This window comes from Caretta caretta, chromosome 1 (genome assembly GCF_965140235.1).
Source record: "Caretta caretta isolate rCarCar2 chromosome 1, rCarCar1.hap1, whole genome shotgun sequence".
Taxonomy (NCBI): domain Eukaryota; kingdom Metazoa; phylum Chordata; order Testudines; family Cheloniidae; genus Caretta; species Caretta caretta.
In genome coordinates this window covers 244,292,135-244,409,132 of record NC_134206.1, presented here as the reverse complement: position 1 = coordinate 244,409,132, position 116,998 = coordinate 244,292,135, and the positions used below count along the sequence as shown (strand labels likewise).

At 43.9% G+C, this 116,998-nt stretch overlaps 1 protein-coding gene across 2 annotated transcripts; it reads right to left on the bottom strand.

Annotated features, from left to right (window-relative positions):
* Nucleotides 1-14,591: 14,591 nt before the first annotated feature.
* On the bottom strand, nucleotides 14,592-110,765 carry KDM5A (lysine demethylase 5A). Of its 2 annotated transcripts, XM_048829075.2 has the most exons (28): nucleotides 110,161-110,765; nucleotides 108,042-108,119; nucleotides 106,276-106,398; nucleotides 103,701-103,871; nucleotides 103,079-103,213; nucleotides 96,707-96,812; nucleotides 94,983-95,071; nucleotides 91,324-91,482; nucleotides 90,091-90,210; nucleotides 86,135-86,293; nucleotides 84,016-84,197; nucleotides 81,073-81,235; nucleotides 79,382-79,501; nucleotides 78,367-78,561; nucleotides 78,056-78,237; nucleotides 77,666-77,790; nucleotides 77,198-77,348; nucleotides 68,192-68,309; nucleotides 50,788-51,143; nucleotides 50,096-50,234; nucleotides 48,921-49,100; nucleotides 48,391-48,546; nucleotides 43,468-44,019; nucleotides 42,594-42,737; nucleotides 37,786-37,945; nucleotides 37,233-37,453; nucleotides 34,102-34,512; nucleotides 14,592-28,429 (listed from the first exon to the last, which is right to left on the bottom strand). In XM_048829075.2, the coding sequence occupies exons 1-28, from the start codon at nucleotides 110,326-110,328 to the stop codon at nucleotides 28,217-28,219; spliced, it is 5,076 nt and encodes a 1,691-aa protein (XP_048685032.1). In that variant the 5' UTR covers nucleotides 110,329-110,765; the 3' UTR covers nucleotides 14,592-28,216. The 2 variants fall into 2 exon arrangements, with proteins under 2 accessions (XP_048685032.1, XP_048685040.1); XM_048829083.2 differs by lacking the exon at nucleotides 103,079-103,213 and having other exon boundaries at nucleotides 110,161-110,764.
* Nucleotides 110,766-116,998: the final 6,233 nt, after the last annotated feature.

The following is a 116,998-nucleotide window of genomic DNA, read 5'->3' as shown; positions in this document are numbered from 1 at the left end:
TTAGCTACCAAGACGTGTATTGGATAATAAGCGTAGATATGCAAAGATGTTCCCAAGTTACAAAGACAACAACTTTATGATCTAGAAAGTAGAGCTCCAGACAGAAGAGAAGCCAGTTGGGAGGAACAATGGAGGACAATTGGGAAGTCCATAACCAGTCAAACTATTTTACTTGAGCCAAGTCAGGTCAGAATGCACAGAATGCAGCAGAATGAAGGAAAGCAAATTTTCAGGAATTAAAGTATTGAATGAGCACAATGCAACGGGAAGAAGTATTAAAATCCACAAGTACAAAAGAAGGCTGGAGAAAAGACTAAAACATAACATAATTAAGGTGCACCACATTAGAGTTCTTCTGGAAAAAGAACAAGAAGCAGTCAGTATAGTTCAGAGACTAACTCAATAGATCTGAGGATTAAAAAAATAAGCTCATTATTGGAAATAGAAGGAAAGAACAAATAAATACAGAATCAGTTGAGGCTTACAGGAAAAAGAGAAGTTCAATAACACATTTAAATGAGTTATACAAGCCAAAGAAGTTAATGGGAATGAGAAGGACTTTGAACCAATATGTTGGGGTAAAAAAGGTCTGTAGGGAAAAAAAGAGGAAAAGGATGAACTCAAAATGGCTGATACACAGAATGTTGAAAAATGTCTTCAATAAGAACGAATAAGAGAGGTTCAAACCATCAGAAATATGACCGAAATAACGTCATAAAAAGCCGGTAAAGGAATATTGGAAAATACAAACATAAAATAAGTGTGTTTGGACAATATGCATCCCAGCTTAAGAGACTTATTTAGTTATCAAATTTACTAAGATACTGATACATTTTAAAATAAAGGAAAAGTGGGGAGATACCAGAGGACCAGGAAAAAGCAAATGTGGTACCAATCCACAAAGAAAGGAAAGAGAAGGGATCTGCAGTTTTGACATACCACCTCTCATTGTGGTATCTCCCAGGATAATCTTGGTTGAGCCAGGTTCTTATATATAGATTATAGTAGACTGACGTCCAATGGGCACATAGGTGCTGTAGTGACAATTCAGTGGGCAATGCTTTCCCATCTGAATATCTATTAAACCAGTTCTCCACCATGGTATTGTGGGACTGTGTTACTTCTGATATTACCTATCAAAGTCTGACCACATATAGACATTAAATATCCCATAGAACTCTCTATAGGAGTAAGGATGTTTGTCCTGATGTCTGAGCAAATTCCATCTCAAATATTTATTCTATTTAAATTCCTCCTGCCATTTCAAGTGGATACGGTATCCTTTGCTTCCTGTCATGCAGAATTGTTGTGTGCTTTTAAAAACAGCTACCCTATTTCATCTCAGAAGTAGCGCATTTCAGTGGCGAGTGAAACTGACTACCTCACAGGACTATTGTGAAGCTTAATTATTCAGGTTTCAGATTAACAGCCGTGTTAGTCTGTATTCGCAAAAAGAAAAGGAGTACTTGTGGCACCTTAGAGACTAACCAATTTATTTGAGCATAAGCTTTCATGAGCTACAGCTCACTTCATCGGATGCATACTGTGGAAAGTATAGAAGATCTTTTATACACACAAAGCATGAAAAAATACCTCCCCCCACCCCACTCTCCTGCTGGTAATAGCTTATCTAAAGTGATCACTCTCCTTACAATGTGTACGATAATCAAGTTGGGCCATTTCCAGCACAAATCCAGGTTTTCTCACCCCCCACACACAAACCCACTCTCCTGCTGGTAATAGCTTATCTAAAGTGACCACTTTCCTTACAATGTTTACAATTATTTACAATTATTCAGTGGCTTCTATTCTAGACAGGTGTTTATACCATAGTATCTGAGCAACTTCCAGAGGTGCATTAAGTGACATAATTAATATCTGTCACACGCGGTTCATTCACTCTCATCCTCTCCCCAGGGGGAGAGTTGTGTGCACAGCAGAGAGTTTTGGTTCAACAGTGGGGTGGTTTTGGGATGGGGGGGCAAAAAGATGTTGTGGGGGGTTTTATTCTTCTCTATAGTCACAGCAGAAGTCTGATACAGGAGTAGAGACTAGATTCCTGTCTGCCATTCACCTGCTTTAGGCCCAAGACTATTGTCCCCTCTTTATAAACTCAGGTTGATTTTACTACTCCTCATTCCATTTACCTGAAGGTGTTTAAAAATTTTCTCTTAAATGTGTTCCATTAGCAATTGAAGTTACATTGATTGGGTGGTAACTTTCAGCATAACAAACAAACAATACCTTGCACATCTATAGTGAGTTTCATAGTGAGGGGAGTCAAAGTGCTTCATAAACACTAAAGGCCGGGTTTGCAGAAGAACTGGGCGCCCACCACTCAAAGTGAAGTCTATAGAATAAGCATACATTAGCACAGGGCACCAAGCTTCTAACTGGCTGCAAACAAAGACAGACATTGTAACTAGTTTCAGGGAAGTCTCTAGCAGGATGTCACAGAAATCACCGGTTTCAGAGGAACAGCCGTGTTAGTCTGTATTCGCAAAAAGAAAAGGAGTACTTGTGGCACCTTAGAGACTAACCAATTTATTTGAGCATGAGCTTTCGTGAGCTACAGCTCACTTCATCAGATGTTTACCGTGGAAACTGCAGCAGACTTTATATACACACAGAAATCATGATTTCTGTGTGTATATAAAGTCTGCTGCAGTTTCCACGGTAAACATCTGATGAAGTGAGCTGTAGCTCACGAAAGCTCATGCTCAAATAAATTGGTTAGTCTCTAAGGTGCCACAAGTACTCCTTTTCTTTTTACAGAAATCACCGTTAGGTCTGGTCTAATGTCACATTTTCATTCAATGGGTAAGAGAAAGGGAATAGTTTATTCATTTGTTTTCTAAAGGACCCATCCATCTCCAGGCATCTGAGGTGCTGTATAAAATTAAACAATGTGTGAATCAAAGCCAGTTACTCAAATGAAACTGCAAAAGGAAAAGAAACCTCAGAGTTGGTTTCTGGGTATGGCATAGTGACATGAGTTCCCCTCACAGTCTGCTGGATGAAGTAGGTGCATCCTTTCTGCAGGAGAGTGCGATTTTCAAAAGTGCCTCAGGAACACAAGTCCCAGCTACTTTCAGCAGCTCTTATGCTCCTTTATCACTCAGATGCTTTCAAAAAGTTTAACCTGCATTGCTAGAAGAGTGGTTGACGCACAATCTGTTTGTTAGAAATTCCTGGAATAAAGAAATTGTTCGCTGTATTTTGCATTTGCTCTGTCCTAATCGCAATCTATAATATTTGGACAAGGAGGGTTGCTACTCTCCCATTCCCACCTCTCTGCAGTTCCGTCCCACTAGTTATCAACTTTTTTCATGTGTTTCAGAATTATATGTTCTTGCAGTTACTGCAGGTGACTTCCCAGATGCCACAACCAAAATTTGCCATTAAAACTATTTGGGAACTGAAAGCCAGGGTAAATGTTATCCATTTCCACTTACCTTATAACCAACAGGATACTGGTAATTTCAGATTTTCAAACTCTGCTAGGCCTTAACTGAATGTGTTTGAAGAAAGAGGTAGTAGAAATGTTGCCTGTATGTACAGAAGGTGGATAATATACTGACCGATATCCTGCCAGGTTACAGGAACTTGCTTAAAATCAGAAACGCTAAGACAAAAAAGACAGTTACCTTTTCCGTAACTGGTGTTCTTCGAGATGTGTTGCTCATGTCTATTCCACAATAGGTGTGCATGCGTACCACGTGCTGGAAGTTTTCCCCCTAGCAGTACCCCTGGGGGGGAGGGCCCCCCGCGACCGCTGGAGTGGCGCCTGCCTGGCATGGTATAAGGGAGCTGCGCGCTCCCCCCACCCTCAGTTCCTTCTTGCCAGACAACTCCGATAGAGGGGAAGGAGGGTGGGATGTGGAATAGACATGAGCAACACATCTCGAAGAACACCAGTTACGGAAAAGGTAACTTTTCTTTTTGGAGTGATTGCTCATATGTATTCCACAATAGGTGATTCCAAGCTACATCTGTTGGAGGTGGGTAGGAGTTCACAAGTTCCCAGGACGGAGGACAGCCGTGCCGAATCCAGCATCATCCCTAGTTTGGGGGACGATCGCATAGCGCGAGGTGAACGTGTGAACCGAAGACCAGATGGCGGCCCTACGATGTCCTGGATGGGGGCCATGAAGGTAGCTGATGAGGCCTGCGCCCGAGTCGAGTGTGCCCTCACAATGGGTGGCGGGGAAACACCCGCCGGCTCATAACAGGAACGGATGCACAAAGTGATGCGATTGGAAAGCCATTGAGTGGAAATCGGCTGGCCCCTCGCACGCTCAGCCGAGGCGACAAACAGTTGCAAAGACTTTCTGAACGGCTTGGTCCACTTGAGATAGAAAGCCAGAGCCTGCCGCCCATCTAGCATGTGGAGACGGCGCTCCTCACTGGACGCGTGAGGCTTGGGGCAGAGGACTGGTAGAAAAATGTCCTGACCCATGTGGTAGGCGGAGACCACCTTCGGGAGGAACGCGTGGTGTGGGCAGAGCTGGACCTCGTCCTTATGAAAGACCGTGTACGGTGGCTCGGAGGTCAGGGCCCTATGCTCCGAGACTTGCCTGGCCGACATGATTGCAACCAGGAAAGCCACCTTCCACAAGAGGTGAGACCAGGAGCACGTGGCCAGTGGTTCAAATGGGGGCCCCGTGAGACGAGCCAACACCAGGTTTAGGTCCCAATGTGGGAATCGGGGGTCTAGAATACGGAAAAAGACAGTCCAAACCCTTAAGGAACTGGCCAGTCATAGCATGGGAAAATACCGTGTGCCCTTGCACCAGCGGATGGAAGGCCGATATGGCTGCCAGGTGCACCTTGACTGATGAGGGCGCCAGGCCCTGGGCCCTCAGGTGGAGGAGGTAATCAAGGATAAGCTTGATCGGGGCGGCCACCGGGGAGACACCCTGGTCTGCCACCCACCTAGAGAAACAGGACCACTTTGCCAAATAAGCGCGGTGAGCGAAGGGCCATCTACTTTTGAGTTTGACTCATCCTGAGTCTGGTGTGACGGACCACGTACGTGCTCACCGACATGTGACCCAAGAATTGCAGGCAAACCTTGGCCGTTGTCACTGGGAATCTTGTGACCGAGTCGATGAGACCTTTCAGGGTCTCCAATCTCTCTGGCGGGAGAGATGCCCTGGCCAACACTGAGTCCAGGAGCGCCCCAATAAACTCTATGCTTTGGACCGGGACTAACGTGGACTTGGTGTTGTTTACCAACAGGCGCAAGGCGGTGCACGTGGATAGGAGGAGCGCCATGTGATCCCTCACCTGCAACTGGGAGGTGCCCTTGACAAGCCAATTGTCCAGATAGGGAAATATCTGGACCCCCCACTGTCTGAGGTAGGCCGCTACCACCGACATGCATTTTGTGAACACCCTGGGGGCAGTGGACAGACCAAACGGGAGGACTGTGAATTGGTAATGATTCTGTCCCACCACGAAACGCAGGAAGCGCCTGTGCCAGTCGAATATGTGGATGTGGATGTGGATGTGGAAGTACGCGTCCTGTAGATTGAGGGCAGCGTACCCGTCCCCGGGATCCAGGGAGGGGATGATGAAGGCCAGGGAGACCATGCGGAACTTGAGTTTCACCATGTACTGGTTCAGACCTCGCAGGTCCAGGATGGGCCTGAGCCCCCCTTTGGCCTTCGGGATAAGGAAATAACGGAAGTAATACCCCTTGCCCATGAACTCCTTGGGCACCGCCTCTATCGCTCCTAGTCCTAGGAGCAGCCCCACCTCCTGCTTGAGTAGAGTTTCGTGCGAGGGGTCCCCCAAGAGGGAGGAGGGTGGGGGGTGGTTGGGCAAGGAGGAAGTAAACTGGAGGGTGTAACCCCGGGAGATGGTGTTGAGGACCCATCGGTCCGAGGTTAGCCACAACCATTCCAGGAGGAAAGCACACAACCAGTTGGAGAAGGGTAGCTTTATTGGGGGTGGATCCCTGGTGAGGACTGGCGCGGTGCCCCTGAGCATCCCGTCAAAAGTGTCTTTTCCCCGCCTGCTTGCCCTTGGAGGACCCAGGCTGGGGGGCAGGCCGAGACTGCCTCTGAGGGCGTCTCTTATACTCCTGCTGCTTCTTATGGGCAGCCTCATATTTCGGGAGGGTGGCCTGGGCAGCAGTCTGCTGTGGCTTGAACTTAGGTTTTGCCGGAGCTGGGACTTAGAGGCCCAGAGTCTGGAGGGTCATGTGGGAGTCTTTCATGTCATGCAGCCTTGTATCAGTTTCCCCCGCAAACAGAGCTTTCCCATCAAACAGGAGATCTTGCACGGAAGACTGCACCTTGCTGGACAGCCCAGAGAGCAGGAGCCATGACGCCCGTCCCATGGACACCGCGGAGGCCATTGATCATGCGGCCGTGTCTGCAGCATCCGAGGCTGCCTGCAGGGATGCCCTAGCGGCCGCTGGCCCTTCCTCTACTAGCGCCTTGAACTCCTTCCTGTCACACTGCTGGAGGGAATCTTCAAACTTGGCTATGGAGCAACACAGATTGAATTCGTACCGGCCCAGGAGAGCCTGATGGTTTGCCACTCGTAACTGGAAGCTCGAAGATGAATAAATTTTCCTTCTGAAAGAGTCCAGTCTCCGAGAGTCTTTGTTCTTTGGGGTCGGGGCTGGCTGACCCTGCCGTTCCCTGTGGTTGACCAACTCGATCACCAGGGAGTTGGGCGCCGGGTGGGTATACAAGTATTCATGCCCTTTAATGGGTACAAAGTACTTGCGTTCTGCCTTCTTAGAGATGGTGCCAACGAGGCCGGTGTTTCCCACAGGGCATTTGAAATCTTAGCTACCCCTTCATGGAGAAGCAAGGCCACCCTATCTGGTGCCGATGGGGACAACACGTTAAACAGGGAGTCTGAGGGATCCTCCATCTCCTCTTCTTGGAGATGGAGGCTTGCTGCCACCCTCTTTAAGAGTTCTTGGTGGGCCCTGAAATCCTCTGGCGGGGTGGAGGGGGGCGGGGCCACAATCGCCTCCTCCAGGCAGGGCGAGGCAGCCAGTGCAGTGCTCTGGGTGTCAGGCAGCACCAGAGAGCCCACCACCTGGTCGGGCTCTGGGCATGGTGCCAAGGACATATGTCCCACCGACACCTTTCTCGGGGGTCTGGAGAGGGAGGCTGATAGTGCTTCTGAAGCTCCAGCCACCGAGCGAGCTCCCACTGGGGGCTGCGCTGGAGGCCACGGTGCCCACTGGTACCATTGGGCTGGCCATGATGCTCGGTGCCACCGCACCTGTTCGGGTTGGCTGGCCTGGCCCATCGAAGGACGGCTACAAATGGAGACCGGGCTGGCGTAAGATCTGCTGCTGTCTCTGGACCGGGAGGAGCGGCGGTGCCAGGATCTACGATGGCCACAGAACCACAATCTCGATGTGGAGGACTGGTACCAATGGTAACAGCTGCTCCGCGAACAGCCTCGACAGGCAGACCTGCGACAGCGAGATGCTGGAGCTGCAATGTCTTGGCGGAGACTTGGAGCGGGAGTCCGAGTGGGAATGGCATTGACTACCATGCCTTGACCGACTGCAGTACCCTCTCCGAGACAAGGACCATTGGCGACGCCCACCGCGGCCCCGTCAATATTTGCTCCTTCAGGACGAGCGGTGCCAAGAGTCCCAGCTGGACGGAACCCAGCCAGACAGTCTGGTCGGTGTCGAGGGCGATCCATATGGACTCTCCCCCAAGAGGTTGCTGGGTGGTGAACGGCGTCGGGAAGGTTCCCTCAACCGAGACCGGTGCCAGGCCAGAGGCAACTGCTGAGGTCACAGCAGCAGCTTGCCTCTGGAGCGTGGGGCCGACATCGGTGGCGCTCCGGGCACCGGCATGGACATAACGTCCTGGGCCGCCTGGAGGGCTTCAGGCGTGGATGGCATCCAGACAGGCCTGTTCCGAAGGGGCTGGGGTACTGCACTCAACGTGAGTCGGAGGCCTGGGGCCCGGTGGGGATCAAGGACTGCCCGACATGGGCCTAGCCTCTATCTCAGTGACACTGCGAAGAGGGAGTCTTCCTGGCCCTCTTGGCATGCCCCGTGGATGGGGAGCGGTGCCGACCGGTCGATGGCATCGAAGGGTCACCGCGTACCGACGCCGCAGTGCGGAGTACCAGTTCGGAGCAGCATGCCGCAGTCGGGGTCAGTGCTGACTCCCTCAGGATGGCCCGGAGCCTAATGTCCCTTTCTCTTTTGGTCCGAGGCTTAAAAGACTTGCAAATCTTGCACCTTTCATTGATATGGGTTTCTCCTAAACAGCGCAAACAGCCTGCGTGCGAGTCACTTCTTGGCATAGAAAACCTACAAGAGCCGCACGACTTAAACCCTGGGGTGTGGGGCATGCCCCGGCCCAGGCTAACTAACTACAGGTATTAACACTGAACAAATGAACAGTTCTGGGGACGAGCTACAGCAAAGCTGGAGCAGAGCAGTTCCGACGCACCTTCACTGGAGGCAAGAAGGAACTGAGAATGGGGCGAGTGCGCAGCTCCCCTTATACCATGCCAGGTAGGGGGCGCTCCCTCCCTACGGGTACCGTGAGGGGGGGAAACTTCCGGCACCGGTGCACGTGGGGAGCACGCACACCTATTGTGGAATACACATGAGCAATCACTCAAAGAAGAATGAATTATACCTAGACAAGGACATAAAAGGCAAAAAGAAGTAGTTCTCTAAATACATTAGGAGCAAAAAAAAAAGACAAAGGAAAGTATAGTTCCTCTACTTAAGCGGGGAAGGAGAGCCAATAACGGACAACATCAAGACGACAGATATTTAATGCCTATTTTGCTTTAGTCTTCACTAAAAAGGGTAATTGTGACCAGATGCTTAAACACAATTACTATTAACAAGAGGGAAGAAACACAAGCCAGAAAAAGAAAAGAACAAGCTACAGAATATTTAGATAAGATAGATGTATTCAAGTCATCAGAGCCTCACAAAATTCATCCTGTGGTACTTAAGGAACAAGCTAAAGCAATCTCAGAACCGTAAGCAATTATCTTCAAGAACTCATGGAGAATATGCCAGGTCCAAGAGGACTGGAGAAGAGCAAACACAATACCTATCATTTTTTAAAGGGCAACAAAGACGACCCAGGGAATTATAGACCAATCAGCCTCTCTTTAACAGGAAAGATACTGGAACAAATTATTAAATCAATTTGTAAGCACCTAGAGGATAATGGAGTGATAAGTAATGGATCTGTCAAGAACAAACCAGCCAAGCCAACCTAATTTCCTCCTTTGACAGGGTTACTGGCCTAGTGGATGGAGGAAAAGAAGTAGACATGATGTATTTTAGTAAGACTTTTGATGGTCCTACAAAACGTTCTCATAAGCAAACTATGGGAAATGTGATCTAGATGAAGTAGCTATAAAGATGGATACTCAACTGATTAAAAACAGTACTCAGTAGTTATCCATGGTACACTGTCAAACTGGGAGGTCATATCTGTTGGGGTCTCTGTCCTGGGTCTAGTACTATTCAATATTTTCATTAAATCATTTGGATAATGGAGAAGAGAATATGCTTATAAAATTAGCAGATGACTGCAAACTGGGAGGGATTGCAAGCACTTTGGAGAACAGGATTAGAATTCAATGTGTCCTTGATGAGTTGGTCTGAAATCAACAAGATGAAATTCAATAAAGTCAAGTGCAAAGTATTCCACTTAGGAAGCAAAAATCAAATGCACAAATAGAACATGGGGAGTAACTGGCTAGGCAGTCTACCACTGAAAACGATCTGGGGGTTATAGTGGACCACAAACTGACTATGAGTCAACAACGTGATGCAGTTGTGACAAAGACAAATCTCAATCTGGGCTATAGTAACAGTAGTGTCATATCTAAGATACCAGAAGTAATTGTCCCAACTCTAGTTGGCACTGGTGAGGTCCCAGCCAGAATATTATGTCCAATTTTGCATGCCTGACTTTAAGAAAGATGCAAACAAATTGGAGAGCGCCCAGCGGAGAGCAACAAAAATGATAAAAAGTTTAGAAACCCTGACCTAGACAAAAAGGTTAAAAAAATTGGGCATGTTTAGTCTTGAGAAGACTGAAGAGAAACCTCATAACAGTCTTCAAATATGGTAAGGGCTGTTAAAGAGAGGACAGTCATCAACTGTTCTGTGTCTAATGAAGGTAGGACAGGAAATGGTGGGCTTAAATGGCAGCAAGGGAGATTTAGATATTAGGGAAAGCTAACTACAAGGGTAGTTAAGTATGGGAACAGGCTTCTAAGGGAGTTTGTGGAATCCCCATCATTGGGAGTTTTTAAGAATGGGATGGACAAAAACACTTGTCAGAGATGGTCAAGGTGTACTTGGCCCTGCCTCAGCTCAGGGGGCTGGACTAGATGACCTCTGGAGGTCCTTTCCAATCCTAAATTTCTATGATTCTATTCAGACTTGAGACCAACTGATGGAGGAAGCAGCCATAATAAGCATATGTGAGTGATTCCTGCTTGAACCACAACTAAATTTACAGACAGGTGTCCTTATTGCTAGCCAGATTTGAGTTTACCATGGCAGAGGCTTAATTGCTCAGGAGCATACAGACCATGTAGAGACTGTTAATTCTGTGTGAGTTACTAGTGTAAAAGCTTGGATCAAGTGGAAGGAGCCACCTTCCTTGTGGGCACTTGTCTTTATAATTATGTGCACTACCAGAATTCTGAGCCAAGGAGAAACAGAATTTCCACACTGGAGTGCTGCAAAATCCAGGGGCCTTGCCCCACACTTTTGGTCTGGAGACCATGCTGTGTGCACAGGAGATAAACAGTGATAGCCAGAGCTCACTGGCCAATATGAACACAGACCAGAACATATCGCAGGGAAATTGCCTATTCTATCCATAATAAGTACAGAACCAGACAGCCTGCTGCTGAGAATATTCCTGATGGATCAGGTGATTTCTGTGTGTTCTGAGTTAGGTGAATATATCCCTTTTGTCTCCAGTCTGAGCCCTGGTGAGAATATTCTCTGTGTGAGCAGTGTGAACTTAAAATCAAAGTTCACGTTGTAGTCAGTGTGGGCACAGAACCAGAGCCAACTGCTGAGAATAGCTGCTCTATCCCATTTGGGAACGAGACTGTCATGGGACAGGATTCACCCGTGTCGCCTCCTGCTGGTCTCTCAGGGAATTAGCTCTTCCAGCCTCCGGAGCACCCTCTGCAGGCCAGTGGCCCGCTTGCTGCTGGCCCCCGTGTCCCTCCTGGACCCCGGTGCCCCTTTTACCCAGGGTGCTGCCCCCTGGCAGTACCCCCACTGTCTCTGGGTCTCCTAGCCCTGGGGAGCCCCCACCCACTATCCCCACCTCGCCTCAGTCTTTGGCTACTGCCAGTGACCATTGAGCCCCCGCACACCGGGGCAGACTGCAGCGTATAAGCCAATCATCATAGACAAGGGGGCTTTGGACCTTCTGCCTCTGCCTACCTTTGGGCTGCCCCCTGCAACCCCAGTACCTATTCAGCCTTACACTAGGCCTGCAGCCTGGGGGGGTTTCCAGGCTGGAGCTCCCCAGCTCCCTTGGCCTTCCCCCAGCCCTGCTCCACCTCAGGTACTCCAGTACGCTCCCCAGCAGCCAGGCCCGTCTCTCTCCACAACTAGAGAAGACTGTCTGCTCCTGCCCTCTTATAAGGGCCAGCTGAGCCCTGATTGGGGTGTGACCACAGCTGAGCCTGCTTCCCCAATCAGCCCAGGAATTGCTTGCTCCCAGCCACAGCCCTCTCCCAGGGCTGATTTCAAGCCCTTCAGGGCAGGAGTGGGGGGCCACGCCGCTACACAGACCAAGAATACAGTGATCTGTGTGCACATGCTTATGTGAGTGCAGCATCAAAACTGGGTTTAAGAAGAGTGTGCAAGTGTGTATTGTACATGGGACAAGCAGTTCACGACAGTGTGCATGTGTGAGAAGAGGACTTACCAAAGCTTGCACGTGGGCAGGAAGTAAACAGAGTGCACCCATCCACCTACCCACACGATTGCAATACTCTATATTCTACCTTTGCTTTGTCTATCCCCCACGAGAACACCAGCCTCCTTAGTCCTCACACCAGCACTTTCACCAGCTCCTTCCTACATCTGCCTTCGCCCTCCACCAGCTAGATACCCCCTGAAGCCCTTGCTAGTCCCACTTCTACACACACTGATAACCTGAATCAAAAAGGCTCCGTGGCAAGATGTGTGAGCAGTAGCCAGTGTAAGCCTCACAGTCCTCCTGCAGTCAGACACCTCACCACATGAACATGGTCAGGGCAACATTTGTAAAGTTTCCATAAAAGACAATTAACTCAGATAATTAATAGTTAACTATTGATGGTGAACCAGAGAGCGTGCCTCACACCAAATGCAGGGGTTGTATGCCATGGAAGGTGGTCACTGTTTGGGGTGAGTGCTGGTAGCACTACAGTGTAAAGGTGGTCCCAGTGCTGGTTAAGAACTGGGCATATGCAAAAATCACCTGATCAATTTTTTTAAGGTAAGACATGTGACCATCTATTGCAATAGGGATACTCCTCCTTTCTCCTCATGTTCTGTTCATCTACTTTTCTAGACAACAGGATTAAACAAAGGCAAAGACTACAAATGAGAAGTGGGCTGTTTACAATAAGAACTAGAGCACAACCATCAACTGGGTGTTCACCTTCCCACTGACCCAAAACCCACCTGTGAAAGGGAACTGAAGAGTTCTAGCCTCAACCAGTTTGGTTTCCACCAATTCTCCTGATTCTTCCACACAAAACCGGAGATCTATTCCGAAAAGACTGTTACAAAGATGCACAGACAGAGCAGGAAATAGTGGATTATTTTAAAATGTTTGTTCAGACTCATTTACAGATTCTTGAAAACGTCAGACGGTTTACTGAATGAACAGAAAACTGCCCCAACTACAGCTGTTTAAAAACCAGAATTCCCATCCCAACAGAAAATCCAATAGTTTGATGTTTGTTTTCTTGCTGAAACTAAATAAAAAGTCAAAATATGAAAACTTTTCATGGAAAGAAACATTCCAATGTGGAAATGTCAAAATGAAAAAAAAAATGGCATTTCAAAATTTGAATTAGAAAGCCAAAAAAGTTTCCAATATCCCCCCCAAAAAATTCATCAAAACATTTTCCTATGAAAAAATTTTAATTTTGACAATTCCCCCCCCCCATTTAGTTGTACAAAATTGTAAGTAAAAATTAAACAAAAAACTTTGACCAATCTGGCACTGAAAAGGTAACAGGATCCTGGGGTTGCCAACGGCACACAGGTTGGAGCACAGTGATCCATGCTTGGTGCAGTATCAGCAGAGATTTCACAGGGGAGTTACTGAGCTTGGTCTTGTCACATCCATCCCTGTCAGGTTCATCAGAACTTCAGTGCAACCCCTGCATACATCAACTTCCAGCTGCTTCTTGTCAGGAACATTTTGTCTCTACTATTTTGATCTGACATTTGATTCCAGCCCAAGGCACAGAGAATAAAGGGGAGGGAGGAAGGGAATAAAAGGGGAGCCAAGCTCTACATCTCCTCTAATGTACAGTCTGTCTGGTCTGCACGTGCCTCTTGTGCATGGGAATACTGCAATAGGTACAGAAAAACAACTCCCCTCACATACAAAGTGTGTGCTGCCAATGGTGGACACTCCGGACTGATTCAATATTTGATGGGACAAAGCACACAAGTGTTGCCAAAGCAGGAGAGAAACACAGATTCCTAAGGGATCATCAGAGGTAGGCTGGATCTGTCCAGGACCAGGTGGCACACTATGTCTTGGATTGGATGCCACATCCATTTGAAATTCCAATCCATTTCTGAGTCAGGGATAACTTGCTACATAGTGTTGTGTCATCTCTCTTTTCTCCCAGGGTTAGGCAGCATTTCCTCAACACTTTCAGGTGAAAAGTCTTTTATGGTTCCTGATAATTTCAGGAAGTCTCTCTCTTCCACCTGCTTGTATATCATTCAGAAACAGAAAGTACAGGGCCTGAGAGAGAGGAGCCTCAGCAAGGATTATGATGGTGTCATGAGGAAGACAAAATAATCCACTCCAATTTACAGGGGAGATGGCAGTGAAATTCTGGGACGAGCGTGTGCAATGGACAGAACCGTCATCAGAAAACGGTGTGCAGCAAAGCACGTGTGGTTGGAGAGATACCAACATTTCAATTACACATTAAAATACTTGCCTTCAGTCAGATGGTGCAGCGATGCCACTAAACATTACTGTGGAGGAGGCTCAGTCTTTGAATTTCTGGCAAGCGGAGGCTGGAGCTCTGAGCCAAATGACAGTGTCAGTCTCTAGAGACTGCTGGAGGTGCAGCTTGACTCAGTCTGCCATGGATGGGAGGTGCAATTTGCACAACAGCTGTGGAAGGTGCTCCTGCTTGCTTTCCTCAGCCACACAGCAAACCGCAGTCATGCGCCTATTATCGTATTCAGGCACAAGGAAGTAAAGGATGGAGGAGTAAAAAACAAAAAAACAAGCACTGAACAAACAAATCCTTTGAGTACTGGCATTCACCCCAACTGGAATCAAGGGAGACAGGAGAGACTTTGATTCTGTTAAAAGAACAGGAGGACTTGTGGCACCTTAGAGACTAACAAATTTATTAGAGCATAAGCTTTCATGGGCCACAGGCCACTTCATCGGCTGCATAGAATGGAACATATAGTAAGAAGATATAACATTGTCTTTGATGAAGCGCAGAAGAGCAAACGACACACCTCTACATCCCAGAATGTGCTGCTGCTCTGCTGACAACCCAGAGACCGCACCTGTATCTATCAGTTCTTCTCTTACAAAGGGCAAGATGCCAGTTTCACTCAAGGAAGCTGCTGCATGGTCTTCGCTCATGAAACTAACACGACACTATTTAGCTAACTGTTGTCCAGTATCCAATCTTACATTCCTGGTTAACAGTTATTGAGAAGACTGTGCTGAGACAACTCCCAGAGTACCGTAAGAGCCTCAGATCTCCTTAACCCTTGTCAGTCTTGATATAGAACAGCAATTGCACAGGTGCCATTGGTTGATCACCTCCTGGCAATGGATGAAGATCATGTGTTCATCCTGACGTTCGAGCTATCAGCTGCCAGGATATCAATGACCATAAGGTATCAAAGACTCACCTGTGAACTGCACCAGCAATAGATAGGGCTGCTCTTGGGCGGTTCCATTCCTCCCTGACCAAGTGTTCCCAAAAGTTGGCATGAGCCACTTGTCCTGAATCAATGTTCTGTCCCCCTTAGAGTGCTGTTATTTGGAGTTTTGTAGGGTTCCACCTCATCCCCGTTCTGCTCCTGTTTAATAGGTATATAGGACCTTTAAGAGGGTTAGCAAGGAAGTATGGGATGCAGAATGATCAGTATGCTGACAACACCCAGCTCTTGTTCTCTACCATGCCTGATTCTGCCAGTGCTGTTGAGCACCTGGTCGCATTTGGAGATTGAGGCTTGGAAGAGAGAGGCAAGCTGTCTAAAGCTCAATTTGGATATGGCTAAGGTGAAGTTCACAGGCGGAGGGAAGTAGTGAGTAGATGTCACATTGATTTCTCACACCCTACTTTGAGGACGTGTCTGCCATCAGTTACTCTCATTCACATTCTGGGACTAGCGTTTGAGCTCCAGCTACCATCAGTTGACCATAGAACAGCTGTGCCTCATAATGCTTTGTTCATGGATCTGGGAACAGGACATGTGATTTGTGCCTTTCTCCAGTGCAGATGGCTGACCACTGATGTCCTATCACAGCACAGCACTTACCAGGCAGGCCACTACCTTCTACATCAGTTTACAATTACAGACTGGTAAGTCTAATGTCAGTACTGGGCAAATTAGTTGAAACAATAGTAAAGAATAAAATTGTCAGATACAGAAGAACAAATTGTTGGGAAAAAGATAACATGGTTTCTGTAAAGGGAGATCATGTCTTACTAATCTATTAGAGTTCTTTGAGGGGGTCAACAAACATGTGGACAAGGGGGATCCAGTGGACATAGTGTACTTAGATTTCCAGAAAGCCTTTGACAAGGTCCCTCACCAAAGGCTCCTACGTAAATTAAGTTGTCATGGGATAAGAGGGAAGATCCTTTCATACATTGAGAACTGGTTAAAAAGACAGGGAACAAAGAGTAGGAATAAATGGTAAATTTTCAGAATGGAGAGGGGTAACTAGTTGTGTTCCCCAAGGGTCAGTCCTAGGACCAATCCTATTCAACTTATTCATAAAGGATCTAGAGAAAGGGCTAAACAGTGAGGTGGCAAAGTTTGCAGATGATACTAAACTGCTCAAAATAGTTAAGACCAAAGCAGACTGAAGAACTTCAAAAAGATCTCACAAAATTAAGTGATTGGGCAACAAAATGGCAAATGAAATTTAATGTGGATAAATGTAAAGCAATGCACACTGGAAAAAATAACCCCAATTATACATACAACATGATGGGGGCTAATTTAGCTACAACTAATCAGGAAAGAGATCTTAGTCATCGGGGATAGTTCTCTGAAGACGTCCACACAGTTGGCAGCGGCAGTCAAAAAAGCAAATGGGATGTTAGGAATCATTTAAAAAGGGATAGAGAATAAGACTGAGAATATCCTATTGCCCTTATATAAATCCATGGTACGCCCACATCTTGAATACTGCGTACAGATGTGGTCTCCTCATCTCAAAAAGGATATACTGGCATTAGAAAAGGTTCAGAGAAGGGCAAGTAAAATGATTAAGGGTTTGGAATGGGTCCCATATGAGGAGAGATTAAAAAGGCTAGGACTTTTCAGTTTAGAAAAGAGGAGACTAAGGAAGGATATGATAGAGGTCTATAAAATCGTGAGTGGGATATCAAAGATGATTTGATAGCTGCTTTCAACTACCTGAAAGGGGGTTCCAAAAAGGATGGATCTAGACTGTTCTCAGTGGTAGCAGATGACAGAACAAGGAGTAATGGTCTCAAGTTGCAGGGGGGAGGTTTAGGTTGGATATTAGGAAAAACTTTTTCACGAGGAGCTTGGTGAAACACTGGAATGTGTTACCTAGGGAGGTGGTGGAATCTTCTTCCTTTGAGGTTTTTAAGGTCAGGCTTGACAAAGCCCTGGCTGGGATGATTTAGTTGGGGGTTGGACTAGATGAGGTCCTGAGGTCCCTACCAACCCTGATATTCTGTGATTGTATGAAATGAGGAAACAGCTATCTATATATCTAATGAGACATAAAAAGATGTCTGCAAAAACAATGAGTTCTTGTGGCACCTTCGAAACTAACAAATTTATTTGGGCATAAGCTTTCGTGGGCTAGAAAGCTTATTCCCAAATACATTTGTTAGTCTCTAAGGTGCCACAAGGACTCCTCGTTGTTTTTGCTGATACAGACTAACATGGCTACCACTCTGAAAAAAGATGTCTGTTACTCTGGGTACCTTTGAAAGGAGGGCTAGTTCAGCGAGAGCCACCAGCAATCCCTAATAAAAATTCAACCCCAACATTAAAACTTTCCTCTCTTAAAGACCTATGTAAAAAGGCAGGCCTTGCACCATGCCCTAAAAATCAACACTCGGTTGTATCAGTGCAAGGTGGAGAAACGGTTCCGAAGCTGAAGGCCTCTCAGTGAATGTTGTACCATAGGTTGGTGGGAACTACAAGTTGAGTGCTTCAGCTGGACTGCAGCTGTGGCAGTATTTCCTGGGGGAAGGAGAGGGGGAGAGAGTCCTATCCTCTTCAGAAATGTGCCCCCCTCCCCCCAAGCCTTTTAGAACTTCATAAAGCAAAGCAATACTTGTCTCCTCAAGATTGGATTAGTGCAATGCCCTGTACATGGGGCTGCACTTTAACTCAACTTGGAAACTAAAACATAAGAATAGCAATACGGTGTCAGACCAAAGGTCCATCCAGCCCAATATCCTATCTACCAATGGTGACCAGTGCCAGGTGCCCCAGAGGGAGCGAACCTTACAGGTAAGGATTAAGTGATCTCTCTCCTGCCATCCATCTCGACCTTCTGACAAATAGAGACTAGGGACACCATTCCTTACCCATCCTGGCTAATAGCCATTAATGGACTTAACTTTCATGAATTTATCTAGTTCTCTTTTAAACCCTGTTGTAGTTCTAGCCTTCACAACCTCCTCAGGCAAGGAGTTCCACAGGTTGACTGTGCGCTGAGTGAAGAACTTCCTTTTATTTGTTTTCAAACCTGCTGCCCGTTCATTTCATTGGGTGGCCCCTAGTTCTTATATTATGAGAACAAGTAAATAACTTTTCCTTATTCACTTTCTACACATAGTGGTCAGCTATCCCCTCATTCTTCTCTTCTGCAGATTAAACAATCCCAGTTCCCTCAGCTTCTCCTTATAAGTCATGTGTTCCAGTCCCCTAACCATTTTTGTTGCCCTCCACTGGACGCGTTCCAATTTTTCCACATCCTTCTTCTAGTGTGGGGCCCAAAACTGGACACAGTGCTCCAGATGAGGCCTCACCAATGTCGAATAGAGGGGAATGATCACGTCCCTCGATCTGCTGGCAATGCCCCTACTTATACATCCCAAAATGCCATTGGCCTTCTTGGCAACAAGGGCACACTGACTCCTATCCAGCTTCTTGTCCACTGTAACCCCTAGGTCCTTTTCTGCAGAACTGCTGCCTAGCCATTCGGTCCCTAGTCTGTAGCGGTGCATGGGATTCTTCCGTCCTAAGTGCAGGACTCTGCACTTGTCTTTGTTTAACCTCATCAGATTTCTTTTGGCCCAGTCCTCTAATTTGTCTAGGTCCCTTTGTATCCTATCCCTACCCTCCAGCATATCTACCACTCCTCCCAGTTTAGTGTCATCTGCAAACTTGCTGAGGTGCAGACCACGCCATCCTCCAGATCATTAATGAACATATTGAACAAAACCAGCCCCAGGACTGACCCTTGGGGCACTCTGTTTGATACTGGCTGCCAACTAGACATGGAGCCACTATCCGTCGAGCCCGACAATCTAGCCAGCTTTCTATCCACCTTATAGTCCATTCATCCAGCCCATACTTCTTTAACTTACTGGCAAGAATACTGTGGGAGACCTTGTCAAAGCTTTGCTAAAGTCAAGGAATAACAAGTCCACTGCTTTCCCCTCATCCACAAAGCCAGTTATCTTGTCATAGAAGGCAATTAGATTAGTCAGGCATGACTTGCCCTTGGTGAATCCATGCTGACTGTTCCTGATCACTTTCTTTTCCTCTAAGTGCTTCAGAACTGATTCCTTGAGGACCTGCTCCATGATTTTTCCAGGGATTGAGATGAGGCTGACTGGCCTATAGTTCCCCGGATCCTCCTCCTTCCCTTTTTTAAAGATGGGCACTAGATTAGCCTTTTTCCAGTCATCTGGGACCTCCCCCGATCGCCATGAGTTTTCAAAGAGAATGGCCAATGGCTCTGCAATCACATCCGCCAACTCCTTTAACACCCTCGGATGCAGCGCATCTGGCCCTATGGACTTGTGCTCGTCCAGCTTTTCTAAATAGTCCTGAACCACTTCTTTCTCCACAGAGGGCTGGTCATCTCCTCCCCATGCTGTGCTGCCCAGTGCAGTAGTCTGGGAGCTGACCTTGTTTGTGAAGACAGAGGCAAAATGAGTACATTAGCTTTTTCCACATCCTCTGTCACTAGGTAGCCTCCCTCATTCAGTAAGGGGCCCACACTTTCCTTGACTTTCTGCTTGTTGCTAACATACCTGAAGAAACCCTTGTTACTCTTAACATCTCTTGCTAGCTGCAACTCCAAGTGTGATTTGGCCTTCCTGATTTCACTCCTGCATGCCTGAGCAATATTTTTATACTCCTCCCTGGTCATTTGTCCATTCTTTTTTGTGTTTAAGATCAGCAAGGATTTGTATCTCTGCTGTTCATTTCTTTGCCTTTGGCATGTGTCTTGACATTCATTTGTACTGAAACTCATCTCGCTGCATGAGATTCGCTGTTCTGAATCTCTCAAGTCACTGTGCAGTTTCCAGCTGCCATAGTGCATTTGTTATTTTCCCACTGTGGCGTGATTAGAATTGGTAAGTGTTGAATTTATTCTCTCCCTGTTGACTGTGTTTGCACCAAGCAGGGATCATGTTTGGGTTGGGGTGTGGGTGGGTGGTCTGAGTATGCTCCGGGGACTGTAGGAAAATAGGTATTGAGGGAGCTTGGACTCCTTCCCATTTTCATTTGCTTCTCTAAATAAAGGAGCCTCAACTCTTCATAATAAAATGGCCAAAGCGTCTCAGCCTTTTCCAGGAGACCTTCACACCACTTCCCACAAAACAAGTTATAAAATGGATGATTTTAAAAATTGCTTCATTTTCTCAAGTATAACATGGAAGATGAATGAACTTGTCTGCAAGAGCTGAAGACCGGAACACCCAAATCACTACACACATGGGAGGAGAAACCAGCAACTCCTGTAAACAGCTCTTGGGTTTCTTTGGTTTTCCTACAGTGTCCATTTTCTAGCAACATTTGTTTTATGAACTTACCTGGTGACAAGAGATGGTTCTACCATAGCCACAATTGGCAATCACCTATTGCACAGGGCAAAGTAGACCGTTACTCTAGGGCAGAAAACTACTTGTGTCAGTGAACGAAAGGTTTGGACGTTTTTTAGTTCCCTTACAGCAGGGGAAAAACCTGGGGCAAGAGCTGACTAGATGACTTTGTCCAGGTTAATTTGTAACTTCTCTGTGTAAACAGCTGTGTATGCAAGGATTACCCACCATTAAGGCTGCACTAGCTAGAGCAAAATGGTACATGCAGTATGTCTTATCACCTGGGTCGAGTGTTCGTGTTTACTAGTCCACATTAGCTGACAGTGCAGCAGCATCTTTTGGACCTTGAATCTGCCATTTGGAGTTTCCTATACTCCTCGCTGCATTCTAGGAGCCATTTTATCTTATCTGCCCCAATATACCATAATGGAAATAGAACTGATCCTGCTAAAAGCTATTAACCCTTTAGGGTCCATCATTTTCTTGTTCGCCTAATGTCCCAAGCTCTTCTGTGAATGCTAGAAACACCTATGCAGTCTTCATTATAATCTTGTGGTTAGACAGGAGAATGGGAGATCAGAGTCCTCATTTCTATTCCCATCTCTCACTGAATCACTTTGAGACCACTTAATTTCACTCTGCATCAGTGTGCCTACCTATAATAATGGGTGTAATGGACAACTCTCTCAGAAAGCTGTTGAGAGCCATGTCAGCTCAGGCTGGGCTCTCATAACTAAGCAGATTGGGGCTGTCAACATTTAGATGAGACCTCTGAAGACAACTGCTGTAGGAAACTGTACTTGTAGTTCAAATTGCTCTCTCTCTCTCTGTTAGTGCAGACCCAATGCCTAGGGTTAGGGGGCTTTACAGTGCTGGAGGTAGCCTTTGGTTGTAGCTTTCATCCAAAGACCTGCCCGTCTTTGATTTCTAAAGATTCCATGGCAATTTTCATAAGATATTAAGCCCTACTGACTTAAGGAAATTCCTGTCTGGGTGACTGCATTCTAGATACGTAAATACATGCTACAGTTTCAATAGGATAACATACTCTTCACTTCCTGAGCTGAATAGGTGTGTAGGGTTGCCATGCACTATTAAGCAGCTGTTGTATTTGAGTCCATATGTGGCTATATTTCAGCAACGGACAAAGCAATTCCTGTCTTCTGCAATCAGTAGTTAGTATAGAGGAAAGGGCAAGAATCTAACAGATAATTATGGAATAACCTGCACAGAGAGAACTTCTTCCTAATATGTTAGTTATGTGATCTGCACCCTGAAGCATAAAAATGTATCACACATACACACAGACCATTTAGCTTAACTGTGTGTGTTCTCATTAACCACATAAATGCCTAATCCTTCTTTAAATCCTGCTAAACCCTTGGTCTCAGTATTGAGGCAGTATGTTCCACATGGTCATTGTGCAATGGATGTTCCCCTCTCAGGTTCAATGAAAAAATTATTCTCATTAAGAGAAGCTACCTCAGTAACAGTTAACTACTTTAGTAACTATTATGGGGTCATCTGTATGCACCAGAACATGCAATTTTAGTACATATTTTAGTTCTGGCTATTGCAGGTGAGATTGTTTACTATGGCTGAAAAAAAGGTAGACATTTAAGGAAGAGCCTTCCTCAGGTTAGCATTGGATTATGTGTTTTGTTGGTGGTTTTTTTTTTGGTCTCACAAAGACAAAATCCAAATTACTAAGCAATTAGGGATTTGTGAATGTAATTCTAAGCATAATTTTTGGTTCTGAATAGTGCTATCTTCTACCACTACCAGTTTTTTCATAAACTTTCCTTTTTTTTCTAAACAAAGTTACACATACAATGTAGGGTAGCTATGGCCTGTCTTGGTTCTGAAAACTTGAAAGCACAAACAGATTAGACACACTCCCTCATTCCTGAGAAAGTAAGTACATCTAGCATTTCAAAGGGGTGCTAGCCTGAAAATTAGCAATCAATATTGTGTTCAATTCCAGTACCTACCCATTGGCTTTTTGTTTAGAGTTGGCTAAACCTGCAAGGAACGGGCAGAGCAACTGAACACACCATCCTCTGGCTGGCGATTCTTCCCCCATTGGCTCACGTTCTTTGGAAGACACCAGGATGAAGATTCTCCATATCTTGGCTCAGAGAAACATGAACATTCACCCTGTTTGCTAAGGGATGCTCTTCAGGATTCTCTTTGCAGTATAATCACATGATAGGATGCAAAGAAAGGCTATAAATAGGAATGAGTCCTTGTTCAGTTTGCTATGGTATCGCTCACCACTCCTATGCCACAAGTTTCTGAACTGTATGCAGTTACTGTACTACCATGGTAGTATTCTCTGAAATGTTTCCAGTCCCACGCGCAGGGCCAGTTAGACAGGCAGAACTGCAGGGTCTCAATGCAAGGATCAGATGATGGTGTAGGGAGGAGGAGTTTAGATTTAAAAGGAACTGGGGAACCTTTTGGAAAACTGGGAGCCTGTACAGGAAGGATAGGCTCCACCTAAACTAAAATGGAACCAGATTGCTGGCACTTAAAATTAAAAAGGCCATAGAACAGTTTTTAAACTAAGGGCTGAAGGAAAGCCGACAGGTGAGGAGGAGCACGTGGTTCGGACAGACACATCCCTTAGGGGAGGATCTATTAATGGAGATTCTCTAAGTCCTAGTAAGGAGAAGATGGAAGATGATAAAATACCGGTAGGATTTGATTAGAAACAGTCAAATGAGAAAGAGTCCCATTCAATTACATCATGTAATGGCAGACTGCTAAAAAGTGACAAGTTCTTAAAGTGCTTATATACAAATGCTAAAAGTCTAAATAATAAGATGGGTGAACTAGAGTGCCTTGTATTAAATGAGGATATTGATATAATAGGCATCAAAGAAACTTGGTGGAATGAGGATAATCAATGCGACACTAATACCAGGGTAAAAATATATCAGAAGGACAGAACAGGGTCGTGCTGGTGAGGGAGTGGCACTATATGTGAAAGAAAGTGTAGAATCAAATGAAGTAAAAATCTTAAACCAAACTGTACCATAGAATCTCTATGGATAGTAATTCCATGCTCTAATAATAAGAATACAGCAGTAGAGATATATTACCAACCACCTGACCAGGATGGTGATAGAGACTGTGAAATGCTCAGGGAGATAAGAGGTTATAAAAATAAAAAACTCAATAATAATGGGGATTTCAACTATTCCCCTGTTGAGTGGGTACATGTCACCTCAGGACAAGATGCAGAAAAAGTTTGACACCTTAAATGACTGCTTCTTGGAGCAGCTAGTCCTGGAACCCACAAGAGGAGAGGCGATTCTTGATTTAGTCCTAAGTGGAGCACAGGATCTGGTCCAAGAGGTGAATACAGCTGGACTGCTTAGTAATAGCGACCATAATGTAATTAAATTTAACATTCCTGCGGTGGGGAAAACATCACAGAAGCCCAACATTGTAGCATTTAATTTTAGAAAGGGGGACTACACAAAAATAAGGAAGTTAGTTAAACAGAAACTAAAAGGTACAGCACACCAAAAGTGAAATCCCTGCAAGCTGCATGGAAACTTTTTAAAGACACCATAATAGAGGCTCAACTTAAATGTTGACCCCAAATTTAAAAACACCATAAGAGGACCAAAATAGTGCCACCGTGGCTAAACAAAGTAAAAGAAGTAGTGAGAGGCAAAAAGGCATCCTAGTGAGTAAAACAGAAAGGAGCATAAACTCTGGCAAGTGAAGTGTAAAAATATAATTAGGAAGCCCAAAAAAGAATTTGAAGAACAGCTAGCCAAAGACTCAAAAAGTAATAGCAAAAAAAATTTAAGTACATCAGACACAGGAAGTCTGCTAAACAACCAGTGGGGCCACTGGTCTATTGAGATGCTAAAGGAGCACTCAAGGACGATAATTCCATCATGGGGAAACTAAATTAATTCTTTGCTTCGGTCTTCACAGCTGATGATGTGAGGGAGATTCCCAAACCTTAGCCATTCTTTTTACTGTCCCAGATTGAGGTATCATTAGAGGTGGTTTTGGAACAAGTTGATAACTAAACAGTAATAAGTCACCAGGACCAGATAGTATTCATCCATGAGTTCTGAAGGAATTCAAATGTGAAATTGCAGAACTACTAACTGTGGTTTGTAACCTATCATTTAAATCAGCTTCTGTACCAAATGACAGAAGGATAGCTAATGTGATGCCAATTTTTAAAAAAGGGCTTCAAAGGTGATCCCAGCAATTACAGGCCGGTGAGACTGATCGGGCAAACTGGTTGAAACTATAGTCAAGAACAGAATTGTCAGACACATAGATGAACATAATTTGTTGGAGAAGAGTCAATATGGTTTTGTAAAGGGAAATAATGCCTCACCAATCTACTAGAATTCTTTGAGTGGGGTCAACAAGCATGTGAACAAGGGAGATCCAGTGTATATAGCGTACTTAGATTTTCAGCAAGCCCTTGACAAGGTCCCTCACCAAAGGCTCTTAAGCAAAGTAAGCTGTCATGGGATGAGAGGAAAGGTCCTCTCATGGACTAGTAACTGGTTAAAAGATAGGAAACAAAGGGGAGTAATAAATGGTCAGTTTTCAGAATGGATAGAGGTAAATAGTGGTGTCCCATAGAGGTGTATACTGGGGCCAATACTATTTAACATATTCATAAATGATCTGGAAAAAGGGGTAAACAGGGAGTTGGCAAAATTTGCAATGATACAAAACTATTCATGATAGTTAAGTCCAAAGCAGACTGTGAAAAGCTACAAAGGGATCTCACAAAACTGGGTGACTGGGCAACAAAATGGCAGATGAAATCAATGTTGATAAATGCAAAGTAATTCACATAGGAAAACATACTCCCAACTATCCATATAAAATGATGGGGGTCTAAATTAGCTGTTACCACTCAAGAGAGAGCTCCTGGCATCAATGTGGGTAGTTCTTTGAAAAAACATCCACTCAATGTGCAGCGACAGTTATAAAAGCGAACAGAATGCTGGGAATCATTAAGAAAGGGATAGATAATAAGCCAGAAAATATCATATTGCCTCTATATAAATCCATGGTACACCCATATCTTGAATACTACAATCAAATGTGGTCATCCCATCTCAAAAAAGATATACTGGAATTAGAAAAGGTTCAGAAAAGGGCAACAAAAATTATTAGGGGTATGGAACAGTTTCCATATGAGGAGAGATTAATAAGACTGGGACTTTTCAGCTTGGAAAAGAAAAGACAAAGAGGGGAATATATAGAGGTCTATAAAATTGTGACTGGTGTGGAGAAAGTAATAAGGAAGTGTTATTTACTCCTTCTCATAACGCAAGAACTCAGGGTCACCAAATGGAATTAATAGGCAGCAAGTTTAAAACAAACGAAAGGAAATATTTCTTCACACAACACAGAGTCAACCTGTGGAACTCTACCAGAGGATGTTGTGAAGGCCAAGACTATAACAGGATTCAAAAAAGAACTAGATAAATTCATGGAGGATAGGTCCATCAATGGCTATTAGCCAGGATGGGCAGGGATGGTGTCCCTATCCTCTGTTTGCCAGAAGGTTGGAATGGGCAATGGGATGGATCACTTGATGATTGCCCGCTCTGTTCATTCCCTCTGGGACATCTGGCACTGGCCACTGTCGGAAGACAGGATACCGGACTAAGATGGACCTTTGGTCTGACTCAGTATGGCGATTCTTATATAGTCTGCAAGTGGCTGAAATGGACATCAACTTCTCATGCCAAGGCACTCAATGCCCTATAATGTCTGCCCTATCCCTCAGTGTCTCAACTCACTATTTCTTCTGCCAAAGGCCCAGGCCTTCCCCTTTAAATCAGCCGCTGCCACCACCTCCACTTCCCAGGTGTCAGGAACAGACAAGCAGTCAGGTGAAGTTAATCTACATGAAGCAGACTGAGCTGAATTTCTAGTTACTTTTTTGCCTGGAAAATGTCGGCTGGTATCTCAGCCAGCTAAAAAACCCTCCAAAAATTGAAGTACAAAAAAAGGGACACAGAACAGTCAAGACAGAACACTTGTTTTTGTCAATTTTTTTTTAAATCCCAGCCCAGCTTCTACTAAGACTGGACACTACGTACAACACTCCTAGAACTGTAGAAGAATGGAAACACAACAGGGAAAGGGGGGCAAGACAGCACAGTGGCCAGCTTCAGACACTCACATACATAAAGCCAGCAAAGACTGGAGTCAGCAAGGCCCAGGTGCCCCGCTAACAGGAACAATCCCAAACACGAAGGTAGCACGTGAAATGTATTTACCTATTTAAACACAGGCAGCTGGTTAGGCTAGGATGGGGAAGATAACTGCTAATTCCTTGTACTACAAGGAAAGAATGGAGTAAAAAACCAAGCCCGTGGGCAGGTTTTTTGCTTTGTGAACCTCTGTCTCTGTGCTGCTGGTAACAGTGGTAAGTATAAAAAAATCAAAGAAAAATAATCTATTTATAGAACAAGTCAGTAGTCTGAGACATTTAGAAAAAAGTAAAAACAAGTCCTTTTTAAAAAATGGATTTACTAAAACAACTGTCACCCAGGATTACCCCACACCCTCTGTCCTCCAGCAAACCCGGGGGCAACTTCCAACAGGATCTGCTGCTGATTATAGGCAAAGCCAGCAGGGAGGGGATCTGCGCTGTGATCAGTATCTGCAGACTGCTTGCTGGTATCGCTCAAGGCAGGCCATGCCTGTAGCTCGTGATACTGGAAATACTTGTGAATGGAAGTTTTCACAGAAGCACATGTCAGGGTAACCCATGAGGTAAGTGGGCTGTCCTCATTCCTCCCATCCCTGGGCACAGATCACTTTGCTGTATCTCTCCACCAGCTTCAGCCTGTGTCAAACAACTGTAATATACAGGAGCACGGAACACTAACAATGCCTAGAACAGGAGAGATGACCCCTGTATAATGAAGGAAAGTGCTCTTTACTTTCCAAGCTCTGGCATAGACTGACATCTTAACTGATGCTTTGTGGCCCTCCTCAGGACGGACGGGGAGATTGACTTTCCCTGTCAGGAAAATATACATGGTGGGGTGGGGCTGGGTATCTTTTTGGTAAACAGAACCAGTGCTGATTTCTGAGACCTTGAGCTCCTTTGCCCTCTAACTACAAAATAGAAACTAAGAGCTATTCAGCCACCCCCTTCCATCCCTGTAATGTAGTGTGAGCTGCCTGGCCATTGAGGCAGGTTCATTATTCCCATACACTTCCCTGTTGGCTCAGTTGGTACGGAGAGACCACTGGGCTGAAGGTAACTTCCAAATCTCTGCATGGACAATATGACTCCATGGGGCAACCTGGTAGGGCTGAGAGCTCCAGCCAATGGCCACCCATTCCATGCCAACCCCACTTCCCGTTTCACAGATGCACTTCTAACACACCCAAGTGTCTAATCTAACAGACCCATGTCTGCTCAGTCTCTGAAGGCAGCACCCACACTCAGCTGGAAACACTTTCATTTAAAATATTGGCTGGAACTCCCACAGAGGTGGAGTCTGCATTGATGGGTTGGAACCACTGTGCCTCTGACATCCCCGTTGTACAGAGGAAGCCAGCAATAAGGGACCATCTCTGCTGCAGGGCTGTACATCCTTGGTAGTGAGGCTGAGTGGCTACAGTAGCTTCAAATACCCTCTTTCAGTAGGGTCTCGGTGGTCCATTTTCCCCAAGTCCCAGGGAGATTGAGTAGTTGCTAACTTGTCTCCTTGAGATCTTCCATTGGTAGCTTGTAGCTCAGTAAGAACTGGGGAGGTGGTGCATGAGCTGGGCTACTTGGGCCCTGCATCGGTTTCTTTGCGCAGTTCATACAGATGTAATCCTCGTTCTCTGCCATTTCTGGAGAGACGCCAACACAAACTTGATGAAACCACTCGTCACAGCCACCATCACACTGCACCCAGTCTACCTGCAAGAGACAAGATCAACACCTCATGAAGAACCCTGCGAGGGAAACAGGTGTCCGATTCAACTCTCCAGACCCATGTCAGAAAATAAGCCCAGGACTCTGCTCAAGTCAACTGTCAAAGTCATGACAGTTCTTTGCTAGGTCCAAACCAAGGCAGAGAGAGAGAGAGACAACCTTGGCATTGCTTTCTACAGCTCCATCACTTCACACTCAACCTGTATTGTCCTGAAGATGCAGAAGCTGCCTGGTTTCAGTGTGGCCTATAGTTTAGGTTTAGATTTCAGTACAGTTGAGTAGTATCAATAGATCCTGAGAAAGGATCACATCCTATAATGCGAGGACTCTCTTCTCAGTCAGATGTGGGGAATTTTGTAAGTTGGACTTGCCCCAAAGCTACCTGCACGATACCCAGCCTAAACATTCAGGGATGTTCTTCCAAGATAATCCATTGTATTTATGTCAATTATCTCCTTAAGTACCCAAGGAAGCAGAAACTCAAGTTTAGTCAGTTGCACAGAGCAAACAAAGAGCACTAGTAATATGTGCAAAGGGAATGGATTAGCACTATCCTGATTCCTAAGGATCAATTACAATGGAAATGTTAAGAGTGAAAAAGCCTTTCGAAATCCAAGAAAGCTTAAAGTACACGTTACTAGAGGGCAAGGACATATGACCAGCCCTTGGGAAAGAGCAACTACAGTGCCTATACGGTGACCAAAAATACTGTATTTATTTTCGGTTTTTTGCTATAAGTATCCCCCCTCCCAGCAGAGTCCGAAACAGATTACTGACAGTTTCTCATTTAAAACATACTAATTAACCCCAACTAATTTACCCACTTCTCTACTCGCCCCTTCTTCAATCCCACCCCCCTTCTCTCCCATCCAGGTCACCTCCATGAATCTCAGTCCAGTTGCCTTCACCTAAATAGACAAAGAGGATGGTACCAACTGGACTCAAGATGTCTCCTGAGAAATGCATAAATCATAACTTACTATCTACTGTCTACTACTAAGACCCAGTTCCTCTCCTATCCTAGGTCAGGATGCTCACAGTGCCATTCCAGACTCCCTACTTTAACTACCCAATCACTTTACACCATGAGGTGTTTTCTGATTTTTATTTTGAAAAATGGCAATTAAGCCCCACTTCTGTCTCCTCTCCTGATTCTTCAGCATATCAGCAGCTGAAACACCATTCATCAAAGCCACTATTTACTTCAACTTTTCTGAACAAAAGCACCTTGCACACACTGAAAACCCTTTGCCTGATCCTCCCTCACTCATGACCATGCTCCCTAGCCTCAGCAATATTCTGGAATACAAGGGCTTCACTTACCACTTTACCTAGACCATCCTCCTTTTGATTTTCCAGGTTCTAAAACTGTTTGATTTGTCTCTTCATATATGGAGGATTTCAGAACTATCAGTCACTCTTCCCTGAGGGCCTTCAGCAAGGAGCCAATGATCTTCACTTAGTACAAGAAACTAACTGCTTTGCTGTTCCCTCACTCTTTCACTAGAGCTCATCTCGAAGTATTTCTTTTCTCCCTCCTAGACTTTTCATTGCTGGATTCAACCATTAATCTTTTGATCCAGCTGATCAAGCCACATGTACCATCTCCCTGTTAAGTTTGACAATAAAGCTTAACTCCACATAATGAAGCCCTTTTCAAGGGGAAAAAACCTTTGTCCCAAGACCCTCTCCTATCATTCCCCCTAACATAGCCCAACCTTCACTTCCAGGGCTAAGCTGGACAACCAATCATCCTTGACTTGACCAAAGTTTTCGTTTGTTCTCACATCACACAGGTGTAATAGGAAGCCTTGCAATCTGAGGAACCCTGCCAGAATTCATCCCCCATTCCTTTGACCCTGTCTCAGATAAAATCCTTACTCACTGCCAATTGCAATCTTCTCCTACGGTTTTAATAATTTTTTATTCTTAGAGCCTGGGAGTGGGGGGGAGGAAGAGACCTAGAATATGGCTGCTAGGCTAATCTCGTCTCACTCCAGGAAACAGAACAACATTACTCCCATCTTCCTGGTTCCACCAACTGCATATCAGGATCCATTTCAAACTGCTCTTTAGTATTCCAAACATTTCCTGAAGTTAGTCTACCCTAACTGAGTTCAGATCTATTTATCTGCCTACTTTCTCACTCTGGACTTTCTGACCTTCCTCAATTACACTCCACAATTAGGGAACTCATTCACTGGTGCTATCCTATTTAGCTGAAATTCTTCCCTGCCTCTCCTCAGCTACCAAATCACTTCTTTAATTTTGCCTTAAATCCTTCCTTTATTCTTTAAAACTTATGTTTTTCCTCCTCCAACACCTAATTCATGTAGAAAGCTGCAATAGCACATGAAGTCTGTTAGAAGTGGATATATACTTTCACGGCCTCCTGAGGTCTTTCAGCACACTGACCCTAAATTCTACCGCAAAGCCCTCAATTTCTGCAGCACACTGAATTTTTTGCAGCATCTTCATGTAAATGCCAAAATAGACATTTTTATTCAATTAAATACAAAAAGGAATAATGTAAATCTCTGCAATGTTGTATTTGAAAGGTGATTTTGGCAACCATAAAGACTAAACTCTTAAATGAAAGTTTAGATTCTGCAGCCAAATTCTGAAGCGGTGTGTGGATTCTGCAGCAGCAAAATCTCAGAAAACAAAGGAACCTGATTATTGCATTTGGCCAAGTCAGGGCCATATGACCTTAGTTGCACTACCGCCTCCAATAATCTTAGGCCATGTAAGAGTCCAAAACTACTGAGCTGGTAGCAAGTGGCTGACAAAGTTAGCTGAATTACTCACAACTCTGATGTTGCTAAACATTTAAGGGAAAAATACCCTCAACTTTCAGATGAATTTGCTGTAGAACAAAACAAAAGCTGTTCAAGAGAAACAAAAGTAAATTAAAACTCTTAAAAGCCCAAAGGCACCAGCAGGTCAATCATTTTCTGAGTAAAAGCATATTTTAATTTGAATGTGATAAGAAGAAACTGGAATCAGATGATTAAGAAACTGCCGTATTAATAAAAAACAATTTACTGGAACATTTATGAAAGCCATTAGCTGTTGGAGCTCTGCTATCAGCTTACAGGACCACAAGAAACTGAACTCAAATTATACTGGAAAACAACAAACTAACATTTTTGAAGCAAAGCAACAATTAATGATCAAAACTAACTGAAGGTTTTACTTTAATTTATAATCAAACTGTATCTGTATCAGTTGAAAAAGTGACTGATTGCAGGCATTAATGCCTGCAGTTCCAGGAATTTACTCCTGGGGGAATTCTGCGCCAAAAAATTAAAAATTCTGCATATTTTATTTGTCAAAATAATGCAATATAATCACGCTGGTTTCAATTTAGGTAATGTATTTGAACTACAATACAGTGGATTGAGAATGGGAGTGGGGAGCATTGGAGGAAATCCCCAAACCCTCTTGCCTAATAGTAATGTAGCTAGGTTTGACTCTATTTCTAGTTATTAGTCAACGAATATGTGCAGCCACATGCTCAGTGTTACATCATAGGCAACTGGAGAGCAAATGAGGGCTGGGGAATCAAACTCACAATTTATATTGGCAAATGACCATCTCCAGAAAAGTAAGTAGCACATTTTGATAAGAATTTTTTTCTGTCCAAAAATATAGACCAGTTCTAATCACTAAAGCACCATAAGCATTTATAAGGCCGTACTGTCCTTTACACGACTCTGGCAATGTAAAGGAGCCTTAAAACTTTTACAAATGTTTTATACTCCCGGGGGAATTCACAAAGACAATGGGAACAATTCACTAAGTAGGCAGGCTGCTACATTCTGCTCTGCCTGAGAAGACAGCCTGTGCCATGCCTACCTCCTCAGACATACCCTGAAGCCCCGCCCCTCCATGCGAGCCATGCTGCAATAGTGAGTGAGAGGGACAGAATGTTTCTCTCTCTCTCACACACACACACTCACAACTGCCCACCCCCTCACACACCCCACTGGTGATTTACGTATCTACTGGCTGCTCTGGGCACCTGAACCGACCTGTCTGTGCTGCCAGGGAGCGCATGACTGCTCTTGTGGCTTCCCTTTGCTCCCCCGTCAGAGGTCATTTTTCTGCAGGAAAGCAAAGAAATCTGCGGGGAGACATGAATTCTGCACAAGGGCAGTAACGCAGAACTCCCCCAGGAGTAAGCAATTATATTCCAGTGTTGGTCACCTTTTATTCATAGGGCTAGAGCATTTAAGTTTTATTTTGTATACATACATATACAAAAACATGCCTGTCTATCCCACAGAAAATAATTCTAAGGAATGTTCTGACTAGTTTTAGAATGTTACACATAATGCTGAGAATTTGCTTGTTAGCATAGCATATATCAAGTTGATCTTTTTAAATGAATATGTACTTTATCAGAATGTAAATTCAGAGACACTACTCCTCTACTAGGAACCTCATTCCAGTCAAAATGTACTATATTCTGCAATATCATTTATAAGATAGATGGGAAAGAACTAGATCCCAGCAGCAGAGGATTGTTCTCTACAGTATATTTTCTAGTGTTTTGCTCAGTTTAGTTTTTTACGAGTTCCAAGTAGTTAGTGTCCTGATTGAAGTGGTAAAGGCTAACTCCGCAACACACTGTCTCAAAATCAGGAAAATCTTCCTGATATTCATGCAGTCCTGTACCCCTCACTGAATTACACTACAAGTTGACAGTTTCTATTAGGGTTTTCCCGTGAAAAATTCATTTTATCTAAAAAAAAATAAGTTTGATCACCTCCATCGGTTACTTTTGCTATAATCTGATCAATTCCCAAACCGCTGCAGATTCACCTCGGACAAGAAAAGTGGGGCAGTACAGCCTGTGGTTTCATTCAACTCGCAGCCTCATGGCTCACAGGCTTTATTTAAGAGCTGTGGAAAATTAATTTTCTTTTATGAGGACTGCATGTCCATTTTAGACGTTTGTTCAGAAAACAGACCAGGGGCAGGAAACAGTTCTAGCTAAAACACAGAATTGACCCCTGGGGGTCAAGTCAGCATGTCTTCCATATTATTAGCAACAAAGGACATAGAACTTTGGGAGCTGCGGGAAGTGGCGGCCAGCACCTCCCTTTGGCCCACGCCACTTCCCGCAGCTCCCATGGGCTGGGAACAGCAAACCACGGCCACTGGGAGCTGCGGGCGGCCATGCCTTTGGACGGCCAATGTAAGCAAACTGTCTCGCGGCCCACCAGCAGATTACCCTGATGGGCCGTGTGCATCCCACGGGCTGCCCACCACTGATATAGAAGGAGGCTTGTGGGTGGCATTACTTTTCCATTCAGATGGAAGAATTACTCCCAGATTCTACCTCTCCAACAGCTTGAGACAATATAGAGACTGTTGGGTTTAGTTCATAGTCGCTATGCAGCATGCTGATACTCAGAATTCAATTGCTCGGGCTTGGAACAGATGGCTGGGCCATATTCTATGAGCTTCTTTGGCCTGACTGCTCAGTATTCTAAAGTCACACCCACCTACCAGCCTTCATATGTGTAGCATATTAACTACATCCCTCACTGCTGCTCAAAGTTTTGCTCACTGCTGCTTAAATAACTCTTAAAAGGGATTTTTCATTACCCTCCCACAGTTGTTTAAGGCAAAACTAAGCTAGGACTCACCTTATCCTTGCAGGGCCTTTGGCAGTTCTGTGCAGCACACACAGCATTCTCATCATCAGACTCCTCAGCTCCTGACCAATCATATTTAGATGGGATATCCAGCACCTTTTTCTCTCTCTTTTTCTCTGTGCTCTCCTTTGCCAACTCCACTTTTGCTGCAGCTGCCTTCTCTCGCTTTTTCTTCCGCTCCTCTTCTTTGGCCAGCTTCTTGGCCAGTTTATTCAACTCCTTTGTCTTGTCCAAGGTTAGTTTCAGCTTCTTCTTTTTGGGTTTCTCTAGTTTCTTCAGCTCTTTAGACTTCTGCTTCACTTCTCCAAAGAACTGCTCTACCCTCTCCAGTTTCCGCTTCCGTTTCCGCTCAGAAGAATCTCTCGCTCTCATTTTCAATGGTTTCTCATCCAGGCTGTCATCCTTCATAAAAAGGAGGAGAGATTAAAAAAAAACCACCAAGAGAAATCCACATGCTACATTCCCATGGTCTGTTGGAAACATCTTCCCACCTTTACCTCCCATTTCCCAGGTTTTGGGTGCAGAAAGGACTCTGCCTGACCACCAGGCAGGATGGCAGAGTCTGAACAAAGGAGACTCCTTCCTAGCTTTCAGCTTGCCAGAGTAAAGTGATGAATGAAAGCAGATTCAACTATGTAAGAAGAGAAACAGTTAAGAATCAATGATGGCCTATGGAAAAGTGAAACCATCTACGAGAAAGGATTCTCCATTATTTGTTATACTACTTCGTTGACTTTTGTAAAAGACATTTGTAGCAAGACAAATAATTTGTTCCTTAAGTGTTGGTCTGGTCTTGCTTATTCCCGATCCTAGGTCGATCTTGCTTGTGATAATTATTTTCACCAAAACTCTTATTACACAATCACATACTGGTTTTTTTCCTCACTATGCCAGCCTCAGTCATTTCAGATGTTGGACAGAGAATGAATCAGGGTTGCGTGAATTGTGGTCTCAGGTCCACTCCAGAGCCCCTTGCCTCATTCACTCCAGAAGTTGCACAGTGTGCATGAATAAATTATGCATCTTCTAGGAGAGGAAGCAAGCACTTGTGTTTAAACTGAATTGGAACTCAGGATACCTATAGGCTTTCTAAGGGACCTCAGGCAGGTCACTTAATCTTTCCGCCTCTTTTCTGCATCTGTAAAATGGGCATAATAATGATTTTTGACTTCATGTAGACGTGAAGGATAAAATTATTTAAGGCACATTGATGAGCTCCACAGACAAGTTTATAAAATACAGAATTCCTTATTCACTTCAAGTTTTCAATGGTATGCAATAAATGAGGAACGGGGTTACACACTGAACAATGAGGATAGAAAGAAATATTGAAGAGCTGCCTCATTCCCTGAGCATGTCTATCTTGTACGCTGAATAAGGTATGGTTCTTGCAGGAAGACATAGTATGTCATCTAATAGGACTGTAGTGTAATGCCTGCACACAAAAGAGCAGAGTTAAGGTTTTGCACGCAGCCACAAATTTATTACTGTTTGTATTGTCATAGCACCCAGGAATCTGTCATGGATGAAGTTCCCATTGAGCTAGGTGCTGTACAAACACAGAAAAAGACAGTCCGTGCCCCCCAAGAGCTTCCTTAATCATTTTCTGACTTGAGCGCTCTGCTCTGTAACCTTAATATTCCTTTAATGTGGAATGATTTTGAAAAAGTGGCCTGACTGCCAGCAAATGGCTGTCATTGCACCTCCAAGCAAAATAATTTGTTTGGTAGACGCAGACTACAGCTGTCTACAAAGCAGATGAGTTTTAGGTTAACCTTTGGGAAAGCTTGTTTTGGCCAAAACGACTAATTTTAAATGGAAAATCTTAAAATGCTCATTTAGTTTGCATACGTTCTAGTTTGTGGGGTGGGGGTTTAAATGGAAATTTGTAGTAAATTTGTTTTAGGCTGAATAACTGAATTGGAAGTTTGATAATAAATAAAGAGAATCTTGCTTTACAAATGATTTGAGGTATGTAGTTAGTCTCTGTCAATGTAACGAGGGTTTTAGCACATGGTTTGACTGCAGATGCAAGGCTCTGGTACTCGTGCAAAGGAGGTGGTTTATTTTGTGAATCCTTTGGACGTAAATACAGGGCTTGGGTCTAAGGATGTTAACTGTAGTGGCAATGGTTGCCGGGATTTTTTCCATACCAACCCTTACCTCTGATCTGAATCAGACCTTTACAATGTTCTAAAGAGACACTGCTGACACCTGTGGCACTTAGAATGTAGTTCAATTTAGAATCAATTCTAGATCTGCATCCTGTATTCTTTCCCCCCTCGCTTTGAGTACCAAAACATCTTCTTGAAAGAGAGACCTGTTTTTAGACTTCACCACTTGCCGTTTTGTATTTCCCACCTTAAGTAACAACTGGTTCTGCAATACATATGCAAATGAGGGCAGGAGTTTAAGTTGCACTGGGTTTTTCCCCCTCATGCCCTCCCCCCCCCCCAAAAAATTAAAATATGGACAAGCACGTGTATATACACAATTTCCTTTCTGACCAGTGAAATATTGCACACCTGTAATAACTGGATACAAAGCTAGACGGTAGGGGTAAGTGTTACTTATTTTGCAATAATTGTCTTCCCACTCTCCTTTCCAACTGGTTCAGATTCTGAATCCTTCAGTCATTACTTCTGAATGCTTTGCTCTACAATTTTAACTTTATGGTTTGGTGTAAGGAATTTCCTAGCTTTTTGGGCAGGTTTTTTAATAAAAGCAATTCCACTAACTTCTGGACAGCAGTGAATGTTTTTTACTGTACAGTAAGCACAATCAATGAGGCAGGAGTTCTTGCTATAGCTTATGGAAGATGACACTGTGTCCCTGAAAAGACCTGCTCTCAGATGTCCACCTCAAAGGAATGCTGAGCTGAAAAGAATGATGGAACAACTTACAAGAGCTAATTAATTATTTAGACCAAGTTAAACATAGTGATGAGTGAGGTCTGAGGTTTTTTGGATCAGAGGCTATTTCTTTGCAAAAAGATGCAAGATGCCAAGGGAAAATCCACTGAAAAATCACCTGAAATTCCATTTAAAAAAAAACAAAAACAAACTACAACAACATTGACCCAATTTCATTCTATGCTACACTTTTTTTTTCCACGTCTATACCTCCAAGATGTGAAGGAATCGGTCTTCACAGGGTGGATGCGTGGCCTGTAAAATCCGCCAAATATGTTGGGTCTCATCCAAAGATACCTCCAGCAGATCTCCTATCATCATTAGATCTTCTAGCTGAGATTTGGCACCAGGTGACAGCTCTAGCACCGGAGGTTCCAAACTGCGAGGCACCAAGGGGCTTTTCCGGGGCTGCTTCCTTGGGGTGCTAGGACCTTTCAAACAGAAGGCAAATCACATAGGTCAGACAGGAAGGTGGTCGGAAACAAGACAATAGCGTATTATTTTTCAGTAACAGTCTGAGGGTGTAGAAGGCTCAAACAGAAACTTTGGGCATTGGCACAACCATTGAGCATGAGCAAATAAGAATTTTGGTATATTTCTACTGTATATTCCCTGACATGCTGACCACTAGTTGCCTTTCCCACATATAAACACAACGACCTCTGAGCTTACCTGATGTGATTAGTATTATCATTCACTGGCTCGGGTTTCAAATCACCTGCTCAGACCCCTCTCAATGGCTAATGCATAGAAAAGGCAATACCTTGAGGACAGCTTTTGGAAGCAGATGAATATGCATGTTCAGCACAGAATGAGGGAGCTGTCCACATGTGTGTCACCACTTCCTCTGATTTGATGGGGATCTCCTCATCACAGAACAGGTTGGGTTCCAGGCTGCTTGAAGATTTCACACTGGCGTTATCCTGAAGTCACATAGTGAGAAAAACACACACACAGGCTGTTAAAGCTGGAATTTATCTACTTCGGAGCAGATCCTAACAGAATCCTCAAAAGCCCACTGCTTCTAGAACCTGCTCAGAACTACCCTGCCACAGAAATTGATAGTGCCAGTGTATTGTGCAATTAACGTATCTATTTAAGTAATGAGATGGCAGCAGCTCTAGAGAGATCAGTGTGTTCCATATACACTGGTTGAGTGCAGTGGAAGAATGAGTGATTTCCCAACTTTCCCCACAGATTAGTCCCCAGGTGTGAACTCCACTGTCAACAGAATGATATACCATGGAGGTCCCTGCTTTTGAGGTCTAGGAACAAGGGGTTTATAGGCATATGTACATGTACTCTTCACACTTCTGGAAGAATTTCAGGTCAGGATGTGTCCCTGGCAAGGACTGTCAAATTTGGCATCTGACTATGGACAGAGAGAAATTCATTACAGAATAGGCTCCTAAGGCAAATTTTAAATTGGAAATGCCATGATTTCCTTGTCATGAGGCCCAGGATTTTGAAAAACATTCGGTGGCTAAATTAGGGCCATTACGCCTATTGGTGAGGAACCAAGGACTTCTATTTGCAGTTAACATCTTCTGTACAAAGTTAGACTCCAGATTAAATGACAAATTAGTGGACTGTTTTGTTCATGCTTTTAACTGGGGCTCATTAGGCATTCATGAACAGTATATTCATGACTCCACATAATGTGTGAAGAAACCAACATGCAACAGGTGACAGAGAATCAGCTACTATCTACCTACTTAGACACTAGTAGTTTGTGCAGTAGCAGCTAAGGGCTTCGGTCTACTAGGCTCTATATACACAAACAAAAATCCATGGTCTCAGCCCCAAAATGCTTACAGTTTAAAAAGAGGATGAGAAACAATTAATGGATACAAAGATGTGGGGAGCGCAAGGTAACTATGAGACAATTATGATCAGTGCAATAAGCAGGGGTCACAAAACACCAGCTGCCTGGCTAATATCAAGCATTTTATTAGAATCACGGCATAAGTGAATTTTAAGGAGCTATTCAGAGAATAATGTAGTGACTGCAGATTTTTAACAGGGAGTAAATCCCATGCCGTCCTTTATGCAAGGAGATGCTTGTGGGAAAATACAACTAGTGAACAACAAAAGCTGGCATCTTTGGCAGAGCAGAGGTGTACAGTTCTATATGAGAGAATGGATAAAAGGTACTGCACAGAGAAGCCATGAAGGAATTTAGAAATGAAGAAAAAATAGGTTTGCGCTTGCGGCGGTGAAAAAGGGGGAACACTGGCAGGAGGATGTAAACAGGAGGGGGTGACATGGTCTAAGAAATAATTTAAGATGATATTTACAATAGCTTTTTTAACAGATTTTAAGGTGGCAGGATGGCATTTATTAAGACTAAAGAGGAGAAAGCGGAGACATGATATACTGAGGGTTAGCAGCATGGACACAGGAAAAACCAGATTTTAGAGAGACGTTATGCAGGAATTAGTGGCAAGATTTAGATATGCGTTGGTTGTGAGAGTCTAGAAAGGACAGAATTGAAGAGGACACAGATTATAGTGCTGCGTGACAAAGAACTGTGTTGCCCACAGTGGCTGGGGAAAAAAGAGGGGATCAAGAGCTCAAATATTAGTCTTAAAACTGAGTTTCATTCCATGTAAGCATTTAAGAAGGAGTAAGCTACACAGTAATGCAACCTGCAGAAAACTCTAGAGTTGAAGCAGGAACATTGGAAGAAAAATACAAATAGCCCTAGAGAAGTGAGAAATATGGGAAGAAGTAGTGACCTTCAGCTTGGGGAAAACATTAATATATCTGGGTAAAAACTCTGAAACGTTCAATGGGAGAGAGAAAACTGGAAAACTAATGCTCAAAGAGGTGACAGTGGAGATTAAATCAAATATGAGTTTGCATTTCAGGACAAACAAGTCAAAGCAATTTTGGTCCCATAAAAGCTGAAGGCAAGAGTCCACCCTCATCTACAAATCTGGTGAAACGCATCAGGAATACTGTGTCCTGTCCTGGACACCACCTTATCAAGCTTGCAGGGAGTCCAGAAAAGAATAATTAAGAGCCTCTTATGATTACAGTAATCAAATATTTATGGAGTTAACAACCAAAGATGCAGGGGAAAGTGTAAAACTAGATGTTATGGGATGAACCACAATTGGGTGGAAAACTGTAATCGAAGAGAAGTTATCAATATTTGCTATCAAACTGGGAGGAAGTATCTGGAGGGGTGCTGTAAAGGTCTGTGATGGGTCCAGTACCATTCAACATTTCACTAATGATTTAGGATTATGGAGTAAAGAGTATGCCTATAAAATTAATGATGACCCCAAGGTGACAGAGGTTTGAAGAACAGGATTAAAGTTCAAAATGACCTTAATAAATTGGAGAATTGATCTGAAATCAACAAGATGAAATTCAAAAAAGACAATCACCTGGTAAGGAAAAAAATCAAATGTACAAATACAAAATGTGGAATAACTAGCTAAGCAGCAGTACTGCAGAAAAGGATCTGGTGGTTATAGTGGATCACAAAGTGAATATAAGTCAATAACGTGATGCATCTTTAAAAAAGCTAATATTATGGGTTTCGTTAACAGGAGCATCATATGTAAGACACAAGAGGTAACTGTCCCACTTCTACTCAGCACTGCTGAGGCCTCAGCTAGAGCACTGTGTCCAGTTCTGGGTGCCACAACTTTCTAACTATTCAGATAGTTATGCACTGGAATAGGTTTCCAAGGGAGGCTGTGGAATCCAATCGCTGCAGATTTTTAAGAACAGGGATAGTATAGGTTTCCTTGGACCTGCTTCACTGCAGGGGGTTGCACTAAATGACCTCTGGTCTCCAGCCCTACTTTTCTATGAGTCTATGAAATTAAGGAGATTTACAGTTGAAAACTCAGCCAATTTCATTGTCAAAAAAAAATTTATCTAGCTATGAAATAGTCTCAGTCCCATTGCCTGGGGCATGCAGAACAAAGACTGGTTACAGTACAAGTTAAGCATTTTCAAGGCAATAATCCTGCATTAACCAGGGGAAGTACCAGATTATTTAACAGGCCTTTCCATCTCTCATTTTATGACTCTACAAAGATTTCAGAATTATAGGATTAAATAATAGATTTTGAAACCCCATGACTGTAGATTGCATTCCCTAAAATCCAAGCAGCAGCCCTGCAAAAAACTCACAAGCATTTCCATCTTTCCCAGCATGTCCTTTCTTATTACAGCCCAGTGAACCTCCACATCTTTCAGAAAAACCTCATCACTGTGCAAGGAAAAGCTTTAAAATGTTTGGAATTTTTTTTAAATGACAGTTTAATTAAATGCCAAACTAACTGCAACCCCTAATTTCTAAATTTCCCTCACTGACATCTCACACGGGATTACAGAAAAATTATGTTGCATTTTTTCTTGACTGCTGCGGGCAATTATATAGAGAGTAAGTTGTTTAAAAAGTTGAAGAGTCTGACGAGTGCTAAAAGTAATAACTAAAAAAAGTGAGGCAGATCAGGACTGAAAAAAATGAGGTCCCTTCAACAATTATAGAATTTATCTTTAAAACAAAACCCTCAAAATCAAGATGTTTCATTGCCTTTTAAGGTAATCTCTACAGTATCTAATGGAACCTCAAATTTTCTCAGCATTATGCCTCATGAAGGAAATACAATGCTGCATCACTAAGGTGACCACCTGCACTAAGAGAACACTGTTTCACATTCTTCACTGAAAACAGTGAGCAGCATCTCCGAGAACAGTTTTACTTTTCATTTTAATATAGTCTCACTGAAAACACACTTAACTACCTAAGGCGGTATGACTAATCTCTGCAGTTTTCTCATGAAAATTCTTCTGCAGCAAAACCATTTCTGAAGCCTATGGATAAGTGCAGTTTTAGTTTCTGAATCAGTTCCAGGAGCTTAGTTTACATATAGATCCAGAGCTGTAGTCCGGACCTCCTCCACATGGTGGGAGTGAACAGCTCCACCTCCTCTGCATGCACAAGTGGGGAAGGGAACAGATGGATAGCGAAATGCCAAAGGAGATGGATCACCAGAAAACTTCTTATAGAACGTGGAGTTTTCAAATCCCACTTTCTGCTACACTGTAGCTTGGTGAAGAGCTCCTGTTTTGGGTACTAATTTAATCTGTGACAAGTATACAACATCTGTGAAAAGGTACAAAATCAAAACATGGCTCCCATCCTGATCTGCATAGCATAAAATACAATTCCTCCAGTCTACTTGTGGCTCCAAATCCCTGAGAAGTGCAAGTATCTAGAATTTAGTAGCACTAGAAAAGTGTTGTTTTAAATCTAGTCACACAATACGTTATGGAGTTTTGACTACGAATGTTACGACCAAAAATGTTCAGCACTCCAAATCTATAATGTACAGATGAAACCCATCAAAAACCTCTCCTAACAGGCACATGGCCACACTATGTATCTTATGTCTTACATCTTGTCTACAAATAGAAATCCAAAAAGTGGATTAAACTAACTTGGAAAAGGTACCCTTATTCCAGAAAGGCAATGTTCACACATGAAGTTATTCCAGAATAACTCCATATACAGAAAAGCCCTTAGCACCCATGCAACGTTATTACCTTTATATCATAGCCATATGTCTCCCTGATGTCTTCATCAGAATCTGTTTCTTCATCATCATAGTCCATCGTCTGCCGTGGGGATGATGACACACTCCCTATCACACGGTTAAAAGCAGATTGCTGGAAACTAGTCAGATGACCCTAAGTGACAAAGGGAAAATATGAATGGAGCAACAAACAAATGGATACAGTATGAAGCTGCAGCAAAAATCACTGCTGGGGAGAATGATTATACGAAGGCTAGTTGCCCTCCTTTCAGAAATACAGTCTGTACATGCATACCAGAACCCAGGCAAAACTGTCACCATATCTTAAGGTCTGGGCAAAAACCTGGGATGATGTCAAGGAATAAACCACAGAGGATTAATTTTTTTTATCTTCTCCAATCCTTTTGAGAAATACTGGCTGACAGTCCTACTGACTCCTCATTTTATCCAGAACTGTCAGAACACGGTCAGTGGTAGCACAAACTTCTTTCTCACCACTGCATCATCTCAGTATGCCCCAGTCTTGATATGGAGGAAACTTTTAGCAGCTGTAGAAAATCTGTAGTCCTCCCTGAAACTGCCAAAAAGGTATCAACTGCTTTATGGACAGCTATCTACTGGGAACAGTACTGAGGCCAACAACATTTCTTACAGGCCACTCAACTTGCCAGACAGTACTGGCATTTAGATGCCTCAAGTGTCTTATAAATACCTAAGCCTACTGATGACTTCTTGTCATTACCTGGGAGCTACATTCAAATCAATGACCTAAACGACTGACGCATCTAATGCTCAACACAACTGCTTCTTTCCCAAAGTGCCCCTAGAAAGACTGACAAATCACAGTGAAGAGGTAAAGAGTATGATACCCCTGCACACCCTACCTGTAGGTCAGGGTTAGCTGCTGCTTTCTGTAGCTCTGCACTGATTATCTTCTCTGTTTTCTCCCTGGCTGCTTGCTCCACCATGCGCTGGCTGAGAACAGAAAGCTTGGCCAAAGCAGAGGACAGTTCATCAGTGGCCAGAGCCTGCCGTGCTCGATCCTGCCAGCTCATGGCACGTTCTGTCAGGCACTGCAATGCCTCCCCCTCAGGCAACCGTACAGGTAGCTTCTGCAGGGACACCAGCAGAGACAAGATGGTTTCAAGTCGAGGCCTTCGAGAACGCATGCAGAGTGGGCACAAGAATTTGACTTCTTTGGCCTGCCAGCTGGAGCCCTTCTTTTGGGAACTGGTTTTGGGGAGGGGCACACAGCTGCTATGAAACCAGTCCTTGCAGAGCTCACACTGTAGCATGAACCCACTAGCCGTTTTGCGACAGATGCAGAACTTGACTTCCTCTATGTGGTCCACCATGGTCATCTTAGCCAGGTTAGCTGCCCTTAGGGCATGCATGGCTTCGATCTCCTTCTGCTCCCGGTCCTTGAATACAGCCACCTGCACAGCACAGAGAGTGATAGCCGATAACCCTTCACAGCAAATGGACACAAGGTTTTGCTACCAGAGTAAACAACATTGAAAGGCAAGGACATATCAAGAATCTCCTAAGCACAGTGACTCAAAAACCAGAAGAAAATGCAATTCTAATTACAATTTCCTCCCCAGAACCCTACTATTCCCCTACTTTCTGACATATGATCAGCACTTAACATTTATACAGTACCTGTCTTCCCAAAAGCTTCCAAAGCACTCTGCAAACTTAAACAGAGACCCATGCTGTACCAGGCAACACTTTCCACTGAAATGCAGCCACCTCTCAAGTGAAGCACTGGCCTAAGAACTACTGCAATGCCGCATTTTCCAATTTAAATTGCAGGGGGAAATTAGAGGACAAAATGTACTTAAACTGGAATTTGGATTTTCCCCTCATAAAAAACATTTTGCCTCAGAAGTGCTGCAGTTCTGCCTTTTGCCCACCAGAGCCTGCTGTGGCTCCAGAACAGCCAGCTGCACTAATACCACCGTTCTAGCACCAGTGGCCTCTGGTGTTCAAAAGGCAGAACTGCAGCATCTCTTAGGCAAAAAGAAAAGGAGTACTTGTGGCACCTTAGAGACTAACCAATTTATTTGAGCATAAGCTTTCGTGAGCTACAGCTCACTTCATCGGATGCATTCAGTGGAAAATACAGTGAGGAGATTTATATACACAAAACATGAAAAAATGGATGTTTATCATGCACACTGTAAGGAGCGGTTTCAGAGGAACAGCCGTGTTAGTCTGTATTCGCAAAAAGAAAAGGAGTACTTGTGGCACCTTAGAGACTAACCAATTTATTTGAGCATGAGCTTTCGTGAGCTACAGCTCACTTCATCAGATGTTTACCGTGGAAACTGCAGCAGACTTTATATACACACAGAAATCATGAAACAATACCTCCTCCCACCCCACTGTCCTGCTGGTAATAGCTTATCTAAAGTGATCAACAGGTGGGCCATTTCCAGCACAAATCCAGGTTTTCTCACCCTCCACCCCCCCACACAAATTCACTCTCCTGCTGGTGCTAGCCCATCCAAAGTGACAACTCTTTACATAATCAAGTCGGGCTATTTACACCGACTTGATTATGTAAAGAGTTGTCACTTTGGATGGGCTAGCACCAGCAGGAGAGTGAATTTGTGTGGGGGGGTGGAGGGTGAGAAAACCTGGATTTGTGCTGGAAATGGCCCACCTGTTGATCACTTTAGATAAGCTATTACCAGCAGGACAGTGGGGTGGGAGGAGGTATTGTTTCATGATTTCTGTGTGTATATAAAGTCTGCTGCAGTTTCCACGGTAAACATCTGATGAAGTGAGCTGTAGCTCACGAAAGCTCATGCTCAAATAAATTGGTTAGTCTCTAAGGTGCCACAAGTACTCCTTTTCTTTTCACTGTAAGGAGCGTGATCACTTAAGATGAGCTATTACTGGGGGGGAATGGGGAGGGAGAGGAGAAAACCCTTTGTAGTGATAATCAAGGTGGGCCATTTCCAGCAGTTAACAAGAAGGTCTGAGGAACTGTGTGTGTGTGTGTGTGTGGGGGGGGGGGGGGGGGGTGGGAGAAATAAACAAAGAGAAATAGTTTTACTTTGTGTAATGACAGCCCCCCAACCTAAAGAAGAGTACCCAGAACTCACCTACTACAGGACAGGCCCAACAAAGAAAATAACAGAACGCCACTAGCTGTCACCTTCAGCCCCCAACTAAAACTTCTCCAATGCATCATCAAGGATCTACAACCTATCCTGAAGGACGACCCATCGCTCTCACAAATCTTGGGAGACAGGCCAGTCCTTGCCTACAGACAGCCCCCCAACCTGAAGCAAATACTCACCAGCAACCACACACCACACAACAGAACCACTAACCCAGGAACCTATCCTTGCAACAAAGCCTGTTGCCAACTGTGTCCACATATCTATTCAGGGGACACCATCATAGGGCCGAATCACATCAGCCACACAATCAGAGGCTCGTTCACCTGCACATCTACCAATGTGATATATGCCATCATGTGCCAGCAATGCCCCTCTGCCATGTACATTGGTCAAACTGGACAGTCTCTACGTAAAAGAATAAATGGACACAAATCAGATGTCAAGAATTATAACATTCATAAACCAGTCGGAGAACACTTCAATCTCTCTGGTCACTAGATTTCTGACCTAAAAGTGACAATTCTTCAACAAAAAGACTTCAGAAACAGACTCCAACGAGAGATTGCCGAATTGGAATTAATTTGCAGATTGGATACAATTAATTTAGGCTTGAATAGAGACTGGGAGTGGTTGAGTCATTACACAAAGTAAAACTATTTCCCCTTGTTTATCCCCTCCCCCACCCCCAGTGTTCCTCAGACGTGCTTCAGAGTAACAGCCGTGTTAGTCTGTCTTCGCAAAAAGAAAAGGAGTACTTGTGGCACCTTAGAGACTAACCAATTTATTTGAGCATGAGCTTTCGTGAGCTATCGCTCACTAAGGTGCCACAAGTACTCCTTTTCTTCAGACGTGCTTGTTAACTGCTGGAAATGGCCCACCTTGATTATCACTACAAAGGGTTTCCCCCCCCGCCCCCCCACTCTCCTGCTGGTAATAGCTCATCTTAAGTGATCACTCTCCTTACAGTGTGCATAATAAACACCCATTTTTTCATGTTCTGTGTGTATATAAATCTCCTCACTGTATTTTCCACTGAATGCATCCGATGAAGTGAGCTGTAGCTCACGAAAGCTTATGCTCAAATAAATTGGTTAGTCTCTAAGGTGCCACAAGTACTCCTTTTCTTTCAGAGACGAGAGCATCACCTACTGAAATCACCACCATCCTTCCCTATAGCACCAGGGTGTTCCTTAGTGTCTCTCATCCAAGTAAAGACATGGTCTAACCATGCTGAACTTGAGATTTGATGGATGATCACAAAGGCTGCGAGTGTGTCACAGAGCCACAGATTCTGTGACCTCCATGACTTCTGCAGCCAGCAGGTGCGACTGACCCGAGGGCTGCCAGAGCAGCCCCGGGGCCAGCTACAACAGCCCCGCCCCCGGCAGCAGTGGCAACCCCGGGCCACTCCACCCCCCACCCCCCCAGAGCACCAGTGGGCGCCCCAGAGCCCTCCTTCCAGAGCAGCAGCTGCACCCCCAGAACACTCAAGATTTAGTCTGGGGAATAGTACAAGTCATGGACAGGTCACATGGCTGTGAATTTGTTTCTTGCCCATGACCTGTCAATGACTTTCACTAAAATTACCCATGAGTAAATCTTAGCCTTAATGATCACGCATACGAAGCGTCATAACTGCAGGCTCTCAGCCTGTGCCAATTTTCCTCACTCCTTTAGGAAGGAAATCTAGATGATGTTTATTGGGCCCTCACTTTAATTTCTAGTATCATCCACTCACTATGGATTTGTCTTGCATAACATTTTTCTCAATTGAAAAAAACCAAACCAAAAAAATACCCCACCAACTCTCCTCTCCCCTCCCCACTCCCTCCCAAAGACTAGTACCAGGCAACAAGTGATTCAACCCTATTTTTGAAGTTTGTGTGGGAGGAGAACGGAATAGCTTCATACATACGTAAGAGGGTTTTTAGAACATAACGGCTGCCATCTGCATTAAAGATCTGAGAGAAACCATAACAGTCTCCTTATATCAATAATGTGACGACCTCATCTACTGGTAAGTGGCTATACAGCCCTTAGTGAGGAAAATTCTGCACATCCCTACCAAATGGGGGGAAAAAAAAACTTCTCAAATACTTCATCTACTTGCACCAACATTTTGCTTTAAACAGGTCTGCTTCTTTAACTGTAGTTTCTGAAGGCGACATTGTTTGGGTAGAACTTAGTTCAGTTTGGCGCATGGCAGGGTCAAATCGAATGACGTCTTTTTCACGTTGCTTTTTGTGGGTGGTGGCAGCTCATTCTTTTCAGGTATTTCAAAAAGGTTTCAGTTTATGTACATGAAAGGTGAATGGAACCCCACCATTCAACATAAATGGTGAATTTATTAACCCTTGTTCAATTGAAGCTTTCCTTAGCAAACCCCCATTCTACCCCAACATATTTTCTCTGAATTGTACTTCCCTCTTCTCCCACTGTCCAAATGTGTTTAAAACATCCCTAAAACACATGAACTGCTTTTATCAGGCCTAATACTAAGATATTCATTTTAGTGGGATTCATGTAATGGTCCTCAAAATTTCCACAAGGACAAGAACACTTAGCAGGCTGGACTTTAAATTCAAGTGAGCTAGTAGTGGTTAAAATACAGACAGGATCTCTCAAAAGCCCCCAAGCTGCAGAAGACACCAGCCCTTTTACACAGCTCCTTACCACAGATGCAGTGTCCCTGGCTTCCTCCAGACCATCCTCCAGTTCACTCAGGGATTCCAGATCAAGGTCTTTGTCCTTCTCCATTAACTCCTTCACCCTCTTCCGTCTATTCTTACTACTACCATAAATCCCAATATCATTCCGGGGGCTCAGAACCTGTAAACACAAAGGAAGCAATGTAAAACCCAAGGACACTAGTCAGATGAACCGATAGAAGGCACTGGAGCACAGATGAGAACAATATACTATGGAATGATTATACATCATAGAATAAACTCTTTTTCCTTCTTGCCACAAAGCACGAGTTCTACTCCACCTCCTTAACAGTAATAGCAGAAACCCTCAGTACACAAACTCACCCAAAGGAGACTGTACGTGACCATGTCCCTCCTTCATGTGGAACTGAAATTTCTGTTTGACCCTACCTTCATACGGAAGGGTAACCTATAACTCATACGCCCACTTCCAAGGTTGCAGAGGGACGTCAAAGCCAATTTCCCGCCTCTGATATAGAACTGACTGTTGCTCACCTGTAACAGGGTGTAGCTTGAGTTCTTCTTCAAGAAAGTCCTTGCCGTGCGTTCCCTCCAGGCACGGGCTGCTGCTACCTGTGACTCCACCTGTGGCAAGGCATCAAGACGTACGGGTATCGGACGGCCTTTTGCAGACAAGCTCTCCAGCTGCTCCAGATAGGCGTAGTTGCTACAGTTCTGGGGTAGAACACAATACTCTGAACCACAGAACTCCAGCACTAAACTTAGTCATTGACCAAACTTTGCCCTGAAACCCACCCCACATCTGATTAATATTTTGATAGCTATTCCTGTGTAATATAAACTTCCCATTTAATGGATAATCTCTGATGGAACTGGCTGGCTCAGGGAACTAGTAATCAGACACCATTTCATCTCAGTTGCTTGTTCAAAGCCAACCAGGTTAATAATAACCCAAAGTTACTAGCGGATCGTTGCTCAGTAGCCCATGTGAAATGAGTTGATAGTTCTCAGTCTACCTCCCAGTAAACATGTGACTGCATCAAAAACACAGCACCACCACCAATGGCAGTCTCAGCCCAGAGGTCAAGAACTGCATGGACCATGGAGACAACTCCCTTCTCTTCCCTAAAGGTGACCCCTCTTAGCCAAGGCTGAGGCACATAGGTAGGGTAGTGCCAAAGGGACACTTAGACTTCTGTTGCTCATGTTGTACCTATTCTGTAGACAGAAGACTTCAGTCTCCAGGGCTGTCAAATCTGGCACCTTATGAAAACACTAAATACATGTGGAATAATCAAAATTTTAAAAAAATCCTTTGCACAGTCAGCTCAATGACTTGGACACCAGGATATACCGAGTCTTGCATCACAGCTATACCATCTCCTGTGGCAATTTGTAGACCAAACAATATTAAAACCAAATAAGGGCCTTGTACAGAGATGCATTTGGGGCAATTGAGAAAACTAATGGCCTTTGTGGTTCATAGTGGGATGCCTATAGGAAAGCGGAAAAGAAAGGAACAGGTTTCCCATGCGGGAACAGATGGCAGCCCAGAACGAAGAGCAAAGAGTTAAAACATGGAAAGAACAAGGTAAGCAAGTTTAAAAGTTCAAATAAGCTTCCCTTCCTCTCTGACCTCCTTCAAGGACAGAGTCGTTAAGAGAAAGGAGCACAGTCCAACAGATTCCACTGCCTGCTATTAGCCCTACCTGAATGGCCTCCACTTTGGCTGTCCAGTCTCTAGCTCGTTGCAGGGCTTCTCTCAGTGCCAATACATTGGGCAGGTAAGCTGGGATGTTCTTTGCTTCATTCACAATGCTTTCCAGGGCCATCATACTTTGTCGTGGTCTAGCATAAGGAAAAACCTGATTCCAGCCTTATATCTCAACAAAGTGTCAGTGAAGTGAGGTCAGGTGGCAGGGCCGCTGTATCACTACACTAGTGCAAGATACCACAGCGCTGGTCTTGGAGGGGGCTGTTCACTACTAAATGCCAGCAGAGATGAGAAAGTTGATGGCCTATTCACCACTAAGGTCAGAGAACACTGCATCAGCAACTGACCTCAAATTCTATCTTATGACCTTGACAGGAAGCTGGTGGTGGTGACAATCTCACGACCGTAAAGAAACAGCAGCAAAGTCATTCTGGGAATGCTTAGGTCTCCTCCCTGGGCCACTGCCAACCCCAAGAAGTCATCATCTCTACTACAACAGTTCACTACCTTCAGTTTAAAAACTTAGTGAGACAGACAGTATCAAACAGTGAAGAAACTGGCTAGATTTTCACAGCCCCGCTCATCACTACGTTCCTAAGACAGACAGGATATTCACTTAAGGGGACATTCTCCTTCGAACTAAAGAGGACTTTTATCACACAGTATAGCTACCAAGTGAATGCTCACCTTGCCTGCAGGCAGACCTTGGCCTTCTCTTCCCATCTCTCGGACACTGTAAGCAGCTCCTGCAGCTCAGCCATGGCCTTTTCTACAGCATGATGTGGTGCCAGCCCCACACCTGAGTCAATCAGCTTCTTCATCACATCCAGAGTGACCCTCTGAGGGTCCGAGAGAGTCAACCTCACCTCATCCAGCCAACGTGCCTGCTGCAGCTCTTGCTTTAGCCGGGGCAGTTCCGGAAGTTCCACATAGAGGCCAGAGCCCATGTCTATCAACATTTGCAGCTTGGAAGAGTCTGGGATCTCATCCATCATGGCTTCTTGAGCACGCTCGTGAAACTCCTCCACATCATCCAAAAGGTTCTGAAACAGATGTACAGCAAGCATAGGCAGACATTCAGCTACAAATATGCACAGTAGAATCAAAGCAAGAGCTGTCTAGCTGGTCAACCAGCTGTGTCAACTTAAAATGACCAGTCATGTAAAGGTTCAGAGCTATCTGGACTATTAAACCATCAACACTCATAGCTACAGGCAACAGATTATCTAAACTAAACACGTACCAGTGTTTGCTAACCTACTCAGGATGGTAGAAAAATGCATAATAAGAACCAATAGCTGGAAGCTGAAGTCAGACAAAAGCAAATTAGAAAGTTAGAAATCAGGCACATATTTTTAACAATGAGGATGATTTACCATTGTAACAAAACAGCAAGGGAAGTGGTGGATTCTCGATCTCTTGGACTCTTTATATTAAGACTGGATGCCTTTAAGGAAGATATGCTTCAGCCAAACATTAGCACAAGTTATTGGCTTCAGCACAGGAGTGACTGGGTGAAATGTAAGGGCTGGTGATACGCAGGAGGTCTGACTTGATGATCTAATAGTCTCCTCCAACCTTAAACTATGTTTCTAGTGGAAAACAGTGGGGGGGCGAGGGAAAGAACAGGTTTGTTTATTTTGCAAATCCATTGATGGTGGAATTGCGTGGATGGGTGACCACTGTCCCTTTCATCCAATACATAAAAATGAGTAACATTAGTGCCCATGTCCACCACCTACTTAAGAGGAACACCTGCAGTTGCAAATAATCTCATTGTTTCAGAGCCCTCTAATCTTCAGAGAGCCAACAAGCTTCTGCTATGTGACACCCCAAATTTGCAAGTTAATGACTTTACATCATGTTCTTTATTGAATGGGACACTTAGGCCTGGCCTATACACAGTTTTTGTACGGTTACAACTATTTTGATGAAAAATTAACCCTCTAACTGAGATAGCTACTCCGGAACAACCCTGGAGGTGGACATAGTTATGCATGCTTATTTTGGTATAGCTTACTCCTCTACTCATTACAGGTGGAAGCTCTACCAGTCAAGCCCATTTATACTGGCATAACTGTATCTATTCTAGGGAAGTTCATAGATTCATAAAGTCCATGGCCAGAAGGACCATTGTGATCTAGTCTGACTCCTGTATAACACAGGCCATGGTATTTCCCCAAAACATTTCATAGAGCATCTATCTTTTAGAAAACATCCAATCTTGATTTAAAATTTGCCAGTAATGGTAGAATCCACAACAATTCCCAGTAAACTGTTCCAATGGTTAATTACCCTCATTGTTAAAAATTTATGGCAATCTCCTGGTTGTCATCTGGCAAGGCTTTTTCTCAATGCAACTGTCATAGATGCAATCAAATACCTAGATATGAAAGTACCAAGAAATATTAAGAACTAGTAAAGGTACATTTAAATCCTGTACTCTCTCAAGTACCTAATGATACAAATCGGTGGCATCCTCTTTCCCTGAGCCTGTGAAGAAGGGTACATACAATAAAAAAGATTCTGCCAAGGCTTCCCTGTATTCTAAGTGGCCCACTTGTATATACTCCCCTTCCCCCCCCCCCCCCCATCTTATTTTAGAGAAGTTAACAACAACATTATTAGAGCCTTTCTCTGGGGTCCTGGTCAATGCCCGCTACTAACACTTAAATTCCAACTCCCTATAGCTAAGCGGATAGGGGGGATTGGGTTCCCAGACACCCCAAATTATTACTATGCTTTTATCGTATTACAGGTGTAAACTGGTTCCAAAATGCAGACACACTTATACCCACATGGGTGGGTACCGATGCATCCAATTCCCCTTGCAGGTCTGCTGGGTTCCTCTTTTCATCTGATGGAGAAAAATAAGGTGCCTACAGTAGCAACCATGAGAAGTCTGGGCTATCCTAACTAAGTAGTACCAATTTCATCCTCACCGTCATACAACAGCATATATCTAGGGTAACCCAGACTTGCAAATTTGGGGGAAAAAAAATATAATTTGGAAGAACTAGCTGAGAAAGAGAATTATATGCATTTCCCAATTCCTCAAGGATGAGGGCTCTCTCTTTTCTAACACTAAAACAACCATCTCATTTGCCACCTTCAGCGGAGTGACAGTACTTACAACACTTACTAATGTATCAATTTGGTCTGGATGTCTTAAGACTGCCAGAGGCCCCAGAGCTACTGGGTACAGCTTCATAAACTTCCAGGCCCACGTCCACAATGCATGCTTTACTAACAAAGAGGAACTCTATTGGTCTGGAGTTTTGTGAAAGCATTGCAACGGAAGTTATCACAGCCTTTAAAAGAACCCCAATGGCAGAGCATGTTACGGAGTGTTAAAAATGCTCCTGTGGATCTCAGGCTCTGATTGATATAGCAAAAGATTCTATTCCAAATCTACGGGGTGCCACAAAGGTTGTGCAAGATGGGGGCGTTGTCCTTGGATATTTGTTGGTGCTTTAATAAAGAAAAAGGAACTCTGATGCATGTGTTGTGAGACTGTCCAACAGTCAGCTGCAGAAAGAGGGGGACACAAGAATGAAAATAGGGCTCTGCTTCAGCAACCTAGCCTCAGCTGAAAATGATATCCTAGGTAATTGTACCTAGTATGCTGGGTTTAACTCCACCCATTGACTCAAGGGCAACAATTATTATCATGTGCATGATTTTACAAAAATAGAGGAGTAGGCTTCTGCCCAGAACAGAGGAGTGGTATTTGAACCTGTCTGAATTAGCAGCAAAAGAAATAGCTTATCAACATGGAAAATAATTATTTGAATTCAAAGAAATCTGGACCTCGTTTCTTGATGCATTTGGATAAAGAACGCTCTGAGCACTCAAATAATGCCAGACTTCCATTCCACAGGAACCCTTAACGTTCTCTTTGTTAAGCTAGAACAGATTGAGCTCCTTGAGTCTAATCACGATAAGGCAGGTTTTCTAATCCTTTAGTCATTTTTGTATCTCTTCTTTGAGCCTGCTCCCATTTTTCAACCTTCTTCCATTGTCAACACCAGAAGTGGACACAGTATTCCAGCAGTGCCATAGAGAGGTAAAACAGGTAAAATAAAAAGAAGTAAAATAGAGAGGTAAAATAGCCCCTCTACTCCTACTCAAGATTCCCCAATTTTTGCACCCCAGGATCACATTAGCCCTTTTGCCCACCTCATCGTACTGGAAGCTCCTGATCAAAATCAGAGTCACTGTTTCCCAGGATAGAGTCCCTCCTCCTGTACATATGGCCTACATTCTTTGCTGCTACATGTACATGTTTACATTTAACCATATTAAAAAACACAATTAGCTTGTGTCCTGTCTACCAAGCCATCCAGATTGCTCTATTATTTACCACTCACCAAATTTTTGCAACATCTGTAAACTTTATCAGTAATGATGTTGTGGTTTCTTCCAGATAATTAATAAAAACGTTAGACTAGGCCCAAGAACAGATTCCTGCGACCTCACTAAAAACACCCATTCAATGATTCCCCTTTACAATTACTTTTTGAGATTTATCAGTTAGCTATCTTTTAATCTATTTCATGTGTGTTAATTTTATGTAGTTCTGGGGTTGCTTTTTTTTTTTTTTAATCAAAACATCATGTGATACCAAGTCCAATGCCTTACAGAAATATAAACCTATTACATCAACACTTATTTTTATCTAACTTGTAATCTTATCAAAAAAGATATCAAGTTAGTCTGAAAGAATCTATTTTCTGTAAGTCCATGTTGATTGGCACTAATTACATTACTCTGCTTTAATTCTTTATTAATAGAGTCCCATATTCGCTGCTTCATTATCTTTCCCTGGATAAATGTCAGACTGACAAGCCTGTAATTATCCAGATCATCCCATTTACCCTTTTCAATATTTTAAACATTTAAAAATTACCCTTTTTAAAGTGGTACAATTTGTGTATGTAGACAAGGCCTTCGTATTTTCAGATGCACTTGCAAACGAGCAGGACACATATTAGCAGATTGTTCATTTGAGGTACAGTTTCTAGTATGTGTCAGGCAAAACTGCATTTAAAACAATGCAGATAATCTGGTAAGGTGAGGGAAAACAGTTACTACCTTTTTGTAACTCTTGTTCTTTGAGAGGTGTTGCTCATGTCCATTCCATTCTAGGTGAGCACATGCCCATGTGCATGGTCATCAAATTTTTTTGCCTTAGCAGTATCTGTAGGGCCAGCTGGGGCGCCCGAGTGCCGCACTCATGTGTTGGTATATCAGGCGCCACTAGCCCTACGCCCTCTCAGATCCTTCTTGCTGACAATTCCAACAGAGGGGCAGGAAGGCGAATAATAGAATGGACATGAGCAACACATTTTGAAGAACAGTTACGAAAAGGTACGTAACCGTTTTTTCTTCGAGTGCTTGCTCATGTTGATTCCATTCTAGGTGACCACAAGCCAGTGTCCATGAAGGTAGGCTTGGAGTGCAGTCTTGCAGCTTGCAGCACTGATCTGCCAAAGCCAGCGTCATTTCGAGCTTGCTAGGTAAGTGCATCATGAAAGACAAACGTGTGGACAGACGACCAGGTAGCAGCTCTACAGATCTCTTGGATTGGTACCTGTGCCAGGAAGGCCACTGACGATGCTTGTGCCCTATCTGAGTGTGCTATCACGACTGCCAGCAGAGGCACCTTTCACAGCTCATCACTGGTGAATGCAGGCCTTAATCCAGGACGAAATCCTCTGAGCAGACACTGGGCGACCTTTCCTTCTGCCTGCCACTGCAACTAACAGCCCCCATGAGTCTCAACAGCACAAGATTCAGGTCCCAGGAAGGGATGGGATCCCAGACATGTAATAGTGATGCTCCAGGCCTTTCAAAAAACAGGCCGTCATGTTGTGAGGCCTGGTCTACACTACAAGTTTATGTCGGATTTAGCAGCATTAAATCTGAATTAACCCTGCACACATCCACACAATGAAGCCATTTTTTCAACATAAAAGGCTCTTAAAACAGATTTCTGTACTCCTCCCCAACGAGGGGATTAGCGCTGAAAGAGACATCGCCATTTTGAATTAGGGTTAGTGTGGACACAATTCGAAGGTAATGGTCTCCGGGAGCTATCCCACAGTGCACAATTGTGACCACTCTGGACGGCACTCTGAACTCTGATGCACTGGCCAGGTGTACAGGAAAAGCCCCGGGAACTTTTGAATCTCATTTCCTGTTTGGCCAGGTGAGCTCATCAGCACAGGTGACCAGGCAGTCCCAGAATCGAAAACGAGCTCCAGCATGGACCAAATGGGAGGTACTGGATCTGATCGCTGTACGGGGAGAGGAATCCGTGCTATCAGAACTACGTTCCAAAAGATGAAATGCCAAAACATTTCAAAAAAATCTCAGAGGCCATGAGGGACCGAGGCTACATCAGGGACGCAACACAGTGCCATGTGAAACTTAAGGAGCTCAGACAAGCATACCAAAGAATCAAACAGACACTCCGGGACAGAGCCCCAGACATGCCGCTTCTATGCTGAGCTGCATGCAATTCTAGGGGGGGCCGCCACCACCACCCCACCTCTGTCTGTGGACTCCGAGGATGGGATACTCTGCCATGGCTGAGGATTTTGCAGATGGGGAAGATGAGGACGACGATGAGCTTGGGGAGAGCACACAGCACATCGTTCTCCCCGACAGCCAGGATCTTTTTATCACCCTGATTGAAATACCCTCTCAACCCAACGACGCCGGAGAAGGGACCTCTGGTGAGTGTACCTTTTTAAATATAATACACGTTATAAAAGCAAGCGTTTTTTAATGATTAAGTAGCCCTGAGGACTTGGGATGCATTTGTGGCCAGTACTGCTACTGGAAAAGTCTGTTAACGTGTCTGGGGATGGAGCGGAAATCTTCCAGGGACATCTCCATGAAGCTCTCCTGGAGGTACTCTAAAAGCCTTTGCAGAAGGTTTCTGGGGAAAGCAGCCTTATTCCGTCCTCCATGATAGGACACTTTACCACGCCATGCTAGTAGCAAGTAAACTGGTATCACTGCATGACAAAGCCTGGCAGCGTATGGTCCCAATGTTTGCTGGCATTCAAGCAACATCCGTTTTTTAATCTCTGTGTTATCCTCAGGAGAGTGATATCGTTCATGGTAACCTGGTTGAAATAGGGGAATTTGATTAAGGGGACATTCAGAGGTGGACGTTCCTACTGGGCTGTTTGCCTGTAGCAGTTAGCCACGTGGGGGGGGAGGGCACTGGTGCTGAGCTGTTTGCGTTTGGCTAGCAGGGATCTTCCCTGATACCAGCCAGGCGGTGGGGGGAGGGGAAAAGCGATCATCCCAGAGAATTGGATGGAGGGAGTGGGTTAGTTTGGTTTCTGCTGCTGCACATTAACAGGAAAAGTGCAGCAGTAAATGGCAAACTCAACGGGCTTTGCTTGGTATGGGAAAGGAGGGGGCTGCTGTTATGAAGGTTGCAGAAGCCAAAAGACTATGGCTTACCATGGCCACCTGCAAGCCGAATTCTGTTGCCCAGCCCTGCATGTGTGATCTTTAACACCAAAGCCGCAGACACTCAACATAAGATGCAAAATGCGACCTTGTACCAAAATCACATGTGCTCCGAAAGGTGAATAGTGTTGTTCACCGAGAAAGAGTACAGCCATTGTTCTGTAAAATGTATCTTTTTAAATACTTCATTCCCTTTTTTTCCTCCAGCAGCTGCAAATGTTTCAAGCCTCCCTCCTCCATCCCAGAGGCTCTCTCAGATAAGGCGATGAAAAAAAAACACACGCGCAATGACATGTTCTCTGAGCTCACGCAGTCATCCGGTACTGACAGAACTGCGTGGAGGGACACAATACCAGAGTACAGGACGGTGGCCGATGAATGTGAGGAGAGGTGGCGGCAGGAAGATCAGAGGAGGCAACGCTGGGGCTACTGTGGGATCAAACGGACATGCTCCAGCATCTGGTGGAGGTTCATGAACGGCAGCAGGATCACAGACCACTGCTGCAGCCCCTCCTTACCTGCCTTCCCTCCTCCCCAAGTTCCATAGCCTCCTCACCCAGACGCCCAAGAACGCAGGGTTGGGGAGGCTCCGGGCACCCAACCACTCCACCCCAGTGGACAGCCCAAGCAACAGAAGGCTGGCATTCAACAAGTTTTAAAGTGGCCTTTTCCTTCCCTCCTACCCTCCTCCCACACCCTATCCAGGCTACCTTGTGAGTTATCTCCCTTTTTTTATAATCAATTAATAAAGAATACATGTTTTTTAAATGATAGTTACTATTTGCTTTGCAAGCAAGCTTGTGATAGAAGCCGGGGGGATGGGGGGGGGGGTGGCTTACAGGGAATTAGAGTCAACCAAGGGGCGGGTTTTCATCAAGGAGAAACAAACAGAAGTGTTACACTGTAGCCTGGTCAGTCATGAAACTGGTTTTCAAAGCTTCTCTGATGCACACCGCTTCCTGCTGTGCTCTTCTAACCGCCCTGGTGTCTGGCTGCGCGTATTCAGCAGCCAGGCGATTTGCCTCAACCTCCCACCCCGCCATAAACGTCTCCCCCTTACTCTCACAGAGATTGTGGAGCACACAACAAACAGCAATAACAACGGGAATACTGGTTTCGCTGAGGTCTGACAGAGTCAGTAACCTGTGCCTGCGACCCTTTAAACGTCCAAATGCACACTCCACCACCAGTCTGCACTTGCTCAGCCTATAGTTGAACAGCTCCTGACTACTGTCCAGGCTGCCTGTGTACGGTTTCATGAGCCATGGCATTAAGGGGTAGGCTGGGTCCCCAAGGATAACTATTGGCATTTCAACATCCCCAACAGTTATTTTCTGGTCTGGGAAGTAAATCCCTTCCTGCAGCCGTTTAAACAGACCAGAGTTCCTGAAGACGCGAGCGTCATGAACCTTTCCCAGCCATCCCACGTTGATGTTGGTGAAATGTCCCTTGTGATCCACCAGGGCTTGCAGCACCACTGAAAAGTACCCTTGCGGTTTACGTACTGGCTGCCCTGGTGGTCCGGTCCCAAGATAGGGATATGCGTTCCATCTATGGCCCCACCACAGTTAGGGAATCCCATTGCAGCGCAGCCATCAAGCATGACCTGCACATTTCCCAGAGTCACTACCTTTGAAAGCAGCAGCTCAGTGATTGCATTGGCTACTTGCATCACAGCAACCCCCACAGTAGATATGCCCACTCCAAATTGATTCCCGACTGACCAGTAGCTGTCTGGCGTTGCAAGCTTCCACAGGACTATTGCCACTCACTTGTGAACTGTGAGGGCTGCTCTCATCTTGGTATTCTTGCGCTTCAGGGCAGGGGAAAGCAAGTCACAAAGTTCCAGGAAAGTGCCCTTTCGCATACGAAAGTTTCGGAGCCACTGGGAATCATCCCAGACCTGCAACACTATGCGGTCCCACCAGTCTGTGCTTGTTTCCCGGGCCCAGAATCGGCGTTCCACGGCATGAGCCTGCCCCATGAACACCATGATCTCCAAATTGCGGGGGAACACGATTTTAGAGAAAAGTGTGTTCATGTCCTCATCATCGCGCTGCCGTTGCCTCCTCGCCTGGTTTTTCAGATACTGGTTCTGCATATGCTGCACAATAATGTGCGAGGTGTTTACAATGGTCATAACTGCTGTGGTGAGCTGAATGGGCTCTACGCTTGCCATGCTATGGCGTCTGCTCCTGCTCAGGCAATCCAGGGAAAAGGGCGCGAAACGATTGTTTGCCGTTGCTCTGGCGGAGGGAGGGGCGACTGACAACATGGCTTACAGGGTTGGCTTACTGGGAATTAAAAACAACAAAGGGGGTGGCTTTGCAAGAAACAGAATGGCCCCCTCAAGGATAGAACTCAAAACCTCAAGGATAGAACTCAAAACCGGGTTTAGCAGGCCGTTGATTTCACGGAGGGAGGGAGGAGAAAATGAATACAAAACAAATCTGGTCTATTTCTTGTTTTGATCCACTTCATCTATCTTTATACACCTTGCTGGCGGCAGACTGGGCAGTACTACCGCTAGCCATCGTCATCACCTGGGTGCTCGGCAGAAGACGGTGCAGTATGACTGCTGGCCATGGTCTTCTGCTGGCTGCAGATTAAAAGACAGTGCGCTGCCAGTAGGACTGAATCACCATGAGACGAAACTTAAAAGGGAAATGACCTGGCTGAGTCACTCCCATGTTTGCCCAGGCACCCCTGACCTCATCGAGGTCGGTTAAAAGAGCACCCTGGACTACGTCAACGACGGCTACCAGTCATACTGCACTGTCTGCTGCCAAAAGGCAATAAACTGTTGCTGTGTAGCAATGCAGTACCGCGTCTGCGAGCACCCAGGAGACATACAGTGACGGTTAGCTGAGCGGGCTCCATGCTTGCCGTGGTATGGCGTCTGCACAGGTAACTCAAGAAAAAAGGCGCAAAACGATTGTTTGCCCTTGCTTTCACGGAGGGAGGGAGGGAAGGGGGGCCTGACAATATATACCCAGAACCAACCGTGACAATGTTTTAGCCCCATCAGGCACTGGGATTTCTACCCAGAATTCAAATAGGCAGCAGAGTCTGTGGTAAATTCATGGTAAATAGGCCTAATGGCCTGTGATGGGATGTTAGACGGGGTGGGATCTGAGTTACGCAGGAAAGAATTTTCTGCAGTATCTGGCTGGTGAATCTTGCCCATATGCTCAGGGTTTAGCTAATCGCCATATTTGGGGTCGGGAAGGAATTTTCCTCCAGAGCAGATTGGAAGAGGCCCTGGAGGTTTTTCGCCTTCCTCTGTAGCATGGGGCACGGGTCACTTGCTGGAGGATTCTCTGCTCCTTGAAGTCTTTAAACCACGATTTGAGGCCTTCAATAGCTCAAACATAGGTGAGGTTTTTCAGGAGTGGCTGGGTGAGATTCTGTGGCCTGCGCTGTGCACGAGGTCAGACTAGATGATCATAATGGTCCCTTCTGACCTTAGTATCTATGAATCTATAAACTGTGAGATAGCTATCCACAGTACAACACTCTGGAAGCCGACGGTTGCCTCGGTACTGTGGACACACTCCATCAACTACATGCATTTAGAGCATTTTTGTGGGGACACACACAATCAACTGTATAAAAATGACTTCTACAAAACCAACTTCTATAAATTCGACCTAATTTCGTAGCGTAGACAAGGCCTGAGTGAAAAATCAACCTGCCTTGGAATGAAGAGTGGGAAAGCAGAGATAGCGGCCAGGTGGACCATAATTGACGACAGGGACAAACCTTGGGCATTTGAGGTGCAGCAGATAATACTGTATCTCCTGCAGTGGGGCCTGCTTGGCTTGTACACGCCACTCCAAAGCCCACCATGTAAACCTTTTCCATTTGGCCAGGTAAGTCGCTCTGGTGGAAGCTTTCCTGTTTTCCAGCAAGACCTGCTGAACTTGGGCCGAGCATCCGCACTTAAGACATGCAGCAGCCAAGCCATCAAGTGCAGCACTGCCAGGTTCAGGTGCAAAACGCTGCTGTGGTTCAAGGCCAGAGGGCTAGCTGCAGCGGGGCAGCTACCAAAAGGTTTGGCAACATGCTGAACCCGTGCTGGCAAGGCCACACAGGGGCTATTAGGATAATCTTTGCTCTGTCCTGCTTGATCTTCACAAGGACCTTGAGAATCAACTGCATTGGCGCGAAGGCATACATCAGTGCCCCCGACCACGGAATGAGAAAGGTGTCTGATAGGGAGCCCCTGTCCATCCGGCAGACTGAACAGAACATGTGGCATTTCCTGTTCTGCCCGGACACAAACAGGTCCACCTGGGGAGTTCCCCCGCCTCTGGAAGATTATGCTGACCACCTCCAGATGGAGCAACCACTCATGGCAAGGCGAGAAGGTCCTGCTGAGGTTATCTGCTAAAACGCTCCTGGTTCCGGGCAGGTGCAAGGCAACCAGATGAATGGCATGTCACACACAACATCCCAAAGGCGCAGAGCTTCTTGGCAAAGGGCCGATGACCTCGCTCCACCCAGCCTGTTGATGGAATACATTGTGGTGGTATTGTCCATCAGGATCTGCACCACCTTTCCCTTCAGGTGGGTCAAGAAAGTCTGGCAGGCCAGGCAAACCGCTCTGAGCTCCCTGATGTTAATATGGAGAGCCAGATCATCCCACAACCAGCAGCCCTGAGTGCTTATCTCACTCAGGTGGGCGCCCCTGCCCAGGTCCAAAGCATTGGAGACCAGGGTCAACAATGGGGACGCAAAGGGAACTCCCTCCAATACCGACCCAGGGTTCAAAAACCAATCCAGGGATAACCTAATGTGATCTGGCACTCTCACTACCTGTTCTAGGTCAGGGGTCTCAAACATGCAGCCCATGGAGTTATTTGCTGCGGCCCGCCAAGCTCCCCACACACCACTCGCGCCCTCGAGTTATTTCCTGCAGCCGCCAGGCTCCCCTCACTCGCCACCCCTTCTCCCGCCAGTGCGCCAGATCCCCGCTCCTCTGCCTACCTCCAGGTGCTTCCCGCCACCAAACAGCTGTTTGACAGCACTTAGCGCTTTGCAGGAGGGAGTGGGGAGGACCGGGGAGCCGCGTGCTCAGCGGAAGAGGCGGAGAAAATGCGGGGCAGGGATTTGGGGAAGGGGTTGGAATGGGGGCGGAGTTGGGGTGGGAAGAGGCGGGGCCAGAGGCCGCAAAGTGGGAAGGGTCAGTGATGCAGCCCTCAGGCTGATGTACTAGTCCTCATGCGGCTCTCGTGGTGATTTGAGTTTGAGACCCCTGGTCTAGGTCATGCCTGTTGAGGATGTGGACTGACGCCAATCATGCTTGTAGGGGCTGGAGATGGAGCCAAGCATGACTGACCACCTAAGTACATGCGGCCATGTGGCCCAACAACCGCAGATAGGTGTGAGCCGTGATGAGTGGGTGATTCTTGACATGGGAGATCACATCCAACACAGCCTGAAAAGATGCTTTCAGAAGAAAGGCTTTGGCTCAGGTGGAGTCGAGAACTGCCCCAATGAACTCTATTTGCTGGACTGGCATTAAGGTGGATGTCCTGGTCCTTCACATATGATTCCCTCAGGCACCTGAGGCAGCTGCTGTGGGGGTCACTTACAAGCATAGGCCGGTTAGAATCCATGCAGGGATTAAACCCCAGAGACTTAAGGCATGCCCCACCTGGAGCGAAGTCCCCGCTGGAATTAACTTCTAACTACAATTAACTACTTAACACTAACTACTATAAAAACAAACTATTTACAAGGCCCTAAGGCTCGAAGTTAGAAGAAATGAAACTGTTAGCCCTTGCTATGCAAGGAAAGGCACTCTGACTAATGACCACAGGCGGCAAGAAGGAACTGGGAGGGTGTAGGGGCACAGCACCCAATATACCGACACACGAGATGGCCCTACGGATAGTGCTAAGGCAAAAACTCCGATGACCGTGCATGTGCCACACCTAGAAGAACTTCTACTACAAATGCTGCTGAAGTTGCTCTTGTGGAATGTGCTGTCAGGACAGGTGGAGCAGGATCCTTTGCCGGGTTGTAATATGCGGGGATGCAGGAGGTGATCCATGATAAAATTATCTGGGATGAGACGGGAAGACCTTTTTGAATTGTTGATTAGTTTTCTGAAATGGCTTAGCCCTTTCTATGTAGCAGGCCAGTGCACCTCTAATGTCTAGCGAGTGGAGCCTTTGCTCTTCCCTGGTTGGCATGTGATTTTGGATAGAAGACCATTAGAGGAAGATGCCTCATTGCTATAGAACTGTGAAACCACTTTTGGAAGGAAAGCTGGATGAAGACTCAATTGGACCTTGTCCTTGAAGGATACAGTGTATGGTGGTTCTAATCTGAGAAGACGGATCTCCAAGACTCTTCTGGAAGAAGAACTGGCCACTAAGGTAGTCACCGTCCAGGACAGGTAAAGCAAGGAGCAAGTCGCCAGTGGCTCAAATGGGGGTCCTGTCAGTTTTAATAATACCAGGTTGAGGTCCCAGGGAGAGATTAGTTGTTGGAGTACCTGGGGTACAACCTCTCAAGGCCCTTAAGAAATAGATTAGAGATGTTGTTTGAGAACGCAGATTGGCCATTTACCCAGGGATGAAAGGCTGAGATCACGTCAAGATAGACTAATAGACGCCATGGTTAGACCTTGTCGTTTCAAGGGCAGTAAGTATCCCAGAATGAAAGGTACCGATGATTGTGTAGATGAGACACCCTTCTGTGCATATCAGATAGAGAATGTCTTCCACTTTGCCAGATAAGTGGCTCTGGTAGATGGCTTCCTGCTCCCTATTAGGGCTTCGTGGACATGCTCAGAGCATGCTAGATCTGAAGAGCTCAGCCATGGAGCTTCCAGACTGAAGTTGGAGTGACTCAAGGTTCGGGTGATGCAGGTGGCCGAGGTCCTGAGAGATCCATCCTTCTATCGCTGTACCCAGACCTGGTGTCCCCACCAAGAGATCGAGGACAATGGTGAACCAATGCTAGGGGGCCACCAAGGTGACTTACGCTCTGTCTCGTTTGATCCTCAGCAGAACCTTGTGCATGAGAGGAATAGAAGGAAACATGTAGAAGAGATGAGTTGTCCAAGGAAGGAGACTGCAAGAGATCCGGGGCTGTGCCTACGAGAGAGAAGAACTGGAGATACTTCCTGTTGTGCTTTGTGGTGAACATCCAATGAAGTGAACTGTAGCTCACGAAAGCTTATGCTCAAATAAATTGGTTAGTCTCTAAGGTGCCACAAGTACTCCTTTTCTTTTTGCGAATACAGACTAACACAGCTGCTACTCTGAAACAGATCTATCTGGGGCGTTCTCTACCTCTGGAAAATGGCTTTCACAACATCTGGGAGAATGGACCACTCGTGGTGGTTGGAGAAGGATCTGCTGAGGTGATCCAATAGTTCATTCTGTGACCCCAGAAGATAGGAGGTCCTGAGGTGGATCAAGTATGCTATGAAAAATTCCCACACGTGAAGCACTTCCTGGCACAGGGGAAAGGAGCGAGCACCTTCCTGCCTGTTGATATAAAAAACACCATTGTGTGGTCTGTGAGAACTGACACTTTCTTGCTGGAACATCTGGCAAGCCAAGAAAACTGCCTGAGCTCCCCGACGTGGATGTGTAGAGCGCGCTCTTCTGGAGACCAGAAGCCCTGAGTTCTGAGGGAACCCAAGTGAGCACCCCAGCCCATCAGTGAAGCATCCGTAACGACAGATATAGATGGTTGGGATCTTGAGAATGGGACTCCCAAGTGCACCGTCAATAGGTCTAGCCACCAGACGAGGGAGACTCTCTCTAACAGGGGAACTGCGATGACTGTGTCCAAATAGTGTCTGCTTGCTGACTATCTAGACACCAGCCACGCTTGTAGAGGTCTGAGTCAAAGTCTTGCATGCTGTACCACATAGGTGCACGAGGACGTGTGGCCCATGCACATCAAGCAATTGTTTGTTATCATGATGGGGTGATCTCTGAGGGGCTCTATAAGCATCACTATTACCTGAAACTGCCCTTCTTGGAGGAAGGCTCTGGCTTGAACAGAATGGAAGATTGCCCCGATAAACTCTATCCTCTGAGCCAGGAAAGAGGGGAGATTTCTGCACATTTATCAGCAGTCCTAAGTCCTGGAATGTTGAATGGATTAATTTTATATTGGACTCCACCTGGACCCTGGTCCAACACACTTGGTAAACACTCACGGGGCCACCAACAGGCCAAATGGGAAAACTGAACTGGTGTGCACATGATTCACGACAAACTTCAGGAACTGTGTGTCGGGGGGGGGAATCAAAAAGTGGAAGTAAGCGTCCTTCAAATCGAGGGTGGCATATGATGAAAGCCAAGGAGACTAGTGTAACTTTAGCTTATTCATGTATCTGTTGAGCTTTTGCAGGTCCAGAATTAGTCTGAGATCACTGTTGGCTCTTGGGATTAGGAAATAGCGGTTGTAGAACCCTTTGGCCCCTTAACTCCAGAGGAATGTCTTCCATGGCTCCCACCCGAAGGAGCCACTGCACCTCTTAGGCTAGAAGTTGCTCATGAGGATAGTGCCTGAAGAGGGACAGGGAAGAACTGAACTGAAGGGTATTTTCCATTTCTATCTTGCTTAGCACCCAGGAGGTCTGTCTTGAAATGGGCCCATGCCCAACAGAAATGGGATAAACGATCCGCAAATAAGGGGAAGCTTGGATCCAAGTTCTGCGCTGGTACGTCGTCCCTGAGCGGCCCATCAAAAGGCCTGCTTGGAACCCCCACAGAGTTGGGGAGGAGCAGCATGGACTCAGGCAAAGATTGGGGAGGCCTTCATCTAAAGTCCCTGCTCCTCTTCCTGTGAGAGTCCTGTCAGACAGGTGGCAGAAAGATTCGAGAGGCTGGGATGAGGCTTATAATGCTTCCTCATGGGTACCAGGGTATAAAGACCTAGGAACTTCAAGTTAGCCCTGGAGTCATTTAGGCCATGTTGCTTGGAAAAGACTCCAAACCAACAGACTGAAGTGCCCTCAAGGTCCATTGGACCTCATGAGGCAGGCCCAAAGATTGAAGCCATGAGCTCATTAATGTTGAGGTACTTGGTGCAGAGTCTCAATCTCCCAGTGCCAAGGGAGGTCTTAGCGCTGCCTCCATTAAGATGGACTTCAGCCTAACGTCTCAATCTTTTTTTGGCGGAGAGCTTAAAGCCCTACAGATCTTACAGTACTCCCGCACATGAGCTTCCCCCAGGCACTAAAGGTGGCTAGAATGAAGGGTTGTTCAAAGGCATAGCCTTGTTACAAGAGGCACAAGTCTTGAAGCCCAGTGACCGAGGCATGCCCTGGGGTAGAGAATAAAATGGAGAAATTCTAACTAACTACTAACAGAAACGTCAGTATATACAAAAATAGACAGAAAAGCCCACTGAGAAAAGTACTTGTAATGCAAGGACAGTAGTTCCAGCAACTATCATGAGCGGTAAGAAGGAACTAACAGGGCGCAGGTCTGCAGGGGGCTTTATACCGGTGCTCTGAGCATGCAACATCGGAGCATATAAGAGCTGACCCGACAGATGCCACTGAGGGAAAAAGTTTCCAGAAGCTGTGCACCCTATACTGGAATGGACATGTGTAAGCACTCGAAGAAGAATCCCAAGTTTGAGTCAGCACTTTTGAGTCTACTCCTCAGGCCCAGAAGAGTCATGGCAAATATCTACTTGTCTTAAATAAGAAATTAAAAGATGAAAAATCCCATTCAGTCCATCACTCCGCCACTGAAGAACCGTTAATGCACTTTACTGTTTTGTCTGATCTAGTTTTAAATCCCAGATGATGAGATTTCCATCATTTCTGTGGAGAGACTATTCCACAGCCTTCTCGGAGTAAGTTTTCACTGCAATTCAGTTTAAGTTTCCCTTTAATATCTTCTCTTTACTCTTAGCTAGGTCCCCTCAAAGTATTCTAAATAGTTCCCCACCTTTTCTTGCTGTTTACACCCTTCAAATATTTGTAGATTTTTGTTCACCTCTACCTTTTAACCAAGCTCGGCACACTTGGCAGTTTCAACATTTCCTCAAATCAATGCTCTCTAGCCATTCACATTTTTCTCTCTCTCAACCTCTTCCACTTTGAGTTTTCCTGGTAATGTGGTGCCTACACATGTGAAAACACAGTACAGGCAAGCACTGTAACTTTATTTGTACTCTATACCAAGTGATGCATACAAAAGCTAAAGTGCCAGACAGCTTCCTATCTATCCCCTTGGGACTAAATAGGGCGAGATCACATTCCAAGTGATAAAAGAGGAGATAGCAAAAACTTTTCCTTTTGCATTTTTTTTCCATCTGAGTTAAGATCATTTTTCATGACCTTTGTCACCCAAAGCACCGTAACAATGCCCATACTCTGCTCAATTGCACCACAGCAGATTGATGGAAGTCAGAAAACCTTCTTATTAGCTAAGAAAGAAGAAGCCTGGAGAATAGTATACTTCTGGGGCAGAAGTGGGGTGGAAAAGGACAGCAAAGAAAAATCAGAAAGGGCAAAACTACAGGAGGAGCAAAATTACCTTGCACTTTATACTGGGAAACTTCACCAGGTGTCACAAAACCCAATACACCAAACAATGGATGCAAAACCTACCTTTACTTGTCGGGCCTGGCTAATGACACATGGAAGGCTGAATAGCTGTTGGACAAATGCTTTCAGCTCCTCCACCGTCAGCTTAGTCCGAGTCCTCCCGCTATCTGGGCTCAGCCTGCTGTATGAGCAAAGAGATGCAAAGTTACAAACAAGATTAGATGAAAACAGTGGACAACACTCGCTTGAGTGAGCTCCCACCAGTAGAGAGTATCACGACTATCAAGAAGTTTAAAAGTCTCATCACTTCAGTGTTCATGGGACCATAAATTGAATCTCCAGTCAATTCTATTCACAGGCACCATAGAGCTCCCAAGTGTTATTAACAAAGAGCCAGCAAAATCTCCATCATCTCCCCAACATTCGCACCGTAATTCAATGGCAAACAGTTTCTACCGAAGTGAACACAATGTACCATTACACCAGGAACATACCCAGGAGGAGCCACAACTGGCAATAGGTTAGGAGTGGCGGATGTGGCAAACGGAAGTTACTTACCTTATAGAAATTGGAGTTCTTTGAGATGCTTTTGTTCACACAGATCCCACTGTCTATGTGTGCAAGCCTAGCAACTTTTAGCTAGAAGTGTGTCCTTTGGGGCTGCATGTGTGTCCTGTGCCCCCACAGTGAGAGGTTAAGAGGGAGCTGCCCCAAACACCACTCAATTCCTTCACTAATACAGGAGGGAGGGTCCTAGGATGTGTTTGGACAAAAGCATCTTGAAGAACTTCAGTAACTGTAAGGTAAATAACCACTTTTCTCTACAAGGTAGGTGATTGGAGTCCTATCTAAATAATGCAAAAAGGAGTACTTGTGACACCTTAGAGACTAACCAGTTTATTTGAGCATGAGCTTTCGTGAGCTACAGCTCACTTCATCGGATGCACTTCATCGGAGCTGTAGCTCATGAAAGCGTATGCTCAAATAAATGTGTTAGTCTCTAAGGTGCCACAAGTACTCCTTTTCTTTTTGCAAATACAGACTAATATGGCCGCTACGCTGAAACCTATCTAAATGATGACTCTAGAACTGCCCTGCCAAGCTGCACATCTGGTCTAGACCCTATCACAGTGGAGTAGTGATTGATAACTGTATTAACTGAACTCCAAGTAGCTCCTCTATACATTTCAGAAATAAGGACCCCCTCTGAAACAAGGCATAGATGTCAACTTGGCCTTCGAAGAGAAGATCCTAATTCGTGAGGGAACAGGTAGTTTATTCAACTAGTGAATTTTCATGTAGTCTGCATCCCATTTAGAAAGTCAGAGGATATAGCCTGCCCTTTATACTTATTACCAAAAGGTACAAGAAGTCTAGCTGATTTACAAAAAAAGCTTTGTTCTGGAAAGTTAAAAGATCGTAGTCCTGAGACCATCCAGTGTGTGGAGCTTAGTTTCTGCAGGAGACTCATGAAGCTTAGGTAAAAATACCAGTAAGCCATTACATTGGTTTAAAATAAAGTCAAACTACTTCTGCCCTTATGAATTACAGTATACGGAGGGCCAGCCAAATCATGAATTTTGTTCAACCCTGCTGACTTGCTGCCACGTGTGGCAAGACAGAACAGAGTGGCGGTTGGGACTGCTCTGCCTTTCATACCCCCTCTATAGGGAGTATGAGGGTGCACAGGGAGCACATGCAGCCTCAATGGACACTGCCGGCTAAAAGATTCTGGGCTTGCATGCATGCACCTAAAGTGGGATCTGTGTAGATAAATGCTTGAAGAACTCTACTTTATGTTAGTTCCAGCCTCTCACTGCCCAATGGTCCCAGCGAAGATTGGGCTGCCTCTATGTCAGATGCTATACAAACACACGATAGTCCCTGCCCTAAGAACTTAGTCTTTTATTTAAAAAAAGGACACCTTACAAGAAAATGAACAGAGCATGGGCACACATCTGGTTAGTAGTTCATTTGTTTTTAAAGAACCTGATTCCTCTCCATCTGTTCAAACAGATGCCATTAAGTCAGACAAACTTTGGCACTGTGATTCCATGTGCTCTGGGAATGCTTCTAAACCTGTATGCTTTGAGCAGAACTTAATTGCAGAGTTACTTTTTCTTATCAAATAAAATTGTGCTACAAGCTAAACATGTAATCTTAAATCTAATGGATGTTAACAGGAAGCTGAATAAATCTGAAGACTTTGGCTAAGCAGAGCACTAATAATTACTAAAAGATTGGAACTACAAAAATGGAAATCCAAAAAGCAATCAATAATTGAAGACTGGAGCACTGACTCTGTAAGCCTGACCACCATGGGAAAGAGGAAGTTACTCTCCTTGCGCAATAAAGATGGTTCTTTGATGTTTGTCCCCCTATGGGTCCTCCACTATAGATGTATGTGTGTGCCTGCAACTCGGATTGGAGATTTTAGATAGCAGGGGCCGTTTGGCCCACACATGCGCTCTCCCTCCTTTGTGCTCTACCTCGAGGCTAACTAGCGCTGCATGGGCGAACCACCTTCAGTTCCTTCTTCACTGCAGAACCCCTACTGAGCATCCAAAGTAGAGGGGAGAAGGGTGGGTTGCAGACCACTCATTGGGACACACATCTCAAAGGGGAGGGAGGAAAATAGCGGGGCTATGTTTGGAATTACACCAGATCTGGAATCATCTCCATTTTTGCAGGTAAGTGCGATGGGTAGCCAATCTTCTACTGTGTAATAATACTTCTTTCACCTCCTCAGAGAAGCAGCTCTACATGTTGGAACCATGAAAAAGCCAGGCCTTAAGCCAGAAGATCCGTAGGTTGGGACAGAGGGTTTGCCCGTCGTTCTGGGAGAGGAAGAGGAGTGGGTTGGAGAGGGATTGGTAGATAAACTGCTAGCTGTGCCAGATACAGGTACTCACGATTGTCTCCGCCAGGTGGGAACAATCAGTATAACTTTTGCTTTTTCTCTCCATTTTTATTAGGACCTTTGTCAGCAGAAGGAATGGAGGAAAGGTGCATAGAAGGACTTAATCCCATGGGAGAAGGAGAACATCTCCTAAGGAGCATTTCCCTAAACTGGCTCTGGAGCAATAGAGTGGGCATTTCCTGTTCAGCTAAATGGCAAGCCAGTCGATTGCTGGGGCTCCCCGGTGAGAGAATATGCAGTGGAGCACAATTGGGTTCATTTCCCATTCATGGTCCTGTAAGAACTTGCAGCTGAGACTGACAGCTGTTCTCCTCCTAGCAGGTAAGCAGCTGATATGACAACATGGCAAATGCACCCATTCCATAGTTATAGTGCTTCCATGCACAGGGAGAATGATCTGGCACCCCACTGTCAATTTATATAGAACACGCACGTTATGTTGTCTGTTGTGATTTTTGTATGGTGTCTTTGATTAGTGGAAAGAAGTGTTCGCAAGTATTTCTAACCGCTCTTAGTTGTAAGCAGCTGATATGGAGAGTCGATTTTGGGGGGGACCATTTGCCCTCAACCTTGCGGTTGTTCAGGTGGCTCCCCAACGTATTAAGAATGCATCCACTTTTAGAAGAAATGTTGGGGGTTGTGTGAATGGGACCTCTGCAAAGACATTCACTGGGTCTTTCCACTATTCCAGGGAGTGCCTGACCCTGGAGGGTATTGACATTGGTTTGTCTAGCCTATCTTTGATTGGTATGCAGACAGGCCTGAGCCATGCCTGTAGATAGGTCATGTGCAGTCTGGCATGAGAGATCAAAATGTGCATGCTGCCATGTTTCCAAGAAGCTGGAGGCAATGTCTGGCTGTCATTTGTGGGCTGGTTTTATCGGTCTCTATTAGAGTAGGCAGGGTGTGAAATCTGTGTCACAGGAGGAACACTCTCGCTGCATCAAGATTGACTCCTACAAACTTCAAGCACTGTACTGGACTCAAGGTCAATTTCTGAGTGTTGGTTTGTAAGCCCAGTTATGTGAATATGTTTATCGTCCTGTGGGAGGCCTGTAGGGCATCGTTGAAGGAGCAGGCTCTGATGAGACAATCATTCAAATATGGATAAATCATGCTCCCGAAGGTGCACAGATGGACCGCTACTATGGAGAGAACCTTGGAGAACACTTTGGGTGCGGATAAGAGGCCAAAGTGAAGCACGCTGTATTGGCAATGATCCAGACTGAAGATAAACCTGAGGAATCATCTGTGGGGTGGTTGGACTGATATATGGAAGTAGACATCCTGTAGGTCGATGGCCAAGAACCAATCTCCCTGTTCCAGAGATGGTATAATCACTGCTGGTGCAACCATCTTGAATCTTTGTGCCTTTATGTATTTGTTTAGTGCTCTTAGATCGAGTATGGGTCACCAATCTCTGTTTTTCTTGGGAATCAGGAAATATTGGGAATAAAAGCATTTGCCCCTGAGGTTCACAGGAACTGGTTCTATGGCTGCTAGTCAGAGCAAGTGATCTACAGTAGAACCTCAGAGTTATGAACACCTCAGGAATGGAGGTTGTTTTGTAACTCTAAAATGTTCATAACTCTGAACAAAATGCTTTGGTTTAAACTGAACATTGACTTAATACACCTTTGAAACTTTACTATGCAGAAGAAAAATGCTGCTTTTGACCATCTTAATTTAAATGAAACAAGCACAGAAACAGTTTCCTTACCTTGTCAAATGTTTTTTTTAAACTTTCCATTTGTATTTTTTAGTAGTTTACTTTTAACACAGTACCGTACTTGCTTCAGTGTCTGCCGCTGTTCGATTATGTACTTCTGATTCCAGATGAGGTATGCGGTTGACCGGTCAGTACGTAACTCTGAGGTTCTACTGGATTTCCTGTCTTAACAGTTTCTTAGTGAGAAGGGTCCCTGAAAGAGGACAGGGAGGGAGGCAAAGTGAACAGAGTACCCCTTGGAAATCATCTCCAAGACCCATCTTTCACAAGTTAAATCTTTCCAGTTTCAGAGGAAAAGAGAAAGGCAACATCCAAAAGAACATAGGTCGCAGCTGATATTGCGGGGAGTGGTCTCCCAAGGCCTTGACCAAGGCGTCAAAACTGGTGTTTTGAGATTGAGGGCTGGGCTCTTGAGGATTGAAGAGCGGATGGTTTACACTTCTGAATCCCAAGGCCTCTTTCTCTGTGGCTCATAGCCTCATTCTGGTGTTGGGCACTGAAGTGGTCGGGATGGCTGGGAACTGAATTTCCTCTTCTGTCCCAGTGTGTAGATCCCTAATGAGCATAGGGTGGCTCTGGAATCTGTTAGAGTATGGAGTGATATATCAGGCTCGTCCACAAAAAGTTTAGAGTCCTCAAAAAGCAGGTCCTCAACTCTCGTCTGTACCTCCTTCAGCAGTCCTGAGAGGTGTAACCGACACCTGTAGCATCACTACCGTTGTCAACACTGAGCGGGCTGCTGTATCCGCAGCATCTAGCACAGTATGGAGGCCATTCTCAGTATCAACTGCCCCTCATTTTTGATGGCATGAAACTGGTCCCACTGTGCTTCGGCAGGTGGTCAATAAATGCATTCAGTTTAGCAAAATTCATGTGGTCATACTTCACCATTAAGGTTTGGTAATTTGCAATTCTGAATTGCAAAGTCGCTGAGGAATATTCATTCCTACCAAATAAATCAAATATTTTCCAGTTTCGGTCATAAGAGGTGGATTTATTGTGGTATTGGCCACAGGAATTTACCGCGGCCACAACCGAGTTGGATGAAGGGTGAGAAAAAAGGAACTCCGCATCCTTGGAGGGCACGTAGTACTTTTTATTGGCCCTTTTGCATGTTGGTGTAATAGAGGCTGGCATGTGCCAAATGACCTTAACAGGATCTAAAAGCACTTTGTTGACTGGGAGTGTGATTCTCAAGGAGGAAGAGGAGGTATGCAATATGCCTGGTAGCTTATGATGGGTTTCTTTCACCTCCTCAAGCAGAATTTGAAGTGTGTCTGCCAACCTTTTTGTTAGATCCAGAAATAGCTTTAAACCATCCACCATGGATGGCAGAGAACGCATCACTGCCTCATCTGGGGCAAGAGAAGGAGCTATTCGTCACTGGTGTAACCTCCTCTTCTAGTCTGGCCTTTTGCTCCTCAAAAGTCACCTCCTGAGGTTCTGGTGCTCTGGATACAGAGGCTGAGGGAGACAGTCTCGATTTCTGGTGGGAGACGTTAGAAATCTTAGAAGTATGATGCCTGTAGGCTGCCCATGGATCCCAGTATGGGCCACCTGGGAAAAGGGCTTGGGTGTTGATACAAAAGGTGGTCACACCAAGGGTGCTGAAGCTCTGACCGAGGGTGCAATTGGGAGGGCCCTGGTGTGAGGCTAGTGAGTGGATATCCTCCTCGTCACTGTCTGAGTCCTCGCTGGATAGCAGTGGAGCCAACAAAGAGGAGGTGAATGACCCAATACCGGTGGTGATTCCAGGGATCGAGATGTGCTTGTTACCAGAGCCCTGGTATCAAGGAGCGGGACTCTGTGGTACCAAGGAGGGGACTCTAGAGATCCAAGAGATCTCTGGAAAATCAAAACTCCTGAGGTACCATGGTGATTGGTACAGAGTTTGTCAGTGCTGACTCGGCGGTACCGAGGAAACTGGCAGAGATCTTGCATGAGATCGGTCTGACGAGGATTGTTAGGAGATGGTCATGTTGGTACCAATTTCATGGAGACGGTACAGTCTCTGCTCTTGCATTTGGCAGGCGGTACCAACACGTCAGTGCCTATGCCCTGCACGGTTGTTTCTTTTAAACAGGAAAGGCTAATAGAAACCCTATAAAGCTAAGGAAAAATGAGCAATAACTCTAACAAGAGCTAAACACTCTAAAACTGGGTAAAGAGAAAAGGACTGCTATTCGCTCAGTCTCAGGCCAGGGATGGTAGAAAAGGAACTGAGGGTGATTTGCCTGAGCAGCGCTGGTTAGCCTCATGGCAGAGCACAAGGGAAGGAGAGCGGATGTGCAGGCTGAATGGACACGAACTAAAATCTCTGATCAGAGGCGCAGGGATGCAGATATACCTACAGTGGATCACCCATAAGGAAATATTCAAAGAAAAAGAATTATATAGTGTAACAGATATATCCAAGAAAAATTCTCAGAGCTAGGGGATCCTTTCCTGGAAGTATCTGAATGATCCATGCTCTGTCCCTCACTTCCCCCTTCTCTCTACACACTTTGTTCCCTTCCCCACTCTATCACCCTCCTCTAAAATTAAAATAAAGAGTAGAACCAAACTTAACAGTTTCTTTAACTAGTTGGATTTTTATAAACAAATTTTGATTCATTGTAAATTGAGTAATACAAATAATTGATTTATATTTTAACCATTACTTTTATATAATTAAATGTTTCAAGCTGAGGCTATGCAAGAAATGGTTAATATATTGAGATGTTTATCTATAGTTTGTTTTTTCTGTAGATACTTTTAAAAAAATTAATAAAAATTATTAAAATAGCAGATTTGCTCTGCTTTAGCTATTTTTAATCTCTTACTTTTTTAAAAGTATTTTGAAGTGTGTGCATGTGTATATTTGTATGTATGTAATTAAAAGGGAGAACTGGTAGCGATCACTATGTTTAGATTGCCATTAGAAAGGATTCTTGAGACTTTTCTCACATGGGGTAGAAGCTGTGAGAGTTGGAACAAGCTTCCTGGACTGCACCTCTGGACACAGCAGACCAACCCCACTGTTACATAACAGCCTGCTGCTGCTGCCAGATGCTATAGTTATTCCTGTAGCTCAAGTGATAGTCTGGCTACAATTCTGAAGGTTAAGGGTTCAAACCCCGATGATGATTATCATATAGTGTTCCAGATGCACATAGCTTTTGATTTTATCTTTTCTTTGAAAAAGAAAAGTTACACACAGACAACTACATTAAAAAAACATTTAGGTTGTAAAAGTCAAGCCACTCAAGAGTTTGAAAGTGCCAGAATTCAGGTTGCCCAGGCAACCTTAATTCAGCCCCTTGTGTGCATGCATAATGATAGAGTCTTTAATTCCATGAACACATACTATTTTTTTCCACAAGCCTGGTGCACAATGGAGCAGGATTAAGGCTGCACTGGCAGCCATACATCTGGCATTTCTTAACTTCTGAGTGCTTGACTTTGCAACCTAAATAACATAGTACTTTTAAGCTATTTCCCATTTCTACTGGCGTACTTGACCCACACTAATTTGCACTTACACTTCTATTTTGTTTAATCCCAAATTTTCATTACTTTTACATTTTTGTTGATCTGTCTCTTTCCCTGCAACCCCTTCCTTGGTTAAGGCTGCAAATCATTCACGGAAGCCATGGTTTCCGTGACTTCCCATGACCTCCATGAATTTTGCAGTGCTGGTGCAGCTGACCTCAGGACGACCCCATCAGCTGGGGAAGCCCAGGGGACAGGCACACCATCCACTGCTCTGGCAGCCCCAGGTAGCTAATCCCTGGCACTGCCCTGGAGCAGCAGTCTAGGACCAGCGTTGGCCAGGCCATTCCCCGCCTGGACCAGCCACAGCGGTGGGATCACAGGCCACCCCCTCAGAGAGGCAGCGGGACCACAGGCCGCCCCCTGCCCAGCAGCAGCAGGGGGCCCTGGGCTGCTTCCCGCCTGCACGTGCCCATCCCCCCCTTGCAAAGGTCTTCAGGAGTGTCCCCTCCCAGCAGGTGAGATTTAGTCACAGGTATTTTTAGTAAACGTCATGGACAAGCCACGGGGCCGTGACTTTTTGTTTATTGCTCAAGGCCTGTCCATGACGTTTACTAAAAATACCCGTGACTAAAACATAGCCTTATCCATCATCGAATCCCTAATCAGCACCCAAAACCCCTCTACCTCCCATATGCTTTCATAATTCAGTTCAGAGTTCTGCTGAGAAACAAGATGCTGAACACATCTCAGATCTGTGAAAGTATGGTCCCCTACCGCAGCATTCCTGCCACTACCCTGCCACCCTACTACTGGAGAAAAAAGATGGTGAGCTTCTACCCAGCCATGCTGGAAGCCTCAGGGGCCTTCCACTTCAGCATCCAAGTGGGAGGAGGAGGAGGGTATAAGAAGACATACACAGAAAAGATTGAAAAGCTACTGGCCTTACCTGTGTTTTTGCTTTTTGCTCAGAAGCAGCTGTGCCACCGAAGCACAGGTCTCTGCCTCTTTCACAGCATCTCTGAGCCTGCGGAAGAGATCATTCTCTGGATACTTCCTGTCTTCAGCATCCTCCAACATCACTCTCAACTCAATCACATCTGCAATAATAGGATACAAGTAGTCCGGGTGCAAAAAATAATGCCATCTAAGTCTGTTTCACTAGTCCCCAAACAAGTTCTCAACATGCTAGCTAGATCTGAAATGCACAGCAGCAATGAAAAGATTTAATCTAGTATTAGTGTCACTTTCAATTAGATCCATCTCTCCACTTCCACAAAGAACACTCCACCTTTCAAATAGCTGCAATACCCCAACTCAATCCAATACTTGGGTCGCTCACTGGAAAAAATGGGCTGAACAAAGGCGGGGATTCCCCCAAACAAACTGCTACAGTGCACAACAATGGAAGTCTGACCTTTCTTGTGGTTGAGGTTGGCAGCCAATGCCTCTGTAACTCTACTGACCCAAGTGTCATAGGATTGTGCTCTAACTTTCACTCCATACAGAAGAGAAGGGAGGTCCTCTAACGGATACCGGTACCTGTAGATAAACAGGGGAAAAGAGCAAGAGCATTAAACCTCCTGTAATACAAAGGACATCCGTTTCTATTCACACAGACCAACAGATGAGGGTTAAAGAAGCTCTGTATTACACCCAGAGTCCTTGGCCACATTGGAAATGAGGAGGCTATCCCTGCTGGTTAGAAAGAGGTAGATGAAAACAACTGCTATATTTCGCCATAAGTCTCTGGGTAACAGGACAGACTGCACATGGGAAAGGAGAGATGGGGAAGCTTGTTGTGTACCTGAGACACTTTTTCTGCATGGGACAAGGACACAAGTCAGTCGGATGATACAGGCATACGAGCCGCTCAGGATTACAAGAGCAAGTAAGAGCAGACAAGAAGCATGTGGTTCTGCAGGCTGCACACTGACGCTCATCATCTGGAACCAGTTCAAACACCTCCTCTTCTGACATCAGCACTCCCTGACAAAAATTTGACACTTGATAAGGACATGAGTCAGAAAAACAGCACACTTCCTTTCAAAAAGTCTTGTATTAACCCTGTACCACACCAACAGAATGAAAAGCAGGAGCTGCGCTCACAGTACTCACCAGCTGCACAACTGATTCCCTTAAGCGCGTTTCCTCCTCTGTCATGAGAGTCATTTCCTTGCAGACCATGGCAGCAAGCCCCACATCCAAACACTCTGGATCTGCCGCCATCTTGAAAATCAGCTCCTCGTGGGAGAAGACGCAGTGACGCCTTAGCCGTCTGTAATGATTCACACACTGACGCCCAATGGGAAGCTATGAAATGCCAGGCAACAAAGTCATTATTTGGGGGCATGTTCCAAGGGGCTGTCCCACATCTCCCCATTTTGCCTCCCTCAACAAGAGTTGGGAAAAGGCAGACTTAGAAATACATCAACTAAAGAACAGTGTTTTTATGGAGGTAACCAATTATAATGGATAAACTGTGCCAGTTATCAAAGGCAAAGTCTCCAGAGCCTACATGAAGAGAGCCATGTTTTGCATTTTTTTTAGTATACAAAAAGCTAACAGAGTTAAGTATATGGATTTCTGGAGCCCAATGGGTTCATATTTTAGAGTAAGCAAAAGGAAACTCATAACTAGTTACCAAAGTGAGCTCTGCATCTGTTTCTAGCTATGCAGTGTCCTGGTACAATAGGGATCTTGAGCTAATGCTTATACCACTAAAAACTGCCGTAACTGGCAGCAGCAAAGGGAAATGGAGAACACAGCAGCAAGCATTTCTCTTTGGGGTTTAGACCAGTGGGTTATCTATTCTACACAAGTGCAGAAAGGACAACTGCATCGGGGAGCACCTCTGCAGCCCTAGCAATTAACTGAAGTGTTAATTGTCCGGATTAGCTCAGACACATGCATAAAAGAAAGCCAGTATTCATAAATGTCAACTAGAAGCTATTTAGAATTGATTTATAAGCCCCTCAAAATGCATTTTTTGTGATGGAAACTCAAATGACATGTTACAGCAGTACCTGGCACTGCTATAGTTAAATGTGATTACTATCCAGAACAAGTTACTAACATTCTCTTAATAAAGGCCAGCTAGCAGAGACATGGACAAACGTGCAACATAACGCACCCAGTCTGCAGTGCAGAAGTTCACAGCCTCAGCAAAGTTGTAGCCCTGGTTAAATCCGGAGTGATATGCACGAGGAAAAGTCACAACAAACTCACCAGCGCACTGATTGGTCCTGTACACCTAAATACAAATCAGGGTGGGGGAAAGGAAGGAGAAAACTGAGATTGGCAGCAGACAGAAAGTTAAAATAATTCATAAAAAAAGGACACTGTGAAACCATCTTCCTTCACCTGTAGGACACAGTAAGGAATTTAGCTAGGGCAGGATAGATTAGGAGGGCATTTAACCTTTTGAAAATTAAATTCTCTTTGACAACATTACTGCAAAAGGTTGAATAAATGAATCAGCAGTTAAAGGCCTAACACAGGGTTTATCCCTTTTGGGATTCAGGCAGGAAGTTTCTCTACTATCAGTTAGTGGACCATCACTTAACCCTTCACACCACAAAGTTTAAAAGCCTCTGGGAGAGTATACTTTGCTTTTTTGGGACATCTGCCAGAGATGCAATTTAGCCTACTGAAAGTGAATGGTCGTGACTTCTGCTTAAAGGGACACAATTCATATTTTACAAAAATGTAGATTTTACTAAACCTGAGAAATAGAAATGTTTTCATGATTTTTTTTACAGTCCAAAGGAATTTAACTACCTTGCAGCCATTGCTACAATGTTGCATTGTAGAGAACCTGAAAATGAAAATATTTAAAACAAAAGTGACTCTGAATCCGACTTCACTGATTTTCACTGGCCAAGCTAACTAAAAAACAAACCAACAGCAAAAGCAGTGTACATGACCTTTTAAAGATTTTAGTTTTAATAAGCTACAATGTCAATAGTAACAAGGGAAACAATCTGTTTACACAAGATTTTAAATTGACAGTGTTCCATTAATTTGGTTCATATTATGATATTCTCTTAATTCCAGTTTCGAAAAAGGAACGGACATATATATTGCTAACAAGAATATCCACAGTTATAATTCATGCCAACAAAAATTTTCGAAGAGATACTAAACCTCATGCTTCAGGGCTTAAATCAACCTCAAACTGTTAAACATCATAAGATAAGACCTAATGTGGGGGCAGATTGCCTCACATCTGCCTAGAACAGGATTTTTTTTATTACACTTTCCTCCGAAGCATCTGTTGCTGGCCACCCTCAGATACTGGACTATGTTAATGGTGACATTTAACCGAAGCCCAGTGGTTAATTACTATTTAATTAACATATTGAATTCAGATATCTGGTTCTTTAACAGCTGATAAATACAGGAACAAAAATCAAATAATTATGGATATGCAGTGAATATATTTGTTCTATATCATATTTTATTTTATTTACAGCTTTTTGGGGTCTTTTTGCAAGGTTTCTCTCTTGATCAGGTGAGCCACTTAAGATCATTTGATAGTGAGAACACACTAGTGGCAACCTAACTGAATTCTGCTACATCTACACAGACTTCAATTTCACACTGAAGTCCTTCATCAGAACATTACCTCCTTCTACTGAAGCATGCTAGAGAATTAGATGAAAGACCACCCCTTAACTGATTAACCGGATCCAAGAGATCACCATCGGAGTTCTTAAATGCTATTCCAACACATCATAAGGAAAATCTGTCAAAAAGCAAAAGGTATATAAAAATAAGCAGGGGGTTACAGAGGTATGGAAGAAATTCTCCTGTACTACTCACAGGCACACCATGCTCCATCAGCACATTGGGGTTCATGATGGTGACAAGCTGATGCAGGAGATCAGGCTGTGACTCAAACAGTTCAGGGGCCAACTCTCTCATCACCTCCTCCAGTTGTTCTGCTGCATGAGAGGGCACTCCATACCATGTCTTCGGCTCTCCCCTGGCAGAAAACATAGCCCACAATACACATTACCTAAAGGAAAATGAGGATGTCATCCTAATGCAAGGTGTGTCAGTTCAGGACAACTGCACTGGTATTTCCCCTCAGCAATGACACTCACTCTCAGGCTTCCAACTCCCCAGACGTTGCCTTTCTTGGGTGTAGACGTGTGTCTCACTCTGTTTTGATCAGGGTATTTCCAGGTAGTACAGTTCCCTGCCGCACTTCCCTGTGTTATTCCAAGCCAAGGCAGGCTATTCAAGCACACCTGCTCACTTTCTCTTCAGAGATTTATAACAGTGATTGTCAACACTTACAAGTTACTACAGTTCTTTCTATGCAAACCTATTTTATTCTTAAGGTAGAAGCACTACAGAGAACACATTAAAAACAACAAAAAAGAGCCTATACACATGTTAATAAGCTTACCAGAGATCACCCCAACCCTAACATGGGCTCTGGCTGGAGCAGTCCTTCCAAACTCCGCTCAAGAGGTTTCTTTTGTGGTCACAAATTCATCACAGCTTCAGCTCAGAACAAGCACATTCATAATGTTTAGTCCACCCTCTATACATCTCAGGGGGTCTCAGATCTGGAGTTGCCAGGAGCAGGTAATTAGAAGACAATGGGTTTTCTTCCCCAGAGCATAGCTTCAAAAGGATGGATTCAAGTGGGTCACATTTGCATCCCCCTCCCCCCAGGTACTTCCTAGGAAATCCACTTCACAGGGATTGTTCCCAAAAGCCTTCTGAAGTTCCTAATACCTTCCAGAGATTTCATTAGTCAGTCTCCTAGAGAAGTTATATACATACAATTCCATAACACACACAATTGCATTTTAATGCAATGGACCCCAAAAGGTATTAAACCAAATTTAATAAAGTTCATTCATGATACTGTCAGTGTCACACAAGATATACTCCAGTGATTTCACAGAGCCTCCCACCACTCTTCCTGAGACACTCTGCACGTGGCAAGAAACAACATTCTCAAACTTACTTTCTTCTTGGGCTAAAATGAACATAGTGTTCTAACTTGACAATTAAGTGAATTACTCCAGAACACAATCCACAGCTGCATTTTCTACCATTATCTGACAAAGTACCACTTTGCCACAAGAGGCCTACGTGAGAAGACAGATGCCTAATATCATTTTCTCCAAGGAAAGGGTTCCTATTTTTCCTCCAGACAACTGACCGGGTTTTATCAGACTAAGATCTTGACTGCAACAGCCACTTCCTAACACAACGCACTTACCCAGAACAGAGTTTAGGATGGGTGTGGAACAGTTGAAACTCTGACACCAGCAGAAGAGTGCACAACTGCATCAGAAATTATGACAACAGCACACAAACTCAGCATTCCAGCACGGAAATGCAGCCTACAGCCACCACTTTGCTACACGTAACCAATTACTGGAAACCACTGTTCTGAATCACAGGAGAAGGACAGCTGACTGGGATTCCTAAGGTGAGATTTATACACTTAGTGACAGGTCATGTGCCTAATATGTTAAATATGAAGGGGGATTGGGACAAACAAGAGTGAAATCAACCGATAAAAAATGAGTGACTGCCAAACAAATTACTGCAGTCTTTCCAGTTAAGTCTTAGCACCACAATGCTCTGTACTGGCCTATGAGCCCAAGAATTTGTCAATAATATTTTGAGTAGCAGAAAACTATCTACTAATTCAGAATTGCAAGCAACTCTGCCTAAATACCTCAATGTCTGTCTAGCGTTCACTGTCTAAATACACTGCAAAATTATTCAGAAGTCAGCCAGAAAGCTAAGAAGAATATTGCACTCAAGCGTCTAATTTTGTTCACACCAACACCCCATCTGATTCCTGAAGTCTTCAGTGACACCTGCTGGTAGGACACAACCAGTCAAATCCCACTAAGCAAACCTTCCCCTTCCCCTCACACCTGTCTGGACTCTTGAAAACCACCAGCTGGCACCAAAGCCCAGCAACAATGATCTGGCTCATGGCAGGCTGAAACCAGTAACTGAACTCTAAAACTATACTCTGGGCTCTTGGTTACTAGCAAACATATTTCTCCAGAAAATTACCATCACAGTTCAAAGGCAAGTTGACCGTTACCAGGTGTACACACAAGCATACACTTTTCATGTTGAATAGGGGTGCTTCCCACAGCTTATCTCCAAACACGGCTCCATTATTACTGAGCCTGGACTTGGGGAAATTGCAGCATGAGTGGTTTGTTTGCAATGAATTTGGTGGTGGTGGTTTTTTTAAATAAAAATACAACCACCAAAATATTTTGGGAGAGCCTAACATTAAGTTAACATCACTGTGAGATTCCTAACTGGCAGTAGTGTGAGCACCACTACATCAAGATAGAGCTGCTCAGCTATTTGCTCTGATGTAACATACTACTTCTAAACTGCATTATAAAGCAGCTTATCATCCAGCCAACAGGATTGCTTGATTAGATGAGTGCACCAAGACTTGCTCAGAAAGGATGTCTGTAGACCAGAATTTTCCATTGTCACTGGTGATGGTGTTTAAACATCTACATGTAACCAAAGGGCTAACACTGAGGTGCTTTATACAATGATATCTTCATCCATCTCTCCTATTAGTGTCAGTCTCATTCTAAGGAAATGAACTGCTTCTCTCTCTTACGGGCCTTTGGTCTCGAACAAACAATAATAAGAATGGATAGCACCAGGCACAGGTATTAAATGAAGAATTGCATCAGTTAAGAGCAATCAAGGCAATGTAAGGAAAGAGGGTGACAAGAAGAGAGACCATACCAGTGCAGGTAATTGATGGAATAGCTCCAGTGGTCCTCAATGTGCCAGCAGAAAGAGGAGAAGCACATCCCTACGTACAGCCAGGGCACCTTCATGCCAGAGATATCTGCATTGATATGAGCGAGGACTGACTGTTCCAACACTGGCATGTTATTCAGGTTCCAACCAGAAAGTGCATATTCCTGCCAAAGAAAGGGAGAAAGCTGTGAAGTCAGAAAACCATTCAAATACTCTAACAAGCCTAAGGAAAAGGTAGCCCTCAGGATAAATGGAGCAGCCTATTAATTTACATATTAGCCTTTGATTGGTATTCTGCCATGCTGATGCTTCAGAAGTGGGAAGTATTTCTTGATATCAAGCACTTAATCAAGTCTTCCAACTACTCCTTAGACCTTAATTAGCAGCCAATCCTGTTAGGCCTGCATTGAAGTAATTCTCTCACTAGATATTGGTTTAGTTAGAAACCTAAACATGCTTAAGATTTTCACTCTTCCCTGTTCTTTCGCTGCAAGTAAAGCACTGGTCCCTACAAAGTGGGTAGCAAATGACATCAGCATGATATCCTGAAGGCAAAATTCAAGCCTTGAACACACTTCAAAGAAATCATGAAACTCAAGTCTTACTACATCTTTGTGAACCATATTCTGGGAAATCAGTTACTCAAAGGCCCATTTTACTGCAGAATGACTGATCTTAACCTTTTTTATAAAAACTGCTTGAAGGGTACATACTTAAAACAGGAGAACTCCCTTACTGTACTTGCTAAAAACATAAAAACTGCCATACCCAGTCAGATCAATGGTCCATCTAGCCCAGTATCCTGTCTCCGACATTGGCCAATGCCAGAGCTACAGAGGGGCTGTACAGAATAGGGCAGATGGAGTGATCCACCTGTCATTCCCTTCCAGCTTCTGGCAGCCAGAGGTTTAGTCACCCCGAGCTTGGGGTTGCATCCCTGACCATCTTGGCTAACAGTCATTGACGGTCCTATCCTCCATGAACTTATCTAGTTGGTTTTTGAACCCAGTTATACTTTTGGTCATCACAATATCCCATGGCAATGAGTTCCACAGGTTAACTGTACATTGTGTGGAAAAATTATTTCCTGTGGCTTGAATTAAACCTGCTGCCTATTAATTTTATCAGGTGACTCTAGTTTTTGTATTATGGTTAGAGTAAATAACACTTGTGATGGTAAAAAAGTATGGAGGCAAAAGAATAGCAGCAAGTCACTGCTTAGATGATCCCAAATTCACCTCTAACTTCAGACACCTCAACATGCTACCACCAGAAAGACAAAAAGTTAAGAACTGTATTCATATATAACATGTCTCAAATGCTCATCATAGTTCCTTCACACCAGCCCACATTCCAGGATGGCAGATGTATTGCAGGCTATCAGCAACTCATATTGGCTAAATTAAACAGAGCAGAAGCCATGAAAGGGTACTGAGATAACTTGAGTCCTAGTAATAGTTACTGTAGGCATGTCTGGAGAAGATGGACAAGATTATTTAGTGGTTCTTTTCCCTTTCTACTGCTTATGATAGTATGGCATATGCTGTATGTTGGGAATATGAGAAGATACAGGTAAGGAGAACAATTGAAAACCAATCCTTTTAACTTATCCTCAATAGATTCTAAATATAGAACATCTGGATAAGAAGGCTGATGTTCTGGTAGTTAATAGAAGGTTGAAGAGTTCAGGAAAAAATCTTGTCAGTCTCCTTATGCTGAGAACGGTTCAGAAATGCATGCTGAGTACTGCCTTAATACCTTGCATTTCTATCACAACCTTCACCTGAAGAGCACTTTACAAAGATTAACCCTTGGAACAGCCATGCAAAACAGGTGAGAACTGCAGCAAGAAAAATAATTGGTCAGTCATAGTAAATCAATGACTGCGCCAGGAATGAAACCTAGGTGTCTTGACTCTGATCCCCCTCCCTTAGCCTCCAGATCACATTTGCCCGAAAAATGTTGGCACATGTAAAAGCTATCACCATTTTTCTTCACAAAACTGCAAAAATCCACATCAATTTCAGTCCTAAATGCTTAAATGAAGTGCAACTTCCTGTTCTGCAAGATTTGGGGTCAGTTAACATTTCCCCATTCACACCTCCTCTTCTGGCATCATCTTTCGACGGCCATCCTTCACAGGGAAGCCACTTCCAAAGTCCTTGGATGAGATATCAGCCCCATACTCCACAATGACATCCTCCTCAATGCTGCTCACCAGTCGCCAGAACTCCTTCTCCACCAGCTCAGTAGGAACCATCTGTAAAGAAAAAGGCATTCCAAGGCATGCAGCATTATCCTAGGGTAAAAAAAAACCCACCCAAAACTAATAATACATCTTTCCCAACACCTCACAGATCAGACATTAAATCCAGTCTCCTCCCACACCACACACAAGAATCAAGTTCCACGGAAATCATAATTTTTTTTGCCATTCCTCACACCTTATCTACACTACAAAATTAAGTCGACCTAAGTTAGGTTGACGTACAGCCACTGCAGTAATTATGGGCGTTTTACATATCCACACTACCCTCCTTCTGCAGGTGGTGTGTGCTTGCACTGACTTAAGTGGGGCAGTGTGGGGGCTGACAGTTGTCACCCCAGGGGGGCAAGGAGGGCTCCAGCTGTCAGCCCAGCGGGCTGACAGCCAACGTAAGTAATGCAGTGTCTACATAGACACTGCGTCACCCTAATTACATCGACTTAAGCCTATTCCTTTTGCTGAGGTGGAGTTGTTAGGTCGGTGTAATGTGCAACTTATATTGACATTGTAGTGATGCTTACAGAGTTAGGCCAAGGTAAGCAGCCTTATGATGACCTCTGTAGTGTAGACCAGGCTTTAGAAGCAGGATGTCACATTGTGTGGGAAGGAGTAGGTGGAAAAGAAAGCTAGGATGATTAGAGACAAACTGCCCAGAGATAGTTCTAGTAAGAAAAACTAATAAAAACAAATAGCCCCATAATTCTGTAAGAATAAAAAAATGAGCAAATGTTCTGCACTCCAAATGTGTCCATTAAGGACTACTACATCATGGACTATGGGGTAATTTTTCACACAACACAGTCAACCCGTGGAACTCTTTGCCAGAGGATGTTGTGAAGGCCAAGACTATAACAGGGTTCAAAAAAGAACTAGATAAGTTCATGGAGGATAGGTCCAACAACGGCTATTCGCCAGGATGGACGGGGATGGTGTCCTTAGTCTCTGTTTGCCAGAAGCTAGGAGTGGGTGACCGGGGATGGATCACTTGATGATTACCCGCTCTGTTCATTCCCTCTGGGACACCTGGCACTGGCCACTGTCGGAAGACAGGATCCTGGGCTAGATGGACCTTTGGTCTGACCCAATATGGCCATTCTTATGTAATTTTATCACCAGACCAGGTTATCCACATACCCATCAGAAAGGAAGACAGCAACCATGACATATGCAATAATTCAATCGGATCTTCAGAACAGACTGATACTCACTGAACAAAGAACCAGACTGTGCATCTATCACAACAAATTGGATAACAGCTGTCCATTTGGGTCAAGCAGACCAGTGTCCTCTTCCCCGAGCCCCTAAACTCTCAGCCACTCACAGATTTATAAGAAATACAAGAGGCAGAAAGATTCTTTTGTTTCTACTTGAGCAAGGTGCTCCTTTCCAAAAAGGAAACTATTCACTAATTCTGGAGTGTTAATGGGACAACAAACTTAATCACATTTGCCTGAAACTTTTTTTAATCTATCATTGCTGCAAGTAACACTGAAGTTATTTTTTTATATTGGCTTTTCTATGGTGCTTATCACCACAGTATTTCACAAACATTAATGCAGAGACACATACCCTATCAGCTAAGGAAGTATTATCTCCATTTTACAGATGGAAGAAACAAAGCAGAGAGATTATGTGTCTTGTTCAAGGTGCCACGCTATGGGAAATCTACAGCAGAAATAGTAACAGAACCTAGAGCTTCCATTTCAGTCCTGTGACTGAATCACAAATCCATCCCTAGATTATTACAGCAAAAAAGATTACTGGGGAAACTTCTCTCTCATTTGAGGGCTTATATATTGTATATTACACATCTGACAGCTCTTTCTGTATAACCAGACCATAGTCTGTTTCTCCAGTTTGTATGGTTCTCACATACAACATCAGAGACATTTTTATAAATAAGAAAAAGTAGTTTTTAAAAATAAAACTTGGTATGAAGCGGAGAGCAGTGGTATCTGAAACTTGTTAAACCAGCTAGGGTAACAGAGTATACTAGGCCCTTTAAAAGAAAGTGCCACTAATCCAAATCTTATAGAACTCCGCCCTTTAAAGAAGAACATGCTGGGAGATAGTCCCCAGGAGGGACTGATGAGCAATATAGTCCCAGTGGTTCATGTGATCATGAGGGAGGGGAGTCAAATGACTGAACTATACAAAAAGCCTAAGGCTCAGTTAAGAAAAGGGAGGGTAGGACTTGGAGGAAGGCTATCCAGAGTCCAAATATATGCAAGGAGCAGAAGGTGACTGCAGAGACCAGGAAGTGAAAACTACATGGCTCTCCATGAAGAGAACACTAAGTCCGGAAAGTGGGTTGTAGACAAGAACAGAGTTCACAGAATGGTCTCAAGATGGGGTGAAATAAGGACAAAAGGCCTGAGGCAGCACATCACTTGTACGAACTCAAGACCCGGGGGGACTGGTTTTGCTTGCGGGCTTCCAGCGAGGGACAAAGTCCTCCTTTCAACCCTGCATTAGCTGGTTAATCCTAGTGAAGACCACTGACTGAACTCAAGAAAGGTGTGAATTCCATTTGATTTTATGAACTCTATTTATGACTAATCTGTTCCATTTTATGGCAGAAGACAGACCAGGTCTGAGAATCTGAAACAGGACCATCAGCAACTGAAGAGCCGTTCCCAGATGGTACCGTGAAGGCAACAGTCTGAGTCACTGACTTTTATTGACCCTCTTTCAGCAACTCTACTTGAAAGCAGGGAGAAGGGAAAATCTCAGTATGAGAAAAGAAGCAGGAAGAAACATCAGACTTGCTTTTAAAATGGGACACACTCTCTGACAAGAGGAGGGAAGTCCTTCAACATAACCAGAAGACTGGGCAGAAAGAGTGGAAGGTCAGAGGGACCTGGTTGCCCTGAAGGAGGGAAACTAAACCTAAAAGCGTCTCAGGAATAGAGGACTGAAGGAGGGAAATACATTCAGCTGTTTGTTGTTTATGCATAGAGATGTATATTCCCTATACTGTCTAAGAGTAAAGTTGTGTGTATGTGATTAAAAAGTTCCTTTACAAAACTTGTGTACCTTACTTTATCAGCCACATATCACCAAAGAGCTGAACTGAATACCAGAATGTCCATCGCTTGGGAAAATGTGCATTAGCTGGTGGGGCGACTTAAGGGGGAGGACAGAGAAGGGGGTGGGTAAACACTTGACTTTGAGCCCAAGGCAGCTGGACTGCAGGATCCCACATCTCAAGGAGGGAGTGCCAGACAGGGAGTCTGCACCCCAGGAGTGTGCATGAGAGGTAAGAACTAGCATGAGTGTCTGGATGCTGCTCAAACCCAGTGGATATGGAAACATGTGCAATTCAAACATTGGTTCCAATACAGCAGTCTGGTGACCATCCATGGAGGAGGTGAGGAGGACACTCGTCCAGGTGTGTAACAGGGGTCAAAAGACTTGTATTTAATCTTTTTGACTCAGGCATGCTTCAAGGTGAAGCTTGGGGAAGGGCTAGAGGAAGAATACATACATTACTTGGACTGTCTGGTTTGCTGAACCCTGAAAAAGGAAGGAATTTAATAGTTTGGCCAGAGTACTGTGCTGGGGTATAGGCCTAAGTCACCCATCCATCAGAAGGAAATAGCAGACGACCAGCAGAAAGAGGGAAAACTGAAGGAGACGTGACCAGATGCCAGAAAGCGAAACCATTTGTTTACATATTTCAAACTGACATTGTCCCTTTAAGTCAATCATGAGATGCCCATCAAAAACTTGGTCAACTGATACTTCAGTGCCTTCCCCAGTAACAAATCCTGACAAACAGGGATACTTACGTGGACTGGCATGTTGAAGTAATCAGATTTGAAGTTATCCGCCATCTCTCCAAAGCTCTGGAGGGTGTACTCCCTGACAGCCTGCTCAAATCCAAAGGCCTCACGCGGTTTGTTACATTCCTAGGAGAGGCAATACAAATATTACTCTTACAGCTGATGACGAGCAGCCAGGCTCCTACTGGAGATCAGGGTCTAGGTCAGTATTCTTGGCTAATACAAAAGCAAAATACTGGTTTCAATTGCTTTCTGCATATGGGGCAGCTCCTACCACACAACTAACAGTTGGGCAGCCAAACTAACATGTTCAAGCCGACTGCTTCACCTGCGGTCCAAAAGGCAGAACAACAAGGGACAGCAAAGATACTTAGGCAGCCTTAAGCGAAAAGGGGATTATGTGAGATTCGGGCACAAAGACAAGCAGCTGTAGCAGAACTGCACTAGAGCAAAACTTAAGTCTTAGTAACGCAGTGTAATTGTAGCCACACCAGTCCCAGGATATTAGAGAGACAAGGTGGGTGAGGTAACCAACAGAAGCTGGTCCAATAAAAGATGTTACCTCACCCACCGTGTTTTAGTAAGTCAGTAGCTGGTTTAGCGGTGGAGAAGATAAGCATATGTGGAGGGCGGGAGGAAGGGGTAAGAGGGTTTATTCGGATAACTGCTTTGGTATAATGGTCTTATGCTAATTGGTTAGTAACTTGAGTCATCTGACATGCACAGATTCAGAGGAGTTTCTTTCACTGTCTTATCCACAGAGAGGGGGCAAACAGCAGCCTTGGTCACATCACAGGCTAGTCCACCTTGCCTATTTCCGCGATGCCCCTTTCAACACCAATAGAGCCCTCTGACAGCATTTATGTACACAGAGGTATATCTGAACATGCAAACATGTCACACAGCTGATGGCTAGTTGCTTTTTATTAACACCCTCTGGTAACTCAAATTCAATCCCAGCTCTTACTATGCAGAGTTCAGCTGCCCAGAGAATTTTAAGCTTCCCCGGCAGACGCTCTTCCTTCTTATGCTACCCAGCAGCTGTGTCTGCGGAACAAGGGGCCTCTGGAGACACAGTCACAGGTCACATCCTGACAATATCCCAAACGAAATATAAACCTACACATTCTGCTCCAAGGACAAGAGGAAGAAGACAGCGCCCAAAGGGCTGAGCTACCATTGCAAATGGCTCTTCTTAACAACATGATTAGATGCAGAGAGCTTGAGTAGTTCTTGTACCTCAGCAACGCATTTCGGGCATCTCCAGTCACCCTTGGGCACATCAGGCAAAGGGGGAATCAAGCAAAAAGTGTGGTAGCTATCATCACATCCATCACACAATAGCAGTTTGTCCTCATTGTTTCCCCGGCCACAAAACAAGCAAACATACAGATCAACCTGTGGAGAAAAAAAAGTCAGTGTAATGTTATGATCAGTCTCCATTACCCAGATGCTGCCTTCCATAAGCTGCCTTGCTAGAGAGTCTTACTAGCTATGCAACAGTACACAGTGCTGAAATCTGATACTTCGACATTAGGGAATCCTCTCCCTCCCACCACCTTACCCCACAAGAGAAGCACTGATAAACCTCCACTGAGCTCCTGCTTCCCAAGGCAGCCATACATCTGAGAATCTGAAAAGACACAAGATGGTAGGGAGCTAGGGAATATCCATCTAGCTGAGCTACAGGGGGAGGAAGGGCATTATCAAGTATCTTCCAAATAGATAACTTGAACTCATTTACTTTAACTAGAAGAACTATTTTACATTAATTTTGAGAAGATGAGGATCCATCCTTGCCGCATCCTCAGTATGAATGCTTTCCCACTCTCTGAACCCCAATGACGATGGTTAATTCAAATTAGATCTCTGCACAGTGCACTCTGCAAGAGCCCCTGTGGCTAGATCAAAAATAGGCACCGCATCAGTATCCACAATATGAGTGAAATTATATCTGAAGCTGTTCTCAAATGCAGAGACAAAAAATAGACCAGCCCAGGAACAGAGAAACATTGCAAATTACAAGCTGAGAATCCAAAGGCAAAAGCTACATGCACCAGTGCTAACAATCCTTCCCCTTCATCTTTATTCTTCTTTGATTACATGAAGGTAAGGACTCCAAGTAGCAAAGTAAAAGTGTAAGAACTCATGCTCCCACAAACCACTTCCTCATTTACTGTCTGACCTGAAGAACTGTCTCAAAAACCAAGGAAATTACTGCACAATCAAGGTCACAAATTCCCTCCTGCTAGAGCTTGTCACAGAAATATAGCTCCAGGATCCGTAAAGATGAGTATATTTTAGGGAGAAAAATAGCTGAAGTCCCTAAAATGTTTGTTTTATAAATCTGAGCTGTGATACAATCAAAATACATTAGTCCATTACTCACCTGCTGTATCTGAAGAATAATTTTACATTTAATCAGTTACTAGAACACTCAAATGTAATACATTACTTGATCCAAATTCCCCCATTATTCCCAACAGATGAAAGACAACCCAGATTGTATCTTTTTATTATGTAGCCTAAAAAGCAAGACAGGATGACAGTAGTTTTAAGTAAGTCAGGCTGTCACTACAACATCAAGTCTTTTAAGTGACTGAAACACAACAGGAATGTATCACGTAAGGCAAAGCCCTACTGATATTCCATCCTGTTTAGGAGAGGATGCACACCCTAGGTGTGCAAGCATGCAATGCTCCTTAAAATCTCATAGTTTTCAATTACATATGCTTGATGGGAAATTTTCAAATGGTCAGAATTCTGCAAAAGTCCACCGTTTTCCAGATTTAGTGAAAACACTAGTCCTCATGGAAGATCACATCCAGGCCAAGTTTCAAACTTAAGCTATTTGTGTCCTAACAATGTCTAAAAGTGTGATGGGTTTTTTGTTGTGGTGTTTTATTTATTTTTTAAACACAGAAGGAGGGGAGGAAAAATACACCATCTCAAACAAACTCAAGAAAACTGATATGGCAGAGGCTCTTGATGGAAGGCATCAGCCAAACAGGTTACTTTCAGAAACAAAGTGTGTAGAAATAGGGGATTACAATTGAAACTGTTTTGCAACATTTACTATAGCAACTCCCACCAAGCAATACTATGATCCTACAGCACTGCCCTTTTTCCATCATCTTCAATACACACGTGCAACATTTTGTATTACAGCACAGTTAACGTGTGATTAAATATCAAAGCCATACTGTAAAGCCAACACACAAAAGCATATTTATGGTTGCTGTGGGACTCTCAAATAAATCTTGTGACTTTTGTGCAATTAAATCCTCAATGTTTTTGCATTTATGCATTTTTTGCACAGAATTACCATTTTACACAAAGGTAAAATAATAAATGGGTAGGGAAGGAGGACAACCAAAACTATAGTAGTATATTCTTCAGACGACAACTATAGACTGACGTACAGGACATGTACATTTCAGAGACTTACCTCCTTGAAGGTCTCTCATTCAACTACTATCCATACCCAAACAGAATTCATTTATATTGGTTTTACAAGACCACAGCCAAGGCAATATAGCTGCAAGCTTCTGCTTTTATTGCTACCTTATTTGAACCCCACCCACAAGTGTGAGATAACACAAACAGGAATCAAAAATCAGGTGTCCTTATAAGTGAAAACTGACTAGATAAGATTTTATTGTAAAAATTTTCTTATGTAAAAAATGAAAATCACTAATAGCAGCCATTCTTGTCATGGAGAAACAGCAAGCCTAGAAATATCATGTACTCTCAGCAAGTAACTCATCTAAGTACTAAAGGGATCCAGTTCTTTTAGTTTTGAAAGTGAGACAAGCTCAGACCTATTCACACTGGTAACACCATCTGCTTCCAAGCACCTAGCTGCTGCTGCTTTAAATTGCAATTTATGACCCCCATAAATTAACTCAGAAGCCATTTCTTCATCTAAAAGATTTCATTTGAGTTTTTGTTAAAGGTCCCACAGCCCTTCCTTGAACTGGGAATAACTAATGTTTCAAATAACCACAACAAGCTTTGGGAAGACTTTCTGAAGCTAAGGAAAAATAATGCATTCTGCATGCTCAGTATGCTGTTTTTGAAGTGTGCAGAACTTAATTTATTTAGACATGTTAGAAGTACTAATCCTTATTCAGGATTGTGTACACATACCAAGTATGACAGTTTAAATAACGCCATTTGAGTTATCCAATAAAATAAAAGAAACTATACGCTGTTTTTCCATGCTCAAGTATCAAACAGCTACACTGATTTTATTTCTTCCCTTTATTTTTCTCCCTGTAGACTAACAAAAATGAGACGTTTCATCTCAAAAAAGCAGTTTTCAGTCCTGTTTTCAGTAATTTAAACCAGTGTTTCTCAACGACCAGCCTGTGGACTGGCGCTGGTTCCAGATATTTCCCTGACATAGCTTAGGACAGCAGCAAGCCAGTCCCTTGTACCAAAAAGGTTGAGAAGCACTGGTTTAGACTATCTTAGATACTCATATGGTATCCATTACTGTGGTATATTCACAATCTAATGTATTTTTTCTTATAATATCACTGAGGAAGGAGAGTACGGCTATTTCCATTTTGCAGTTGGAGAACTGAAGCACAGAGACACAAACCAATTTGCCCAAGATCATACAGAACATCTGTGGCAGAGGAGAGAATTTAAGTTAGATCTCCTGAGTCTCGGGCCAGCCTCTTCAGGATAGAATACCCTTCTTTTCTGACAAATTAAGGTAGAATCGCAACCTAAAATGGAATGTTTTTCCTGTGATTAATTCAAATTCTCACCATACAGCAGATAATCTAATATCTGTTACAGTGCCCTATTTTCCCAACGGCACAAATAAATCAGAAAGTAACCCAAGCTTCATTTCCTCATGTGCTCCAGAGCAAAGAAATCACACTTACGAAGTTGACAGAAATTGTCCCTTTGCGCTGCCTCATCTGCATGCCAAACGCTTCTGACTTGGTACCTTTGCGTCTTCGAGAGACCTCGTCTTGAAGTAAAATAAAGTCACATATATTTCATTAATACAGCGTAAAGAAAGAGCCAACATACAAGGATCATGTCAAGTCCAGCCTGGTACCCTGCCTTTGGCAGCAATACTACTTAGTGCTGTAGAGAAAGCCAGAACTCTTTGGTGTACCTGACCAGTGTACTCCTGGGAGAATTCTGCACCCCTGCAAACTGCAGAATTTCACAGAATTGTTTCCCAAACAGAACTTCTGGCCGCCACTAGGGGTCGTTGGATCCTGCAGAGCCCAACTCGCAGTGAGCGGAGTGCCCAGCCTGGCAGGGCTTGAGGCTACACGCTCTTGGATCCTGGGACAGGAGAGGACCTGAGAGACTCAGCCAGCTCTGGCAAAGGGCAAGGAAGGGCAGGGCTGCACCACACCATGTCCGCCGGCAGGACAGTAAAGAAGTTGGGAGGAGTAAAGAGGGTGCTGGTGTGTGAGCTGGGGGCTGCCCCACAGCTGAGCTCTGTGCGGTGTGGGGGGAAGAGGAGGAGAGCGGACCTGGTGTCCAGAGGCTGCCCCATGGCCGAGATCTGTGGGGAATGGCGGACTGGTGTCTGGGCCGGGGGCTGCCCCAGGGGGAGGGGTGTATGGGTGTCTGATCCAGAGGGTGCCCTGTGGCTGGGCTCTGAGGGGGAGTGAGATGCCCTGTGACTCAGCTCTGGGTAGAAGAGGGTGTGGGTGTCTGGGCCAGGGGGTGCCCCGCAGCTGGGCTCTGGGAGTCCAGGTGTCTGGGTTCTGGAGGCCCCAAACAGCCCGCCTCCAGCACCTCCCAACTGGAACTGGGTTGTTGTAGGGGTTTTTTTAACTCTCTACTCCTGGGAGAGTCTTTTTTGCTGTTGTCTGTATTGACGACATACTTGTTGACAGGTATTTTGAAACAAGTTACCAAATAATTGAAACTGGAGTGATTATATTGTGTTATTTTGACAAATAAAATATGCAGAATTTTAAAATGTTGTGTGCACAATTTTTAGGCACAGAATTCCCCCAGAAGTAAACTGCCAGTTGTATCAAGCTGTATATGACTGGGGAAGGGCAAACCCTCCCTTGCTGATCTTTACAGGAGATCCAGGTACATCATGAAACAAAGTGGATTACCCTTATAATTTGCAAAAAGAAAAGGAGTACTTGTGGCACCTTAGAGACTAACAAAATTATCTGAGCATAAGCTTTCGTGAGTTACAGCTCACTTCATCGGATGCATGTAGCTCACGAAAGCTTATGCTCAAATAAATTGGTTAGTCTCTAAGGTGCCACAAGTACTCCTTTTCTTTTTGCGAATATGGACTAACACGACTGCTACTTTGAAACCTTACAATTTGTGCGCTTATCTAGCATGACTGGTGTTTTTTCAAGTCCAGTAATTCTCAACTGGTACAGTATGGTTCCTAAATAAAGAAATATGACGATCAAATTAAGAGTCCAGCCAATGTGGTTAGCCACCATGAGTTCTGTCAGCCTCCCCATGAATTAAATCCCAAAATGTTTAACTTTTTCCCGTCATAGTGGCTCATTTTGACCTCTTCCCACTTGTCTCCAGAGAGAGCAGCGAGGTTTGGTTCAAAAGACTGTTTCAGAGTCCTTCCCACAGGATAAACCAGAGGCTTATTTACCTTCTTTATCCTTTGCTCCCAATGCCAGTCCCACCATCTTGGGTCCAGCTCCAAAGATCTGCAGCTTCTTCAGCTCAGTATTTCTACTCATCTCTCCTGCCTCTGCCTGAAAACAAGACCAGATCAGCACACCATCATCAGCATTTACCTTCCAGGTCTCCACTACTCACTGTACACTTGTATCTCTACTCTCTTCCTCTCATTGCCCCATTCACGCTCACAATATCTGCTTTACCCATAGAAGATGGAAGGCCTGACTTTTCATCCCCAAACCCAGTATCCAAACGCAAGAATGGGAATGCAATGAAACACAGACTGGAACTTCCCTTCCAATTCTCCAAACAGATGTCTCCACGTTTAGCATTAAAAAGTTTTGTTACAAAGGTCAATCTATACAACAAGTTATCACGGAGGACTAGGTTTGACTTCTGGCAAAAACAAGCAAACATCAATGCAACACTTTCCAAGTTACTATGGAACAGGAAAAGTTTGATATTAATAAATACATTATTTATGTTGCACCTTTCATCTGCTCCCTAGAGTGAGTGGATATATCCACAAACTATTAATGATGTTCACACTTCATAGGTCTTCTTGAATCCTTGTCTGGGCTTGGATTTTCAGATGCAGTGGCAGATTTACTATTCCCCACAGCCCCTACCTACACATGGTGCGCTTCAAATCATATGAATTAAGCAATGGAAAATACTTATTAGGTCATCCAGGCCATCCCCCTGACAATGCAGGGATGTTCTCTTCTAATGTTTTGTCCCTTCCTGTCCATTCATTCACAGTCCTCCATAACTAACGGAGCCTCATTATTTTTGTATTACCATAGTCCCTAGGAGTCCTAGTCATGAACCCAGATTCCATTGCAATAGGTAATATAGGCTTATCCAACCTTGTTTTATTCCATCATTACCTCCACTCCACCAGAGATGAGAACCTCAATACATCTTCTGTCCACTTACTTCTCAAAAACTCTCTCACTTTATCCAAAAACTTTCTTTTATACTACTGCCTACCCTTGGAATGTCCTTCCTGAGCTGGTACACCAGGCAACTACCTTTTCTTCATTCAAGTCCCTCCTAAAGACCTGCTGCTCCTACAAAGCCTTCAAGCCAGCCAACTAAAACATTTTTAACCCATCATGTTGCCCACTAATGCTCACTGAGAAACTGCACTATCTTACTGATGTTAGCCTGCCCTTCCTTCTCCTGCTCCCCTTTACAAACTTTTTACTCTTCTTGTATTACGTCTGAGATAAGTTTGTTAGCTCCTTGGGGGCATGAATCAGGTCTCTGCTGGTACTGCGAGGCACCTATCACAATCCTTGGTGACGTCAAAAAAAAAAAAGCTTTCTGGTAAGCTGTGCTCAAAACTGAACGAGAAACCCCATGTGCAATGACAATAATGCTATAAACAGAGAATATAATTTCCAAGTATTCATGTCAAATTTTCATGTTTGTTCTTTTAGTTGGCTGCCAAAATGGACTGAAACACAAGTCTCATTTGCTAGTCACCATAGGGTTTTTTTTTTGGTTTTTGTTTAGCACTAGTGCTGTCCAGATTTTCCCTCCAACTGGATTCTGTGTTTGGTCTCGTTTTGTCAGCCAGTATATTAACTTGCAACTTTCCATTCTGAATATCAGTTATTTTCTATTCATGTTCAAATATCCGGTAGATCATCTGTGTTATGCCTCTGTTCCCACTGGTAATGGTAATGTTCCCACTCATAATTTAAAGGGACACTATCAACCTGTATTTTTAAAAACTGACTTTAAAATACAGTTTGATACAGCACTCCAATATGTCCTGATTTTTTTAATTACTTACATTTTAAAGGGTATTTCTGTTCACCTCTTTATGTTCATAGAAATCTTTCTAGCAAGTGAAAAACTGACTGACATTGGACAATGGTGTCACTGATCTTGATGTCCATGAGAATGTACAAAGCATATAAACCAAAACATAGCAATAAAATATTTTAGTATATAGGTACACCATTCAGACGAATGTGATTTTTCAAGTCAGCGTCCCTTTAATTTTATGGGAACACTGTTTTCCCACTACTCCATATGATTAATGAAAACAGATAAAATGGGATTTATGAGAGATCCCAGTGGTATCAGATTACCTCCTTCCCCCAAACACAATGTTCTCATTAAATCTTCACTGTTTATTTACAGATTTTCACGCAATTTTTAGTCCATTTGCCTGTCGTAATCCCAATCCTTACTTTCATTTGAAAAATTAACTTGACTATCATTCTTTACTAAAATCCAGACATTACATCTATCAAGTTCTCTTCTCACATTGCTTTTTGATAGAATTATAAAAATTAAATCAAGCTTTCCTGCCTTTTTTTTTTAAATATAAAAACCATGTTTCTCAATTCTTAGTCCTTCTAATTCCATTATACTTCTAAGTAAACATATTTTAAAAGGTAATGATTAGTAATGATTTAAAAGGTAATGAAAGGTAATGATTGCTTCACAATCTATAACCACTAATTCCTCTCATCAGGTAAATGGAACACCACATGTATCAAAAGCACAAGTTATGTAACCAGAAGGGAACCAACCAAAAAAAATTCTATCTAATAAATGCCTATAAAACAAATAGCACTTGTTCACAAACAGACTAACCTATGAATATCAAAAACATTCAAGATTATTAAAACCCACACTTCATTTAGTGACACTTAAGGTTGCATCAAGACACCTCCCAACTCAAAATTGTGAAAGCATGGAATTAAAGGGATAGGATGGGAAAAGTCTCATGCCACTTTTACAGTGCAATTATGGGTTTAAGTACCTCATCCTTTCAAGGGACACCATCAACTTGAAAAGTCACTTCTATGAGATATTTTTAACCTTCTATTATTATTATAACAAGTAGCACCTAAGATTAGTGTAACTGAGAACAAAACTTATTTTATTGCTTTGTGCATTCCCAACACTTTTTATATAGTAAGTTAAATTGTTTCTTTGAACAGTTTCCACCGCAATTATCTCCCACACTAACACAAAAATGTTTTCAAAATAGTGAAGTGTGATTGTCAAACCACAAAAATTGGTAAGGGAACTCAGGGCAGATGTGTTGCCAGGAACTTTTAACTCTTCTAAAAACTTCTCTAGATTTGAAGTTGTTGGTATCACTTTAATATAACATCTTTTAAAAGATTAGAGCAACATTGGCTTCTCTTTCCTTCCAGTACAATGATTTTTTTAGAAATAAATTATCAGCAGTTCAGTAAGCTCATTAGTCTAATCCCTTAACAGCCAAGGATGCATCCTTATGTCTTATTTGTCTTTACTCCATATTTTCCAGTATTCCTAATCTGCTCTTTATTTTTAAACAATATTTCCCTTAAAATTATTAAAGTAAGTAGTAAAAGAAAAATGTATCTAAGCCATTTTTCAGTGATTAATATCACTCCTGTTCTAAAAGAAAAGGAGTACTTGGGGCACCTTAGACACTAACCAATTTATTTGAGCATAAGCTTTCGTGAGCTACAGCTCACTTCATCGGATGCATGTAGCTCACGAAAACTTATGCTCAAATAAATTGGTTAGTCTCTAAGGTGCCACAAGTACTCCTTTTCTTTTTGCGAATACAGACTAACACGGCTACTACTCTGAAACTCATTTAATAAGTGACCTGCTTTCCAACATTTGTAAAGTCATCCTTATTTTCTAGTGTTCATCTTTTTTTTTTTTTTTTTTTTTTTTTTTTTACTTTTCTTCCTTTCCTGGCACCCCTTTACTAAGTTATTGCTTGCCTTCCCCACCATTCCCATTTACAAGAGTTTTATTTTGCGGTAATGGGAAAAAGAATAGGACTGGTTAAACCAGATCTTTGGTTTTGGAAAGACTTCTCAATATTCCTCTTCTTGTTCTTTCAGTTATTTTTCAGAGGGTTTGTAGCCAGTTGTGGTTTAATTATAGAATCTAAAGATTCCCGACCTTCTTTTACAATGGAGAATTTTAATATATCCTTCTCTCGCATCTCTATTACATTTCTTAAAATCTGGCTTTCCTGAAATCTAGTACCTTTGTTTCACAAATGCAGCAGTACCATACTTAATTCAAGTAACTTGCAGTCACTAGTTCCAAACTGTTGCTATTCTCATTCTTAACTAATTGATCTGTAAGTAATAGGTCCACAGTACTTTCTCTGCTTTTTAAAATGTAATATTGCCTCCCACTTAGAAACTCTTCTCAGATACAGAGATCACCACAGTTAGCCATAACTGTTACCTTCAGTTGGATTACTGGCAACATACTCTACATAGGTAATCTTCATCTGATGCAGAATACAGGAGCATGTTTATCTGATGGATATTCACATCTGAGGCATATTAAACATGTGGGTTCTAGGGGCTCCACAGCTGGTTTAGATACAAATCAAGATGTTCACTTTAATCTAAAAAGGGCTAGGTGGTTTGGATTCCTGTCTCCATAAGCACCTGCCCTGCAACTGAACCTGGAACATTTTGCAAACCGTCCCTAGATTTGCAGTCATGCTATTTGCGGGTAGCAGCAGGGCATTCTCAACAGGAGAATAAGGGACACGTCTCTGCTTTGAATTCAGTTCCCCAGTAAGTCCAACAAGTTTATTAGACCTTCTGAATGTATCAAAAATATTTAGGCTTTTCCTGATTAAGTGAAGTGAGTGAGCTGAGTTTCTCAGGGGTTGGAGAATTCATTTCTTTTGTTAAGTGCTAAAATAATTGAAAGCATGCTTAGATTTTATAAGACATTTTTGTATATGTCAACAATAATGAGCTTTGCAGACTACATGTGTGAAGATAACTCACCCACCAATGAAATGCAGCAGCTGTTCTGTACCAGGAACACTATGAACAGTTTTTAGAAGGGAGAGTGAGGAATACCATTGTTTTACTGAAACTACTGAAAGCAGTCTTGTAAAAAGAGCGATGAGATCTTAATGATGTAGGGTCTCTTATATCTCATCTGAAAAAGACACAATAGCACAGTGCCCCCTAGACAATGGCTCAATACCAGCTCAGAAGAGTTCCACATACTTAGTGAGGAGCAGCAGTTCCTGTAGCATGCTGGATTTTTCTTGGGTGGGTATCTCCCATCCATGTACTGACCATACCCAAGACAACATAGTTTGAGAGATCTCACATGATCACAGCCTAGTACTACTGATATGATGTTTTTGTATATGGTTACATTATACAAATAAATGTAGTAAGTCTGCCAAAAAGTGATATCAGATAAAAGACAACCCTGTCTAAATGAACCATAATCTAAGAGAAACAAAACATACTATTTACTAAAGCTGAGGGATACTCAGCAAAAGTGAAGGGAAGCCCGAGTGGCATGAGATGTGCACTTTGGAAAAAGACACGTTTTTGATAGTATTAGATATGGAAAAGAAATTTCAGTGTGCTTAAAATACGTCCAGAATGGCATGGTGCAAATAGTAAAAAAAGATTAAATTAAAACCCAGCTTTCAGCCACGTCCCACTGACTGGCCAGCAAGAAGCCACTAGTTCGTGCCACATGGACCCAGTCCAAAAACTTTCAGAGATTCTCTTTTTATAATGAGCATGTTATTTTATCAGAAACAGAGATGGCCTGCTTAAACAAGACTGCAGGGAAAGAAATAAAGAGAGGGAAAATCAGGCCAAGACTTCAAGGTCTTTTTTGATGTACCGACATGTAAAATGATGCTGTTTCAGTTTGAAGGGAAAGTTACTGGTGGTCCTTGTGAAATTTCAATATTGCCTAGTAAAATATCAGATGTTGCTGTAGCAATAATAGCCTTAACCCACACAAAAGAGACTGCTTATTTTCAGGAGAAAAGCTATGGAACGGGAACAGATTTCCCAGGCATCACTCTGCATTTTCCCTCCCCACTGCAAGCTCTTCACAAAAAACTGCCAGTCAATCTTGTGATAATTGGTCCCATTTCCACAGTTTTCCACTGCCTGTAATGCCTTGTCTGCACACAAGCTTACATCTGCTTAAATAAAGGTGAGTCTAAAAACAAAGTTTAGTTAAATGGATGCAAGCTCCACTTCCACACACTTTTACATCAGTTTACAACTAGCTTATATCCATTTAGTTTGCATTGGTGCATTCACTGATGCAAACAAACACAATATAAGCCAGTTGAAAATAGTTTAACTATATCTGTTTACAAAACCAAACTTTAGTTAAGTTGATATGATTTCTGCGAATAGACCAGGCCTAAGAGATACATATCTCTGGAGTTTAAAAAAAGGACTGCTTCCTTGTGGCACATTTGCGTGGGCTCCCACGGCCAGACAAAGGCTATTGCACTGGTGCAAAGAATAAATGCACTCTGTCTGTAGTGGCCAAGTAATGTGGGTACCTGGGATTTGATGCGTCTGGTTCTCTTCAGCACAACGTTCATTCTTGTGCCCTGCTTTGGGGAAGCCTGGGCATCAGAGCCGAGGTCCTCTGCCTCCACTTTTTCCTTAAGGTCCAAGTTTGGCTTTTGGATGCCCTAAAGGATCAGAGCACAGAAGGACACTGGGTTGATTGATCAGGGGATCAGACTCTCTACGGTCTGTGAATCATCCTGTTTGTTGAGGAATAGGGCTACTGGTGAAGTCATACTGCAGTGGACATGCCATTTGGACAAGAGATAAATCACTGCATGCACCCTGAAATAAGAAGATTGAATCTTGACAGCTTCCTAACAAAGAGTAATAAAGACACCTTCCCAAACAGGTACATCACTCTTTGCCCTGTATCCCATTCCTGACAAAACTGATCTCTCACCTATCGAAGAAACCTAAAAGTATAATCACTACTCCAGATCACAATGCAACTTCTAATTCTATTTTTCCAAATGTGAACAGGTGCTGGTTTGATGAAAGTACTTTCTGCTTTCAGGAGCACAGAGCCACATGTGACAGTTTAGTATACAGCAATAAACTGACGCAGTTTGGGTCCCATCTTTCTACCATGGAAGGGAACAAGTCTCTCACCATAAGGGTAACCCCAGACTGGAAGAGTTCATAGGGGTACAGTATCCGTTCATAGTGAGACTTCAGCAGTGATCCAGTGCCTTTTCCTGGCAGGTAGCCTAGTCGACTAGCCACTTTGGACCATTTCTTCTCTTTAGTGACCACCTCAAAGCCTCCTTTGCTGGCAACAATCTGAAACAAAACATTTTTTTTAGAAACTTTTTTAAGGAACTTTGAGTTCTTCCAACCATTCTGTATGAATCATACATGACTATACAAACCAAACCTTCAAAGGTTCCGTGAAACTCAGAGATCCATAGTTATGATATGGAGATTTTTCCTGCAGGGGCAGTACTTTAACAAACACATACATGTCTCAGTCACCTGATGCTTTTATTACAGCCCCATTGCTCAGAAATAAATAAAAAGTGTATACGAAAGAGACGAACAAGCAGTGCTTCTCCGACGTGTTGGAAAGAATACAAACCCACTGTCAGAACAAAATAAAAAAAGTCAGCTCTCATCAGATGTGCAGTCTGATGAAAAACACAAGAGTCTGGCCAGAAGCGGAGTCAATTCTAACAGACCCAATATAGAAGGAAGCATTGAAGCTCAGGACTCCAGAATTACAAAATTCTCAAGAGAGAACCCTGGATGAAACAGAAACTACTGTCAGAAGTGGAGACACTGACTTCTCCTTCCAACTAGATCAGTACTGCTGCACCCATACTATTTCAATAGCCATTGAGTCTATCAGTTCACATACAAAGTCCTCTTTGGCTACATAGGACTAATTTATTTAACCTGAAAAACAGTCCATTTGTCTCCAAATGAAGGTCACAGGAGCTGCTTCCTCTGAACACTGACCACATTTCTATTCTCTCCCCACCCTTTTAAGAGTCACTGAGAAACAGTTTAAAACCAAAATAGACATATCCTGGTTTCATTTACATTTTGTAAAGATTCTTAACATTTCTACACCTCTTCAGTTTGGTGGTAAACTTCTTTCCTCCTCAAAGAGCCCAAGTTATATGCCTAACTCTGCAGGGACTGATGGAAAGGCAAACACCAAAGCATAATTACTGCAGTGGAACTAAAAAGTGAAAACATTATCAATTTAGCTTCTAAACTGAGTGAAGTGCAAAAGCCTAAGTGAAAAGTCATTTAGATTTTAAGTTGTCAGTTTTTATAATCGTTAACACAAGTAACAATTAAAATCACACTTTCCTCTATTTCCTTTGTTTTTTCACATTACAAGGTATTCTCCAGTTCAGTTTTAAAAGTAATTAGAGAATCCATTAGGTAAAGCTATGATTACACCTTAGCTTAGCATAACCAAGCTTTATGGAGTGCCCATAATGAGTGAATGAAGCTGTGACTCACTCTATAAGATGAGCAACATAGTGAAAGCAACCAAAGTTTATACCCCCCCATTCTGAACAATGATGGCCAATTACCTAGATACTAACAAAATAAAAACTATCTTTGCAGTGAGTTTCCACTAAACAAAGCAAGTAATTTGTGCTATCAACTAGTTAGACAACTAAAGTATTAACTCATACAGAACTGAGGTCCCTGCTCTAATTCATGCCAGTATCCCAAATATCATTCCCATTGGCATTATGCAAAGACTATTGTATCATTTCCTAACAAACCAGGGCAGACATGGAAATAAACCTTCAATGCTTTCCAAAGACAGTTAAGCAAAGTTAACATACACATTGCCCATAAGGCTGTCTATGAAAAACAAATTCTTCTAAAGCATAATCTTTTAAAGCAATGTACCCTACTCAAGGGTGCCAGAACTAGGAATGCAGCAGCACCCCCAGCTTTAAGTAGTTTTGTTTACAAGTATACAGGGTTTACAAGTTTTGTTCAATGGCTTTCAGCACCCTCACTCTACAAATTGTTCCAACACCACTTACTCTACTGCACACTCTACACATTTCCACTCACCTGAGACAAGCACATTTTGATGAGTAAGTGGAAACTGGCTTTGATCTAGCAGTGCTCGTACCACCACGCATTCGTAGGCCTAATCTACACTCAAAAAGGTTTGCTGCTACAGCTATGTAGGCAAAACCCTTCTTGTATAGATGCAGTTTATATCAGCAAAATACTACTTTTAGCAGCTAAACTGGAAAAAGGCACTCTTACTCCAAAGTATCTCACATGGGGGCTTATACCAACATAGCTGTTCTAGGCTCTCCTTCCCACTCAGGGCTGGCACCTATTGTGCTGTCACACACTGCCCCCTACGAAATAACTATTCCAGAGTAGCTATTTTGGTAAATTTCCAAGTGTAGACATGCCCTTAGTCTTGCAAAGAGCTCTACACTCCTACAGTTCTGCCCTAAAATGTGTAGAGAGCAGCAAAGAGAAGAACTGGCCAGCAAAGTTACTGGTTAATTTTCCAGGGCTTTCATATTGCATACTGAGCCACAAACACAAATGTAATTGCCATTTCCTTGTAATCATTCCGATTACAAATATTTTAAGTATCTCCTTGTTTTCATGGTATATCCAGTGCAAAATCTGCACAAAACCGCTACCATCACCCCAGGTAGTCCCTGCTTCCCCGAAGAATCTTACTCACCTTGCTCAGAGAATACAGATCCAAGATTTTTCTCTCCACCACAGGAATTTTTAAAGTGGAACCTTGAAGTTCCCAAAATTTTGCTAACTGATCCAAGAAGTCCAGTTTCACTCTGGTCATTGCCTATAATCACAACAAGAATACAGATGGGTCTGAACCTAGTCAGACATGAAAGAAATGCCTAGAATCAAGACAGAAATGAATCAAAGGAAACACTATTTACATGTTTATAAAGTAACTACGAATGTGACAATTTACTATTAATTTTCCCTGTAAAACAACGGGAGGCAGAAATGTCAATAATGAAGAAAACCTTCATAAACTTTTGTTTTAAAATATGCACTCTTGTGGATAACTTATGAGCCAATTTCCTATCCAGAACAATTTTCTCTTTTTAAAGCCAAGATGTAAGCTCATGAAAAAAACCAAACATACATACATTCTAGGCAGGAATGTAAGGTCATCTATTATTTGTTAATATTACAAAAATTTTAGGAACAGCAAAGCTACTACATGCCTTGGACTATGCAAGGTCTCCTGGAGCATTTTTGGAGCGCTCAGTGGTTCTTGTTGCACAAGGAGACGCACTCACAAACCTCAGACACAAATAAGGCTAGATTCACAAAAGAATCTGAGCATGGTGATGCTCAGCATCACCTCGCCTAACTTTCAGGTGTCTAGAAAATCACTGGGATTCACAAAGCCTGGGTTAGATACTCAGACTTCCCATACAACAAGTACGTACATAAGAACGCCATTCTGGGTCAGTGGTCCACTTACCCCAGTACCATCTTCCAATTATGGCCAGTGCCAGATGCTTCAAAGGGAATGAACAGAACAGGGCAATTATCAAGTGATCCATCCCCTGTCAAGCAGTCCCAGCATCTGGCAGTGAGAGGCTTAAATATGGAGGAATATAGGCACTTCAGAACAGTATTCACAAAAGTGAACACTGAGTGGCTCCTTGCCCAAGCTAGCCAATGGTAGATGCCCAGATGAGGGGTGTGTCCTCAGCCCTGCCACTCTCCAGGAGTTCAACACCTAATTCCAGCTACAGAGAGGCACCTCAATTTGTTTGGGATTCTCAGCTGCAAACACTCTTTTTGGCATTAGGCACCTACATTGTTTTTGGGTTGGTATTTTTTTGCAAGCAGCTTGGGGGGGGAGGGGGGGAGAATATCCTATAGGCCAGTGGTTAGGGCACATAGCTGAGAGGTGGCCAATCCCTGTTCAAATCCCTTCTCCCACTCACATGGTGGGAGGACTTGAACTGGGGGTATCCCACATCCCTGGTGAGTACTCTAACCATCTGGATAGACCAATAAAATGAACTATTAGTGGTGGGGTTTTTGCTGTTTTTTTGTTTTAAAGATTTAAGAGATATTATCAAAGTGGTTAAAAATTAGGCAATTTGGGGATTAAGAACAGCAATAAACACCTTATGAAAAAAACAGCGGGGAGTTCTGAGGGCTAAACACTAGCTACTCTTACTACACAACATGGTCCTTGGCATTCATTTTAAATGTTTTCAGCCTAGTATAAAAAACTTCTTGTGATTATTTTGAATAATAAAATAAAAACCAGATCTCAAAGTCTGAGAGTTACTTTATCCAAACTCTGCTAGTGCCAATTGTAAGCACTCATGTGGTCTGTGGGATATTAAAGTCTACCAATCCAGAAACCAGTCAAGATGCAAAACTCAAGCAAGGAGACCTATATTGCTTTGTGTGTGAATACAAAATTATGTCAATGGTGCAAAAGCTCACCTCCAGTTCATTCAAGCGCTGGACTCGTGGGGTAAAACGAAAACTTTGTACTTCACATGCAAATGGAGGCTGCCAGTCCTAAACAGAGAGAGAGAGAGAGAGAGACAGATTTTACTGTGTCTGATAAAAGGATTGTATCATAACTTCTCCCACAAATGCAAAAAAGGTCTCCTGAGAATTTCAAAACTGTGCAAATCATCAGCTGATCACAGAAAGAGCAAATCAAGGATTTTTTAGTATTCTAACCTGAGAATTTTCCATTTTAGAAAAGCACAACAACTTCATAATTAATGAGCTTCTCCCAATATTTGAGTTAGGAGTAAGGAAAAGCTATTAAGTTGCCTCAATACAGAGCCCATGAAAGTAGAAATATAAACTATATCATAGCTTAAAATATTTAGATTGATATTACCTTAGACTGAGTTAGAACATAGTGGAGGCTTTCAAGGACAGAACCATATGGAGGGCTACCACTTTGTAGGACTTTTTAAAAAAAGGTCTGTAAACCCTGGCTATTTCAAAGTCTAACTAATAAAAGCAACTAACTTCAAATAAACTACAGCGCTTGAGGCAGGGATGTTGGCACATATGGACATGAAGAGAGCTAGACATATAATAAAGAATACGTAATGAATAATGTAATAATAAATAATATTATATATTATTTAATATTATTATTAAATAATAAATAATAATAATAATAATAATGTAATAATGAATACGTAAGCTGAACGTAAAGTGTTCTATCTAATCATTACTGCAGATTTTAAACTGAACCTGACTGTTCAATTTGAAGATCACTGCAATGCAACCTGCTAATCAACCACACAAGGCCAAAACCAAGAGTTCAACTGCAAAGAAATCACAAGCTGTTTTACTGGACAGAATCTTGACCGGTTTCTTCAGATCTCCTGGATTCCACAATCAAACCAAAGGACTCTGCTTAGTTTAGAAAGGGTAACTCCCTGGAAGTCAAGCTTTCACCATGTCACAAAGAAAACTAAGCAGATTCCAGCAAATCACAGAGAACAGAAGGAAAAAGCCTGAGGAACACAAAATGTAAGCAATAGCTTCTGCCACTATTAAGTTCACTGCTACACCAGCTCTGTGGGTTCTCCTCTCCTTCCTCCCTCAACCATTTTAATCTTTTTATTTTTGCTACTCTATTTTAAAGTTGATTTATTTTTGTCTGCACTTAAGAATTGTGTTGTAATGTGAAATTGTTCCAAGTAGATTCTACTGAGAAGCTGCTGCTGCATTTACCAGAAGCCTCTGCAGGGCAAACTGTCATAAAATAATGCTGCAAGCATAATCTGGCCACTCTGACCTAGATTTTAGGCTTTAATTTTTTAAACTACAATACACAAATACCAAATTTCCTGTTTGCAAACAGATCACTGATAGTTCTAATGATAGTTATAGAAATATGTTTATACACAGTAGTATCGTAGAATGGAAAATCCTTCTTCCCCCTAAAGAATAAACTACAGTTTTCACCTGAGCCACCTTTGCAAGTTTAAGATCCAAACAAATGATGTTTTGAAGAGTAACAGAGCTCAGTGAAGTTTCTGACATCAGCAATGAGAACAAGTATACACCAGTATTAATGCATCCATGGACTTATCACAACTCTGTTTCTGAGGCTCAAAAAAAATACATAGAAACTGCGTGTCCCTGACACGGACACGATAGTTTACTGATCTGCTACCCGAAAGGCGACACAGGCGGAAGGGCTTTAAACCCCAGCCATGTTTTTTTTTTTTCCGGGGGGAGGGGAGAACGTTACTTCATCTGCTTTTTACATCGCACACAGCGGCGAAAGTAGCTCCCAAGTATCACCTGTGGGGTGGTCAGGCACCCACAGGCCAGCTTCGCCCAGGCGGCAGTGCAAATGCCGGAGTGCCCGTGGCTGCTCCCGCCCTCAGGAAGCCGGAGAACCGGGAGCCGCCTCCGGAGGCTGAGCAAAGCCCCGGGGCTGCGGGGAGGTGCCCTCGGGGCCTGTCACACCCACTAGGGAGAGATCCTAGGAAACGGGACCCCTGAGGGCCCGTCTCCCCCCCAGGGTCACCTCAAGCCCCCTCTGCTCGTGGGCGTGACCAGTCCCCCCTCCGCCCGGTACCTTGGGGGGCCGGATCTTGCAGATGCCGGTTTTCTCAGCCAGGCCGCGGATCCGGCCGATGAAGCCGAGCGGGTCGCTGAACTCCTCCCAGCTGGGCTCGAATACTGGGCACTCGGGCGGGGGCACGAACTCCGCCGCGTAGCGCGACCCGCCGCCGCCCCCCGACATGGCGGCCCTGGGGAGGGGGAGGGGGGGCGGTGGGCACCGGCTCCGCAGGAACAGGCGGGGGCTACGGGCTCCTTCTCCTCCGCTACCGAGGACGGGTCACAGCCGGGGCCAGCCGGGCCGGGGGCTGAGCCGCATCCTACGGGCCCCAGCTGCAGCCGGGCAGGAAGCTGGAGGAGGGGCCCAGTCTCGCTAGCCAGGCCGGGGTCTCAGGTACCCGCCGCGGCGGCGCCGCCTCCTCCCGTTTGTTTTTGTTTCCCCTTCGGGGGGGGGGGGGATTTTTTCCCCCTCCTCCTCTGACTCTGGCTCGGCCGGAAGTTACGTGTACTGAGAAAATCCCTCCGCCGGAAGTGAAGGACACGGTATCCCTCCGCCTACAACCTGGTAAAAAGTCCCTGACCGCCGGAGGACGCTCGGAACCGACCGCCTCGCACCCTTGCCCGGGCGTAGCGATCCGAACACACCCCCGCTCTAGAGTCTGCTCTCTGCCCTTGAGACCGGCCACGGCGGCAGCCGCATCCACTTCCGGCGCGGAGGAATGTGTGAAGAGACGGGAGGATTCCCTTCCGGTGGCGACATTCCATTTCCCCCATTGTCTGGGCGAATGCAAGGGAGCGACTTGACCCGCCCCCATCACCCCCACAGAGCCCCTCCCTTCTAGTACCGCCCAGAGCCCCGCCCCGAACTCGACTCCTACCGGCCCCCCCGCCCCCGCTCCCTCACCTCAGTCCCAGGGCCCCTTCTCCTCGAGCCAGAGTGTGGCCGGTCGGGCTGAGAGGGGGCCCGCGGCCCCCAGGCTGGTTGAAAACAGTTGCTTCCATGGTTGCCAACCCTCCAGGATTGTCCTGGAGTCCGCAGGTATAAAAGACTATATCATGTGATGGAACCTCCAGGGATACGTCCAACCAAAACTGGCAACTGTAGTTGCCTCCTGCCCCCAATAGTAATTTCTCTGCTCAGATTTTTACCTTCTCTTGCTCCTTGGGATTATCCCATGATGATTGTACTGATCCAAAATGGGGCCTGAAGTCTCAGTGGTGTTCTAGGCACCTTTCGGTTTTGCAAGGTGGGGGGTGAGGTCCACTTGGTGCTGCTTGACTCTTGACTGGCTTATGCTGTGCCTCTTACCAAAGGTATCAAAGTAGTTCCCACTCATACGTCATTCTTAGCTATAAGCTAAAGAGTATTGGCTAGAGGGAGAAGAGTCAAGACTGTGGATTCAAGTTCCAGCTTTGCCCAGGGTGACAGGGAGCTAGCAGCAGATTGCCCTCCCTGTGGCTCAGTTTACCCATCTATAAAATGGGTATAAACAAATGCAACTGTGGAAATGTTGGAAGAAGGAGACATGCATCAGGGCCCTAATTGTGCCCTGGGTGGTTGCTGCTTCCCACCACCCAACACAGATGTAATGAGTTTCAGTAGTGTCCATATAAGAGAAATTAAAACTAATACTTATTCCTTAAAAATTATTCTTTAATGATTTTCAGCTATAAAGACAGCACAGACAAAATAAAGAAAGAGTAAAGACCAGCACTGAATAAGGATTAATATAAATTGCAAGTTATACTGAAGACAAGCACAAGCACATGTAAAGTTGTTATTCATCAAGTAGCTAATGAACAACTTCACATGCACTCGCTGAAGACAAGCATAAGTATGTGTAAAATTATTATTCACCAGTCACTTACCACTATTTTTAACACTACAGTATCGATACAACTAAGATTAATTTAGCTTGAGCAACCAGACTTCTTTACTCCATAATCTTACCCTACATTCGTCCGAAAATACGTTACCCTTCAGTCAGCTGTTTTTTGCATTGGCCAGATACAGACAGTCGAGAAGTGCACGTCCCTTCGGTTCAGGGGGTGTGGGTCAGATTTAAACACACACACTTAGTCCTGTGCCTTTGTACTTTTTATCTTATCTGGCAGCCGTGTTTTTAAAACAGACCAACCAATCAGGGTGGGCCAAATTGTCAGTGTAGTTAGCATAGTCGCTTTAATTGTAGAAGTTATGCTTACTTATTTTCTTGTAGCCAATTGTCTTAAATGTGGTTAACGCGGGTTTGATAAGTTATGTCATGGGGGCATACCTTATCTTTACTACATAGGAGTCCGCACAACGTGTTATCTGGTTGGAGCGCATCCTGACCACACGTTTTAGTTTAATTTTGCAATGCTTGCTTTTTGAAGCATCCTGAAGTTTGAGGCCTAACATTGGTAATACCTTCGTTCATTGCAAGCTTGACAATACTTTTGTTCAAATTAATCACACCCCACCAGGGCCTAAACTTCCAGCTTAGCAAAAACAACATTTATCTGAGTATATTCCTTTATAACGGGGCAAATAGCGAATGCAGGCAAACATTAAAGCCCCAGAAATAACTATGGTAAAACACACTAAGAATCCCAGAAGAATGTGTGGACCCCACTGCTCCACAATATGTAACAATGTTTTAGGGATTCCAATTACCTGGTGGGCCGTTTTTTTTTAACATCTTGCCAGATTATGCAGACAAATCTTTCTATTTTTTTTAACCATGGGATTATTATCATATCCTTAGATTGAGTAGAGGGAGGAATTACCAGGGTAAGCTTCTGGTAACGTTTCTGTGAGACATTGAGAATTGCGGACATAACATTGCCTAGCCGAATTATTGCTAAGTCAATTTTAGAGAATTTTTGGACAATTTCCTCTGATTTGGACACCCACAGGGGGGTAGGCAGGTGCACCTGGAGCTTAACAGAATTAAGTGTACTGTATACCGAATCCATGTAGAATTGATGACAGTGCCCAATTGGAAATGATAACAGTAAGACCGAATGACGCAAGCTATACTTTCAGTTGGCCAAAATACGACCGACTGACTGCACATTGAGCATGTGATTGATAACAATAAGAATGATGTTTTAGTGAATTTTTGAAGAATACCTACACAGCTATTTGCTATTATTGCTTCCTTAGAATATGTGTTATTGATTAAGGATTTTTTAAGGTAGAGCCATTCCTTGCACATCAGACACTTTACCTGAGCATTACAATGTTTTTTAACACGCACGGGGCCACAAATGGCCCCAAATAAAGGCCCTTTCCTATAATCTTTTTCCCAAGCAGAAGCATTTTTACAAGGGTTTGACTTACTAACAGCAATTGACAAAACAAGATTAATACTTTGAAAAAGAAGAGTCTGTACGTGAAGGCTATCCTGGAGTGCCTGGTTCTGAAGAGAATCTTTCTCCTTTTGCTGCTGATTTATTTTGTTTTGCTGCTGGACTACTGACTGACATTTACACCGATGTCCTTTCAAAGGCAGGAGCTTGAGCTTCTGATGTCAGTTCTACGAATGGAAGAACCAGATTGTTAAATTTCCTATGAAGATATTTTCGGTTCCGGGAACAGAAATAGTGTTTAAGAAGACAACAGACTACTCCAACAAAAAACAAAGGCCAGAAAAAATCCAGGCAACAATGACTCCTGGATTGGATCCTAAACTTATTTAGCTAATCATCAAATACCACAGGGGGAAATAAAACCTTACAATTGTGGACCAGCCACGGAATTTTACAATTTTAAAACTTACTAATAGTGCAAGACAGAATTTATAACACTTGGGGAGAAAGTAAATTCACAGTGACAAGATTAACCCCAGCACAAGACAATTTCTGTAACTTGTGCTGACAGTGACGCTATCACTGTAGATCAAAGGGACGGCACAATGGCCTATGACACTGAGGGAATGGGATCCTTCTTAAGGGAATAGCAGCAAGAAGGTAAGATTATGGCAGCAAAAAGTTGCCATTAGGTAGAAATTGGAAGGTAGGAACACAAAAAGTTCACTAACTGTGACCTGAGAGTCTAAAACCAGTAATTCGACAACGAAAAGGGACACTGGCAGGTATAACCATACGTCTGGGAACATTGACTCCTGGGTTTTGCGTTCCTTTAATATATTATGCCATGGTGTCTTTTGGGGTCAAGTCCCAAGGCCGAATTTTAAAATCCAAACTGCGTCCCTTTATTAGCTAGTGTGTGTCACCCGAGTCTTTGACTGCTTTTACCACAGTTCGGCAGGCAATTGTCTGAAAGGCACCCGCATAGAAACTATACCGCAGGGTCTTTAGAGGCTTATGGGTCTCAGGGCAGACAGGTTACAGTGTCTGACCGTGTCCCCTTAACCCAGATTTTACAATCCCACTTCTGACACCATACAGAGATGTTGGAAGAAGGAGACACGCATCAGGGCCCTAATTGTGCCCTGGGTGGTTGCTACTTCCCACCACCCAACAGAGATGTAATGAGGTTGAGTAGTGCCCATATAAGAGAAATTAAAACTACTAATTATTCCTCAAAAAAGCTTTTAAGAAAGAGTAAAGACCAGCACTGAATAAGGATTAATAAAAATGGCAAGTTATACTGAAGACAAGCACGAGTACATGTAAAGTTATTATTCGTCAAGTAACAACGCCACATGCACTCACTGAAGACAAGCACAAGTACGTGTAAAGTTATTATTCACCAGTCACTTACCACTATTTTTAACACTACAGTATTGATACAACTAAGATCAATTCAGCTCGAGCAACCAGACTTCTTTACTCCATAATCTTACCCTGCATTCGTCCGAAAATATGTTACCCTTCAGTCGGTCATTTTTTGCATTGGCCAGATACAGACAGTTGAGAAGTGCACGTCCCTTCGGTTCAGGGGGTGTGGGTCAGATTTAAACACACACACTTAGTCCTGTCCCTTTCTCCTTTTTATCTTATTGGTTGGCCGTGTTTTTAAAACAGACCAACCAATCAGGGTGGGCCAAATTGTCAGTGTGGTTAGCATAGTCGCTTTAATTGTAGAAGTTATGCTTACTTATTTTCTTGTAGCCAATTGTCTTAAATGTGGTTAATGCGGGTTTGATAAATTATGCCCGGGGGCATAACTTATCTTTACTACATAGGAGTGAGCACAACGTGTTATCTGGTTGCAGCGCATCCTGACCACAAGTTTTAGTTTAATTTTGCAAGGCTTGCTTTTTGAAGCATCTAGAAGTTTGAGGCCAAACATTGCTAATATCTCTGTTCATTGCAAGCTTGACAACACTTTTGTTCAAATTAATTACAGCATCAAAAAAAGTAAAGTTGCAAAGGTAGCGCGTAGTCAAAGAAAAACAAAAGTTAGGAACCTTTATAAACAGAAAGGGGTGATTAACAGACTTACTGGAAACAATCAACTGACCATTCAGCACCACCATCAGCAGCTGCATCTCCCACTGAAGACAACAGGAGCTACATTTGGCTGCACCAAACCTATCGCTGCAATTTGGCCCTATAGGTGTAATCTGAACAATCTTAAATTCCTAGAACTTTTTCATTTCATGATCTTTTAGTGACTTTAGTTATCTTATTTTGTAGATACTTAAGAAAAACAAAAGGCAACAATTACTCCTCTCTCTCTACTGATTACTCATATGCTTTCAAAAAGTGCATTAAGCACATACAGCTATTAAATTATGCAGTAAAACCTCAAAAGTACATCTATGTCATTATCCAACAATCCTGTTGTACTGATTGTATATATAAATGGGTGTCACTCCCGGGTGCCCCTTCGTGGCCTCGGGTGGCACTGCAGAGGTGCTGCCTCAGTTTCCCTCTGTGGTCCTGTGGAAGGGCAGGGGTAAAACCCCTTGAATGCCCTGCCAAAATGCTGGCTAAGCCCTGCTTTCTGGTAGGGAAGCCAGGTGCAGGGGCCCAGGCAGCCAGCAGAGAGCCCAGCTGCAGGCCCTAACAACGGCCAGCTCACAGCTAAGTAGCGGCAGCTGGGCTGAAGAAGGGAAGGGCTATAAAAGCCCTGGAGAAATGCTAAGTTAGGAGGCTAGCCTGGGAGGGGACAGGAGGTTTACAGCTTTGTCTCCTCACCAAAGGCAAGGCGCTTCACGGGCCAGGAGACCCTAGGAAGGGTCTGAATTGGGATAGCTGTTGGGGGAATAAAAGGGACTACATGGTTGCACTGTAAATAAAGACACAAGGGTGAAGCACCAAAGAAGGTGTTGGGACTCTTTATTTGGCTGGCCGGCACAGGCACGAGGAGGTGAAAGTCTGTGCGGACCCTGTGACAGGTCCCCAGAAATAATTTACGCATAGCAAGAAATATTTAGGGTAATATGCCCACTCTCCCAGGGTCTAATTTATTAAGAAGAACATGAGAACGGCCATACTGGGTCAGACCAAAGGTCCATCTAGCCCAGCATCCTGTCTTCTGACAGTAGCCAGTGCCAGGTTCCCCAGAGGAAATTAACAGAACAGATAATCGTAAAGTGATCCATGCCCTGTTGTTCATTCCCAGCTTCTGGCAAAAAGCACCATCCACCTCTCTAAAGAGCTGCTTTGGCCCTTCTTTAAGTCCAGGATTTCACAGCCCTCCTGCAAGGGACTGTGTCCTTTATGTCCTGGCCTCCCTAGCTTCCAACTCTTGTCCCTTTAAGTTCAGGGGCTTTCACAGCCTCCCCCACTTCCTAGTGTTGGGTGTTTTGCTTTCAACCCTAGCCTTCCCTTCTGTAGTTCTCCTTCAAGCTGGGCAGGGCACTAAGGCTGAACTTTTTCCTTAGCAACTAGCTTCAATGGCTCTTTCCCTGACTGGGCTTGGACCCTCTTTTTTGAGTCACCTGCACCCCCAATCA

Excerpts from the sequence above, each read along its gene's own strand:
- KDM5A (XM_048829075.2), bottom strand. The coding sequence starts at position 110,328 with ATGTCGGGGGGCGGCGGCGGGTCGCGCTACGCGGCGGAGTTCGTGCCC. Across the intron at positions 78,238-78,366 it reads GGGAATCAGTTGTGCAGCTG|GGAGTGCTGATGTCAGAAGA; the intron begins GTGAGTACTGTG and ends AATTTTTGTCAG. Across the intron at positions 37,946-42,593 it reads CATATGGCTATGATATAAAG|GATAACGCCAGTGTGAAATC; the intron begins GTAATAACGTTG and ends ATGTGACTTCAG.